Source organism: Magnolia sinica, chromosome 9, assembly GCF_029962835.1.
Source record: "Magnolia sinica isolate HGM2019 chromosome 9, MsV1, whole genome shotgun sequence".
NCBI classification, from domain to species: domain Eukaryota; kingdom Viridiplantae; phylum Streptophyta; class Magnoliopsida; order Magnoliales; family Magnoliaceae; genus Magnolia; species Magnolia sinica.
The window spans coordinates 33329439-33473617 of record NC_080581.1 but is presented as its reverse complement, the minus strand read 5'-3'; the positions used below and the strand labels follow the sequence as shown (position 1 = coordinate 33473617).

Sequence of the window (144179 nt, the reverse complement as noted above, 5' to 3'; positions counted from 1 at the left end):
GGGTCGAGTTCAAATCCATGCCATTGGGGACACCCCAACTTATCGTTAGTGTATGTATGCCGTGGGCACCATGGTAGCGTGGGCCCACCACTGACACGATCTCTCTCTCTCTATCTCTCCCCTTTGTTTCTATCCATGCATCTCTCTCTCTCTCCCTCTATCTCTTTGAAATATAGGGGCCCACAAACTTGGCCACGATGTGAGACAAAGTGCGATCCGAACATCCCCTGTCAACCTGGTCGTCGGGTTCAAATCCATGCCACACCCCACCTATTGTTAGTGTATGTATGCGGTGGGCCCCATAGTGGCAAGGGCCCAGCACTGATGCGATCTCTCTCTCTCTCTATCCCTGATATAGGGGCCCACGAAGTGGGGCATGATGTGAGACAGCGTGCACCCCAACTTGTGGGGTCCACTGTGATATTTTTATGTCATCTGTTCATTAGGTCACTCAGATCTAGAAGAAGGGAAAGTATGCCAGCATGATCCATAACTTTTGTGGGCCCATGCCCTGGGACCCCCCACCATAATCTTATTTGTTATCCAACTTGTTGATGAGGTCTCAGATAACTGGATGAACGGAAAACACAGATATCAGCCTGATTATAAAATTCTATGGGCCCCATTTTCTGTTAGAAAACAATGGGATCTTGATGTCCCCGATCAACCTTGGGGTCGGGTTCAAATTTATGCCATACATCATCAGGTTTTGGGGTGGGACCCATACTTTCTAGGGTTGAAATTCAGGAGGGTTCAACCTGATAGACCCAAAATTGGGTTGGTCTTGGGTAGGATGTATCGGGTTTGGTTTCGAGCTTGGGCTATACAAAACCAACTCGATAAAGTTTTGGGTTGGGCTCGGGTTGCCCAACCCAACCTGAACCTGATCAATATATAAGTTATAAATTATCCACCCGACCAAGCCCACTTGGGTTGGCTTGGGTTAAGAATTCCCAACCCGAGGTTGGGTTGGAGTTGAGGTATTGGAACCTTGGTTTGAGGTATAGCACCAACCCGACCCAACCTACCTGATTTTCAGCCCTAACACTGTCCAACTTGGACACTGGGGACACCCCACCCTACCTTTTGTATATATGCGGTGGTCCCCATAGTGGTGAGGGTCCACCACTGATTCTCTCTCTCTCTCTCTCTCTCCCGCTGTTTCTATCCCTCCTTTTTCTCTGAAATATAGGGGCCCACAAAGTGGTCCACGGTCTGAGAGTGTGCACCCCACCTTGTGCGGTCCACCATTATATTTTTACGGCATCTGACCTGTTCATTGGGTCACTCATATCTGGAAGAAGGGAAAGTCATTTGTCGGCATAATCTATAACTATTGTGGGCCCTGCCATGGGGGCCCACCGTAATGTTTTTTATTTTTTATTTTTTATCCAACTTATTGATAAGGTCTCACATATTGGATTAACGGAAAACATAGATATCAGCTTGATTCTCAAATTCTGTGGGCCCCAATTTTTGTCAGAAAACTGTGGAATTTGGATGTCGCGTCTCAACTTGGGCGCACTGTGATCATTCTAATTATCTGGCAAGCAGATGATATGGCTGACTTGTGATTTAGGTGTGCCACGCCAAGGTAAAAAGTTGAGCGGAATGTCCAATCCATGATTTATGTGTGGTTTTGAGGGTGGGTGCCTCGCACACATTTTTCACTTGTGTGGTCCACCTGAATCATAGATGGCGTTGATATTTAGGCCTTGGGCCTAACATGAGCTAACTTGTCTAATGGTCACGTGGCATGTACGTCATAGTGCGGCCTAGCCTAGCTCGGTTTGTACGCTCGTACTGTGTCATGAGGCAGGAGACCACTAAAATCTCTTTCACTAACCAACGGAAAAAAATTGGAGGGCGGGTGTACCCTGTCTTGTAGCTCATTTGATCCAAGATTCTGCTGACTTTTGACTTGTATGTCTACTATTGGTTCACACACTCCATGTTTGGAGTAGATTTCAAAAATACATGACAGGTTCACACACTCCATGTTTGGAGTAGATTTCAAAAATACATGATAGTGGACCACACCCTAGCTAAATCACATCTTTTGGTCAAGTTTGCCAAGCTACGTAGGCCCTGGCCTCACTTAAGACAGTGAGGCCCTTAGCGTAGGGGCACCTTAATATATCTAATTTTCCAGATCATTTTAGGGCCTTAGACCAAAAATGACGATCCATGGTATAGGAAACAATGATAATTGACCGTGTTACTACTAAAAACTTCCCCTTTATGATCAATCACCATTGTTTCTTATGAAATGTTCCACCAAAGAGTTGGATCCGCTTCATTTTTGGGTTCATGCCCTAAAATGATTTGGCAAAACGGATGTACCACCTGGATGTAGAATACTTATATCAATGTGGGCTCATGGTAAGGGCAGACTGTCATGGGTGACGCATCCCCACACCCAATCCGCTCCTCGTCGCACAAGCCATTCACCCAACAGATTATCAAGTGGGCCCCAACGCAAGTCCTTTTTGAAATCCACCCTGTTCACCAGGTGCGTTGTCCATGTTAGGCCTAGAGCACTAAAAAATCAACTCAATCTATGATTCATGTGGACCATACAATTGAAATCAGTGTAGAAGCTGTGATGCCCACCCTTGAAACTTTTTCTCTTAGTGTGGCCTGATTTTTTAGCCTCAAGCATGAATTCTTTGTGTGGTACCTAATTGTTTTCATGGATTTCACATAATCATTACACCGAGTCTTGTAAAAAAGATCGACGTTTTTCTCTCCGACTGTTTCCCTTGGTCAGGCCTATCTTCATGGATGTGGCTAATTTTTTAGCATGAGCCGAGATGGTTAGGATAGATAGGAGAAACACGTCAATGCGGGTCCCTTGCAATTGAGGAGTCGAAAGTAAAATACATTAGGCATAGTTTCCCTACTCGCTGCAGACGACTTTTTCTGTTTTTTTGGAAAGAGTTGTCATTCGTGAGGGAACCTAGAGCCAGAAATCAAGTTCGCCCCAACATATACGCCAGGAGCCGGATGAGTTTTTGACCTTTAGCGGTTGAGATTTTCATAGTGCACAAGGCTCTATCTCTAATAAATGTTGCTTGGATAGTAATTATTTCAAAGAGAAGAGGAGTCGTCAGCTTGGTTGGGCCCCATTGTAAGGTTAATGTGGGACGCAGATTAGGTACTACCCCCGCTCGCCTGTTCGGAGCTCCATACAGGCGAGGGTCCCAGGGTCACCGAGGGGCCACCGTGATGTTATGAATTTTATCCACACCGTCCATCCATTTTTACATATCATTTTAAATTATGAGCCGAAAAACAATTAAGATTCAAGGCTCAAATGAACCACACATTGGGCATTAAATTCCTACTGTTGAAAAATACTTGGAGACCACAAATGTTTTGTATCAAGATGATATTTGTTTTTTTTTTTTTTTTCTTTTCAATTCACCCATGTTCATATGTCCATATCAACAAGTTGGATGGCAAATGAAAAACACGGTGTACCCTAAGAAGGTTTCAAATGGCAAATGAAAAACACGGTGTACCCTAAGAAGGTTTCAATGGTGTGCGTCCTTAGCACCACCGATTCCTATGGTGTGGTCCAATTGAGCCTTGGATCTGCCTTTTCCTGATCCAGTACTCTAGAACGATATGAAAAAAATGGATGGAAGGTGTGGATAATATATTCATACATCACGGTGGCCCTTCAGTGGCCCTTGGAACCTCCACCTGTCCTAATCTCCGAACAGCGGGGTTAGTACCTAATCTGCGTCCGTTAATGTGAAATCCACCTCAACAATCAGGTGTGTAACGTCATTTTTTAACCTAGGACACATAAATCAGTCCCATCTCTGGTTCAGGTGGAACATAAGATTGAAAACCATGTGCATAGAAAGCACACCTTCTAAACTGTTTTCCATGGTCTGGCCCACATCAATTATGTATGGGCCTCACGCCTAATAACTTTTGGTGTTCAATTTAATGGTTGATGTGGATTTCAAATGAAGGTCAGGTAAAAAACGAGGTGCTCCTAAACCAAAGGCCAACCCTAACCATTGGGCTTTTGACTTCCTAAAACTCAAGCCCCATTTTTAGTTGTGCTTGATTTAGACTAGGTACAATATCTTATAATCTTGGCCAGGTCGATTAGCGTTGAAAGGGAAATTTTGTAACATGTATATATCTGTGTGCACGTGCATGCACACGCAAGTGCATGCATGATCTCATGGAAATTAGATGATTCAACTTCTCATTCGTAAAATAAACAAATTGAAAGTTTTAGGAGTTTTCATGATCTCTGTTAAGAACTTTGTAGGAGTTTTCCGGAGCCCTACTGCACAATCTCTTGGCCTATCTATCATGTGCCTGCTTTCTTTCGGTTAAGGTTATGTGGGCTTAGGCCAGGCACATTAAAAATTTTGAATACCCCAACCCGAATAGTTGAAAACCTGGCTAAGGTTAACCCAGGCCCAACTCGTTGGAGAAATGATGTGTTGGATGTTGGGGGGCCCACTGTGGTAACCACGCCATCCATACATTTTGTCAGCACAGTTTAGGGCATTAATACAAAAAAATAAAATAAAATGAAGGAAAACTTAATCATGGACCACACCACAGGAAAAGTTGGATAATGACACCCACCATTGAAAGCTTATTGCCATCCAACTTGTCGATGAGGTCCACGTGACCTAGATGAAGGGAAAACACAAATATCAGCTTGATCCAAAACCTGTGACCCCTACAAAGTTCTTAACAGTGTGTATTCAATCCCTATACTATGTGGTCTACTTGAGCTATTTACTTAAAAATTGGCAAATCCCCTAAAAAGGAGCTAGATAAACTGATGGATGGCATGGATATACAACATATACATCAAAGTGGGCCCACAATGCCCCGCACATCACCACACCACCACAAGGTGGCATGGGCAACGCCAGGATATGCATCTAATAAAGGTATAGAGTTTCTTTCGGAAATTTTACAAAAATACTACGTAATTTAAAGTCGCAGCTTTGGTGGATCCGGTGGAAATGGGTGGGATCCCTGACTGTGAGGCCCACTGTTACGTATGTCTTATATCCACGTCGTCCATACATTTTGAAAGCTCATTTTAAGGCATGAGCCCAAGACTTAAGCATATCCAAATCTTAGGTGGATTATAATATAGGAAATAATGGTAATGGATCATCATCTATCTATATAGATGGATCTACTCTTTTTTGCTTACATTATTTGATTTTCCGTTAATGGATAATGGGCTTATTATCTTTCAGTTGCCTATGCATTTTATATGACCATTTGCATCTGAACCGATTTGCGTATGTTTGGTTTCTTTCTTTCTTAGCTTGTTTTTTTTTTTTCCCTCAATTTATTGTATTTGTTTGATGAGATTTTCCTTTTCTCTTAGCATATCTCATGTATTATGGGAATGTTTATGTTTTGGGGGTTTCAATCACAAAGTTGATGGTTTCGGTATTTGGCATTCTGGTTGCTTGTAGGAATGAAAAAAGATAAAAGGAAATTAGTTTTGCAGGATATTTAGTCAGAAGGATGAAAATTGATGAAATGTATTGTCGTTTTTTTTTTAAAAAAAAAAATTTAATTTTAATTTTAATTTTAAAGACCTGAACAATACACCAAAGCCCCAGACTGATGGAATGTGTCCTACACCCTTAAACCAGTGGGGATCATGACATTTTGCTTGTCTTTTTAGAGATTTCTGTAGTTTTAGTTCATGCGTTATTCGCGGGGATATTCCTTTCTATTTATTTATTTTGATTTCCAGAGAGTTGCTTTAATTCAAGAGCAATGCTGTTGTGAAACACACTTCAGAAAAGTTCCATGAAGTGTGTTCGAGACAAACGTGTCTGGTGACAGGGACAATGGACCGGTGGGTTGTGCCACATTGATATCACATAGGCCAAAAGTCACGGGAAATATGGATTTTATCAATTTTTTGGGGGGCTCCTGGTTGGGAGGCCCAACCAAATTTTCAAGCTTGGACTTGGGCATGTTGTGTTAGGCCCATGCCAGGCTCAGGCCTTGGGTCTTAAGTGTCAGGCCGAGCCCTGGCATAGCCTTTACCATGGAGCCCACCTTGATGGATGTATTCTATATCCACTCTGTTCTTACAGGAGGAGAGGTGAGATGCAACTCTTTATGCTTGAATTCTATTGCATTAGACATCTCAAGAAATACAATGCCACATTTGATGTGCAGGTTGTCTCTGAAGATCATGGCATGAACCTTGATAAAGTCCGTATTGAAATGCTTGGTACTGCAAAAAAGGTCTGTAATAGTATTTAGATGTACTTGAATGTGCTCTGGGACTGTACTGATTTTCTTTAAACAGGTTACTGTTTCCCTTGATGATACCATTGTTCTACATGGTGGTGGTGAGAAGAAGCTAATTGAAGAACGATGTGAGAACATTTGTGAGCTCATCTTGGAAAGAACCACTAGTTTTGATGTTGTTTTGGTTTTGGAAATGGGATGTATGGCTGTAATTGGTGTCTTTGCTTCTGACTTCTGGTCTCAAATGGTAAAATTGTGAAAAAATTGCAGATTTTTTAATGTGCCTTATGTGATTGTATTCGCAATTTAAGTCTATGGAACATGGTTTTTTTAAGAGATCCATGGTTCTGACTTTTATAGCTTGAAAAAGTTGGGCTGATTGGAATTTTCTTTTCACTTTCAGATTAAAAGATGCTTCGGTGCTGTTAGTTACTGGTGAACAGAGAAGTCATTGGTGAGTTTTTTTATGCTTTCTATTTTTAGTGAATCACACCTCAGAGACAATACAAGCAGTATATTCAATTTACCTTCAAACCTGCACAACCTACTATTCCTGTTGACTACTGTGACAGCATCCAGGTGGTGAGCAACCTGAAAATTTTTAAAGCTACATTAAAGAATGAAACTGCCACTAACCATATATAGAAAAGAAACTAGACAATGTGGCAGACCTCTACGACAAATTCCTCTCCAGGAATGATCTCAGGCCTGTGTTCAGCATCAGCCAAAGCCTCTTTGAGTTCACCAACTAATGACTCATTTTTGTGCCTACGTATACTATTACTCTCTCCTTCTTTAGAACTTTGTACATTACTGATCTATCCTATGATTGTGAATATGGTTGTAGTTCTCTTGGGTTCAATATTATTACAAGTGGTTTTGAAGGGATTGTTTCAGCTGCTGCTGCTGCCGCCCATGGGATTGAAGTTGCTGCGGAGTTTAAGCCAGTTGAACATCTGATGAAGCCTCTAGACACTGATCAGCCAGTCAGATGTCCATTGCCCGAACCCAACTAATTCTCTATTCTGCTGTAACTATATATCATGATTCTGTTTTTTTTTTTTTTTTTTTCTGATTTGAGTGATTGAATCGGTTAGAAGAACTGACATTTTTCTATCGTATGGTAATTATCTGATATTGGTTGTTCTTGACACTCTTCATGAAGTGATGGATCAAGATTCTACTCAAGGATTACACCTCTGCTTAAAAATTTTCAAAGTAGCTCCATTTCTACTCACACAGTTTCTTTGTCATTGTTATCTGTGTTCTCACTCTGGGTGGGAAGGATATGATTGAGTCTGCATGAGCTGGTTTTCATGCTCGTGGGGCTGCAACTCAAATCAAAGTGTTATTATTTCACACTCCATGCTGGAGATATTTTTCACAGTGGAAGGATTGATTGGTTCGGATGGGCTGTTCAAATGACATCTGCAAGCATGTATGAAGCACTTTGCAAGCATGCTAGAAGTTTAAAGGACTTGTCATGCATTTGTTGTATTTGTCCATATCATGTGTTAAATGGGAGCATATGGTTTTTCTGTATCTACCGTGCAAATGCTTCTTCTTCGTTTTTTCTTTTCTTCTTTTCTTGTTCTTTTTTTTTCCCCCTTTTTTGGGATTCCCTCTCATCACAATGAACAGAGGGAAATTGGTGTGCACCAATCACTAGCCTACATCATGAATGCTTCAACTTTTTTCTTTAAAAATATAGGTAGAATACATTATCATGACCCTGGTTCTTAGAACAGAAATTCTTTTTAAATACAACCTTCTACCTTGCAAGAAGCAGGAAGGCAGGTGGTTTTGTCATCAGATCTCTATATATAATGCTGGCAGTTTTGGTGGATTTTAAACACTATGCCTTGTGCAACATTGGGTCATGATGGAGGTCCAACAATCACTGGTCCCAAGCCCATTCAGATCCTAAATCTGAATTATTAGTTTCTGCAGTTGAAATACAATCCATGTTTATTTTTTTGATGTCCTACATTTATAAGGTAAATCAAATAGTCTGTTTGGATAATGGAGAAAGACCCCAGATTTGGTTGGCTAATTGCAATCAAATCATTTTCTTCATGAAAACTGGTTAGATGCTTGTTTAGTTAATGTGCTTGTTGGACTTTTATGGTTCATTTATTTGTGTAATTTTTTATTTTTTATTTTTTTTGCAGAACTGTTTTGTCTTTACACCCGAATTATTAATGGCGCGCATTCAGCAATTACACTAAAGACAAAGAACGTGTTCATTGAATGCACAACCACTTATTTTCCACATTTGTGTTGGGGACAACACTTCATGGAATTTCTATTGGGTACTCTTAGATATGGTTCTTTTTAGTTCTCACTTCTTATCACTTTGTCCAAAATGATATTTATGTTTATCATGCATTTTCAAACTTTAAGCGAAACAAATATTAGTGATTTCTGTGGCTGGAAGCCTTCTAATCATGAGGATTGCTCTTGCAGATATCTTCAGATATGGAGTGCTTTTCTATTGTGGGTGGGCCCTAAAAGGGTTTAAAAACTAAAGCCCTAAAAAAATTGCTAAAAAAAAGTCAATATCTTACTGATTTTTATCAGTTATTTACGCATGGGATTGAGTTCCTATCTTGCTTACAACAGATGTTGACAGCCGTGGTTTAGATATTCCAACAGTTGATCTTGTTGTGAACTATGATATTCTGAGGTTAGAATTCTTATTGAACATTTCTATTGATTTGAAGTTGTGTGATCCTTGGGAATGATTGCCAAACACTGGTTTTAAAAAACTGTACTAGTTCTGTTTGATTGGGTTGGATTAAACCTGGGTGTTAACTGAGACACTAACATTGGTCAATCCGGGATTGAACTACACCAGCATGGTCCAGCATGAACTAGTACTAATCTGCAGTTGATCCGGTTTGGACCAACATTACTTTTACTTTTTATAAAATTTTATAATTGATATAGAACAGAACCAGTGCTTGAAGTGTTTGGACCAAACTACCCCTTCACTGGTTCAGACTCTGTTACCGTTTTTAAAATGTTGATACCAATTGTTCCCGCTTTGTAAAATCCAATTCTAGAAAATGTTTACAAATTCCTGACTAATTGCAGGTATCCACGGGATTATGTTCATCGTGTGGGCCGTACTGCAAGAGCTGGCAGAGGAGGGCTGGCCGTGAGCTTTGTTACACAAGTATATTTCCAGAAGCATGCTAAATGTTTTTTTGGTTTTTTTATTTATTTATTTATTTATTTATTTTTTGAGAGGTAACAATGATTTGATTAAAAAAGATGATTACAAAAAAAAGAGGATCAGTCCGCTGAGAAAGCGAGAAGGTTATCCTCCAACATGAAACAAATTACAACCAATTTTGATTTATTAAAGGTGTGTTGAGGATACATTTTTATTGTTTGTTTGCATGGTTGTGGAATACATGACTGTGGAAGAGAGCAAAGAGGCGGATACAAGTACTGGTGGAGAAACTCACAGAATCTCTAGAGGAATTCATGACAAGGTATTGTAGTTGTCGTCTGCAAATTTTTTTTTTTTCATCTCATTTATAATCTGCCTGTCTAGGTACATCCCATTGTCTTGCATAATGTGGGTGAGAGGTATTCCTTTCTTCCTGGATCTTTCTCCATTTCCTTTCAGATCCTCTACTTAAAATGGAAACAGAGGAGGGTTTGAGGCAGGAATCAAGTTGTGTAACACTATTTATGGCTCATGCTGCTGGAAACAGATTCACATCCATATTCATAACTTAGTTAAAGAGCATGATGGAGCAGAATTCTAGCAGGTTTGCTTGTAGGATTGTCCATTTTAGCTTTATATATGATTTGAGCCGGAGGCACACTCTTACTTTTTATCTTTTAGCTAGGCTTGCACAGGTACATGGAAAGTTATGACATTATGTTGACTGTGTTATTCCGTCTTTAGATACATAATGATATATGTTTGACTCTTTTTTTTCTTCTTAGGCTTCTGTTCTAACACTAGATGCAATGTGCTTATAATTCTGCAAAGTCAAAGAATAAGTTTCACCTTTGGGGAAGCCATTGGAGACATGGAGATTCTTTACTATTTGCTCTAGCATGTAGCCAGGTGACCCAAGCTTCATACTGAATTACAGATTTGTCAAAGCCAGAGTCTTTCTTGCTGTGCGTGGATCATATACAATTAACTGACTCCTAGGGAAAACCTAAGACAACAGGAAACTGCATGATCCGTTATTGATTTCCACCATAATTTTTCCGATCCACCTAAATCTCCACCACTCTAGTCCAAAGATGAGGGTGTGGGACTGAACACGGTTTTGGCTAGGGGGCACCCACACATTTTTTATGAGTCCCTTTGGCTGTGGGAATCCTATTTCCACTGACTGATGAACATGTTGATTGTTAAAGTTTGCCTTTGAAATTTCGGGGAAACATAAAAAAAAGTTTTATGATTTTTGACAAGAAAATGTCCTTTTCTTATAGTTTGGCTTAAATGATTTCAGATGTCAGGTGGTTGGAGGCACACTATGGCAATCACATCTGATGGAAAATTTTATGGCTGGGGATGGAATAAGGTTGGTGTTTTCTGATCTCCCCTCTCCATCATTGATCTCTTGAATTAAGTGAAGTCCCCACCATAGGGATACAGATCTCGCAGCCATCATAAATCATTCCAACTGGTACAAATGAAAAGGGTTATAGCAAAGTTTGTACATGTCATAAGGTTGCCTTCTACTACAGTTTACTGACAAGCAATTCCAACTAATGCATGACTAAACCATTGTTGTCGAATTTGGAGCCAGAATGATTACAATCGACAACAAGCTTATAAAGCTGCAAATATGGGATATGGTCTATAATCTCAGATCTTTTTCTGGAAGATGGTTACAGGATGAATCTTTGAATGTATTTTCTTGTATAGATTTTCAATTCAATGTCCTTTCTTCATTTAATAAATCAACAACTTTTTTTTTCAATCTTTTTTTGTTCTTTATGTTGATTTGTCCAAGTGGTTTGATGGGTACCCCTTCACTACTGGCTTAGTTTTCATTGAATGTAGACTAATGTTGGGTTTTTTTTTTTTTTTCCCCCTTAATTGTATAGGTGGGTTGATCCTCTTGAGGCCTGATCATGGTGGCCCACTCCGGTTTGCAGCAGCTGCAGCGTTTCTTAGTAAATTATACAAAGACTATCTTGGTATTATTAGGAGTTATGGAGGGAGTTGTGGTTCCCAGTCATTTTCCATGGTGTCGTTTGTTGATAATGTGTTTGAAGCTCATCATGTTGTGTGCATGATATCCAATCTGTCCATCACATTCGCCACCACATTTTCTTCTTATATCCCAAAACTCAGGCCCATTCAAGACTTGGAATTCAACTACATTAATCATTTTGGTGGTTTAATCCGAACTGTTCAAAATTTATCCCTTGATCTAACTCTACACTTTGTTTGAATGTAATCATTTTTTTAACTACGAAAAGTGTGAACTAGCTTATATTTTGATAGATTTACCTTATATGATTTGTGATATTTAGGATATTTTTCGTTAGTAAAGATTTTATTTTTATATCTTACATTTTTACTGTCATTGTACTGCAACATTCTTTCAGTTTCAAATATTTTAAAAAATATAGGTTCCAAATGAAAAAAAAAAAAAAAAACAATTTCCTAAATAAGAAAAAAAATACCGTTCCTCAAAATTAAAAAGTATGTGTGCTGGAACTGAAAATTTGCGACGGTTTTTAACCGTCTCTAACCTTTTGCGACACCTGACCATTGCCAATATTGAAAATTTGCGACGGTTTTAAACCGTTCCTAATTTTTTGCGACGCCTTTCACCACGGTTGGAAACCGTTCTTGAATCATAGGAATGGTTTTCAACCGTTCTGGAAGAGGGATTTTGGTGTAGTGATTCAAGCATAAGAAGGAGAGGATATCAAGTATGGTTGTGGGAAGAACCTTTTATTTTTCCCCAGTGAAAACACATTCTAATAAAATTTTCGGTTATTTTCACTTATTTTTAGCTGGTGAATCTCTGATTTTAATTTTTTTCCTAGAACCCTTTTTAGGATTCTTTCCCTTATGTTTATCTAATTGACTAAATTCCATGTTAGTCCAACCAAAATTGCATGGCACATAACTGGAGTTGGAGAATGTAATATAAAACATGATGGAAAAAAGATCCTAGAATGTATATTTATTGCATTTTGAATTTCTTGCACCTGATAAACAAGCAGTTATTGTAAAGAGAAGTAAATGCATATAGCATACAAGTAATAAATAAGACAAGCAGAGGTTAACAACATGAAGAGTATGGTTAAGGTTTTGAGTAACACAACCATGTAAAGGAACGGAAACAAGAGCCAAAACACAGTGGATATGGAGAACAATTCAACTGTTGAAACTTGAAAACCATGAAATTCAATTAGAACATTAAGAATAGCAAGTAAGAAGGCATACAAACCTTGTCTGAAGTTGTAACAACAAATGCTACATTGTTTGTATCAAAAAATTGTAGCCTAAAATGATCTATTGCCAGTAGGCCATTGAAAATGGAATCCATTAGTAAGGGTCATTTTTCATGTTTGCATGCTTAGAAGCGGTTGGAAATAGAATCCTTCAGGAACTCATTTCATGTGAAAAAAACATTTTATGATTCATTCTCAAAAGCTGGCTATTAGATACCACAGAGAAAATACAACTTTTCTAGAGGGTATTGACTCTCTTGCTGTAGATCTGATCTAAAGATTGATCAAATCCAATATTTATTAACACCAAGGGCTCAACTTTAGTTTTGATCAAATCTGGTGTAAAACCAATCAGAAATACTTTAAAGCTGTAAGACCCGACCCGAGTTCCTGCATGTGCATGTCTGTGTGTGAGTATGCATTTCATTTCTTGTGTTCCCACGGTCTTACCAGTCGAATCCCGGTGACCTGCGACCCTCGGATAGCATTTGCGGTCATCCTTGAGTCCGGTCAAATTGACCCGACTCGGATCGGCTCGAGACCTATGTCATTATGTTCACCTCGTCGTTGCGGTTTTAACGATGCGTCTTGTGTGTCCATCCGACTTATGGATCAAAAGTTATGAACATTATATAGTATGACCCTTAATCATGTGGTCCACTTTTGTGCAATGCATATGGACCACCTCCTTGGCACAAGTCCCTATATACACTACACACACACCACACAAATTCTATAAAAAATATCACCCACCTTAACACACACTACACAAGCCTAGCCTAAAGCCTAAGCATTGTAAACTCCTCCCTTAGGCAATGATTGTTTTTCTTACAAACTCATCATGACCCCTTTCTCTCTCTCTTTATCTTTCTCATTTCCCTCCATTTGCCAGCAACCTCTCCCTTTCCCAACATCCATTTCTCCCTCTTTTCTCCAACCCTCTAATCCCCAACATACTTCCAATCCCACCATTAAAAATAGATTTCCACCATTAAAACCTCTTCTTAGGCTCAAGATCTCCTTAGTGTGGAAGTTTGAAGGCTAGCTTTGCATGTGGGTGAATATAAATTTTTGATTTCTTTCTTGACCTTTAATCTTCTCTTTTCTTCATAAATGGATTATATGGGACCCACCAATCCATGGTGGGGATCCCATTTGACCCCATGGATGTGGCCCTTTGGCCCATCCTACATGCATGTCATGATACATGATGGGTCCATTCTCCATGAACCCCATCATAATGTATTGTATTATCTACTTCATTCCAAGGGCATTTAGACCCTAGAAGTCATGTTAGGATGGCATCCCAACTACCCATTTTAGTTATGGATCATGCATGCATTGGTTTATTATTGTATGTACAATCTACATAGTTGTATGGATGAGATTGAATCTTGGAAGGGCCCATTAGTGGCAGGTCCCTACCCCCATGGCCGGGTGGTATTTCTTCTTCTCCTTTCTCTTATTAATGTGGATGATGATGTGTGTGGCCCACTTGGTGGGCCTAGGACGTCTCAAAATTCAGCAAGGGTGGGACGCCCCTACCATCTTATTCCATGGTCTTTGGACACCCTAAATTAATGCATTCAAGTGTCCTGACCTTAGTTCATGATATGGACATGTGTAGGGCCCACTAAGGAAGGCCACACACCCTTTTAATTGCTGAGATTATTGAGATATATGCTGATATGTCCAGCCATGTATTGCTGTCTAAAAATCTGGACTGTTGCATGGATTGTCATGGTCAATATTTGTCATGGATTTTGGATCATGATTTCCACTATTTTCTTCATGATTATGGGGTGTAATATGAAGGTGTAGAACCCACCTTGAGGTGTGATGGATCACACCTCAGATGGCCCATGAAATGGTACCCAAAAAGGGAGGCCCATAGGGGTGGGCGCGGTCCACCTTGTTGGAGCGTCCAACCCGCATGTATGGAGGGAAAACACAAATTTCAGCTTGGTTTCTCTGAGGGGTGGGCCACTTTTGTGGACCCCACCTTGCTGTATTTTATGAAAAAATATTAAACATCCATTTTTCTCCTCCTAGATGAAGTTTAGGCCCACCTTATTGGATAAGCATTGCATGGACAACAACATTTCACTCTGGACAGATTGTAATTCCGAATTTAATTAAAATATTTTTGAGTATCGAAAAATCATGAAATTTTGTGGAGGTGTGGCCCACCCATGGAAGGACTACCCTACAAATTTTCAGGGACATCAAACCCCTATATCGTCCGTGGTGCAGCCTAGAGTGGTCCACCAGGTTGGGACGCCTAGGCTGGGGTGTCCAGCCTTGGCTGGCTGTCCAGGCCACTTTGTGGCCCACCTTAATATATTTTATATCCCACCATTCATCCATGTGGGCTCTATAGGGGACATGATCATCCTCCCCTTCAGTAGCATCTAATTGGGGCCCATTGGATGAGTTTTTGGGCCAAATACCCGGGCCCATAGATCTGCCTACACATGGGACGCCTAGCCCATTGGGCTGCTACTGGACGTCCAGTCCAGCAGCATGGCCCATCTGATTTATATGTTTTATCTACTCCCTTCATCTGGTGGACTCCCTATGACATGTATAGGTCACCAGGAACTAAAATAAATATATAAATTAATTAATTTTTAAATTTTCAGCAAGCCAGATTGTGAGTGGGCTGGAATTTCAACAATAGGCCCATGGTTGCTGCCCATAAATGAATGTTTTGGGGCAGCATGGTCTACCAAATTTGGGGACATTATTACACATATCTTGCCCCATTTTAGTTAGATTTTTGGGCTTAATTTGTGCATATTTAAGGCCCATTCAAATTGGGTTTTTATTGGACTAGTCTTCTCAGTTATTTGTTGGGTTTTCCTAGGCCCATTGTCTTGAAACTTTTTGATAGGTCCATTGGACCCTTGGGGCTTATATTATCATGCCATTGTGATGAGCTTTATGGGCCAAATACTCAAGTAGTTGGGCCCTTGCTTGCCCATTCAAATAAACCCATACTTAGGCCGAGATGTGAGGCCCAACTTACTTGTTTGAAATATAAGGATCACCCATATGTTGGAATGATGGGCTGCCCATTGGGCCCATCACAATGAGTAGACTCGTGATCTTTATGGTTGGGCCCAAACCTTGCTTGAGGGCCCACCATGTTGCTTATGTATTGGGCTTAGTGTATGGCCCACTAAGCCATGGATTGCTTGGGCCTTGGACTTTACTTTATATACGTAGCGGGCTGCCTTTTTGGGACCCAGTTGAGGTTAGATGTCCTCCTTGGTGGCCCTAAGGTAGGTCCATAGGGTTCCTATAGGTGGTTGAAGGTCCACCTTGGGCCCTTGATTAGGACCGCTTCTTCTTTAGATTTATGACTCTCTTAGTTTGTGGGCTACCCCAAAGAATTGGGCCCTTACTAAAGGACTTCTCCTTAGAGTACTTGTTTATGTATTTAGACCCTGTCCCTCCTTGGGAAGGAGTATGATCCACGTCATCACCGTCGAGTAGCGTGTTTACACTATTATGACCCATATGCATCATCTGCGTGAATGGATTACATTGTGTGTGGTCATTGGGTTAACATAATAGAGGGAAGGAGTTTCTTCCCTTGTGCACATCGAGTGCTTGAAGCTAGTGCATGATCTGTGTGCGTGACTCATGCATTGGCATCGCATTTCATCTGCGCTTGCTTCATCAGGGCCTTGCTTCCACAGGGACATTTGTGGATGGCCGTATTTATGAACAGCAGAAATATATTTGAGCATATCAGGTGCATAGGACGCCCATGGGTGAAATTTTCAAAACTTCCATGATACCAAGGATCTCCCCCAACGCCGTGACAGAGTGGAAATTATGAGGGCACGAGGGCCTTATACCGTTAGGCCACGACTCCCACTGTCGTGTAGTCAGTTGGGTAGGGGTGTGGCCTTACATGCTTGGTGTAAGAAGGCATTGTTAGGCTGTGTTTGACCAGCTCGTAAATGGGTTTACTGCCGTCGAGCCTTGTTGGTGATTGGATGTCCATAGGTGGGTAGTGAGGTCTCTTACGCTCGTTTGACTATGCGGGTCTGGAGAGCGGCAGTCACCCAGTAGTGTAATGGACCCCGGTGATTTCCTTATGATTGAAAATGTACTTAATATGTGGATTTGGATATGAGCACTGACATCACTTCACATCGCATTTGCATCGGCTACTTAAGCCCCTTTATGCATCACCTTGGTATGGTGCCCAGTACTCATTTCATTGTATTTATGATAAGCCTCGATAAGGCTAGCGATATTATCATTGATCATGTTTCCCTTCCTGTATCTCCTATTATTCTTCTGCACACCATTGTCACACACTTTCACCACCCTCTAAGCTTTCTATAAGCTTATGCACGATTGATGCGTGCAGGTGATCCTAGGCCAGTATCGTAGCAGCAGAGCTTGGATTAGAGTTGAGCCGAGGACCCCTAGTGTTGCTAATCTTCCTCCTCCTTCTCTTGCTATCTGATATATTTCCATTCTGCTATATACTTGTAAAAATTCAAATTTATAGTGGATTTTGTGATGTGTCCCTTTGTTATTTTCAAGATTTACTTGTTGTGATCTTGGGTATGCTCGTATTGGAAATGGTTATAGGTTATGGAAATCCTCCTTGTGGGATCCCAGGATCGGAACCTGCCTCAGGAGCTGAGAATGGAGTACTATGGAGGCTGTTGCGACCAGAACCGGCTATCGGGTTCCTTATGAGTCTAGTTACCGAGTCTGCGGCGTGACAAAAGCAAAGGAGCTTTTCATCTTGCGACAGGCCACTCGAAGTACCGGGAGTTCGAATAAGGACAAGAGACGAAAAAGAGGAAGTGTAACCAAGATTGTTAGCAACAAGAGGAGAAGGGACGAGGACTCAAGCAAGGGTGAGCGCCCGAGCCGATCGTTCCAACACTCCTTTAAATGCCACCCCTGAGCAGGCCCTTATGGAAGTCCGGGATGAAAGGATCTTGAGGTGGTCGAACAGGATGAAGACCGATGCTGACAAGCGAGACAAGAGGAAGTACTGTCACTTCCATTGCGACCACAACCACTCCACCGGCGATTGCTTCAACCTTAGGGAAGAAATTGAAACCCTCATCTGCAACAGGCATTTGCAGAAGTATGTTTACATGAGGAGAGAGGAACGCTTAGACAAAGAGCCGAACAACAAAGTAACAGGAGAGATCCACATGATATTCAGCGGGCCTGCAGGAGGAGGGGACTCTACAGGCCACGTCGAGCTCATGTTAGGAGCATAAGTGGCAGCAGCTTAGAATACCATCTTTAACCTCACCCACAGACCCTTGAAGGAACAGAGGATGACCCCTTGCAATCCGACATTCGACGAAGATGCTTGAGGAATCCACCACCCGCACGACGGTGCCCTGGTAGTGGCCATGACGATAGCCAATTGCAAAGTACACCGCATCTTAGTGAACATGGGCAGTTCGGCTAATATCCTTTTCACCGTCACCTTTGACAAGATGAGAATTCCAAGATCTCAATCCGACCCGTCCGAACTCTCTTGCTCGAATCTCCGAGGGGAGCATACTGCTCCCAGTTACCGCAGGAGTGGGGCTGTACATCGAGCCGAGTCAAGTTGACGTGGGCCAGGCTCAGCTTGACTTGTACATGCTCTACTTGAGTTCGAGCTCTAGCTTGCCCTCGAGGTCAACATTTGAGCTTGGCATGTTTACCAAAGCTTTCATGTCAAGCTCGTGTCGAGCTAGTGGATTGAGTCAAGTCGAGCTTACCTCGAGTCGAGTCGAGCATGTTCCCACGTCAATTTAATATACTTTTTTGCTAAAAAATACAAATTAAAAGTCAATAATATTAACTCTAAAATGTCTCAGATGCCACATTACTAAGAAAAAAAAAAATCATATATACCTCAAGATACCACATGTTGGTCCTCAACTTCAAATCCAAAGGGCGAAAACACATCACAAAATAAAAAAACTTGAACAAAATTTTAAAAGCTTACATTCCTTCAAGTAATTTTAGATGTATTTTAGACCTTATCTTCACTTTTATTCTCGTTCTCATACTCTTCAACATCAAAACTGCTACCGCCCTAAACTGGATGCAACCAATCTTGCGTACATATCAATGCTTCAATTGTTTTCGAGGCGAGTGAGCTTCGATACTTACTAACAACCCCACTCCCTGTGCTAAAAGTTGATTCTGATGCCACGATCGAAATTGGAATTGATAATATGTCTCGTGCCATTACTGAAAGTCTAGGGTATTCACAAGCTCTTGACTTCCACCACTGCAAAGCATCAAAATCATCTTCTTATAACCTTATGACCGACTCCATTAAATACTTCTCCACTTCTGATTCAGTTTTGCGTATCAGTTTCTTCTTTGTCTAAAAAAGACAAAGTCACGAAGTCGTTTTCCTCTAGTAGAAGTACTACCCGACCCCTTAGATTGAGGAGTAACTTTTGTACTAGATGTTGTGGCAAACGTACCAACATATGAAGTGAACAACTCTTCAACTGCAATGTGAATAATGAGTGTCTGTTGAAACTCTTTCAAAACAGGAATAAAGTAATCTGAAAACATACTTAACCATTGTCATCTTATACCGTGGATCCATAACAACTGCAATGGCCATTAACAAATGACAATTAGCCCAATACTTATCGAATTTCATTTGCATTCCCAAAGCCATCATTTGTAAAAAATTTAGACCCTCATCAGCACACTTTTTTATGGCGTACATAATGAAAATAATTTCTAGAAGAAACTGATTTCCCGTAGGATACTTATTCCTTGAAAATATCTTTGTGTAATCGTAAAAAGCTTTGAGAAACTGATGAACATGTTCAACTTTCGTTGAGTCTTTATCACTAGGCACATATGTGTATATTTTATCATATGCCACAAATTCAGGGAATGTAACTTCAAATTCCAAAGATGTATCCAACATTTCATAAGTGAATTTCAGCGCGTGCAAACATCCGACTTCAACTTCTTTTTAGATTTCAAATCCAAACAATGAATTATATCATTCCACATGCTCAGTCTTGAAGGTGACCCCCTTATATATTTAATGTTATTTCGTATGTTAACGATTGTGGAGTCAATTGCGTTTAGTATGTGGGCACAACATCTGACTTGAAATATTTTACCCTCAAAGAATAAATTTCTGGCTGCCTTAAATTGATTACATAAAAAAGAAACCAAAGTGTCACTAAAAGAGGCATTATCTAAAGTTATTGAAGAGATTTTCTTTTTGATGCCCTACTCAATAAGACAATTGTAAATGTAGTCAGACATTACCACACCAGTATGAGGAGGAGAAACATAGCGAAAGTTTATAATCTTCTTTTATAGTTTTCAATCTGCATCAACGAAGTGAGCGGTTAATGATATATATCATTTTCTTTGATTCGGTGCCATCTACATATCTAAAGTTAAACTTATTCTTGATATGGATGTTAGAAGAGCTTTCAAGTTTGCTTTCTCAATCGCATACATCTTCATGAACTCTCTTTTCACAGTAAGACGAGAGGGCTTCTCACATGTGAGATTAAGGAATTTGTAAAATTTCATAAAAACTTTTCTTTCTATCATGCTAAATGGCTTCTCATTAACTATCACTAATCTTACATATCACTCTTTTAGCTTTTTCGGATCATACTTATAAGTGGAGAGTGTAGCTTGCAAGTTGTCATTTTCAGAAGCGGTAAATGAAAGCAGCTGTTGGACTCCACTCGTCGACGTTCTTAGTCTCTTTACACATTTATCATGATGCCTATGATAATGAGTAGTAGAAGAACCATAATGCTTGACGTAAAGAGTTTTACAATACTTGCATCTAACTTTAACCGAACCATCTGGTAGCGTGATCTCATCAAAAAATTTTCATATCGCTGATTTTTTTTTCCTTCACTAAATCTGAAGTCGTTTCAACTTTGTTTTCCAATATGTCTCCCTCCACGATAAGAGATGTAACTGACGCACCGACACCGGGGGTACTTGAGTTTTCCTCACTAGTCATCTATAAATCAAAAGATAACAAGGATAAGGTAAGATCAGTGCTTTTACAGGTTGAAGTAATTAAACAATCACATTTATATGTGTATATATAAATATATAGTACAAAAAATATCGGGGCCTCTCCATAAACTACAAGACAGAAGTGTCTCAAATAGTTCCCTAATAAATAAATCCGTCAGGGTACATACATATAAATAACTATATATTGTTCCTAATTATTTCAAATTTTATTTACTAATTATCTTTAAATATCTCATCTATTCCTACTTGTCTATATCTAGAGGGGTTAATTGTCTCTATCTCATTCGGTAACATATCATGTACTGTCCTCATACAGTTTACATGCGAGCCAAAATTTCGACAGCATCTCCCCATATTTTCTAGATATATGTAAAATTCAATACTAATTAGTTGCCACATGTAATCCATTACACATGGATAGAGGAAATCAATTAGTAAAGAACCACATATCCAGAGAAAATATAGGGAGACACTACCGAAATTCTAACTACATGTAAACTGAAAATGAGGACAACCTAAGTACATGTTATGGTACCGAACTATTCAAAATGGGACAATTTATGAATCCATAAAGAACAAACATTTTCACTCGAATGAGGGGATACATTGCTAAACCACTAGGTGACCTAAATACTAATTAACAACATTAGTTAACAAAGAATCATAAGCATAAATATTTAAAAAACAAATATCGAAATATATAAGAGAAGAAAATATCTGATGAAAATTCAATATTAAAATTTTGAAATATAGATTAACTTTCTATGGATTGAAGAATAGAATAGCCTACCTAATAGTTTGGATCAAGTTTTTGAATTGCTTTGAATACACTAGTCAAAAGTTTGAACCATTGCTAGAAAGAGGAAATAGATCCGATTGTGGCAAGAAAAATAACAAAAAATCAACCACAGAGAGAGAGAGAAAAAGAGAGAGAGAGAGAGAGAGAGAGAGAGAGAGAGAGAGAGAGAATCTGATGGGTTGTAGTTCTTATGAGTTAATTATAATCACTAGTTCAAAACTCAAATATACAGGATGAAAGATATCTTTCTCACAGCCTGTGGGGGTCCACCTTGATGATGTTCAAAACTCACACTTATTCAAATATGATGGGTTTTTCTTTCTACATGTTGGATTTCTTTGTAGAAAAGCAGATCTTTCTTTATTCATCTTTCATTGTTCCTAGGAACTAATCTTTTATTGCTTTATGTAAATGATATTATCATTATCAATAATATTTTCTCTTTTATATTGCTTACTCATCAAATTAGGATCTAAATTTACTACAAAATATTTAGGCTCTCTTCATTATTTTCTCAGCATAGATGTTATACCCTTGATGAATGTGTTATACCTCCATTCTGCCTATCGGTATTCACCCTCAGTTTAGGACGTTATCCCAAAAATTAAGAAGATCCATATCCAAATCTCACTGAAAAAAGTAGTAAATAGCCATTTAAAACTTTTTATAGGCTTAAAAGAGTCTTGGATCAAGCTGATCTTTGCATTGTCACTTCATCAAGGGGTTAGATGGAGTTTAATCACCTGGTTCCTTATATTTGCTTAAATTTTCGGACCACATCCTAAAATGAGCTGATAAAATGAATGGACAACATGGATATACAACACATCATCATGACGCAGGGATGAACGTGATGAGGTCGATCACCATCTTCCTCAAGGATAACTACTCCGAATCCATGGAGCTTCTCTGGACTCCTCACAGAGACTTCTCGAATCCACGAGGAAAAAGAGCAAGAAAATAGAAATAAATTCTAATAAATTTGAAATTTAATTGATTAATGAAATAAACGAGTTCACAACCCTTTACATAGGGGTACCAAGAAATGAGAGAGAAATCAGAAGCAAACTATAACTAAAGCTCCTAGAAATTTGTAACTTACTATAAATAGTAAATTTACTTTTTATGGTAAGTTTCCTATGTGGATTAACCACGTTATTCTCCTAATTATTCTAAGAAATTTTCATGTTGGACACAACTCCTAAAGCCCAACGGATGAAGAGTTATAATCAAACTAAAACTTACTACAAATAGTAAAAACGGAATTAAACATGGAATTCGGCCATCGATATGATGGAATCTCACAAAATCGGTGTGGGTAACCCAGTATAGCTGGGTTGGTTGGATAAAGTAGCTCGTCCTACCCCAAAATCATATACGGTGCGTCGAGTAACTCATTCCAGTTTGCGAGATATGCCTGTTTTAAGGTTCTGACGGTCTTGATGACTCTGCTTCTGATCGGGCCTTCTCTAATCCATCTTGGATATGAAAGTGTCTGTGACCCACTCTACATCAGTCTCCTCCACTTTAAAAGAACTCATCCTCGAGTTCTCGTGCTACTTCAGTTCATGATACTCGATCTAGTGCACCAATTGATACCCGGATCAAAAGTTATGATCAATTTACGGTCCGCCTTCTTTTGGTCCAACCATAGTTGGAATGTATCTGTGACATGTTTTCCATCAGACCCCTCCGCTTGGAAAAAAGTCATCCTCGAGTTACTCAAGGGACTTGATTCATGATTATGAGATAACTTTTGATGCCGATGTTTATTAATCCTTTTCTTGTATTTGGCATTAGGCTCTTAAGTTGACACAATACATGCACTTATGCTTTCCTTGACTTGACTAATATCGATCAGTTTCTTCACTTCTGCCTTCGAGATCTCACATTCTTTCTAATAATGTGGGCAATTAGACAGACTTATCCTTACAACAAGATCAATGTGGTTTTGTATATCCTCTATGGGAGGCAATTTATTAGAGAGTTCATCGAGCACAATCGCCTTAAACTCCTGCAACATTGGTTTAAAATCTCCTTGGATGTTCACAGGCTCCATATATTCTTTCTTTTCAACTAATGGATATATATATATATATATATGTATATATATATATATATATCTCTTGTTTCCTCAGATTGTTTAACAAAAGTCTATTCAGTTGTGAGAAATTGTTGCTCAACTTTAGAAGTCATGGGTTGGTTCTCCGCTCTCACGAGGAGGTCAATCTTTCTACCATCTTCAGTAAATTTAAATATGTTATCCTGATCTCTATGTATAGCAATAACATCAATATTATTTTACCATGGTCGACCAAGTAACGTATGACAAACTTTCATGTCGACTACGTCACAAAGTACTCGATCCTTATAATTTTTACCAATTAAAAACGAGATAGTACATTTTTGGTTACCTCTGTTTTGTTGACCTCCTTAATCCATCCAATCATGTACGAAGATGGATGTTTTTCTGTTTTCAGTTGTAGCTTCCACCATTATTTTCCACACGAGATTCTCACTGCTCCTGACATCGATGATCACATTACAGACTTTTTGGCTTACAGTGCACCTCGTTCGAAAGATGTTGTCTTGCTGTAATTCTATTTCTATCTTTGGCATGTATAACAGTTTCCTCATGATCAAAGTGGTAGCCTGCGATTTACCATCATCTAATGGTGGTTTGCAGAAATCGAGGTTGTGTCGTATAGAGACCATGGGCAGTTGAGCATCACTTTGAGCTCAGGGCAGAATTAGTGCATCCGCAATACGGTTGAGGGTTGCCTGCAGCCCTCGCATAGTCAACTGACTCTCCCGGTGGAAAGCTTCCATTTTTTTTCGAAAGATAACGAATCCCTGGATCACCGTCCACAGGATTTTTGTTCATACCTTTGTTGTTTGCCATCAACCCGAGAGGAGTCCTCGCTTTGATACCAGTTGACACAGGGATGAACGTGATGAGGTCGATCACCGTCTTCCTCAAGGATAACTACTCCAAATCCATGAAGCTTCTCTAAAATCCTCACAGAGACTTCTTGAATCCACGAGGAAAAAGAGAAAGAAAATAGAAATAAATTCTAATAAATTTGAAATTTAATTGATTAATGAAATAAACGAGTTCACAACCCTTTAAATAGGGGTGTCAAACAATGGGAGAGAAATTAGAAGCAAACTATAACTAAAGCTCCTAGAAATTTGTAACTTACTATAAATAGTAAATTTACTTTTTATAGTAAGTTTCCTGTGTGGATTAACCACGTTATTCTTCTAATTATTCTAAGCACTTTTCATGTTGGACACAACTCCTAAAGCCCAACGGATGAAGAGTTAAAATCAAACTAAAACTTACTATAAATAGTAAAAACAGAATTAAACATGGAATTCGGCCTTCGATATGATGGAATCTTGCAAATTTGGTGTGGGCAACCCGGCATAGCGGGGTTGGTTGGCTAAAGTAGATGTCCTACCCAAGATCATATATGGTGCGTTGAGTAACTCATTCCAGTTTGTAAGATATGCCTGTTTTAATGTTCTGACGGTCTTGATGACTTCTGCCTCTGATCGGGCCTTCTCTAATCCATCTTAGACATGAAAGTGTCTGCGACCCGCTCTACATCAGGTGAGCCCCACAGCAAGTGTAACAACCCAGGTAACACCTCACCTAAGGTTGTGAACATGCTACAAAGTTTAGTGCATTTCACTTCCAGTGGAATTGGTTTAGCTAAACACAACTGAATCAAAATCCACATTGATTTAGAGACCTAAATGGGTGGCATGGGTGCCGTTGATGGGTCAGTTGGCTAGAAATTTCCAATAGACTTGGGCTCAAAAGCCTAATAAATTAGTGAAAAAACTGGGCCCATATCCAGTCTCAAGTCCCATTCCTTGGACTCAGATTCTGTAGTGACCACGGACTGGAGTAAGCCATCCATAGCCTTCAGCTATGGATTGGGTTTGGTTGGGTTGGGCTGAAGCTTGGATGAATTTTTTAAGTGGGTCTAGTTTCCATGATGATGATGGACGATTCCGATCATCATATCATCTCTGCAGGTTGGCTTGGAAAACACAAATAGCACTAAACTTTTGTGGCCTCGAGAAGTTTTAATGGTAGGTGTTCTATCACAATTGTTTCCTGTGGTGTGGTCCACATGAGATTTGAATCTTCTTCATTTTTGGGCTCATGCCCTAAAATGATATGGAAAAACAAATAGAGGGTACAAAACACATACATCACAGTCGGCCCCACAAATCACGGATCTATGGTCCCACTAAAAGGTCACATTGATTTAGCGCTTGCAGCTGCAACTGTCATAAAATGTACTTTTGCCCATTGAATGTCTACCCCATTTTTGTTCCCCAGCCAACCAATCAGATGTTTGAAATGATATGATCCAGGCCAACCAAATGGAAGCGGATTGTGTAGTGAGGAGCTCACCACGATGTACCACGTGTGGATGCTCTGTGAGGCCACCATGAGGTATGTATTTTATCTACCCATTTTTCTAACTAATTTTAAGATTTGAACCCAAAATTGAAGTATATCCAAAGCTCGAGTGGACGACACCACAAGAAAGGAATTCAACGCCCGCTGTTGAAAACTTCTTAGAACTATAGAAGCTTTGGGTAAGCTGGTTTTCCCTTCATCCATCTTATGAGCAGGTTGGATGACAAACAAACATCACTGTGGGCCCTAGAAAAGTTTCAACCGTGGATGTCATTATCCCCACTGTTTTCTATAGTGTGGACCACCTGAGTTTTCGATATGCTTCAATTTTGGCTCATGCCATAAAATAGATGGACGGCGTGGATAGAATACCTACATCACGGTGGGCACTCCTCACTACTCAATCCCCACCCAACCAATTGGACATGTTAAATCATATGATCAAAGCTTCCCACCGTTGGGATTATTAGGCCACAGGTTTCATTAGGCTTCCAATCCATGGTGGGCCCACAAAATGAACTTCTTAGATTGAAGGGTATATGTTCTGTCTATAATATGATGGGACCCACAGGTGATGGTTGTTTGCTAGCTGCAACCCCCAAGGGTCGCAACGTAGGAAAAGGGGAGAGAGAGAGTACCAATCTCTTCAGTTCCAGCCTCTAGGCTTCAGGCTCCAGCGAATGGTAGGAATCGTTGGATGGTCGGATTCGATTTGGGAAGGAGAATGAGAAGAAGATGAAAAGGAAAAACCGAAAAGGGGATCCAGTCCTTGGATTTGGGAAGGAGAATGAGAAGAAGAGGAAAGGGGAAAATGGAGAAGGGTAAGCGTCCGGTAGGCTAGTCTTGTTGACTGCTAGATTAGGGATTTTTTAAACCATTGCAATTTATATGATACTGAGTCGAGTCGAGTTCGAGCCAAGTCGAGCCTGAGTCAAGTCAATTGTTTCGAGTCGAGTCGAGTTGAGTGACTTGGTGCTCGAACTCGACTCATTTTCTGACTCGAGCTCCCTAGTGTGACTCGACTCAACTCGTCCTAGTGAGTCGATGTGAGTTTTTTAGAGTCGAGTCGATTGAGTTTCTCGAGCTGACTTAACTCGTGACTAGGCCTACGCAGGAGAATGGCAAAACCAAATGACGACAATGGTTGACTTCCTGGTAGTAGACTATCCCTCTGTTTACAACATCACTCTTGGTTGACCATCTCTCAATGGTATGAGGACGGTAGTCTCAACCTACCACCTCGTGATGAAGTTCCCCACCGACTAGCACAAAGCCCCTCAGTGCTATTCTATGGCATTGAGGGCAGGAGCACGACAGAATGTAGTTGCCGTCACAACCTTGGATCCTTGAGACGATTCCCTCGAAAGAGGATACTCGATGGAAGAGCAAACGACCGTACCTCTCTATGAGAACGACCCATCCTAAATTGTGCAGTTCGGCTTGCTATTGGCTCTAGGACTGCGGGATAAAATTATCGACCTGTTGAAGCGGTACGCTGATGTCTTCGCATGGTCCCATCGAGATATGCCCGACATCAGGCCAGAAATCATGGTCAATAGATTGACCGTGGACCCCGACCACCGACCTGTGAGGTAGAAGCGACAAGCGTTTTAGACAGAACGATATGCATCATCGGGGAATAGGTTGAGAAGCTCCTCGAGGCTGGGTTCAATGAATAAATCTACTATCCTAATTGGATCACAAATGTTGTACTGGTGAAGAAGTCCAATGGGAAGTTGAGGGTATGTGTCGACTACATGGACCTAAACAAAGCATGCCCCAATGATAGTTTTCCTCTCCCAAGGATTGACCAGCTGGGCACAAGCTGCTGAGCTTCACGGATGCTTACTCGGGCTACAATCAGATCGCCATGCACTAGCACGACAAGCAGAAGACATCCTTCATCACAGACATAAGGGACTCTACCGCTATAAAGTCATGCTCTTCGGATTGAAGAATGCTGGAGCCACATATCAACGGCTCGTAAATAAGATGTTTGCTAGGCAGATCGGGCATTCCATGGAAATCTACGTTGATGACTTGTTGGTTAAGAGCACCAAGGTAACAAACCATGCGACCGACCTCGAGGAAATGTTTGCCGTATAATGGAAGTATCAGATGGAGCTAAACTCGAACAAATGTGCCTTCGGTAAACTACTCCTCAGGATGGCTATGTAGGCCACCTCGGATGCTCGACCTCATCCTCCTACTACATGTTTCATCTGATTTCAACCACTCAAACCTTATCGAAGAGATCTATCTGAGATCTTAAACGATAACCGGGACACATTCGGTATACGATTCCCTCTACAATACGGACCTACTAAATAGAGATTGTCATCTACGCCACCGCACCTTTTAGTTATAAATAAGAGCATATCCAATGGTGAAAGATACAACAAATCACACAAAAAAAATCCTATGTTCTACTAGACCTAGCTTGCCTATCTGACTTTGGCATCGGAGGGTCCCCTATTGCAAACAGGGTCTCTGTTTTTGTCATCTCTTGTAGGTACCCAGTGGTCTAAGGAGGACATCCAGATTTCTGCATCAACAGATGTTTCTCTACCAACTGTTTTCTTTAGTGTGGCCCTTAGGCCTAATGTGGGATTACATGTTTATGGTTAGAGTGGATCTCACATACTCATCATGATGGGCCCTATAAAAATTCAAGGGTGACTGAACCATCATGATTGATATTTGATTTAGGTGGGGCCACACCTAAGGAAATAGTTTTCAGAGAGATGTCCACCCTTGATTTTATAGGGCTTTTTTGTGATGATTATTTGGAATCCACTCAGTCTGTTAAATGCATCACAAAAATTTAGGCCTGAACCTAAACATCAGGCTCATTCGAGATTCAGGTGGGCTACACCAAGGGAAAGAGTTTAGAGGATGAGGGATGTCCTGGACCCCATTTTCAATTGTTTTAGTCTACCTAAATCACAAATGGGGCTAATGTTTTAGGATATTAACTTAGCATGGTAACACACCTAGTTGCTGGGCTGGATTTCACATAAACATGATTGTATGGCCCATCCGAGCTGCCAACCCTTTTTCTTGCAAGAATAAAGTTCTTAAAAATTCTAACCTAAGGTACGCCATTGACAATTACTTAAATTAATGTTGTGGCTTATTGAAAACATCTTTGAAAATGGTACTAGAATGTAAAATTTTATATTATGTAGGTGGATTTTTGTAAAATTACCTTTTTCTTTTCTTTTTTACTTTTTTGAAAATTCAAGTTGATGCTCCTTGCACAAAATGGACGGGCTATGGCTAGCACATCAACTGTTTTCCACATTAAAAGTGGGTATTCACACCAAGACTAGGAGTTGAAAGTCTTGCCAATATCTTCAAATTCTATTTAAAAAGGGGGGCCTCATTTTTTGAGGGCCTGAAAGAGCATTAATAGATGCACATGATGTATGGATTTGATGTGTGCATCCATCAAAGCGGGCTCCACACTCAATTTGGAAGGTTCTTAATTGTGTGTGTCTTATCCCAATTATGCCAATATGGCAAACATTTGAGACATTGGGCTCTTAACCAGGTGGGGCATCGATATGACATATGCCCTGTCTGAAAATTCATGTTAGCACACTCATAAGGTACACCACACATGTACGTTTAAATAACTTTTATTTTTATTGATTGATATTGAATTTTCTTACTAATCATCCATTTTTCATCTACATGTGTGACTCGCCTTATGGATGATTAGTCTGATTTATGGGCCAGGGCATCTTCAATCATTGGTGAGGATTACCCAATGGGGGCAAATATAGACTGAATTATTAAATGGATGGGATTAGTTAGGGTCCATTTGCACTCATACAGTAGCAAGCTTAGGCTAGTCCTAGCCCACCAATGATCAATAAGCTAACTATTGTTAAATGAGTAAGTTGGAACTGGGCCATGGAGATAAATGTCAAAATGGGGGAAAGTCCTCATTGAAAACTTTGGTTGGCCCTCCCTGGATGCAAATTGAGTGGTAAGGAGCTCACTACCCTCTCCAGCTACATACGGTTGCTAATAAAATCTCGCCACTTAATGAGCTTTTTCAACGTGCATACAGGCTCTTTTCTAAGAAGTTTTTTAATAACCTACATTAATTTAATTAATTATCATTGGACAGATTCGGTTAGAGATTTGTCAACGGAGGTATGAAATCCACCCTAACCATTAGCTGCATCACCCCATATTATGCCCATTGCCGAAAACTCTACCGCATCTATGATTCAAGTGGACCACGTGATTAGAAATAGGGTACAAGCAATGCTCACCCTCAAAATTGTTTCCCTTGGTGTGGCCCATTTGGCTATTGTATGGGCCTGATTTTTGCGCCCCAAGCCTAGAGATTGGTTTGACATCTAACGGTTGGAGTAAATTTCTTATAATCATCACAGTGGGCCCCGTAAAAAATCAAGAGTGGATGTATCTATTTTCTTTTTGCTTGGCCCACCTGAATAATGGATTAACCCTTTTTTTTTTTTTGAACCTAACATGGGAATACACACTTAGTGCTAATGGTCCACCTAAATAATGGATTAACCTGATTTTTGGCGTTGAGACTAATTCAGGATTGCACCTAACGGGAAGAGTGGATTTCACATATACACTATGGTGGACCCTTAAAAATCAATGGTGGGCTATCATCTCTCAACTATTCTTAAATTTCCGCTAAAAAAAAAAACTCCACCTTTGATTTTATGAGGCCTGCCTTGAGGCCACTCAACATGTAATCCAATGTTAGGTTCAAGGACAAAAATTCGGTTTTGATCCAGGTAGGCCACACTAAAGAAAACAATTGGGAGAGTCTACCCTTGGACGGTCAGGATTGGTGTGTGTGGGCTGTTTGTGTGAGGATAAGTTGTCACAACTTTATGAGTTTGGCAGATGAATGCCTTATTTTAGCTATGCATCTACAAATGCATGTCAACAAACATGTGTGTGAAAGTACATCCATTCATTAGGCAGGGACCTCTGGTGATTGTGCCTTTGGCCTAAATGATCATGTCAATCCACCACCCATTCATCATGTGTACTGCCTAACTTCACCCTAAGACCTAAATATCAAGTCATTCCAAAAGCACAAGTAGGCCGTACCATAGGGAAGTCAGGGCCATCATTAATTTTATGGGGCTTACACCAACAATTAGACGACATCCAATCCATTTCATCTAATGCACCTCATTCACCGTATGTAGAATCACCCTAAATATCTTGTTTTTTCATAACTTAGGTGGGCTACACAATGTTAATATAGTTAATATAGGGGTTTTAGGCATGATTTCACACTATTCCCTATGCTGTATAGGCATTTATTTAGCGGCGCTATATAAGCGCCGGTATAGGTAAAAGACAGGGAATTCTACCTTTTTCCGACATGAATAAGCGCCGCAAAAGTCATTACGAACGCCGGTAGGTATCTTTTAACACTTTTCGATGGAAAAGCGCCGTAAGATTTCTACACAAGCGCCGGTAAAGCCTTTGTGTTGTTTATGCAGCCATTATGCCAAATCCTCAATATGGTCTATGCCTAGCACGAGTGGCGTCAAGAGGCTGAAGTGCTTGTAGGCCTAAATTTAGGCACAACTGATTGCACCGGGAAAAAAAAAAAAATAGCCAAAAAGTAGCATTCAACAAATTGATGCATGTAAAACAATCAATCCTTTGATCTCGTCCTTAAAATGTCAAAAACTATCAAGGCAACAAATGTTGTAACTTGAATTCCATTACATCTATTAGCCCCACATTGATGCATGTGTTTTATCCATGCACGTCCATCCATATGCACCCTTCACACGTGACATTCAAGTGTACAAGTGACCAATATCAATTGTGAATTTGGTAAATTAATTACAATTCTATGATCTACCAAATACCAGTTTTACTTTATTCAATATTTTTTTCATAGGAAGAATATGATCTACATAAAGATTGGATGGTAAATACCATAATATTTCCAGACATGCAATTATTATGCGATAACAGTGTTAATTCCATAAAATGCAATTTCATGCCATTTAATCCGGAGGACCAAACTGGGAAGCAAAGGTACTAACCCAAGGAAAATCAGAGTTGACAATAATACAACATTCAAGGACAAAAGGTAAGAGACTAACAAGCATAGAACCTTCCACTCAGATTGCAGTAAAGCATTAATAGCATGTTCTTCCACTCTAAACGGAAATATATATTACCCACCTGCCAAAAGAAGTTTAGCAATGGAAAGAATTGAATTGAACAGATACTACAGAACTGCAATTCTAAGTATATTACCATGTGGTCAGCCAAATTGTCACAGATATTAAGGCTCTCAATCTCTCTCTACTTGCTCAGCTCCTCAAATAGATCTGAGTCATGGTCTATTTGCGGAGGTTGAATTCAAGCAAAAGAAATGAGGCTGGTTTTACATATCTATCCCCTATTTTTTCCTCAATACAATGCAATCATACATTTCACTTCAAAATGGAAACCTACAAAGATTTTGAGGTGCATTACTTTCAACAACCTAAAATCAGAAATACAACCTCAACAACGAATCAAAGATCCAAAAGAATGGAGAAAAATACATATAAAAAGGAAAATTAAGAAAGACCTCTGGGGCATTAGGTAGCAGCCCTGACAACAAGACCTTGGAAATGCCTCCTGTTGAGCTCTACACCTTGGAAATCCTACGAGAAAATTTTCTGATTTTCTGCGGTAGAATCTGGGAAAATCAAACAAAAAAAGAGGTTCTCAGAGAATCTAAGAGCCGGAAAACTAAAAAATCTTAAGTTTTCGACTCGAAAGCCGTCGACAACATCTGAAAGAGAGAGAACATGAATTTTCTGAAACAATAAATTTTCTGAATTGATAGTAGATAAGTCAGCAAAGGGGATGAAAATCAGGGACTTGATGATCAGCTTCTCAACACCGATCATATCAGATGCTTCCCCAAGCAAGTTAAATCTACATGACAAAAAAATCATAACCACAACCCTTGCTTACCTGGAAGACATTATATCAGAGTTTTTATTTAGTTTTCAAAAGTCTACTTTGTCGTGGGGTCCTGGGAGATGGAACAAAGTGTAAACATCTTATATTAAATGAGAATGTCAGATTTCTCGCAATAATACAAATAGAACCATCAATGTGAATTGATTGCACTCTACTGGATGTAAGAAGCATGAAAATCCATTGTGTGGCAGTTCTTGGTTAAGATCAAATGCATATGTGTGATAACAATAATCTATGTATGGCAAAATTTAAAGATAAAGGAAACTAATTCTTACAGCATGAAGATAATTGAAACTGTAATAACTTGCTGGTTCATGCTTCATATAGGTGGTGCTTGAACCATCCTTTTCAACCATTCAAAGCAAAGAATTTTCACCTACTAGACAAGTTCTAAATCATCCTCTGGTTGCCAAAAATTTTAGTTTACGACGTCTTTTATTTCTTGAGATGGTTTAACTCATCCTATCTAAGGTTATGTTGTCTAAATCATCCCTGATACAGAGGTTTCTCAGGCTCCTTCCTTTGTTGCTTCCGGAGGTCGATGACATCAGGGGTCTCCTCTGAATATAGAATTAAGGATTTCAGTACTAAGAGTGTTATATAAATAGAACAGTTGCACATGGGATGGGTACACACCTCGAAAGACTGTCCACAGATTGAATGCCTGCCTCCAATTCCTCTTCCTCCATCTGTTCTTCTTCTTCCCCCTCTTCTTCCTCCAAATCACCTAAATGCTTGCTCCTATCAACGGGCTCTTCCTGATTTTGGAAGCAACACAAACTAACACATAAGTTTGGGAAAGCAAATTGATAGAAAATATTGATCGCAAGCTGATGACGCTTCAATGTTCTGCTCAGAAATAGTAGGACTAAAGCTGAATAAGCATTAACAAGTTGAAACTGAATAATGAATCGAAGTCTTCTTCTATTGAATTTTTGGGAGACGTAGAAAAGAGGTGTGAAAATACCTCATAGTTGAGTTGTTCATGTTGTTGGACACCAAAAACATCTCCGTATACGGGACGCCCATACTGTTTAGCACAAAATGGAATTTCAGGTGATAAACAGATACAGAAAGAAACATATCATATCTGATAGAAAACTATGGCATGTTAAGTACTCATGAAAGCAAAATTAACAACTCACTTCATCAACCGAAGGTTTACCCCAGCCTCCAGGATGATAACCAAAGCTAGCTCCAGGAGGGATCGGAGCATTCAAGCCAGCAATTTTGAGATGCGGATAAGAAGGTGGAGGACCATATCTCTGATAAAAGATAAAATATGTTAGTCCAATTAAAACTGGAAGGAAGAAAGTCGTCAAATAGAACATCTGCTGGTTATTTGCTCATCCCACCTGCATGTTGATAAGCCAGGGAGGAGGGGCACAATCTGGCATACCAAGAGCTTCTTTTAGTTCCTGTGACAAGACACCTGGCTTCATCTCCCTAAGCTTCACCTGTAAAACCAGAAAAGACAGTACTATGAATTGCTAATGATTCCAAGCTTGCAATCAGCAATTCCCAACCAGAATAAAGCTATTATCTACACTAGCATACTAAGATTTCACATGTTGATGATACTGAAGGCAGAGAAAATACTAAAACCAGAGGAAGTGAATTTTTAAGGCCCCTCTTGAAACTGACAATGTGCTGGCATTTTTCCATAATTGGTTACAAATAACCAGCCAACAAGCAACCCTTAGAAGCACAATCCAAACATGGCCACAAAAAGAAACACAAAATCAGCACTACAACACAATTGGTGGCAATCCCATAGGAAACCATCTCAACTCCTTGTTGGCCAATAAAAAGAATCACTTAAAATTGGAGAAATTAGAAATTTTACTTGTCCTAGTTGATTTCCCTATGACCAATGGATTGACTTGGAGGAGGAGAAAATCTATGGATGACAAAATAAAATTTTGCTGAAATTTTTTAGTAGATAACACAAAGATAGCTGCAACTTACAATTAATATATTGGAAATGCACATCCTACAATCATATCCCATAAAAATTAAAATTTTTTTTTTTAAAAAAAAGAACATATTTTTTTAGAACATCGATGCATCAAAAGTTAGAAACGATAGTTGATTTCTACTTTCTAAAGAAGTTTGCACCCCTGAAACTCAGCCTACCACAAAGATTTATTGGGCCAACAAAGCAAACAAAAATGGAGTCCATTTGGCAGTCCCCAAATTCAGGTTTTAGCAGTTATGATGCATAGAAATGTCTCACTGTGACATGCTCAGAATTTTTAATAACAAATAGGAGAAGTGTCCTTTTTACATTTACATGAATACACAAGCGATGGAGATTAAATATGGATGCTTGATCCAGAATCAATTTTCAGTCCAGAGCATTGCAGGATCTTAATAGAATTTTCCATCCTTTAGAATGGGCAGATTATATTCTCTTTTTAAGCTTAAAATCTGATCAGTCCACACACGTAGATTTTCAGCTAAAACCAAACAAACAACTTAAATATAATTTTCTTAAGATTTGCTAATTTAACTTCACTTGCAGCAAGCTTTAATAAAAGGAAAATCAGGTAGTCGTGCCCTAGAGCCACTGACAATACACAACCTTTTTACGGTGTTGACAAACATCCTACAAGGATGTGAGATTAATGATAAGATACTATTGTCTTTGTTGTCTTTATGCTTGATATTGATGTGCAAATGAAAACAAGCAAACAGACATCCATCCATAAGCTAGCAACTGCTAATATAAATAAATTTCACTTGTTTCACAGAACTTCATTTGTTTCTTTTAACAGAAAATTTGAGGAATTTCTGATGCCTATAGGAATCTTGGAAAATGCAGATATCAAGGGTTGGAAAGGAGCAAAGAATTTGGAGATGGAGACTTGGGTGTCTTTTCACCATCCTGTATCAGGCAAATCTTGGTTTTGAACATAAAATTCACTTAAACATAGATAAAATATATTCACTTAACCTCAATTTGGCTGCCAGATGAATGAACCTAGCTGACTTTTGTGCCAGGTGATCTTTACAAATGGATCCTATCTGATTCACAGCTCAGATCTCCCACAACACATAAAATTTATAAAAAGACTTAAGATACCTGCCAGAAGCATGTCAATTGTGTAACCTCCATCCCATCCATCAAAATTTCCCAGCCCAATCCCCAAGCCCCGAGAACCTATCAACATTTCAAAAAAAAAAAAAAAAAAAGAAAAAAAAAAAAAGAAAAAAGAAAAGAGAAGGATTGTAACTGAGTTTGCTAATAAGAACCGTTAACTATGCCAAAATTTCCAGACCAACTAGGTACTCTTAAGCTTACAGTTATTATCTAATGTAACATGAGTACACGATACAATTCAAGTTGTATCTCAAGCTTCTCAATCATACTTAATTGATCTAGCCCAGATCATACGAAGAAAAGAGATAAAATCAACAACCAGAAAAAAAAAAAGTAAAGTAAATCAGTCAATTCGAATTTTAAAAAAAGGCCTACCGGACTTTCCCAATTGTCCTCCATGAAACGTATATCACAATGTTCATTCACATTAATACTTGCTAAGCATGTTAGTTTCAGATAGTCAAGCCCAGAAGGTATGTAATAGAAAAAAATATTGATATGTACTAGATAACAGATTATACAGAAACCACAGATCCTAAGATTGAATCATATCTAATTAAAATGAGCATTTGCTCAATAAAAAGCATATATCAAATAATGACCGGCTTGGAATTCCATATTTTCAAGGTGAACTTTTCTTCTTTTTGATTAAAGAAACATTTCAGTCCTATTACAGAACTGGTGATATCATTATTTAAAAGTGTGGTGGTCATAGAAATAATACCTCCTCCTTATTCCCCCATCCATCGTAGGAGACATGATATCCATTTGGAGTGAGACCCCCGATGGTTGCATCATACCTGAAAACGAAGAAAAGGTACAACAAGTGAAAATTGATTCAACATGTAAAAGGAATAAAGCAATTTTCCTTTTTTTAGACATACCACTTCCCTTCTTCGCTCCAGACAACTTGAACCTTTGTACCAACAGAAAACCTCTCATATGTGATAGCATTGGGACAAGCATCAATTTTATTGTATTTTAGGCCCAAGTCCCCAATAATCTTCTTGGTTTCATAGAAAGACCTTGGTAAGGTTTCACCTTCAGGAAGTACATCCTTCAGCAATTCAAGTAATTTCGTGAATGACTTGTCGCTCCATCCACCAAATAACAAAAGAGAGCTTACTAAACTTATTACAGCCTGGGTACAATTCCTTATCAGTGTCTTCTACTAATTTGAAAAATTGTTGTGCTTCAGTATTAAGTCTCTATGTAGGTCTATATGTTACATCACTCTCTTGATTATCCGGACCCGAAAAATCGAATGCATCATCTAACAATTCGTGCAGATAATCGTTTGGATCCAGATTAGGCATAGAAGAAGACGTGGCTTCCCCATGAAAATGCCAATGAGTATAACTCGTATTGAATCCGTCACACACGATATGATCGTATGCTTCTTGTCGAGATACCCAGAAGTTGTTATTACAATTCTTATATGGACATAGGATCCTCCCTCTATCACTTGTATTTGTAAATGCAAAGTTTAGGAATTCCTTAGCTCCACTTAAGTATGCATTGCTTACCCTAAATCATTCAATGCAATTGGAGGACATATCAAACAATGCATCTTAACCATTGGGCCACAACAACTAGAAGGAGAAGTTACTGAGATACCTTAACAAATGAATCCAACTTTTATCCATCACTATGTTCCTCGGCTACTTCAACAAGTTAGTTGAAATACAACATGAGCCCGACAAAGCTTCTTAGGAGAGAGAAACTAAAATGAGTTTAAAAGAAATTTAAGGAAGAGTACTAAAGAAACAAATTATAATGAAACAAGCACCATTATTGCTCACCCCACAAGCAATGACGATTTAGGCATCGAATAGAATCTCTAATGGTATCTTTAACTGACTAACTAAATCAGTCACCCATCCAAGACAGGATAGATTGTAATACTTTCATGTTCCCATTTAAATGCCCACACCGAAATTCCGGCAGCATCTCCCAATGTCTCTTCGAATACGTCGATCTTGCATTTGATTCCCATGTCAAGCATCCACATAATGTGAGGATATTTGACATTAGAAATAAATATAAGAAACGTAACCAGAGAGAAAAGGACAGATACAACGCAAAACTAGCATGTGCATTTAAATCAGGGAACTGAAAGCATTCTAATCTATCCAACCTTGAATTGTCCAAATGTGGGACAATTTAAGAATTTTTATGCCTTCAAAAGCACACTATATCTATGCTTGGCCACATAAAAGTTCTCAAATGGGCAGTTGATTGTCCTATACTTAAACAATTACATAATTAATCACAATTGGCATTCATCATCTAGCTAAATAATAACAGAATGAATTTTAAACTAAAGAAACGAATTTTGTTTTGATAAATTAACTTAGTAATATCTACTACAGACTAGTAACATAAGAGCAATATTGGGGCACCATACCATAGGCTGCAAGAATATCATGTCCCCTTAAAAAATAAATCCTCCAAGGATAACATGTATATGTGTGTGTGTGTGTGTGTGTGTGTGTATATAATAAGTTGTTTATTGTCATTCACAATCACAAGTATCATTCATCATCCAACTAACTATTAACAGCAATTACAAAAATAAAAGACATCCAACCAACTTTATATAATAACTTGCAACTTAACCTGCTGGGAACCGTCATACACCGTAATATCTTACGGCAGAGTGGGTTCTGAGGAGTTACAAGTTGGGCCTCTAGGAAAACATATAAATGAAGCGACAAAAATATAAATTAAGCAAGATCAATTATTTATGGAAGAGATTGATGAATAATACCTGACAATTTTCTTGATTTTCTTAAGGGAACAAACTTTGCACCAATCACTAACACAATTGGAGGGCCGAATATAAAGCCCCTAGCCTCAACTCCTATAAGCATACCAAATTCAATATTAAATCCATTAAATTAAGTGCCTACATAGGTATAAGCATAAAGTAAGACTACCAAACAAAAACAAACAGATGGAGAGAAACTCGCTGACTTACTTTGTAGAGCTATGTAGGAAGAGATTGCTTATATTGGTTCTAAGAATCAAAGATATACAATTTGGAAGATCATGTTGAATTTCATCTAAAAAGGGTAAAAATATCTATAGCCGAAATTATAGAAGATACTAACATAGAACTTGGAAATTTGTTTGAAAATTTAACATATGGACAACAACTTTCAGTTCTGCTCTCCATTGAGCACCAAAAATGACAGAACAGCAAATAGAGAATTGTAGCAATACCCACTAAAAGGATGTTAATCAGTTGACAATCCTTTTTTAAGTCTTGGGTAAATCAATGTGAAGCTTTAAGGATTCTCTTTACTTGCATAAATCGCAGTTTTCTATTTTATTGTTGATTTTTGGATTGAAACTGACTCTTTGCAAGTAAATAACAGTGCTAACCATCAAGCTATATATAATAACAGTGCTAACTATCAAATATGGATGTCTCATACAATGCATGAATGCTAGATGTACAGCGGCAAATACAAATAGCAAGCTGTGGGAGACCGACTGAGTGTTTTTCTACATTATGGATCCAACACTCAAACGATTTGAACACATGCATGCCATTGATTGAAGAGATGGTTCATTTGGCGTTCCTCATTATAGGCAACCAAAGTATTGGAAAGGTGATATGGTGGTCCAAGATCAGGTCCGTTCTTACTGATTGGACCATTTTGGCTTATAAATGGACGGTTTAAAAGAATACCAATAACGACTATGCATGTGTTGCCTCAAACACCTTCCATCAATTGGAAGGATTTGACAAAATATGAAAATATAGTCTGCTAACAGTGTAGAGTTGAAGTTCAATTCAAAGGAATTGGTTAGTAGACCATTAAAAATTTATGGAATGTGAGGTCATTCACAATACCATGAGATAAAAGTACAAGAATAAATAGACAAGGAAATTTTCTTATGCAAATACAACTAAACATAGATATGCAAATACTTGTTGTGATGTAACTATCCAAGTTACCATCTTGTAAGTATTCTGACGCATAAATGCATGTGCAAACACATAACAGGTGAGGAACATCGCCAAGCTTACTTGATTGCTGTAGTCTTGGACTTCAAGGCACTATTGTAAAAACCATGAACTTCCTCTAGAGCTGAAAAGCTTGCCAAGCAAGATTTTAGGGGCACCCTTGGTTGTATGTTTTCATCAGAAGCTCTGCTAGAATTCAGAGGCTCTACTTATCAAGACAGTGCAAACAAAGAATGACAAAAACACAATGTCTAATCAATGCTTCTATTACTTACACTTCCTTTCCCTCCAAAGCCTTTTCTGATTTTAACTTTTGAAAGGCTTCTAGCTGTTCTAAATTCTCAAATTACAAGATTATCAGAAAAAATTACCAAAGAAAAAGAAAATAAAAAAGGAAAAAAGAAAAGATGAGAAAAGTTGTACAAATGGAGGTGAACATGGATTCTGTGTTAGAACAAAAAATAGAGAGAAGTTGTACAAATGGAAAGCAACTGATCATGAAACACCAATAGCCAAAGTGGATCTTATTACTGTCCAATCAAATCCAAAAATAGGAAGAGGTATTGCATAAATAAGATGTTCTTCATGGTCAGTACTTGAAAGGTGGAAATAATTCTGATAATAGAACTCACAACAAACTATGATAGTCTACCTTCTAATAACTGAGACACCGCATAGCCTTTTACAAAAATCCACCCCAGTATATACTGATCTTGCATTCAGTAATAAATGGAGAATCTGTTTGACATATCTCGAGGAGTGGTGTGTTTGAACCATTTGGATTAGGTCTGCAAGAGTATTGCATGAATGGACACACCACTCCTCGAGATATGTCAAGTAACAGTGTAGATCGAGAGGAGAGATCGTGAGAGAGGGGGGGAGAGGCGCAGAGAGACTCTGAGAGAGAATCCGGGGGGTGGGGGGGTCCTGGGAGCGAAATGAGGGGCTGTAGGGTTTATATATATATATATATATATAGAGAGAGAGATGTTAGTAGGCGCCCTCTTTCACTTAGCGCCGGTTCAAGCTCCACACTATGGCCCCGTTTGTTAAATCTGAAATCTGAAGCTGAATCTGAAATCTGAAGCCTAAATCTGAAATCTGAAATCAAGAAATTTATTTGATAATTATGACTAAAGTCTAAAATTAAGTACTGAATTTGAAACAATTTGTTTATTACCAAACATCTAAAATGTTTGAAATATGTTAATTTGACACATTTGCCCCTATCTCCTGATTGGAAATGTTTTACATTATAAAAAATTTATTTTTTTATTAAATGAAAATAAAGTTATTCTATTTAATTCAAATAAACTATAAAGTACATAGAAAATTAAGAAAATCAAGTCAATCTTCAAGCATAGAAATATTGGAATACCTGTCGAGGAAAAATATTTATAATCTTCTATAAAGAAGCTATCAACAATGGAGAAGTGAATGAGGAGCATGTTGTGTTTATGGGGAAGTGAATGAGAAGCCTGTTTGGTACTACACTTGATGCAGATTTTGTTGCCTTTTTGTGGTTTAAAAAATAATTAAAAAATGAAAATTCAAATTTTCAAAATTTTGGGATTTTCCTGCCAAAATACCTTTTGAATTTTTTAAATTAAAAAGTGCGGTGTGTGTGCTTTGTCCCACATCGGAAATACAGGGAAAACTTTTGTGGTTTATATGAGATGTTGAGAAGAGTATTCTTACTTGGAGCCTTTTTAGAGATGAAACCTGGTTGCGTGTTCCAGTGCGCACGCATGCACGCGTGCGCTCGCTCGGGCTCTGGCTCGGGCACGGGCGAGGGCGAGGGCGAGGGCGTGGGCAGTGAGGCAGTGTGGCTGTAGTGGCGCTAGATGGCGCACTTTGCACTTCGCACGTGTCATAGAGTGGTCGCTTCCTCGCGACCTTACGCGAACCGGCGCGAACTTGGTGCGAACTCAGTGCGACCTCGGTGCGATGGGTCTGGTCAGAGCCTTAGGGCGGTGTGGATCTGAAATGTTGGAAATGAGCCTGGGTTTTATAGGTGACTGAGAACGGTTGGATCTTAAATCCGAAACGTCCAGCCGTTTCTTAAACGGATAGCTACCTTAAAAGCCACAATGGTCCGAAAACGGACGGGCCAGGATGATCCAACGGTCAGATCTACAGATCTAATGACCAGAAACGTCTGAGATTAATGGACAACGGCCAGAAACGTTTTTCAAACGTTCTGGACCATTGAATACCACACAGCAACGGGTCTAAACCTGAGGCCTATATAAACTGGACCATTCCAGTCCGATTTCATCATCTCAACACACCATCTCCCCATCAAATCAGATACGGTCAATAGCTTCATATAAGAATACTTTATCATCTCCATAGTAGAAGTCTGCCAGAATAAATCGACTGCGTTAAAATTGTTCCATAGTGGACCTATCGTGATTGCTGCACGCTGGATCCAGATAAGGCTTGTCTTATCCTGGAAGCAATTCGCCTGTAACCCATCAGCAGTTGATAAGGGGGCGAATCACGCTTTAAGGACAGCGTATTTTATACGTGATTCAGCCTAGTGATAATTTTATTTTATTATTTATTTTCGGTGTATCCAAAAATAGTTTTCCTAACAGATTTCCTGCCAACTTTGATCTCCTTTAAACAGTTCGTACAACTTAGAGCATTTTAATGGATTTTAATGGTGAATATGATACTTGGAACCATGCAATTTCAGGAAGCTTACTTGGCTAAGGCCTTGTATAAGCTCACTAGAAGTGGAGGGGATGTAACCTGAAATCCATATAGAAACTCATGAAAAAACTCCATAGAATACAGATGCTACTCTGGTAAGTTTCATGGTTCAGATCTTTTGCATCCTTCCACAATCCTGTTTTGGAATAGTGGGGACCATATATTCAAATCTCAACATTTGGTCATATCGCAGTCCACATGTAACAATCAGACGAGCCTCATGTTTGGCTGTTAGTGGAATGCATATAAGATAGGATAAATAAAATTGTTAGGTGGATCAGCTGTCTGGGCTTTTATTCGTGGAGAAAAACAGGATTCTGGTACCAATGGGAGTCTACCAACGGTACCAGAATCCTGTTTTTTCCCTTCATCTGGCCTGTATGACCTAATAAAAATCCTGGCTATTCAAAAAATAGGATTTTGTCCAATGGGAAAAAACAAAGATCAGCTTGATCCAAAACTTTTATGGCCCCCAAAAGGTTTTTAATGGTCGACGCTCATTCAACACTGTTTCCTGTAATGTGGCCCACTTGAGATTTTCATATACCTAATTTTTTGTCCCATACCATGAAATGATCTAAAAAAATAGATGGATGGCATGGATGAAACACATACATCATGGTAGGGCCCACAAAGCACCGACCACCAGCCATTGGCCGGTGGCTGTGGGAGTAGCCAATCCACTCCCGTCTTCTGTCCAGGACGAGGGACGTGAAAGTTCCTGTGCTAGAAAACTCGGTGGGGCCCAACGTGATATTTTTAAGAAATCCACCCCATACATCTGTTTTATGAGCTCATTTTAGACTTGAGACCAAAAATGAGAAGGATCCAAGACTCAAGTGAGGTGCACTAGAGTAAAAGGTGGGTAGGAAAATTCCTACCATTGAAAACTTTCTGGAGTAGAAAGTGATGTTTACATGACATCCATACCATTAATAATGTCATTCCTACTTGGATGAACTGAAAACACAAATATTGGCCAGATTCAAAACTTCTGTGGCCCACGAATATTTCAACTGTGTACGTTCAATACTCACATTTTAGATCCACTTGAGTATTAGTTACGGCTCATTTTTGGCCTGTTATCCTAAAAATATCTTGGAAAACGGATGGTCGGGGTAGATTTGTCAAAAACATCACGTTGGGCCCCACCCAAGTTTCCAGCACAGGAACCTTATGCAAAAGGCTTTTGTAGGAAATCTGCGTCCAGCGCGGAGTTGTACGAGGACGCGGATTGCGTACTGCCCCCGCCCTTCCCTAGCTCCGAACGGGTAGTTCTGTAGGTGAGCCCACCGTGATGTATTGTACATCCAAACCATTGATCCCTTTTCTCATATTTTAAGGCACGAACACAAAAATGATGTAGATCCAACACTCAAGTGGACCACACCAAAAATAGCAGCGGGACCATGATTTTCACCGTTAAAAAATTCATGTATCCATCTATCGTTGAAACCTTTCTAAGGGCCACTGTGATGTTTTTTTACCATCCAACCTATTCATTAGGTCATGTATACATGGATGAAGTGAAAACACAAAATCAGCTTGATTTGAAACTTCTCCAGCTCTCAAGAAGTTTTTAATGGTAGACGTTCAATCCCCACCTTATGGTCCAATTAATCATTGGACCTGCTTCTTTTATTAGATCACACCTTAAATTATTTGAAAAAGTTGATAGACGGTGTGGATCAAACACATAAATCAAGGTGGGGCATAAAGAAGTTTCACAGATTAAAGGTTAATTTTGTATTGCGCAAACAATTTAAAAGAAAAAATTTCCATAATAACTTGACAAGGGGTACTTTTGGAAATAAATTTTTTTTATTTAATGAAAAATCACGGAGCGCATTCCACGTTCACCATTAAGCGAGACTCCTATCACGGAAAGAATTCAGTGAAAAACCACTTAACGCTTTCCGTCTTTCGCGTTAATAATGCATTAACAAACACCACTAAACATGGAAGAGTTTCCCCATTCCGTGTTAAGTGCAAAAATTCAGCGTTAACAAACACGGCCTAAGTGCCGGTTAAGCTCTGATTTGTTGTAGTGTTTTGTGGTTAGGGAACGTGTGCTAAACGTAATAGATAAGGTTGCTCTTATGCACATAAAGCTATTGCTTGTGAGCACTCCCTTCTAAATTTCGGGCCCGATTGAAAGTGAGCAATTGAAAGACCAGTTCAACTCTATCCTAGCCCATTGCCACCCCTTTGGAAGTACAACCTTAAATATTTATACATTTGAGGGGTAGCTAGATGGTGGATCATTTCCCATCACCACCCAACTAATGTGATTTTGTGGGATCGTTTCATAATGCAAGGGTTCACTAGCTTAATCAACCTTCCATTAAGGTCTTCCCACATTTATAGGGATCATGTGCCAATCAACCTTCCTTTAAGGTCGTCTGAACTTTGAAAATTTTGGCATATACTCCTTCCACATGGTGTCTAACTAAATCAAAGGTCTTGATTATCAGACGGTGGTGCAATGCCTACTGTGAGAGGGAACAATATAGAACTTTTAATGCAACAAAATACATATCAGTAGCGGTGTCAACTTGTTGGGTTTGGGTAGGTTCTTATAATACCCATTTTCCAGCTAACTAGTTTAGGGACCCTTTGGAAGTACAACCTTAAATATTTATACATTTGAGGGGTAGCTAGATGGTGGATCATTTCCCATCACCACCCAACTAATGTGATTTTGTGGGATCGTTTCATAATGCAAGGGTCCACTAGCTTAATCAACCTTCCATTAAGGTCTTCCCACATTTATAGGGATCATGTGCCAATCAACCTTCCTTTAAGGTCGTCTGAACTTTGAAAATTTTGGCATATACTCCTTCCACATGGTGTCTAACCAAATCAAAGGTCTTGATTATCAGACGGTGGTGCAATGCCTACTGTGAGAGGGAACAATATAGAACTTTTAATGCAACAAAATACATATCAGTAGCGGTGTCAACTTGTTGGGTTTGGGTAGGTTCTTATAATACCCATTTTCCAGCTAACTAGTTTAGGGACTTGTTAGGTTGTGTCCCTAAGGCCCAAACTCAGATCGAATTAGGTTGCCCATGGGGTCTTTGGATCTACGTTTTGAGTTGAGTTTGGGCGAGCCAGATTCATGGATCTGATCAGGCGCACACCTCACTTTAACACATGTATGGTGTGTAAACAAGATCTCTTATATATGAGTGGAGTAGGAAATCTCATTTCTTTAACCTGAATAATCTATATATATATATATATATATATATATATATATATATATATATATATATATATATATATATATATATATATGGAAAAGGTATTATGCGCTCGACTTCCCGATAAGCTCCCGTGAGGTCGAGCTGTGTGGGCCCCACTGTGATGCGTGTCAACCATCAACACCGTGCATTTGATGGGTCCCCTCTAAATTATGGGATATCCCAAAAATCATCCGTATACAGAACTTAGGTAGGCCATACCATCTAAAATCATGTGAAGACACCGTTAAAACATATAAAAGCAATTGGTGGGGCCCACCTGAGTTTTGAATGCTGCTTAAACTTGGTCTGAACCCTCATACAAGTGGAACACACATAATGGATGGGCTGGATTTGCAAACCACATCTCGGTGGGCCCAAAAAATGATTATGAATGTTTTAATGGTGCACAGCCCCTCCCCACTTCCGTATGTGGTGTGGCCCACACAAGTCACGGATTGACTTGATTTTTGAGACCTAGGCCCACAATGGAATGGTGCATCTGACTGATGGGGTAGATATTCGAACCGCATCACGGTGGCATAGTACCTTCCCCCCCCCCCCCCCACACACACACACACACACACACACAAATATATATATATATATATATATATATATATATATATATATATAAAACATGTATTACTTTGCAGTTAAAATAAATTGGACCCCACCAGATTGACTGGCCAAACTAATAAGATCCATCTCATGAAACTGATCTGAACCTACTAGACCTGGTTTTAACTGGGTCTAAAAGGCAAAAGCCAAACCAAACCTGCTTCTTAATGGGTTCAAAATATGGGATCTGACCTGTTACAATCATGCCGGATGTACATGAAACTAAGAATCCGAGTACCCACTGTTTGGAGATTGAAAAGGTGAAGAAGGGCACATATACCATTGTGGCGCATGTCTGGGATATGCGGTTCATTTACAAGGTGGGGCACTTATGTGACATGACCTGTGAAAAATTCATGCCAACATTCTCATAAGGTAGGACATGCATGTATTTCTGATGGTGATTTTTCTTTCTAATCATCCGTACTTTCTCACCTACATCGATGACCCACATCTTCACAGATAGCCCCTTTAACTATTCGTTAGATTTCTGCCACGTGTTACATTGTGATACATATACTTCAATTTTACTCCATCTTTCTTCGCTCGGATTATTATGTCATGTGATCCTCATGGAGAGTCTTCCAATTTAATAATGTTTTACTTGAGTGACATGTTGGCTTGATGAAAGATTGATTTTTGTATCGTCTCTTCATCATTGTGATTTACACCTGATTAACTGGTTTGATGAAAGATACACACCATGGTAGCCCCACAACCAATCTGGTTGGCATCCCATCCCAATTATTCTACATGGTGTGGCATGTTTAAGTTATAGATATAGGTGATTTGTGGAAAAAGAAAAAATAGAACTCATTATGATAGGAAGCTAAGTGGGGCCTACCATGATGTTCATGAGAAATTCACCCATGGTCGTCCGTTTTTTCAAATGATGGCGTGCCCAAAAAAACGACAGGAAAAAAAAAGAAACCTGTTAGGGATACAGCTATGGTTGAAAGCTCCTTTATATGCCATCCATACCGTTTATTAGGTCATTGCTAGTAGGATGAATGGAAAAAGCAAAAATATTAACACGTTTCACAAAAATATTAGCCTATTTCGAAATTTCTGTGGCTATATAAATGCTTAATGGTGGACATTCCATCCCTCCTTTTTCTTGTTATGTGGTCCACTTGAGTTTTGGATCTACCTCATTTTTAGGACCACATCCTAATGTGATCTGGCTAAGCGGATGGAGGGGTTGGATTTCTCACAAACATCACGGTGGCCCTGTTTTGCTTCTATGCCAAGAAGTCAGGCCACTGGAAGCGAATTGCCTGTGACGGTCCTATGCCAATAAGTCAGGCCACCGGAAGCGAATTGCTAGTGACAGCCTCCGCAGGGAGTTCCCGTGGGATGCGGATTAGCTAGTGAACTTATGGTCGGTGCTTTGTGAGCCCATCATGATATATGTGTTTCATCCGCCGCTGTCCATCCAGTTTTTCAGATATTTTATGGTATGAGCAAGATCAAATGGACTAACATCACGGAAACAGTGTTGATTGAAAACTTACAATTAAAAACTTCCTGGGGTCATAAAAGTTTTGGATCAAGCTGATATTTTCCTTTTCCCTCCCTCCATAAAAGATTAGGATTAGGTGTAGGTCTAGGTTTAGGGATTTGAGAATACATTTAGGTTTTAGGTTTAGGTTTAGGTTATAGGTTATAGGTTTAGGTTTAGGTTTAGGTTTAAGTTTTAGGTTATAGGTTATAAGTTTAGGTTATAGGTTATAGGTTATAGGTTAAGGTTTAGGTTATAGGTTTTGGTTTAGGTTTAGGTTATAGGTTTAGGTTTTAGTTATAGGTTATAGCTTTAGGGAATTGAGAATAGGTTAAGGTTAAGGTTTAGGTTTAGGAAATCGGGTCCGGGTTCGGAATCGTGTTTAGGTTTCGGTTTTCAAGTTTAGGTTTAAGTTTAGGTTAGGGAGTTGAGATTAGGATTAGGTGTAGGTTTAGGTTTAAGGATTTGAGAATACATTTCGGTTTTAGGTTTAGGTTTAGGTTTTAGGCTTAGGTTTAGATTATAGGTTTAGGTTATAAGTGCATGTAATAGGTTTAAGTTTAGGTTAGGTTATAGGTTAAGGTTTAGGAAATTGAGAATAGGCTAAGGTTTACGTTTAGGAAATCGGGTTCGGGTTTAGGTTTGGGTTTTCAAGTTTAGGTTTAGGTTTAGGTTAGGGAGTTAAGATTAGGATTAGGTGTAAGTTTAGGTTTAAGGATTTAAGAATACATTTAGGTTATAGGTTTAGGTTTAGGTTATAGGTTATACGTTTAGGTTTAGGTTTAGGTTATAAGCTATAGGTTTAGGGAATTGAGAATAGGTTAATGTTTAGGTTTAGGAAATCGGGTTCGGGTTCGGGATTGGTTTTAGGTTTGGGTTTTCAAGTTTAGGTTTAGGTTTAGGTTAGGGAGTTGAGATTAGGATTATGTGTAGGTTTAGGTTTAGGGATTTGAGAATACATTTAGTTTTAGGTTTAGGTTTAGGTTATAGGTTTATGTTTAGGTTTAGGTTAAGGTTTAAGTTTAGGTTTAGGTTTATGTTATAAGTTATAGGTTTAGGGAATTGAGAATAGGTTAAGGTTTAGGTTTAGGAAATCGGGTTCGGGATCGGGATCGGGTTTAGGTTTAGGTTTTCAAGTTTAGGTTTAGGTTTAGGTTAGGGAGTTGAGATTAGGATTAGGTGTAGGTTTAGGTTTAGGGATTTGAGAATACATTAGGTTTTAGGTGAAGGTTTAGGTTATAGGCTATAGGTTTAGGTTTAGGTTTAGGTTTGGGTTTCGATTTAGGTTATAAGCTATAGGTTTAGGGAATTGAGAATAGGTTAAGGTTTAGGTTTAGGAAATCGGGTTCGGGTTCGAGATCGGGTTTAGGTTAGGGAGTTGAGATTAGGATTAGGTGTAGGTTTAGGTTTAGGAATTTGAGAATACATTTAGGTTTTAGGTTTAGGTTTAGGTTATAAGTTATAGGTTTAGGTTTAGGTTTAGGTTAAGGTAAAGGTTTAGGTTTCGGTTTAGGTTATAAGCTATCGGTTTAGGAAATCGGGTTCGGGTTCGGGTTTAGGTTTGGATTTTCAAGTTTAGGTTTAGGTTTAGGTTAGGGAGTTGAGATTAGGATTAGGTGTAGGTATAGGTTTAGGGATTTGAGAATACATTAGGTTTTAGGTTTACGTTTAAGTTATAGTTTATAGGTTTAGGTTTAGGTTATAAGCTATATAGGTTTAGGGAATTGAGAATAGGTTAAGGTTTATGTTTAGGAAATCGGGTTCGGGTTCGAGATCGGGTTTAGGTTTAGGTTTTCAAGTTTAGGTTTAGGTTTAGGTTAAGGAGTTGAGATTAGGAGTAGGTATAGGTTTAGGTTTAGGGATTTGAGAATACATTAGGTTTTAGGTTTAGATTTAGGTTATAGGTTATAGGTTTAGGTTTAGGTTTATGTTAAGGTTTAGGTTTTGGTTATAAGCTATAGGTTTAGGGAATTGAGAATAGGTTAAGGTTTAGGTTTAGGAAATCGGGTTCGGGCTCGAGATCGGGTTCAGGTTTGGGTTTTGAAGTTTAGGTTTAGGTTTAGGTTAGGGAGTTGAGATTAGGATTAGGTGTAGGTTTAGGTTTAAGGATTTAAGAATACATTTAGGTTTTAGGTTTAGGTTATAGGTTATAGGTTATAGGTTTAGGTTATAGGTTATAGGTTTAGGTTTAGGTTTAGGTTTAGGGTTAGGTTTAGGTTATAAGCTATAAGTTTAGGGAATTGAGAATAGGTTAAGGTATAGGTTTAGGAAATCGAGTTCGGGTTCGGGATCGGGTTTAGGTTTGGGTTTTCAAGTTTAGGTTTAGGTTTAAGTTAGGGAGTTGAGATTAGGATTAAGTGTATGTTTAGGTTTAGGGATTTGAGAACACATTTAGGTTTTAGGTTTAGGTTTAGGTTATAGGTTATAGGTTTAGGTTTAGATTTAGGTTTAGGTTAAGGTTTAGGTTTAGGTTATAAGCTATAGGTTTAGGGAATTGAGAATAGGTTAAGGTTTAGGTTTAGGAAATCGGGTTCGGTTTCGGGAACGGGTTTAGGTTAGGGAGTTGAGATTAGGATTAGGTGTAGGTTTAGGTTTAAGGATTTGAGAATACATTAGGTTTTAGGTTTAGGTTTAGGTTATAGGGTATAGGTTTAGGTTTAGGTTTAGGTTTAGGTTATAAGCTATAGGTTTACGGAATTGAGAATAGGTTAAGGTTTAGGTTTAGGAAATCGGATTCGGGTTTGAGATCGGGTTTAGGTTTGGGTTTTCAAGTTTATGTTTAAGTTAGGTTAAGGAGTTGAGATTAAGAATAGGTGTAGGTTTAGGTTTAAGGATTTGAGAATACATTTCGATTTTAGGTTTAGGTTTAGGTTTTAGGCTTAGGTTTAGGTTATAGGTTTAGGTTATAAATGCAGGTTATAGATTTAGGTTTAGGTTAGGTTATAGGTTAAGGTTTAGGGAATTGAGAATAGGTTACGGTTTAGGTTTAGGAAATCGGGTTCGGGTTTGGGATCGGGTTTAGGTTTGGGTTTTCAAGTTTAGGTTTAGGTTTAGGTTTAGGTTAGGGAGTTGAGATTAGGATTAGGTGTAGGTTTAGGTTTAGTGATTTGAGAATACATTAGGTTTTAGGTTAAGGTTTAGGTTATAGGTTATAGGTTTAGGTTTAGGTTTAGGTTTAGGTTTCGATTTAGGTTATAAGCTATACGTTTAGGGGTTTAGGTTTAGGTTTAGGAAATCGGATTCGGTTCGGGATCGGGTTTAGGTTTGGGTTTTCAATTTTAGGTTTAGGTTTAGGTTAGGGAGTTGAGATTAGGATTGGGTGTAGGTTTAGGTTTAGGGATTTGAGAATACATTTAGGTTTTAGGTTTAGGTTTAGGTTATAGGTTGTAGGTTTAAGTTTAGGTTTAAGTTATAAGCTATAGGTTTAGGGAATTGGGAATAGGTTAAGGTTTAGGTTTAGGAAATCGGGTTCGGGATCGGGTTTAGGTTTGGGTTTTCAAGTTTAAGTTTAGGTGTAGGTTATAGAGTTGAGATTAGGATTAGGTGTAGGTTTAGGTTTAAGGATTTGAGAATACATTTAGGTTTTAAGTTTAGGTTTAGGTTAAGGTTATAGGTTTTGGTTTAGGTTAGGTTATAGGTTTTTGGTTAGGGTTTAGGTTATAGTTATAAGTTTTGGGATTTGAGAATAGGTTTAAGTTATAAGTATAGGTTTAGGTTAGGTTATAGGTTAAGGTTTAGGGAATTGAGTTTAGGTTATATGTTTAGATTATAGGTTATAGGTTATAGGTTTTGGGATTTGAGAATATGTTTAGGTTATAAATATAGGTTTAGGATAGGTTATAGGTTAACGTTTAGGAAATTGAGTTTAAGTTATAGGTCCAGGTTATAGGTTTAGGTTATGGTTTAGGTTATAGGTTTTGGGATTTGAGAACAGGTTTATGTTATAAGTATAGGTTTAGGTTAGGTTATATGTTAAGGTTTAGGGAATTGAGTTTAGGTTATAGGTTATAGGTTATAGGTTTAGGTTATGGTTTAGGTTATAGGTATTGGGATTTGAGAATAGGTTTAGGTTATAAGTATAGGTTTAGGTTAAGTTGTAGGTTAAAGTTTAGGGAATTGAGTTTAGGTTATAGTTTCTAGGTTTAGGTTATAGGTTTAGGTTGTAGTTATACGTTTTGGGATTTGAGAATAGGTTTAGGTTATAGGTTAAGGGTATGGTCCCTGCAAATACAGATATAAACATGGCCTGCTTCAATTGGCCAAGCCCTTCCAATGCTATCCATAGGAAATGGACAGCTTCATCATAGTAATAACAGTGGTTCCCATCTTCCAGGGACCCCCGCTCAACATTCGGATAACTCCGATGCACATCCGGGTCTGTTCCATCAATTTCGAGTAAATAAATAAACATGGCCTATCCAAATGGCTAGGCCACTCCAATGTTGTCTATAAGAAATGGACAGCTTCATCATGTTCATAACAACAGTTTTCACCTTTCAGGGACCCTCGCTCAACATCTGGATATCTCCGACGCACATTCGGGTCTGTTCCATCAATTTTGAGCTAATACATTTAAAAACAACATAATTATATCTAAAAGCATCTAAATACCTAGGGAAAGCTTCCCATATTCGTATTGTTGGTTACTCATCCCTTTGTCTATAAGCCACAATCGACCAACACTTTCTATTGCTACCTATACTCTGAAACCAACACAAATATAACTGAGAAACAATATAAGGAATAAGAAAAAAGGAATTTACCTATACACATCATTAAATGTTTCCCTATAAGGAAGTGATATTATATCTTTGATAGCCACAACCTGTATGACAGAAAAATACAACCGATACAGTCTGTTACAATTCAAAGGAGAAAAAAGATTTATGGCTGCACCAATATTCTAATACATTACGAACAGCTGCCTAAGTACCCAAAAAGTCAGATTGGGATCAAGCCACTACGTAGTTCTTTTTAATTAACCAAGTTACTAAAGGTCATAAATTTCATATTTAACAAAGTATCATTGAACGTCGTCTCAAATCGTTTCTGGTTGGTGCATTTAAAAAAATTCAAATACACAATCAATGTATGTTTTTAAATAGTTAAGGTTATAGGTTAAGGTTTAGGTTTAGGAAATCGGGTTCGGGTTCGGGATCGGGTTTAGGTTTAGGTTTAGGTTAGAGAGTTGATATTAGGATTAGGTGTAGGTTTAGGTTTAGGGATCTGAGAATACGTTAAGGTTTAGGTTTAGGAAATCGGGTTCGGGTTTGAGATCGGGTTTACGTTTGAGTTTTAGGTTTAGGTTTAGGTTATAGGTTTAGGTTATAGGTTTAGGTTTAGGTTTTAGGTTTAGGTTATAAGTTTAGGTTTAGGTTAAGGTTTAGGTTTAGGTTATAGGTTTAGGTTATAAGAATAAGTTTAGGTTATAAGTATAGGTTTACGTTTAGGTTTAGGTTAAGGTTATAGGTTTAGGTTTAGGGAATTGAGTTTAGGTTATAAGTTTAGGTTAAGGTTTAGGTTAGAGGTTTTAGGTTTAGGTATAGGCTTAGGTTATAGGTTATATGTTTAGGTTAAGGTTTAGGAATTCGGGTTCGGGTTCGGGTTTGGATTCGGGTTTAGGTTATAGGTTTTGGGATTTGAGAATAGTTTTAGTTTATAAGTATAGGTTTAGGTTGGGTTATAGGTTAAGGTTTACGGATTTGAGTTAAGGTTATAGGTTTAGGTGTAGGTTATGGGTTTTGGTTTAGGGAATTGAGTTTAGGTTATAGGTTTAGGGAAAGGTTAGGTTAAGGTTATAGGTTTTGGCATTTGAGAATAATTTTAGGTTATAAGTATAGGTTTATGTTCGGTTATAGGTTAAGGTTAAGGATTTGAGAATAGTTTTAGGTTATAAGTAAGGTTTTAGGTTTAGGTATAGGCTTAAGTTATAGGTTATAGGTTATGTGTTTAGGTTGAGGTTCAGGAATTCGGGTTCGGGGTCGGATCTAGGTTCGGGTTTAGGTTATAGGTTTTGGTTTTGGTTTAGGTTATAGGTTTTGGTTAAGGTTATAGGTTATTGTCACGCCCCAAACCCGGAGATCAGACTTACAAGAACCTCGATCGCTGAATCCGGTGCCGACAGCCTCCGTAGTACCCCATTCTCGACTCCTAGCGTTTATATGCCAAATTCCGATCCTGGGATCCTACAAAGAGGATTTTTCAGTGTACATTTACCTCGTGATAAGCATAACCACAAGTATACCCAAATCATAGAGGCAACATCATCATCACATATCCACTAATATAATCATTTAAGTACAATGCTGAAAGGGAAATACATAAATCGAAAATCAAGCTCCAGAAGATCGCTGCATGCTCTGAGCTCAACACTGCTGCAACCTAACATCACCTGCACGCATCTATCGTGCATAAGCTTATAGAAAGCTTAGAGGGTGGTGTAAGTGTGTGCACAAGGTAAGTGCCAAGTATTCAATACAAAACCATAATCATACAATATTAGAAATACTGGTAATCCATAAATTGTATAATGTCTGAATAAGCAAAAATATTGACAAGAGCATGAATTATCATAATAAACAGAATATTGACAAGATCATAAATCATATGATAATAGAGTAAGCGAAAATACGGACAAGCCCATGAGTCAATCAATATCAGAATACGCATTATAGAACAGCTATGCAAATGAGGAGTCATAAAGAACCAAATATCAGATGCCGAGGATCCGATGCAGTACGCAATTCCTGATGAGCTCATGAATAGCGTCAGCCATATCTAGACTGTATAAATGCAAAAACACAGTAACCCAAAATGTTATATGCCGCGGATATAATGCGATATGCGGTGCTAATGGAATGACCATGCTGGAGTATGAAGTTGGGATGATAGTACGTAGTATCGCAGGCTATGGGGTCCATCATAAGAGTCTTCTATCCAAACCAGTCCCATACCTAAATTTGGATAGTCAGACTCGATGTGGTAAACTCCTGATCTCAGGTTAGTCGCGCACCCAACCGAAATCCTTGCCATAACGAAGGTACACAACAATTAGTTGCGCACCACCAGCCCGAGTGGATAGTGAATGAATGAATGAATGAGCATGCAACTCCTACTCAATAAGTCCACATATCAGTATGGTTCCTCTCTGGAAAATTACCGGGGTCTATTACACTCCAGACCAAATTGCTGCCCATCGCGTGCAACATGGTGAGTGGAAGAGACCTCACTATCCGCCTGCCAATATCGGGACCAGCTCGTCGATAGCGGACCCATTCCTCGAGCTGGTCCAACTCAGCCTAGCATTGCCCCCTCTTCTCGGGCAGGTAAGGTCATACCCCCTTCCAACCGACCACGACACAGTGGGAGACGCAGGCTAACGGTATACGGCCTACATGCGTTTATGCATCCACTTGGCCTAGACGTTGGAGTAACTTCTGGAACCAAGAGGGTTTAGGGACTTTTACCTAGGGATATCTATAGCACTTCATGTAAAACAGATTTTCGGTGTCTCATCTGGTCATCCATGAAATACCTGTGAAGGCTACGACTCTGATGTCGCTAAGGCGTACAGTAATCACATTACACAATGCAAGATGCATGTGTCATTCAATCCAGTCATGCATCAATCCTGCACATACCGTGTACTCATGTGAGACAATCTCCGCCTATCAGGGAGTCTCATAATAATATACCCAATGTCATATGCAATGATCAACCACATCTCATAACAAACATGCAGATGATGCGTATGGGCATGTATCGTGATGCTATGTGTCATATGCTCATAATTGGTATCAATAACTGGCACCAACAATCGACATCGACAATCGGCCTCGACAATATAGACATTTAACCAACATTACCCCCAAGGAGTGGCCCACATAGAGCCTCACATATAATGGACCCATGACCTCATAAAGGGCCTGATATATAACACCATGGGCCTCACTCAAGAGCTTAATACACATTACAATGGGCCTTTCACATGGGCCCAACATACATCACAATGGGCTCCATCGCCTGACCCTCAAATGCATCACAATGGGCCTCGACAATCAGCCTCGACAATCAAATCGGCCTCGACAAACGAAATCGGCCTCAACAATCGAAATCGACACTCGGAATCGGTCTCGACACTCGGTCTAAGGGAAGGTCACAATGTGGACATTTAACCATCATCGCCCATCAATGTGAACATTTAACCAACATTACTCTCAAGCAGTGGCCTATATAGAACCAAGCCTATAGTGGGCCCATAGCCTCACGCGAGGGCCTAATGCACATCACTATGGGTCTCACTCATGGGCCACATATACATCATATCGGGCCTCATCACATCACAATGGGCCTAATCGCATGGGTCGGAAATATATCACAATGGGCCATGACATATGGGCCGAAAATACATCACGATGGGCCACGACCCATGGGCCTCAAATACAACAAGTGGGCTGCATTAATGGGCCGCACTAACGGGCCTCATATTCAGAATAAGTGGGCATGTACCTTCGAAATGGGCCCACCAAATGATCGGCATGGATGCACAACACATATAACAGTGGGCTGCACGTCCAGTGGGCTGGACGGCACGGTTATAACTTATACATCAAGATGGGCCCATCCCCAAAATGGATGGACGATGTAGATCAAAATATACATCATGGTGGTCCGCAGCACCGTCACACGGTGTCTAGCACCACCCAAACTGTTTAACACATTTGGACGGTGTGGAAGAAACGAATACATCACGGTGGGGTCCACATGTGTGGCCCACCAGTCCAGTGAATGGATGGACGGTGTGAGTACAACACATCGTCAAGGTAGGTCCTACCATAACATTTCTTTTCCATCCAATCTATCCACATGGTCACAAGGACCTAGATCAAGAGGAAAAAAAACAATTATTATATTGATCCAGAGATTCTATGCTCCCAAAAGGATTTCAATGGTGGACGTTCAATCTCCACTGATCGTTGCAGTGTGGTCAACCTGATAGGCAGTGCTGATAAAGCACATGGATCACGGTATATCCCACTGTCCAGCACTCTGGACGGTGGAGATAAAACACATGTACTATGGTGTGGATTTACAGTGCTTTCATTATGGAGTTCCACCTTCCTGGACAGTGAGGATTTACAACACGTGCATCATGGCTGGACTCACGTCCTAGAAATGGACGGACGGCCAAGATCAGGCACACATGTATCAAGGTGGGTCCCCACTGTTGGACTACTTGGATGTAACGCATAAATCATAGGTGGGTCCACACGTACGTGGCCCACCCTCCATGACCTGGACGGCTAGATAAAACACTTACATCACAGGGGTGTCCCACTGTCCAACACGGTGGACGGTGCAGATGAAGCACCGTCATCATGGTGTGGCCTGTCAGGTGGACGGCCAGGATATAATGTATACCTCATTACAGGGCGCACGGAACCTGCTGTTGACGTCAACCAGAAGTTGCTGCTGCTCGTCAAGCAGATGGACGTCGTTGATACAACACATCAGAGGTGGGTCCAACGTGAAGGTGGATTCCCACCGTCCAATTCAATGGACGGTGAGGATGGGAGATGAATCAGACCCATCTACTTGGTCCCACGTGGGCCCACCAACTATATAATATAATATATTATATCATATATATAAATATGAACTGCTTATATCTGGTGGGTCCCATGTGGGCCACCAGCTTCATATAATATAATATATTATATTATATTCTATTATATATATACATATTATATAATATTATATGTATATTATCATTCATCTTTGAATCGTCCACTCCCTGGACGTTATTGGCGGACGGTCAGGAATAACGGCTGGTGGGTCCACGCATGTGGCCCACCACCAGTAGCAAGCTGATATTTGTGTTATCCCTTCGTCCATGCCGGCCGAGAATGGACAACAAGGTGGGCTAGCTGGACATGGCAGCAAAATGGGCCCCGCTTTGGACAGCGGTATGGTCCAGTAAATACACGGCATGGATCAATTCACATGTTAATCAAGGTGGGCCATCAACATGGAAAAAGAGAGATAAGAGGGAGAGAACGTGTGATGGAAGGGAGCCCCATCACTATGAGCTCCCTTGAGCATATTACATACATCAAGATGGGTCACAAATGGGATCCACACCATCAATCGGTGGGCCCCACTTGGTCCATCACAAAAATTGAAATCTAACCTACAAAACACCCACCTTTCCTTCATCTTCCTCCCTAGCGCTCCAAGTCCCTTAAGAAGCTCCTTCAATGGTGGAGATGATGATCTATGGGTTGGATGGTGAGGATTGAGGGGCGTAGGGAGTGGGCCACTCCTAGCTCTCTCTTGGAAGGTTTGGACGTTGGAGTTGCTTGGGGAATGAGTGAGAGAGAGAGAGAGAGAGAGAGAGAGAGAGAGATGAGAGAGAGAGAGGTGTAAGAGAGAGAGGTATGGGTGAGTGATTGATGTGTACTTGTGTAAGAGAGTGTTGACTTTTGGGGAGGGTGGTTGTACTCGAGGATGGGATGAAGTGATGGGCTGTACTTTGATTGATTGATGTGATGTGTCGTAAAAATTCTCTCGAAATTGCAATGCGTAGTGTTTTCCTCGAATTGAACGCGAGCCCACATCTCTTGGCCTAGGTATCGACTCGGTGCGCGAGACGCGGCATCAGAACCGCAGGGACAGCGCGGTCGTAAGGGTACAAGTCTCGGGTTGAGCCGACTCTGGAATGCGAGATCTGACTCAGGATCGCGCGCAAATGGAGATAGCAGATCGCGGATCGCCGGAATTCGACCGAGAGGACCGCGGAGGCATACGGAACGGTATAGGTCTTACAGATCTCCCCACCTAATAAAAATTTTATCCTCGAAATTTACAAAACAGTCAAGGGAAGAGGAAACATTATCAAGTATATTTGTCAAGGCACAATCAACCTACAAAGGGATGAAGTTAGCGCTCTCTAATCTCAACCTCGCCCTCCCAAGACGCATCATCAACACTATAGTAATCCCACTGAACCTCGAATTCTGGATCAGAAACGATCGAAACTAGAATACTATGCAGCCTCATAATCTCAAAGGGTAGGGAGCTATGTTAGAAAATCTCTAAGTTATCCGAACTTGGGGATCTAACCATTCTAAGTTCTCAACAATCATAAAGTGCAGGGTATCTATCAGCAGATATGTCATGTTATTCTCAGGTATTCTCAAGTTATGCTCTGATATAAACTTCTGTTACGCCCTAAACCCAAAGATCAGACTTATAAGAACCCCGATCACCGAAACCGGTGCTGACAGCCTGCGTAGTACCCCATTCTCGGCACCTAGCATCTATACGCCAGATTTCGATCCTGGGATCCTACAAGGAGGATTTTTCAGTGTACATTTACCTCGTGATAAGCATAACCACAAGTATACCCAAATCATAGAGGCAACATCATCATCACATATCCACTAATATAATCATTTGAGTACAATGCTGAAAGGAAAATACATAAATCGAAAATCAAGATCTAGAAGATCGCTGCATGCTCCGAGCTCAACACTGCTGCAACCTAACATCACTTGCATGCATCTATCGTGCATAAGCTTATAGAAAGCTTAGAGGGTGGTGTAAGTGTGTACATAAGATAAGTGCCAAGTATTCAATACAAAACCATAATCATACAATACCGGAAATACTGGTAATCCATAAATTGTATAATGTCGGAATAAGCAGAAATCTGACAAGAGCATGAATTATCATAATAAATAGAATATTGACAAGATCATAAGTCATACGATAATAGAGTAAGCAAAAATACGGACAAGCCCATGAGTCAATCAATATCAGAATACGCATTATAGAACAGCTATGCAATGAGGAGTCATAAAGAACCAAATATCAGATGCTGAGGATGCGATGCAGTACGCAATTCCTGATGAATTCATGAATAGCATCAGCCATATCTAGACATATAAATGCAGAAACACAGTAACCCAAAATGCTATATGTTGCAGATGTAATGGATATACGGTGCGAATGGAATGACCATGCTGGAGTGTGAAGTCGGGATGATAGTACGTTGTATCACAGGCTATGGGGTCCATCACAAGGGTCTTCTATCCAAACCAGTTCCATACCTAAATTTGGATAGTCAGACTCGATGTGGTAAACTCCTGATCTCAGGTTAGTCACGCGCCCAACCGAAATCATTACCATAACGAAGGTACACAACAATTAGTTGCGCACCACCAGCCCGAGTGGATAGTGAATGAATGAATAAATGAGCATACATCTCCTACTCAATAAGTCCACATATCAGTATGGTTCTTCTCTAGGAAATTACTGGGGTCTATTACACTCCAGACCAGATTGCCGCCCCATCGCGCGCAACATGGTGAGTGGAAGAGACCTTACTATCCGCCTACTAATATCGGGCCCGACTCGTCGATAACGGACCCATTCCTCGAACTGGTTAGACTCAGCCTAGCATTGCCCCCTCTTCTAGGGCAGGTAAAGCCGTACCCCCTTCCAACCGACCATGACACAGTGGGAGACGCGGCCTAACTGTATACGGCCTTTATGCGCTCATGCATCCACTCGGTCTAGACGTTGGAGCAACCTCTGGAACCAAGAGGGCCTAGGGACTTTCATCGAAGGATATCTATAGCACCCAATGTAGAACAGATTTCCAGTGTCCCATCTGGCCATCCAAAAAATACCTGTGGAGGCCACGACCCTGATGTCGCTAGGGCGTACAATAATCACAACACTCAATGCAAGATGCATGACCCATACAATCCAGTCATGCATCAATCCTGCGCATACCGTGTACTCATGTGTGACAATCTTCGCCTATCAGGGAGTCTCATAACAATATACCCAATGTCATATGTAATGGTCAACCACATCTCATAACAACCATGTAGATGATGCGTATGGGCATGTATCGTGATGCTATGATATCATATACTTATAATCGGTATCAATAATTGGCACCGACAACCAGTATCGACAATCGGCCTCGACAATGTAAACATTTAACCAACATTACCCCCAAGGTGTGGCCTACATAGAGCCTCACATATAATGGACTCATGACCTCACAAAGGGCCTGATATACAACACCATGAGCCTCACTCAAGAGCTTAATACACATTACAATGGGCCTTTCACACGGGCCCAACATACATCACAATGGGCTCCATTGCCTGACCCTCAAATGCATCACAATGGGCCTCATCACATAGGCCTCAACAATCAGCCTCGGCAATCAAAATCGGCCTCGACAAACGAAATCGGCCTCAACAATCGAAATTGACACTCGGAATCAGTCTCGACACTCGGTCTAAGGGAAGGTCATAATGTGGACATTTAACCATCATTGCCCATCAATGTGGACATTTAACCAACATTACTCCTAAGCAGTGGCCTATATAGAACCAAGCCTATAGTGGGCCCATAGCCTCATGCAAGGTCTTAATGTACACCACTATGGGCCTCACTCATGGGCCACATATACATCATATCGGGCCTCATCACATCACAATGGGTCTAATCACATGGGTCGAAAATATATCACAATGGGCCACGACCCATGGGCCTCAAATACAACAAGTGGGCTGCATTAATGGGCCCCACTAATGGGCCTCATATTTAGAATAAGTGGGCCTATACCTTCAAAATGGGCCCACCAAATGATCGGCATGGATACACAACACATATAACAGTGGGCCGCACATCCAGCGGGCTGGACGGCAATGTTATAACATATACATCAAGATGGGCCCACCCCCCAAATGGATGGACGACGTAGATCAAAATATACATCATGGTGATCCGCAGCACCGTCACACGATGTCCAGCACCACCCAAACTGTTTAGCACATTTGGACGGTGTGGAAGAAACAAATACATCACGGTGGGGTCCACATGTGTGGCCCACCAGTCCAGTGAATGGATGGACGGTGTGAGTACAACACATCGTCAAGGTAGGTCCTATCATAACATTTCTTTTCCATCCAATCTATCCACATGGTCACAAGGACCTAGATCAAGAGGAAAAAAAACAATTATTATATTGATCCAGAGATTCTATGCTTCCAAAAGGATTTCAATGGTGGACGTTCAATCTCCACTGTTCGTTGCAGTGTGGTCAACCTGATAGGCAGTGCTGATAAAGCACATGGATCACGGTACATCCCACAGTCCAGCACTCTGGACGGTGGAGATAAAACACATGTGCTATGGTGTGGATTTACAGTGCTTTCATATTGGAGTTCCACCTTCCTGGACCGTGAGGATTTGCAACACGTGCATCATGGCTGGCCTCACGTCCTAGAAATGGACGGACGGCCAAGATCAGGCACACATGTATTAAGGTGGTCCCCACTATTGGACTGCTTGGATGTAACGTATAAATCATAGGTGGGTCCACACGTACGTGGCCCACCCTCCATGACCTGGACGGCTAGATAAAACACTTACATCAAAGGGGTGTCCCACTGTCCAACACGGTGGACGGTGCAGATGAAGCACCGTCATCATGGTGTGGCCCGTCAGGTGGACGGCCAAGATATAATGTATACCTCATTACAGGGCGCACGGAACCTGCTGTTGACGTCAACCAGAAGTTGCTGCTGCTCGTCAAGCAGATGGACGTCGTTGATACAACACATCAGAGGTGGGTCCAACGTGAAGGTGGATTCCCACCATCCAATTCAATGGACGGTGAGGATGAGAGATGAATCAGACCCATCTAGTGGGTCCCATGTGGGCCCACCAACTATATAATATAATATATTATATCATATATATAAATATGAATTGCTTATATCTGGTGGGTCCCATGTGGGCCACCAGCTACATATAATATAATATATTATATTATATTCTATTGTATATATACATATTATATAATATTATATGTATATTATCATTCATCTTTGAATCGTCTACTCCCTGGACGTTATTGGCGGACGGTCAGGAATAACGGCCGGTGGGTCCACGCATGTGGCCCACCACCAGTAGCAAGCTGATATTTGTGTTATCCCTTCGTCCATGCCGGCCCGAGAATGGACAACAAGGTGGGCTGGCTAGACATGGCAGCAAAATGGGCCCCGCTTTGGACAGTGGTATGGTTCAGTAAATACACGGCATGGATCAATTCACACATCAATCAAGGTGGGCCATCAACATGGAAAGAGAGAGATAGAGGGAGAGAACGCGTGATGGAAGGGAGCCCCGTCACTATGAGCTCCCTTGAGCATATTACATACATCAAGATGGGTCACAAATGGGATCCACACCATCAATCGGTGGGCCCCACTTGGTCCATCACAAAAATTGAAATCTAACCTACAAAACACCCACCTTTCCTTCATCTTCCTCCCTAGTGCTCCAAGTCTCTTAAGAAGCTCCTTCAATGGTGGAGATGATGATCTATGGGTTGGATGGTGAAGATTGAGTGGGGTAGGGAGTGGGCCACTCCTAGCTCTCTCTTGGAAGGTTTGGACATTGGAGTTGCTTGGGGAATTAGAGAGAGAGAGAGAGAGGTGTAAGAGAGAGAGGGATGGGTGAGTGATGGATGTGTTTTTGTGTAAGAGAGTGTTGACTTTTGGGAAGGGTAGTTGTACTTGAGGATGGGATGGAGTGATGGGTTGTACTTTGATTGATTGATGTGATGTGTCCTAGAAATTCTCTCGAAATTGCAATGCGCGGCGTTTTCCTCGAACTGAACGCGGGCCCACATCTCTTGGCCTGGGTATCGCCTCGGTACGCGAGACACGGCAGCGGAACCGTGGGAATGACGCGGTCGTAAGAGTACAAGTCTAGGGTTGAGCCGACTCTGGAATGCGAGATATGACTCAAGATCACGTGCAAATGCAGATAGCAGATCACGGATCGCCGGAATTCGACTGAGAGGACCGCGGAGGCATACGAAATGGTACGGGCTATGATACGGGTCTTACAAATCTCTCCACCTAATAAAAATTTTATCCTCGAAATTTACAAAACAGTCAAGGGAAGTGGAAACATTATCAAGTATATATGTCAAGGCACAATCAACCTACAAAGGGATGAAGATAGCGCTCTCTAATTTCAACCTCGCCCTCCCAAGATGCATCATCAACACTATAGTGAGAATCCCACTGAACCTCGGATCCTAGATCAGAAACGATCGAAACTAGAATACTATGCAGCCTCATAATCTCAACGATAGGGAGCTATGTCAGAAAATCTCTAAGTTATCCGAACTCGGGGATCTAACCATTCTAAGTTCTCAACAATTATAAAGTGCAGGGTATCTATCGGCAGATATGTGATGTTAGGTATTCCCAAGTTATGCTCTGATACCAACTTCTATCACGCCCCAAACCCGGAGATCAGACTTACAAGAACCTCAATCGCCGAATCCGGTGCCGACAGCCTCCATAGTACCCCAGTCTCGGCTCCTAGCATCTATATGCCAGATTCCGATCGTGAGATCCAACAAGGAAGATTTTTCAGTGTACATTTACCTCGTGATAAGCATAACCACAAGTATACCCAAATCATAGAGGCAACATCATCATCACATATCCACTAATATAATCATTTGAGTACAATGCTGAAAGGAAAATACATAAATAATCAAGCTCCAGAAGATCGCTGTATGCTCCGAGCTCAACACTGCTGCAACCTAACATCACCTACACGTATCTATCGTGCATAAGCTTATAGAAAGCTTAGATGGTGGTGTAAGTGTGTGCACAAGGTAAGTGCCAAGTATTCAATACAAAACCATAATCATACAATACTGAAAATACTGGTAATCCATAAATTGTATAATGTCGGAATACACAGAAATATTGACAAGAGCATGAATTATCATAATAAACAGAATATTGACAAGATCATAAATCATACAATAACAGAGTAAAAGAAAATACGGACAAGCCCATGAGTCAATCAATATCAGAATACGCATTATAGAACAACTATGTAAATGAGGAGTCACAAAGAACCAAATATCAGATGCCGAGGATGTGATGCAGTACGCAATTCCTGATGAGTTCACGAATAACGTTAGTCATATCTAGACCATATAAATGCAGAAACACAGTAACCCAAAATGCTATATGCTGCGGATGTAATGCGATATGTGGTGCGAATGGAATGACCATGCTGGAGTGTGAAGTTGGGATGATAGTACGTAGTGTCGCAGGCTATGGGGTCCATCACAAGGGTCTTCTATCCAAACCAGTTCCATACCTAAATTTGGATAGTTAGACTCGATGTGATAAACTCCTGATCTCAGGTTAGTTGTGCGCCCAACCGAAATTCTTGCCATAACGAAGGTACACAACAATTAGTTGCGCACCACCAACCCGAGTGGATAGTGAATGAATGAATGAATGAGCATGCAACTCCTACTCAATAAGTCCACATATCAGTACGGTTCCTCCCGGGTTTAGGTTTGGGATTTGAGAATAGGTTTAGGTTATAAGTTAAGGTTTAGGTTTAGCTTATAAGTATAGGTTTTGGGATTTGAGAATAAGTTTAAGTTAAGGTTGTAAGTATAGGTTATAGGTTTAGGTTAAGGTTTAGGTTTATGTTATAAGTATAGTTTTTGGAATTTAAGAATAGGTTTAGGTTAAGGTTATAAGTATAGGTTTAGGTTATAGGTTAAGGTTTAAGTTTAGGTTATAAGTATAGCTTTTGGGATTTGAGAATAGGTTTAGGTTATAGGTTATAAGTTTAGGTAATTGAGAATAGGTTTAGGTTATAGGTTTAGGGTGTGGTTTAGGTTAAAGGTGTGGTCCCTGCAAATACAGATATAAACACGGCCTGTCCAAATGGCCAGGCCCTTCCAATGCTGTCCATAGGAAACGGACAGCTTCATCATGGTCATAACAGCAGTTTCCACCTTCCACGGACCCCCCGCTCATCTGGATAGCTCCGACGCAAATTCGGGTCTGCTCCATTAATTTTAAGCAAATACATAAACACGGCCTGTCCAAATGGCCAAGCCCCTCCAATGCTGTCCATAGGAAATGGACAGCTTCATCATGGTCATAACAGCGGTTCCCACCTTTCAGGGACCCCCGCTCATCCGGATAGCTCCGACGCACATCCGGGTCTGCCCCATTAATTTCGAGCTAATACATTTAAAAATAACTTAAATATATTTAAAAGCATATGGATACCTGGGGAAGGCCTCCCATATTCGTATTGTTGGTTACTCATCCCTTTGTCTACAAGCCACAATCGACCAACAATTTCTATTGCTAACTGTACTCTGAAACCAACACAAATATAACTGGGAAACAATATAAGGAATAAGAAAATATGAATTTACCTGTACACATCATTAAATGTTTCCTTATAAGGAGGTGATATTATATCTTTGATAGCCACAACCTGTATGACAGAAAAATACAACCGATACAGTCTGTTACAATTCAAATGAGAAGAAAGATTTGTCACAACATGCCACACATGTGGTCACCAATCACAAAAAAAATAAAGAATTATGATTTTAACCTCACATTGCACATCTTACATGGTAACCGATATGAAATAAGGTTGGACTGCAAGAATTATGATTTAATAATTGGATCTTTCTTAATTCTCTGTCCATAAAAGTTCAGCTAATGCCGGGCAAAAACCAGACATGTCTTGTCAAAGCAAAAACTGATTTGATTATCTAAAAAAAAAAGGACACTAGAAAAAAGCAAAGACAGGCTGAGAAGCATCATGGTGCTTAGAGAAAAAAAGGCACCAGACCAATATTAAACCAATTTGATATTGACTTGTTAGCCCAAGAATGTGTGCTTGACCTAATGGACAGTCTAGATCAATTAATTAAAGGCAACAAGGAGCACTATAACTTATAAGTGCTATGAAAGCAGAGGAGCATCTCTCATTAAAATATATGTGATGAGGAACGATTCTACTGGCCCCTTCAACAATAGTGAGTGAGAAAAAATCTGTTGATTGACAACCATACATAACAGATTTGGGAAAATACTAAATTCCTGAAATCCATAGGTTTGTTAAATTCAAAATTTATTAATTTTCAAATCAGCAAAAAGAGAAACTCATAAAAGCTATAAAATCTCTCCTTGCAATATCCAAAGGACTTGTGAATTTGCTAAATCATATTCTCATCTCAAATCAAGAAGTGGATTTTTGAAAAGTTTGAAATTGTTTTGGGTTTATAAGGTGGTAAATACAATCTTAGGTAGCTATTTTGGATAGGCTTTATTTTGCAATTCTGTTGAAGTAGTGAGCTATTTGATATGCTCTTGAATTCAGGAGAATGTGTATAAAACATCATACTTGCTGTGCTGAAATGTTTAAATTTTCTCATTAGATTATGGTGAACATAACTTTTGAAAATGATGAGTAGAGTAAATCAGTTAAAGTGTTAAATTCAAATCACAGACACACAACAAACAGATCTCGACTCTGGCAAGATACAAAAAGATACCAAAGGTAGCTGAGTGAAAAAGCAAAGTCTTCCCACTAATGATCAAGATTGAAGAATGGGAGCATGCTACAAAGGACTAGAAACACAAACACACATCTGGGACCCCCCAGTGCCCAGGCCAATTAACAGTGGTAATATCCAAACATGGATTCTTATCAGTGGATAATATTTTTAGAATCAAGTAAATAGAAAAGCTTACACAACATTTTTGTACTTTAAAAAACTAAAAAAAGAAAGAAAAAAAAAAGATTGAAGGTTTGAAAGAAAAGTAGCACTGTAGGAATAATAATAGGGTCAATCACAAGAAGACTTACAAGGCTTATCAACTTCTGAGAGTGCCAAAAGTTTACCCTGATGATATATGAGAGTTGTATTACCTGGCATAGGGTTATAATAATCGGTTTATTTCCAGCATGTGTCATTCTAAAGTTTGAAAGAAGATTATGGATGGAAGAATTCTTTGAAATTTTAATAGGTATGTAACAGGTATACTAGGATGTTGCTACATTGAAAGAGAAAACAAGTGATAAACTATCATAATGGGCACAATTAACTGGCTTACCTGTCCCTCTTCCTTACGAGACATCCAGAACTTTCAGTTTTGCTCGAAGAATTTGCATGTTAACCATAAAAATTCCAAACAATCCCTTAAGGTCACCAATATATAGGAAAAAAAAAATTTATTGTGATTATGGGAGTTCAAAGCAAACTTCACTCAGTCACAGTTAGTCAAGATGTATTAGCCCCAACTCTTTAGGCCAGATTTATGTGACTCCAACTGACTTGATTTCCAGATATTGCACAAGAAAGTCAAGTGTTAGATTTATGTGACTCCAACTGACTTGATTTCCAGATATTCATATGCTAAAGTGAAAATCACCTTGTTACTTTCTATTATCTAGGTTAGCCTAAAAATTATTAACAATGCAGGTGCAACCAAGGAGGCACATGTCAAGTACCTAACACAAAGGGGCTACCTCAAGCCCATTGGATATCAGGCTATCAGCTAATGTACAGGAAATGAAAAATGCATTGCTTTTCATGGTTCGCACATGGTAACATATGCTTGCATATGCATTTCATGGTTCGCACTTGGTAAACTCAAACTAAACCATCCATGCTATGAATTCAAATGTATATAGGTGGTATCCCAAAAATTAGACTTGTATAATGGATTTATACTTTGATTCTTGAACCCTTTTGTTGAATTAGGTCCAAACCGTCGAATCTCCTAAGCATAGGTAGGTTCATTGGCCCGTTGTTCTTCTGTCTTGGGAGGGATCTAAAAATCTGATATTCCCATTAGTGGTCATGCTCAGCAGAGTCCATGTCATTAGTGTTCAGGCTTTAAGTCTGGTTGGGTCATGTCTGTCTTGACTGCAACCTTAGTGCCCAGCTCAATCTATAACGCTGTCAGTGTCATGGGCATGCACCTCTCCCATGTCCAATTCCAATGCCAGGTAAATGAGAGAGCGTGTGGTATGGTCAGCAGATATATCATAGGACTTCTGCCAAGCATTTAAAGCACAACCCAGATTGCTACATGAAAGCTTAAGATAATGATGATAGTTTAATGGAAAGCCGACATTGAAGGTTAATACTAATACAAAAGTGGCACCCACTGGAATGTTTTCTTCACAGCATAATAAAAGATGCATGCAGTTATTTAGGAAGAAAAGAAATTTAAAAAAAAAAATGAAAAGAATTTGGGAAGACAGTACAAAACTTACAAAACAGCAAGAGCTTGCATGAGTCCTATCACTTTTCGAATCTTCCCAGTAAGCCTATTTCCCTGAAGAGACCTAATAATAGCAAGTTTTTTATTAGAAGGGTCAGCACACCATTATCAAGAAAAACAACCTAATTAAATGCAACAAGAATGGATGACAACTGGATGCAAAAAATAAAAGAAAAAAAGTTGCAGATTATCAGCTGCAATAGAGATTCAGTGGATTATACTACAGCAAGCAGTTTAACTGGAAGAGTTTGAAAATATCAGTAGATGAATGATTCTGGTTGGTTGATTAGTAGATGAAACAAATAGTTATTTACAGATAAAAGAAGAGATACAATAGAGCTTTTGAGAGATGGAAACATACAATGTAGCATGGGGCACGTTATCCCTTACGTCAGTCCAGCAGCATCCACAGGTGGATGACCCTGCTGGCCTGGATAAAAAAATACATCACGGTGGCCCAGCTGCATACAGCAGGTGGTCGGTGGGGATAAAACATTTGCATCAGGTGGGGATCCTCATGGGCTTCCAATCAGATCACAAATAAAATTTGGAATGATATTCTCACAAGCATATCAACATACACCTTACATGTAAAAATTCTCAAAACAACTTTCCATGATCTAGTCATCCAAATAGAGATTCATAACCAAAATGAAAACTAAAAATCAAAATGCAACATCACCTTTTCAAATTGGCAACAGGTGGGAGCTCAACAACTTTCTATTGCTGTTGATGACCAGAGATGCGGCGGGTTTTAGCGGCTGGTGGATGCGGGTTAAGGCTTGCAAATCGAGAGTCGGAGAGAGAGAGAGAGAGAGAGAGAAGCAGATCGCAAGAGAGAGGGGGAGAGAAGTAGATCGGGAGAGAGAGAGAGAGAGAGGGAGAGGCATCTTAAGAGAGAGATCGAGAGGGAGAGGGAGAAGGAGAGATAGATCTAGAGAGATCTAAGATTGAGAAGGAGAGAGATCATGGGAGAAGAAGAGGGTGAGAGAGAGAGCTAAATGATGGCGCGCGGAGGGCAGGGGTGAGAGAGAGGAAGAAAGAGGGAGGGCGGCGAGAGAAAATGGGGGTAGGTTTGGCCGTGGCTCTGTTTTGAGCGCGCGCCCAATTTTGGGCAAGACTGGACGGTGCTCTGTGGGCCCCACCATGATGTATGTGTTTCATCCATGTTGTCCATCCATTTTTACAAATCTTATTAGGGCTTTATGCCAAAAATTAGAGGGATATAAATCTCAAGTGGTCCACACCACATGAGAACAATAGTGATTGGATATCCACCATGAAAATCCTCCTAAGGCCCACTGTACTGTTTATTTGCCATCCAATCTGTTGATTTGGTCATACAGGACCAGATGAAGGGAAAAAACAAAAATCAGCTTGATCCAAAACTTTTATGGCTATTGATCATATTTTTAATGGTCGACGCTCATTCAACACTGTTTCCTTTAATGTGGCCCACTTGAGATTTGGATATATCTCATTTTTGGTCTCATATTGTAAAATTATCTGTAAAAATATATGGATGGCATGGATGAAACACATACATCATGGTGGGGGCCACAGAGCACCGACCACCAGTCATTGGCCGGTGTAAGGGGAATACTGTCGGGGCACTATAACTTATAGTGCTTCTAGTTGTATTCAGACACTTAGAAGGTCCAATCGGTTGATCTCAACCATCTATGAAGTTCAAAACACATTTTCTGGGCTACCTTGAAAAATATTTAAACTGAATGAGTGATATAATCTATGATTAATTTGGCCTTTTTCTCTAACCATCCTTTTTCCAAGACATAGGATGCTTTCAATTGGCTAACAAAAGTGATCCTTTAGACTCATAAGCAATCCATGATGGTCCCTAAAAATTTGATGAATCAAATTGTTGATCGAACCTACTTTTTTGTAAATGATCTTAACCATCCATTTTAAGACCATTGATCAAATATTTTTTTTTAGTTAGATCAATATGATTTATTCATGGTAGCCTATGAAATATGAGTTAGACCTAATAAATAGTCTAGATCAATGGATCGTACTCACAAATTTCCTAATACAACTAGGAGAACTGTAGAGCATTTTCTCAATTGCTATTATAGGTCAGGAAGTAGAGAAACGATTTGATACACCGGCTCTATCGAAGTTATGAAACAACGTCTTCTTTTCCATCAACCTGTCAAATAGGAAAAATAAATGTGGGCCACACCATGGTGGTCATCTGATATGAAATCAGGTGAATCCAAACATAGATCGGGGAAATAACGTCAAATATCAATGGACAACCGTTGGTGTGACATAAGTTATATGTGCGGAGCTTTTTGTGAGTGGAATGGCTAGATTTTCATAATAAATTATTATCATTGTGTGGGACACATTTTGTACGGATAGGATTTACTAGATATGGGATAGAATGGAGGAAAAAGTTATATCATAACTTATGATCAGCAGCTAGGTCTGATATTTTGCTTCGATGATGTAAACCTGGCTGATTGCATCTGACAGAAGCCATGATCGAATGGTTGATAAAAGAGGAGCAGACCCTGATACAAAATGGTTTTGGGATCATCACCTCAGTGTATGTAGAGAAGGGTGAGATGGGGAAGGTGGTAGAATATAAGAAGAGGGCGATTTCGGTATTTCTAGGGAATGAAGGATGGAGGCCAAACAATAGGGTGGTTTCCACTTCCAGTGTGTTGGGTTGGTTGGGTGACAAAGGTGATGCTGAAGGGACAGAAGCTTTCGTGCGTTTGTTGAGTGTTGTGATTCCAATGAATAGAGAGACGTATCATGCATTGATCAAGGCGAATGTCAGAGCAGAGAAGGATTGCATCTACCAAGATGTCCTGGTAATTTATTTTTCTATCAAAATTTTCAAAATTTTTTTTGTAAAAAAATCTGAAGCGATCCGAATAGTACCCCAACCGATCCGACTCAGTTTTCCTGATCGAGTGGGACTCGGATCGGATCAGGACACGTATACTTTGGGTCGGTTTGAGGGCGGCGACCCAAACTCGGTCCCGGTTCGGATCGGGTTCGGGTTAAGCCATTGAGATTTCGGATCTAATCAGGTTAGACCCAATCCGGTCCGACTCGGACTGATGCCCAGCTCTAGTATTAATTTATAAACAGGTAGGATCTCAAATAAACATCGCGGTGGGCCCTAAGAAGGTTTCAATAGTGGGTGTCACTATCCCACTCTTTTCTATGGTGGGTCCACTTGAACTTTGGTTCTGCCCCGTCAGTCAGATGCACCATTCCATGGTGGGCCACAAGCTTAAAAATAAAGTCAATCCATGACTTGGGTGGGCCACACCACATACTATAGTTGAGAGGGTTACCCTCCCACTAAAACATTCATAATCATTAATTGGGCCCACCTAGATGTGGTTCATAGATCTAGCCCATTCATTATGTGTGTCCCCCTTGGATGAGGAGTCAGACCAAGTTTCATACACATCCAAAACTCATGTGGGCCCCACCAAATGCTTTTATATGTTTTAGGGATGTCTTCGCATAGTTTTAGATGCTATGGCCCACCTGAGTTTCGTATACAACTGATTTTTGGACTTAAAGGGGACACATCAAATGCATGGTGTTGATGTTCTACACACATCATGGTGGGGCGCACAGATTAACCTCATGGGAAGTTCCCATGAGGTTACCTTATAGTACCATTTCACTATTTAGGTAGCCCCTTCATAGGTGTTACTCTAACCATGTAGGGCCCACCTTGATATATTTTATGTATATCGACACCATCCATTCACTCTATTTTATTGATCATTACCCTCAATTTGACTAGTTATTACTCGCCTCGATCATACTACATATGAGAAAGATATTAGGCAAACAAGATTGATCAACAATTTGAGTGAATTTTGATTTAAACATTTGAAGTTATTTACTCTTCATGTCCGGACTGATCAGATTGTCCAAAAACAGTTAAAGGTTGTTTATAATATCAAAAATATATAAATGAATAGAAAACACAAACATCAGCTTGATCCAAAACTTCTATGGCCTCCAAGAAATTTTAAATGGTAGAGGTTCAATCACACTATTTCCTGTGGTGTGGTCCACTTGAGCTTTGGATATGCTTCCTTTTTGTTCTTTAGACCTCAAATTATCTATTAACATGGATGAATGGAGTGAATAAAATAAATAAATAACGATGAACCCCACAGAGTTTACTCTGGTAAAGGTAACGAGTAACTCACTTAAATGTAGTGGAGAAAGGTTTCTTTAAAACATTCATAATCATATATTGGGCCTGCCTAAATGTGATTCACATATCCAACCCACTCATGATTCACATATCCAACCCACTCATTATGTGTGTCCCACTTAGATGAAGGGTCAGACCAAGTTTCAACCGCATCCAAAACTCATGTGGGCCCCACCAAGTGCTTTTATATTTTTTAGGATGTCTTCACATAGTTTTAAATGGTATGGCCCACTTGAGTTTCGTTTACCAATGATTTTTAAGATATCTCATAACCTAAAGGGGACACATCAAATCCACGGTGTTGATGTTTGACACACATCACGATGGGGCCCACAAAACTTACTAACATCAATTCTTTAGTTCTCACGAGGTTAGTAATTAAGTTGGGTCACAATTTTAACCAGAATATTTAGCCCATTTTACATGTCTAGTCCATTCACTCTATTTTACTATCAATACTCTCAATTTGACTAGTTACTTGCCTCAATCAGGCTACATATGAGAAAGATATTGGGCATACAAGATTGATCAACAATTTCAGTGAAATTTGATTTAAACATCTGAAGTTATTTACTCTTTTATTTGAACTGATTAGATTGTCCAAAAATGATTAAAGGTTCAATTAGTGGATGTGCCTAATAATTTAGTAATTTTATTTTTCATAAATGAATTTAACATTTTTTTTTCAAAATGTATATATATATATATATATATATATATATATATATATTTACTCTTGTAACTAAATATCATTTTTATTATAAATAAATTTAACATTTTTTTTTTTTACAAAATTTAGTCTTCTTTTTTAAAATATATATTTTTTTACAATTTGTCAATTTTTTCACAATTTTGTTTAATTTTTTAAATTTCCTTTTTCAAAATATTATTTTTTTATCGAAATTTTTTTATTCAACATTATCAACATTATTCAAAGTTCTTAACTTTTTTTTTTTTCAAAATCTAGATTTTTATAAAATTACAGTTTTTTTTTTTCAAAATTTAAAATTTTCTTAAACATTGTTAATTATTTTTCTAAGCTTCTCAACTATTTTTTTTTCGAAATTCATAATTTGTTTGAGTTTCTTAATTTTTGACATTAGCATTATTTTTGACAGGGCTATAAGACGGTTTAGGACCATCTCTAATAGAGACGGTCTTCGACAGTCTCCAATAGAGACGGTCTTTGACAGTCTCTAATAAAGACGATCTTTGGCAGGGCTATAAGATGGCTAAGGACCGTCTCTAATAGAGACGGTCTTTGACAGTCTCAGATTATAAGTAAAAGATGGCCAATGACCGTCTCTAATTCAGACGACTAATGACCTTCTCAGATGATCGCATGTAAAAAGGTCAAAGACTCTAATGCGGACGACCAATGACCGTCTCAAATGACCGTTTATAAGACGGTCAATGACCATCCTAAACGATTTGTGGATGTTTAAATTTTTAAGACAATATTAAGGACGGTCAAGAGCCGTCTAAAATTTTAGAGATGACTAGCATCTTTAAACCAAGCAATTTTAGAGACGGTCCAGAACCGTCTCAAAATCCGTCGTTTTTTTCCATTTTTCACGTAGTGAGAATTTGGAGAATGAGGGTTGCATTGTACATTATTTCCAATTGTGTGGTCCACTAAAATCACAGATGGGACTAACTTTTTAGTCTATTGGTCTAACATGGGTAATGCACCTACTTGTTGGGGGTGGATTTCACATAAACATCATTTTAGGGCCCATCCAAGTTGCTCACTCCCTTGCTTGCAAGAACAAAGCCTAACTTCGTAATAATTCTAATTGAAGGTACTCTATTGATAATTACTTAAATTAATGAGGTAACTTAAGCAAGGTACTAGAACGTAAATTCTATAATAAGTAGGTAGTATTTTTGTAAAACTAAAATTTTCTTTTTCTTTCTTTTTTCGAAAATTCAGATCTAATGCTATTTGCATGATGACATATTTACGGAAATATGCAAGTTGTAAACATGTGAAAGATATGGGCCACTCATCCATGTCCCCACTATGATCATCTCCACTCTGATCATCCATGCCTTGGCTCTAAAATCAACAGGTTGCACAAGTAGATTGAAATATAAACCGTGCAACTTATCTTTTTTATTTTTTTTTCTTTATAGTTTCTTAAGTATTCATTTGTGTGATACACGTGGCTCACAAGATAGTATGGACCAACCTGATTTTTGGTCTAGGTCCTGATGGGGGAAATCATATTAATTCTATTTGATATGTGTGAAGACAATAATAGGTGGAATCAAGTACACCTCATCATGTTAATTGTACTGGGGTTCAATCTCACATGCTATTTGAACATAGATCTTCTTTACAAAGAATGCCCACTAAGTCTCTCCACAACCTTCTGTTTTTCTCATTTCCAACTGTGAAGGAGGCCCAGAGGTCTGATAAAGTTTACATCACTATTGAATTACCAGATGCTAAAGATGTAAAGCTCAATCTGTAACCAGAAGGGAAGTTCTTTTTTTTCTGCCACTAGTGGTGCTGACAAGATCCCTTATGAAGTTGACATCGACTTGCATGATAAAGTTAATGCGGATGAGAGCAAGGGTAGCATTGGGGTGATGAATATATGTTACCTTGTGAAAAAAACTAAGAAGAAATGGAGTAGGCTGTTAAAGCAGGAAGGGAAGCCTCCTGTGTTTTTGAAAGTAGATTAGGACAAATGGGTTGATGAAGATGAAGAGCAGGAACACAAATCTGGAGATGACATGGACTTTGGTGGCATGGATTTCTCGAACTTAAACCTGGGTGGTGCAAATGATTTTGACATGGATGATGACAAGGATGAAGATGATGGCGAAACAACAGAGGCGACAAAGAAGGCAGAAGACCCAACAGAGGGTGGTGGTTCAGAAGCAAAAGCTTAAAGTGTCCTCGACTGTTGTTATGATTTCCTTCCAACCTCTGTTAATTGTTGTAGTTTCCTTCTCATCACGTTTACCTCTTAATAGTGTACGATTTGGGGGGGGGGGGGAGAGAGAGAGAGAGAGAGAGAGAGAGAGAGAGACCACCACGTCTTCTAATTGGATAACTGGTCCAGAATTTTCCAGCCATCTCCATCACTAATAGAGGGATTTTGTTAAATGGCCTGGGCTCAGTTGTTTCTTTCTCCCCCTTTAAAAAAAAAAGTCTCTCCACAGCCTTAGCATCTGTACTTCACTAGCATTTCTTCTAGTAGAGAAAATTGCATGGGCTATTTTGAGTATTTTGTTACTAGCTTTGATCTAAACATGTACTTCCTTACTACATTATATGCTTTTCCCCAGTTGGTCGTAGATCAACAACATCTTTACTTCACTAGCATTTCTTCTAGTAGAGAAAATTGCATGGGCTATTTTGAGTATTTTGTTACTAGCTTTGATCCAAACATGTACTTCCTTGCTACATTATATGCTTTTCCCAGGTTGGTCATAGATCAACAGTTGTCATGCCAATAACCTCACTTGCCTAAAGATCTGTTGGCTAACGTGCCTCAGATGGTGCATATCATTAATTTGTTCAAAGACGCACAACAACGTCCCGTATTGTGTCATCTTATTAAATCATCTACCATATTCAATCTACAATCATAGGTCTCCCTCACCATTCAAGGCGATAAGATCATCTATCAAGATCCCATCCAATTCATGTTCTTAGTGGCATACAAGTTCTTGTTGAAGTCATTCATGATCGCATTGCCCCGTTAAAATTATCAATTTATTTCTTACGGACCCATCCGCTAAGTCAACATCCAGATGCAGTAGCCTTTTAGTCTCTTACTTCATTTCTCCAACTTAAATGGTGGCTTAAGGTTCTGTCTTCCTTCGAAAATGGTTTTGTTCCTTGCTTGCATTTCATATTAATTTGCATATTTCTTTGTAGCTATGTAAGTTGTTAATTATCCTTTTTCTAGCTATATGAAAGAAATATTCAATTCAATTTTTATTGATTTCAAAAGGCAATTGTGTTGGGCATGGTATTGTCGCATGGTTAATTTGATTCACACACCTTACATCTAAACAAAATCTAAAAGGTCTTATAATACAATATTTTGCTTTGATTAGTTGTCCACCGTCCATTAATAAGTTATTCTGGAAGTATAACATATCTCAAGCAACTTCTTTGAGATGTTATTCCCGTACGTCAATTAAAAAATCACTTAATGTGTATAAACAGATATTAATGCTTTATTATTGTTGGAAATATTTATTTAACTTTCCATTTCTAGACTTATTATGGAGAGAAATTAGGAAGTCCTCAAGTCTCAACAAATACATGGGCACCCCATTGTTCAATGATCTGGATCACTGATCTGATTGAGGGCATTATAGGTGGGGTACTTCCAAAAAAAATCCAAAAGAGGAAGATTCCAACCCTATGACCAATTTGATCAAGTTCATATGTGGTTATGCAAGCATGTGTGGGACATCTAAATTATGGATTAGGTGGCTCTATTCTATAGGTAACCTAACCCAAAAAGGTGGTACCGTCAACCTTATCCTAGGAGGCAAATGTTTGGGTAGAATGTGGACCTTTACCTCCTCCTCCTCCTCCTCCTCCTCCTCCTCCTCCTCTCTCTCTCTCTCTCTCTCTCTCTCTCTCTCTCTCTCTCTCTCTCTCATTCAAGGAGAGCCAATTGATGCATGCAAGGTTGGACATCCAATGCATGCCAGGTGGCTATGTAAAGAGGCTCATGATTAATGGTAGATGTAGCATACATTACGCATATGAAGTCCATTAAAATCATAGACTCATTTGGAAAATCAGGAGTTTGCTATCATTGTTTCAAGCTAGAGGAGTTATTTAATACTCTAGTCACCCAAAAACATCTTAGAATGAAGGATCCTTGCTACATCACTCTTCACCTTTTTTTAGTTAAATCTGTATTATTTTTGCATTTCTATTTTGGTATGGCCATTGATTAAGGCACACATGGGAGCCATAGTGATCGGGCCACTGATCTGATACCTCAGCCATGCTGATGGGCTATAGGTAAAAAATTGTAGTGATTGGACAAATTTTACTGTCTGTGATTGTCCTAGTCAGCAAACATGTGTGATCTTTCATGTTCAGTTCTTTCTTCAAATATTTTTATGTTTTATATATGCAGTGGTTTAGAGGAGAAAAAGTAAATTACATATATATATTTTTTAATTTCTTTTAAATAAAAAGAAATAGTTAACCACCTAATCCACTACCTATGATAATTTGGACAACGTGAGATGGAAAATAAACCAAAATTTATACTCCACTACCCTTTTTGTTTTTACCATCAAAATTGATAGCCATCATAATTGGTGGCAATCAATTTTAATTTATATACCCAACTTAACTTCGCCCAAGCTGTCAATGGGTCGGGTTAGTACCCGAACCTAGGTGAGCCAGGTCTGGGTCTAGATATTAGAGATTCGGACCTAGATCTAATTGGTGTTGAGATACCCATTGAGTACCTATGGGGTTTTTGGATCTAAGTTTGAGTTGGGTTGATGACAATTAGGAGCATTTGGTTAGCCCTACACTATGGATGGATTAGATCACACACATGTGTCACTTTGACACATGCATGTCGTGTAGACAGGGTATCTTACATGTGTATGGGATAAGTTTCTTTACTAGAATAATTGCCGCATATCAAATATATATAATTTTATGGAATGGGTCTATTACATGTGTATGGATCCCAGCCCAATACAAGTCTAGTATGAGCTTATAATATAAGGCCTGTCAATCTTCTATCAGCCTGATTTAGAGGTTTGCTTGACTACGGGAATGTGCAGGAGAACCACCCTATCCATCATGTGTGCTACCTAATGTTGGCAGGGAATTTGGGTCTCCCTCACCTTGGGACGCAAATATCAAGTCAATCTGAAACACAGGTCGACCATACCTTAGCTTTGTGCAGCTCATCGTTATGGTTATTTGCCATCTATTCCATTCATCTAATTGAATTTTGGGCTCAATTAAAATTAGGCCGCTGCTTGGACCCAGTCTATCTCGACCCATTGCCACCCTTTGAAAGTGGGACTTCAAGTATTTGTACATTTGAGGGGAAGCTGGATGGTGGATCACTTCCCATGTATCAAGACATCCAACAAGCGTAATTTTATGGAAGCCGTTCATAACGCAACTTGTTGCGTTCCACATATACAGGGATCATGCACCAAACAACCTTCCATTAAAGTTGTCCAACCTCTGAAAATTGGAAATGTATTTCATCCATGTAGTGTCCAATTGGATCAACAGTCTTAATTGTTAGATAATAATTAGTGAAATGCATACTTTGGGAGGGAACGCGGTATAACTTTTAATGCAGTAAAATGCATATTAGTAGGGCTGTCAATTTATCAGGTTCTGGTTAGCTCCTATAGTACCTTGTATGGGGCCAACCAAAGTTAGGGTCTTCCCATGTCTAATTCCCTTCAAGCTTGGGTCTAGCTCTTAAAGACCCAAGCTTAGATCTGATTGGGTTTGGGTTTAGAGTTGAGTTTGGGACAAATAAGAGCATTTGGGTGGTTAAGCCCATAAGATGCATGGATTAGATCACGCACATCTTGCTTTAACACATGGGGCTCTCTTACATATGAGTATCTTAGGAAACATTATTTCTTTAACTATAATCAGAATGAGGCCCGATCTACTACTTTCGTCATTTCACAAAGGAGTTATAGGGAAAAAAAAAAAAGGAGAGAAGAAGAAGCCTACTTGCATCATGCAGTCTTTGGATTCTCAATCAGTCTCTAATTTTACCATACCACCCTCACTCAATTTTTTTATTACAACTTTTATTTTTTTATTATTAAAAAAAAAAAAACACGCACACACACCCTCACACACGCTATAGTGGAATTTCACCACCTATGGGTACTCGAACCCTCAACCAGGTGTTGAAACTCCTGAGAGTCTACCACCCGGGTTAGAGTAACTTTAAACCTAAGTTGGCAAGGCCTTCAGAAGGGAAGTGGATTGGCTAGTGTACCTCACACCAGTTATATAGCTGTCGTAGGTATGTGTCGTACGAAGATGAGCACTGGTGCTTCTCAAGCTCCGAGTTGTACGAACGGTTCAAAGGAGATCAAAGTTACGTGGGCCCCACAGTGATGTATTTATTATATCTACATCGTTCATCTGTTTTTAGAGATCATTTTAGAGCATTATCCAAAAAATGAATCATATCCAAAGATCATCTGGACCACACCACAAATAGCAGCAGTGATAATGATTTTCACCGTTAAACAATTCCTAGGGCCCACCATAACGTTTATTTTCCATCCAATCTGTTCATTAGGTCACAAAGACCTGAATGAAGAGGATTTTTTTTCCATATTTATCCAAAACTGCTGTGACCCCAAAAAGGGTTTCAATGGTAGACGTTCAATCCCCCACTGCTTTTTTCAGTGTGGTCCACTTGATAGTTAGATCTGTCTTATTTTTAGTCACAAGCCTTAAGACGAGCTCGCCAAATGGATGGACGGTTTAGATATAACACATACCTCATGATCAGACCCGCAAAACTTGCTGACATAAATACAACAGCTATATAGCTGGTGTGAGGTACACCAGCCAATCCACTTCCCTTTGGAAGGTTGAAATGGGGCCCACCTACATTAACTTTGTTGATCAATACCGTTCATCAGTTTTTCCATCTCCTTTTATATCATCATATCTAAAACGAGGCAAATTTGATTAGTCAGTGGGCCATAGAAAGCCTCAGTAGTGGATAAAATATGGACCATTAAATGGAATCTAAGACGGTGTGGACCACTTGATTATTTGATCTGCCTCATTTTGTAGGCTCAACACAAAATAATTTGTACATTCGAATGAATGACATGGATCATCAATAAAAAAAAAAATAAAAATGGTGGGCACATAATGCGGACCCATCTTAACGTGTGAGTAGTCCTCAATAGTTGGTAAGACCTCAACCTTACCTAAGACGGTGCAACACTTTTTGTGGGGCCCACCTCACTGTATGTATTCTATATCCATGACGTCCGTACTTAAAAAATAATAATTTAATTTTAAGATATTATCTCAAATATGTAGCAGGTCTAATTATCGGGTGTACCATACTATAGGAAACAAGTTCTCCTGTGAGCCATCATGTACTTCAAATGTATGTAGTCCATAGCCCTCCCTTTCCTAGCAACCTTTACCTCTGGAGAAGTTTGGCCCACTTCAAATGGATGGACTAGATTTCAAAGCAACATGGACGCCCCACGGTGATTAGCAGACTCATTCTAGATCATGCCACATCCACCCTCACTACGTGAAAAATGGAAAAAAAGGACGGATTTAGAGACGGTTCTGGACCGTCTCTAAAATTGCTTGGTTTAAAGACGCTTTAGAGACGATCGTAAACCGTCTCTAAAATTTTAGACGGCCCCTAACCGTCCTTAATATTGTCTTAAAAATTTGAACGTCCACAAATCATTTAAGACGGTCGTTGACCATCTTATATGGGTCATCTGAGACGGTCATTGGCTGTCCACATTAGAGACGGTCCTTGACCGTCTTATATGCGGTCATCTAAGACGGTCAGTGGCCGTCTGCATTAGATACGGTCAATGGCCGTCTTTTACTTGTAATCTGAGACGGTCAAAGACCGTCTCTATTAGAGATGGTCCGTAGCCGTCTTTTATCCCTGTTAAAGACCTCTATAAGAGACTGTTAAAGACCGTCTCTATTAGAGAATGTCAATGACCGTCCCTATTAGAGACTATCAAAGACCGTATCTGTTAGAGACTGTCAATGACCGTCTCTATTAGAGACGGTCCTTAGCCGTCTTATAGGGTCATTTCAGACTTTCAAAGACTGTCTGCATTAGAGATGGTCTTAAACCGTCTCTAATGCTCAGATCAAAACAACAAAAAATTTATGAAATTCGAAAAAAAAAAATAGTTAAGAAGCTTAGAAAAAATAATTAACAATGTTAAGAAAAATTTAAATTTTGAAAAAAAAAAACTGTGATTTTATAAAAATCTAGATTTTGAAAAAAAAAATTAAGAACTTTGAATAATGTTGATAACTTTGAAAAAAAAAAGATTTCGATAAAAAAATGATATTTTGAAAAAGAAAATATAAAAAATTAAACAAAATTGTGAAAAAATTGACAAATTGTAACAAAAATATATTTTTTAAAAAAGAAAACTAGATTTTGTATTTTGACAAAAAAATTAAAAAGTTATATAACAAGATTTCGATAAAAAAAATGATATTTTGAAAAAGAAAATTTAAAAAATTAAATAAAATTGTGAAAATTTTGACAAATTGAAAAAAATATATTTTTAAAATAGAAAACTAGATTTTGCATTTTGACAAGAAAAATTGAAAAGTTATATAACAAAATTGAGATTAAAAAATTGATATTTTGAAAAAGAAAATTTAAGAAATTAAACAAAATTGTGAAAAAATTGACAAATTGTAAAAAAATATATATTTTTAAAAAAAGAAAACTAGATTTTTTATTTTGACAAGAAAAATTAAAAAGTTAGATAACAAAAGTGAGATGTGTTGTATATCCTTACCGGCGCCCCTATGTTTCTCTAACCCATTTTTGGGCCAGGTGTAAAAAATTGTGTAGATTTAAATCTTAAGCGGACCAATATAGGACCTCGCCATTAAAAATTATAAAGAGCCCATCGTAAGGTTTTTGTAATGTTTATTTGCAATCCAACTTGTTGATAATGTAAAGAAGTTCTAGATGAATGTAAACTACAATGATCAAATTGATCCAAAACCTTTGTGGCCTTCAAAAGGTTTTTAATAGTTATTCATCATTGTTTTGATTGGAATGGCCCACCTGAGATTATTGAGTTCTTGTGATTTGAAATTACATCCTAAAATATGATGGAAAAATATATGGACGGTGTCGATATACATAAAATATATCAAGGTGGGCCCTACACAGTAAGAGTAACACCCATGAAGGAGTTACCTAAATAGTGAAATGGTACTATAAGGTCACCTCATGGGAACTTCCCATGAGGTTAATTTGTTTGCCCCACCATGATGTGTGTAAAACATCAACACCATGCATTTGATGTATCCCCTTTAAGTCCAAAAATTAGTTGTATACCACACTCAGGTGGGCCATAGCATCTAAAACTATGCGAAGACATCCCTAAAACATATAAAAGAATTTGGTGGCGCCCACATGAGTTTTAGATGTGTATGAAACTTCGTCTGACTCCTCATCCAAGTGGGACACACATAATGAATGGGCTGGATCTATGAACCACATGTAGGTGGGCCTGATAAATGATTATGAATGTTTTAATGGGAGGGTAACCCTCTCAACTATAGTATGTGGTGTGGACCACCCAAGTCATGGATTGACTTTATTTTTAAGCTCGTGGCCCACCATGGAATGGTGCATCTGACTGACGGGGCAGATCCAAAGTTCAAGTGGACCCACCATAGAAAAGAGTGGGATAGTGACACCCACTATTGAAACCTTCTTAGGGCCCGCCACGATGTTTATTTGAGATCCAACCTATTTATAAGTTAATACTAGAGCTGGGCATCGGTCCGAGTCGGACCGGATTAGGTCCAACCCGATCAGATCCGAAATCTCAATGGCTTAACCCGAACTTGATCCAAACCGGGACCAAGTTTGTGTCGCCGGCCTCGAACCGACCCGAAGTATACATGTCTTGATCCGATCTGAGTCCGACTCAGTCAGGAAAACCGAGTCCGATCGGATGGGGCAATATTCGAATCGCTTTAGAATTTTTTACAAAAAAAATTTTGAAAAATTTGAAAAAAATTAAAAAATAATAAATTACCAGGGCATCTTAGTAGATGCAATCCTTCTCTGCTCTAACATTCGCCTTGATTAATGCATGATACGTCTCTCTATTCATTGGAATCACAGCACTCAACAAACGCACGAAAGCTTTTGTCCCTTCAGCATCACCTTTGTCACCCAACCAACCCAACACACTGGAAGTGGAAACCACCCTATTGTTTGGCCTCCATCCTTCATTCCCTAGAAATACCGAAATCGCCCTCTTCATATATTCCACCGCCTTCCCCATCTCACCCTTCTCTACATACGCTGAGGCAATGATCCCAAAACCATTTGGTATTGGGGTTTGCTCCTCTTTTATCAACCATTCGATCATGGCTTCCGTCAGATGCAATCAACCAAGTTTACATCATCGAAGCAAAATATCAGACCTCGCTGCTGATCATAAGTTATGATATAACTTTTTCCTCCATTCTATCCCATATCTAGTAAATCCTATCCGTACAAAATGTGTCCCACACAATGATAATAATTTATTATGAAAATCTAGCCGTTCCACTCACAGAAAGCTCCACACATGTAAGTTATGTCACAATAATGGTCGTCCATTGATATTTGACGTTATTTCCCCGATCTATGTTTGGATTCACCTGATTTCATATCAAATGACCACCATGGTGTGGCCCACATTTATTTTACCTATTTGACAGGTTGATGGAAAAGAAGATGCTGTTTCATAACTTCGATAGAGCCGGTGTATCAAATCGTTTCTCTACTTCCTAACCTATAATAGCATTTGAGAAAATGCTCTGGTGCTCTTATAACACTATTTACAGTGCTCTACAGTTCTCCTAGTTGTATTAGGAAATTTGTGAGTACAATCCATTGATCTAGACTGTTTATTAGGTCCAACTCATATTTCATAGGCTACCATGGATAAATCATACTGATCTAACTAAAAAAAAAGGATTTGATCAATGGTCTTAAAAATGGACGGTCAAGATCATTTACAAAAAAGTAGGTCCGATCAACAATTTGATTCATCAAATTTTTAGGGATCATCATGGATTGCTTATGAGTCAAAAGAATCACTTTTGTTAGCCAATTGAAAGCATCCTATCCATGTCTTGGAAAAAGGATGGTTAGAGAAAAAGGCCAAATTAATCATAGATTATATCACTCGTTCAGTTTAAATATTTTTCAAGGTAGCCCAAAAAATGTGTTTTGAACTTAATAGACGGTTGAGATCAACCGATTGGACCTTCTAAGTGTCTGAATACAACCAGAAGCACTATAAGTTACAGTGCCTCGACAGTACTCCCCTTAACACCGGCCAATGACTCGTGGTCGGTGGTTTGTGGCCCCCACCATGATGTATGTGTTTCATCCATGCCGTCTATATATTTTTACAGATAATTTTACAATATGAGACCAAAAATGAGATATATCCAAATCTCAAGTGGACCACATTAAAGGAAACAGTGTTGAATGAGTGTCGACCATTAAAAACATTTTAGTAGCCATAAAAGTTATGGATCAAGCTGATTTTTGTTTTTTTCCCTTCATCTGGTCTTATATGACCAAATCAACAGATTGGATGTCAAATAAACAGTACAATGGGCCTTAGGAGGATTTTAATGGTGGATATCCAATCACTATTGTTCTCATGTGGTGTGGACCACCTGAGATTTATATCCCTCTAATTTTTGGCGTAAAGCTATAAACTGATCTTTTAAAATGGATGAACGGAATGGATGAAACACATACATCATGGTAGGGCCCACAGAGCACCTTCCATGGTCTCGCCCAAAAATGGGCGCGCGCTCAAAACAGCGCGCACCCAAAAACCCTTCATTTTCCTCTCTCTCTCTCTCTCTCTCTCTCTCTCTCTCTCTCTCTCCGTTCCCTAAACCCTCCCTCTCTCCCGATCTCTGCCCCATCTTTCGCAATCTCCTCCCTCTCTCTCTCTCTCCAATGCATCTCCGTCGTCTCTCTCTCCATTCCCTAAACCCTCCCTCTCTCCCGATCTCTGCCCCATCTTTCATAATCTCCTCCCTCTCTCTCTCTCCAATGCATCTCCGCCGTCTCTTCTATCTCCCTCATATCATCATTTTTCTTGGACCTCCATTGCAACAGCCGTGAAGCACCGAAGGAATCCGAGGCTCCTCTCCATAGGTATGATTTCCTTTTAAAGTTTTCTTTTGTAATTTGTTTAATACAATTTTTGAACTCGAATCAGCACAGATCTGTCATTCGCACATGTTTGATGTCTTGAAAATCGAAGGAATTTGCTGCTCCTCCCTGCAATTTCGATCTCTTCCTCTCTGTTGCTCTCTCCTATGACCTCATTTTCTTTGTTTTTTGTTAAGATTAGGGTTATATTTCTCTCTCTCTCTGTTTCACTCTCTTAGATTTTGTTTTGCCATTCAGATTTTTAGCCCTTCTTAGATATTTGGTGCATAGACACCATAATATCATCATTTTATTAGGTCACTAAACAATGGTACACTTGTAAAAACTAAAAAGTCCCTTGTATAATATCTCTTATAATTCATGCATGCTAATTGTTTGATGAAATGGCTCAATAAGGGATGTTTTGTGTGGATATAGCTGAGCAGAGGGTTGTTCTGCTTTGATTATGTGGGTTGGAGTTTGTGTTGTAGCAGTAAGAGGTGGGCTGTCATTGGCATTTGTAGATGCATGTTCACAGCATTCCTACTGTTAGATTCTCCTACCGGGGCATTTTGCAAGAGACTGTCCAAATGTGCCTGTCTTACCCGCTTTTGACACCAAGCTCTGCGACAACTGCTACAAGCTAGGCCACATTGCTGCTGATTGTACCAATCAGAAGGCATGCAACAACTGCCACTAGACTGGTCCAGCTGAGATTTGATTATGCAAAATCTGTTTATATAAAAAAAATTATGCATGTGTCACCTATAGTGAAAAGTATGTAGGAACCAATCGGATCAAGATCCTCTGTTTCATATTGTTTGGTGTTTGCGGCTTTAGGATCCTGGTTGGATCTTCATGAGGGGATCATCAAAATTTTGAGGCAGATTCTGGTGACAGTCATTGCAGAAGGACATCTGTTGGAATTAGATAAACTCTCATAAAGTCACAGGTTGTTTTCTTCTTTCAAGTAATGTATTAGGGTCCGTTAAATGGTGCCTGAGGGTACGTGGTAAATGTTCACTTTTGGTCAAGGTGATTGACAGTCATCCCTATAAGCATTCTAGAAATGTGTCAAATTAAATGTTGTGGAATAGTTATGGACATTTATGGGCATGTTGGTAAAATTTGAGTGACATCAAGTGGTGCAACATAATTTTTATGCTCTGTTGTCTCTTTGACAACTTTTTGTCATGATTTGCTCCTATTTATTGTTCCACTAGGTTCATGTCTGGCTTCCAATAAGCTATAATTGGCTTTCTGTGCCTCATGTTATTGTGAATAGAGGCCAGTGTTTTCAGCTTTTTGCTCTACATATGCTTGAGGGTACTCCAGTCTCTTTGCTATAGCCTAGTCTTCACTTTGCCTTTGGAAAGGTTTGGATTTTCTTGATCTACTAATTAGTTTTCAATTTTTAAAATGTACATGAATCCCTGCTTCACCATGGTTGAACAGGTAATTTGTATCATGTGCTATTCATTTGTTGAGAACCTTATCATATCGTGCAATGTATGTAGTTTTCATGTGTACCACTTGGGCAGAGTTTGTACTCCAAAGGACTGGTTGTACACTATGCATGCATGCATGGATGGACAGATTATGCATGTCTGTATGCATGCATACATGCATGGATGGATGGATCATCACGCATGTGTGTGTACGTGTGTATGCATGCATGGATAGATGGATGGATTGTTAGATCATGGATGGATGGATCATCATGCATGTGTTTATAAGTTATTTAATTGAAGGTATGACACCTCGATCATATTGGATACAATTCTATTTTGTGGACATGCAAGTGAGGTGTTACTGCAAGAACATTGTTTTTTTGGTACTTTAGTTCCTTTATATTGGCTTTTTCCTTATAAGTTTTATTATACAGTTTGATTGTTGAACTGGTTTCTCAACAAAAAAAGGGCTATTGGAATATGGGTATTACTGTCATGTGACAATAAGTCAAGTTTATAGGAGTTCAAACACCATATATCTGGAAGTGACATTTGAGCTTCTGGAAAATTCACAAGTTGCTGTAATTTCTCCTGCAGTGTAGTAGATTCCCTGTTAGTTCACCTGGATATGGCATCTCTATACAGCAGATTCCAATCTCATTATTGATCAACTCTATCCACACATATGGCCTTAGAGATCTCTTTGTAAGCCAAAATACAAAAGCTAAGATATAAAGAGATCTTTCAAATCTAGAGTTTACTAATTAGATCTACACCATGAGATGTACATTTTGAAATTTATAGGACATCAAAGGTAATGTCAACTTGGGTGTAACTCAAAGATCCTTACTGATGGATCCATCATCAATTTATGGACAGGGAGTCATGTAGTCAAAACCTAGACTTGGTGGTGCAGGTAAGATTGCTTGGTTATCTAGGAAATTACCACCACTCCCATGTCTTTACATCACATCTAGTCATCAGACATTTGGGAACTTTTACATGTATTGTTCAATATATTGATTTAGAGGACAACAGGGACCATTGCGTTTTTGTCAAAAATTTGAGAGCCCTTTACTTTCTAAGTACACCCCTTCAAATGGTGAAAGGACCTTTAAAGACCAAAGATTAATTGACGTAAACTTCTGATAGCAGGCATTGAGCTATTGGTTTTGTTGTTCCTTTTCATTGCATTCAAAAAAAAAAAAAAAAAAACTTCAGATTTGGTGTTATCTTCTAAGATGTTAATATATGCCCTTTTTAATGAAAAGAAAAAAACTTCATTACAGCAGGTATTGTTTATTGCATTTTGCTGCTCTTGTTTCCTAAATAACTTCTGAATTATTACTTCTTTCTTTTTGTGGATTGAAACTTCATATTTTCATTTAGTGCAAGAATTGTAAGACTGCTTTTCATATTTTAGTCTACATATGTGAGTCAATGCTTGAAAACTCATAACTTGATGTAGCCTGTAACCTATAACCTAAAACCTAAAACCTACACCTAATCATGTGCATATATTTGCGGATATATATCGATCTTTATTTTTTTTGTGATTGGTGACCACATGTGTGGCATGTTTTGACAGTTTATGAAAAGCCTCTTTTTTATTGTATCTCATTTTTTATATGATGCATGCACTTGATATCAGAAATAGATTTGATGCCCCCAAGCAAGAATTGGATGACGAAAGATATATTGAGTGATGAATACATTAAAGGCGTTGAATCGTTTATTATTTTTGCGAAAAGGAATTCGAGAGGTGTTGATTGGTATAGTTGTCCTTGTGTTAGATGTCGTAATGTGTGTGGGAAGAAAATACTAAGTACAGTTTTTAAGCATTTGATTATGAATGGTATAGATCAGACATACACAACTTGGTTTTTTCATGGAGAACAACTTCCCAATATGGGTGTCAATTTATTTTAGCATCCTTTTTATTAATTATGGCTTGTTGTCATTTATTTTTTATTAACCAAGTCACTAAAAGATTTCAATTTCAAATGTAACTGAAGTATTGACAGAATGCTGTCTCTTGTTGCAGTACGAGATGTAATAAGAATATACATTGATTGTGTATTTGAATTTTTTTAAATGCACCAACCAGAAACGATTTGAGACGAAGTTCAATGATACTTTGTTAAATATGAAATTTATGACCTTTAGTAACTTGGTTAATTAAAAAGAACTACATAGTGGCTTGATCTCAATCTGACTTTTTGGGTACGTAGGCAGCCGTTCGTAATGTACTAGAATATCGGTGCAGCCACAAATCTTTTTTCTCCTTTGAATTGTAACAGACTGTATCGGTTGCATTTTTCTCTGTCATACAGGTTGTGGCTATCAAAGATATAATATCACCTCCTTATAGGGAAACATTTAATGATGTATACAGGTAAATTCATTTTTTCTTATTCCTTATATTGTTTCCCAATTATATTTGTGTTGGTTTCAGAGTACAGGTAGCAATAGAAATTGTTGGTCGATTGTGGCTTGTAGACAAAGGGATGAATAACCAACAATACAAATATGGGAGGCCTTCACCAGGTAAAATGCACACTGTTGGAAAGTTTTCAATTTATCTTTCTGGTTTACTGCATAAGCATGGACATTTTGGTTCACTATTAGCTTCCCATTTCATATACTGTGCAATAGTTGACTGCAAGTCATTAGATTTTCCTAGATTTGGGGGGTTCCCGCACAATGACAGTTTGGTAATTTTGGAGTCCTTGGTCAGGGTTTGGGCTGAAAGTACAAGTGTTGGAGCTGACGCTTTCGGAGTCCGAACTCATTCATTTGAAAAATAGAAAAATGGAAATATTAGTAAATATGGATTTTCTTATTAAAAAGAAAATGGAAGATGGATTAAAAAAACATAAAAGAGTTTTTTTTTCGTCTTCTTCTTCTTTTTTGCTTCAAGAGAGAGACGGAGAGGTGAGAGTCAGAAAATCGAGGGAGATAGTGAGGGAATGAAGTGGTCGTGTGAGAGTTGAAAATAGCGAGTGTAGTTGAATTTGAAAATGACATTTCGCATGTGTGGCGTACATTTCTTTTAAGATAGTAATTTGATTTTACTAAAGACAATTGAATTACATAGGCAAGTGTTTAATGCAGGGAACTTCTCTGGAAATGTTATTCTGATAACTAACTTGATGAGAGTAATTTGTGGTTCAGTTCCTTGACCAATCTCTCCATCATATTCAAAGAAATCCACATTCTTCTTTGTGTTTCTTACATGGTTCTTTGTCCCATTTTTGTTTGACTCAAAAGCAAAGGTGATGCATCTTCTTATTTATTCAATCATGGAATGCAGGATGTTGCCGTTAAGGTTCTTACAAATTAGGACTTTCATGAGGATCAACTGAAGAACTTTCTAAGGGAGGTATGCATTTGAAATATTGTTAATAATGTTCTTTGAAACTGTACCTATTTATATATCCGGATGTGCATCGGAACTATCCGGATGTTGAGCGGGGGTCCTTGGAAGGTGGGAAGCGCTGTTATGACCATTGGAGGGGCTTGGCCATTTGGACAGACCGTGTTTATGTATTTGCTCGAAATTAATGGAGCAGACCCGGATGTGCGTCGGAGCTATCCGGATGAGCGGGGGTTCCTGGAAGGTGGGAACCGCTGTTATGACCATGATGAAGCTGACCATTTCCTGTGGACAGCATTGGAGGGGCCTGACCATTTTGATAGGCCGTGTTTATGTATTTGCTTAAAATTAATGGAGCAGACCTAGATGTGCGTCGGAGCTATCCGGATGTTGAGCGGGAGTCCCTGTAAGGTGGGAACCGCTGTTATGACCATGATGAAGCTGTCCATTTCCTATGGACAGCATTGGAAGGGCTTGACCAATTGGAGCAGGCCGTGTTTATATCTGTATTTGCAGGGACTACACCCGTAACCTATAACCTAAACCTATTCTCAAATCCCAAAACCTATAACTACAACCTAAACCTTAACCTAAACCTATAACCTATAACCTAAACTCAATTTCCTAAACTTTAACCTACCACCTAACCTAAATATATACTTGTAACCTAAACCGATTCTCAAATCCCAAAACCTATAACCTAAACTTTAACATAAACTTATAACTTATAACTTATAACCTGAACCTATAACTTAAACTCAATTCCCTAAACCTTAACCTAGAATCTAACCTAAACCTATTCTCAAATCCCAAAACCTATAACTATAACCTAAACCTTAACCTTAACTAAAAACCTATGTACCTAAACCTAAACCTATAACCTTAACCTAAACTTAAACTTAAAACCTTCACCTTAACCTAAACCTATAACCTAAACCTAAACCTAAACCTAAACCTATTCTCAAATCCCTAAATCTATAACCTAAACCTAAACCTATAACCTATAACCTATAACCTATAACCTAAATTCAATTCCCTAAACCTTAACCTATAACCTAACCTAAACCTAAACCAAAACCTATAACATTAACCTAAACATAAAACCTAAACCTAAACTTATAACCAAAACCTATACTTAAAACCTAAACCTTAACCTATAACCTAAAACCTAAACCTAAACCTAAAACCTAAATGTATTCTTAAATCCCTAAACCTAAACCTACACCTAATCCTAATCTCAACTCCCTAACCTAAACTTAAACCTCAACTTGAAAACCCAAACCTAAACCCGATCCCAAACCCGAACCCGATTTCCTAAACCTAAACCTTAACCTATTCTCAATTCCCTAAACCTATAGCTTATAACCTAAACCTTAACCTTAACCTAAACCTAAACTTAAACCTTAACCTAAACCTATAACCTAAACCTAAACCAAAACCTATGACCTCCCTTAACCTACCTATAACCTAAACTTATAACCTATAACTTAACCTTAACCTAAACCTAAAACCTAAACCATAACCTATAACCTAAAACCTAAACCTAAACCTAAAACCTAATTGTATTCTTAAATCCCTAAACCTAAACCTACACTTAATCCTAATATCAACTCCCTAACCTAAACCTAAACTTAAACTTGAAAACCCAAACCTAAACCCGATCCCGAACCCGAACCCGATTTTCCAAACCTAAACCTTAACCTATTCTCAATTCCCTAAACCTATAGCTTATAACCTAAACCTAAACCTTAACCTAAACCTAAACCTTAACCTAAACCAAAACCTAAGACCTACCTTAACCTACCTATAACCTAAACTTATAACCTATAACCTAACCTTAACCTAAACTTAAAACCTAAACCATAACCTATAACCTAAAACCTAAACCTAAACCTAAAACCTAAATGTATTCTTAAATCTCTAAACCTAAACCTACACCTAATCCTAATCTCAACTCCCTAACCTAAACCTAAACCTGAACTTGAAAACCCAAACCTAAACTCGATCCCGAACCCGATTTTCTGAACTTAAACCTTAACCTATTCTCAATTCCCTAAACCTAGAGCTTATAACCTAAACTTAAACCTTAACCTTAACCTAAACCTAAACCTAAACCTAAACCTTAACCTAAACCTATAATCTTAACCTAAACCAAAACATATGACCTACCTTAACTTACCTATAACCTAAACTTATAACCTATAACCTAACCTTAACCTAAACCTAAAACCTAAACCTTAACCTATAACCTAAAACCTAAACCTAAACCTAAAACCTAAATGTATTTTTAAATCCCTAAACCTAAACCTACACCTAATCCTAATCTCAACTCCCTAACCTAAACCTAAACCTAAACTTGAAAACCTAAACCTAAACTCGATCTCGAACCAGAACCCGATTTCCTAAACCTAAACCTTAACCTATTCGCAATTCCCTAAACCTATAGCTTATAACCTAAACCTAAACCTTAGCCTAAACCTAAACCTTAACCTAAACCCAAACCTAGAACCTATAACCCATAACCCATAACCTAAACCTAAAACCTAAAACCTAAACCTAAACCTACACTTATAACATATAACCTAAACCTATAACTTAAACCTAAACCTAAAACCCAAACGTAAACCCGATCTCGAACCCGAACCCAATTTCCTAAACCTAAACCTTAATGTATTCTCAAATCGCTAAACCTAAACCTACACATAATCCTAATCTCAACTCCGTAACCTAAACCTGAGCCTAAACTTGAAAGCCCAAACCTAAACCTGATCCCGAACCCGATTTCTTAAACCTAAACCTTAACCTATTCTCAATTACCTAAACCTATAGCTTATAACCTAAACCTAAACCTTAACTTAAACCTAAACCTAAACCTAGAACCTTAACCTAAACCAAAGCCTATGACCTAAAACCTTAACCTATAACCTATAACCTAAACTTATAACCTATAACCTAACCTAAACCTTAACCTATAACCTAAAACCTAAACCTAAACCTAAAACCTAAATGTATTCTCAAATCCCAAAACCTAAACCTACACCTAATCCTAATCTCAACTCCCTAACTTAAACCTAAACCTAAACTTGAAAACCCAAACCTAAACCCAATCCCGAACCCGAACCCGATTTTCTGAACCTAAACCTTAACCCATTCTCAATTCCCTAAACCTGTAGCTTATAACCTAAACCTAAACCTTAACCTTAACCTAAACCTAAACCTAAACTTTAACCTAAACCTATAACCTTAACCTAAACCAAAACCTATGACCTACCTTAACATACCTATAACCTAAACTTATAACCTATAACCTAAACTTAACCTAAACCTATAACCTAAACCTTAACCTATAACCTAAAACCTAAAACCTAAATGTATTCTTAAATCCCTAAACCTAAACCTACACCTAATCCTAATCTCAACTCCCTAACCTAAACCTCAACCTAAATTTGAAAACCCAAACCTAAACCCGATCCCGAACCCGAACCCGATTTCCTAAAACTAAACCTTAACCTATTCTCAATTCCCTAAATCTATAACTTATAACCTAAACCTAAACCTTAGCCTAAACCTAAACCTTAACCAAAACCTAAACCTAGAACCTATAACCCATAACCTAAAACCTAAATCTAAACCAACACTTATAACCTATAACCTAAACCTATAACCTAAACCTAAACCTAAAACCCAAACGTAAACCCAATCTCAAACCCGAACCCAATTTTCTAAACCTAAACCTTAATGTATTCTCAAATCCCTAAACCTAAACCTACACCTAATCCTAATCTCAACTCCCTAACTTAAACCTAAGCCTAACTTGAAAACCCAAACCTAAACCCGATCCCGAACCCGATTTCCTAAACCTAAACCTTAACCTATTCTCAATTCCCTAAACCTATAGCTTATAACTTAAACCTAAACCTTAACCTAAACCTAAACCTAAATCTATAACCTTAACCTAAACCAAAACCTATGACCTAAAACCTTAACCTATAACTTATAACCTAAACTTATAACCTATAACCTAAAACCTAAACCTAAACCTAAAATCTAAATGTATTCTCAAATCCCTAAACCTAAACCTACACCTAATCCTAATCTCAACTCCCTAACCTAAACCTAAACCTAAACTTTAAAACCCAAACCTAAACCTGATCCCGAACCCAAACCCGATTTCCTAAACCTAAACCTTAACCTATTCTCAATTCCCTAAACCTATAGCTTATAACCTAAGCCTAAACCTTAACCTAAACCTAAACCTAAACCTTAACCTAAACCTATAACCATAACCTAAACCTAAACCTATGACCTACCTATAACCTATAACCTAACCTTAACCTAAGCTTAAAACCTAAACCTTAACCTATAACCTAAAACCTAAACCTAAACCTAAAACCAGAATGTATTCTTAAATCTCTAAACTTAAACCTACACCTAATCCTAATCTCAACTCCCTAACCTAAACCTAAACCTAAACTTGAAAACCCAAACCTAAACCCGATCCAGAACCCGAACCCGAACTCGATTTCCTAAACCTAAACCTTAACCCATTCTCAATTCCTTAAACCTATAGCTTATAACCTTAACCTAAACCTAAACCTAAATCTTAACCTTAACCTAAACCAAACCTATGACCTAAAACCTTAACCTATAACCTATAACCTAAACTTATGACCTCTAACCTAACCTTAACCTAAACCTAAAACCTAAACCTTAACCTATAACCTAAAACTTCAACCTAAACCTAAAACCTAAATGTATTCTCAAATCCCTAAACCTAAACCTACACCTAATCCTAATTTCAACTCCCTAACCTAAACCTAAACCTAAACTTGAAAACCCAAACCTAAACCGGAACCCGATTTCCTGAACCTAAACCTAAACCTTAACCTATTCTCAATTCCCTAAACCTATAGCTTATAACCTAAACCTAAACCTAAACCTATAACCTATAACCTAAACCTAAACCTAAACCTAAAACCTAAATGTATTCTCAAATCCCTAAAAATAAACCTACACCTAATCCTAATCTCAACTCCCTAACCTAAACCTAAACTTAAACTTGGAAACCTAAACCTAAACCCGATCCCGAACCCGATTCCCTAAACCTAAACCTTAACCTATTCTCAATTCCCTAAACCTATAGCTTATAACCTAAACCTAAACCTAAACCTTAACCTAAACCTAAACCTAAACTTATAACCTTAACCTAAACCAATACCTATGACCTATAACCTAAACTTATAACCTATCACCTAAACTTATAACCTATCACCTAACCTTAACCTAAACCTTAACCTATAACCTAAAACCTAAACTTAAACCTAAAACTAAAATTAAAATGTATTATCAACTCCCTAAACCTAAACCTAAACCTACACCTAATCCTAATCTCAACTCCCTAATTTAAACCTAAACCTAAACTTGAAAATCCAAACCTAAACCCGATCCCGAAGCCGAACCCGATTTCCTAAACATAAACCTTAACCTATTATCAATTCCCTAAACCTTGACCTATAACCTAACCTAAACCTAGAACCTACACTTGTAACCTAAACCTATAACTAAACCTAAGCCTAAAACCTAAAACTAAACCTAAAACCTAAATCTGTTCTCAAGTCCTTAAACCTAAACCTATACCTAATCCTAATCTCAACTCCCTAACCTAAACTTAAACCTAAACTTGAAAACCCAAACCTAAACCCGATCCCAAACACAATTTCCTAAACCTAAACCTTAACCTATTCTCAATTCCCTAAAGCTATAACATATATACTATAACCTATAACCTAACCTAAACCTATAACCTAAACCTAAACCTATAACCTTAACATATAACCTATAACCTAAACCTAAAACCTAAACCTAAAAATATAACCTATAACCTAAACCTAAACTTAAAACCTAAATGTATTCTCAAATCCCTAAACCTAGATCTACACCTAATCCTAATCTCAAATCCCTAACCTAAACCTAAACCTAAACCTGAAAATTCAAACCTAAACCCGATCCTGAACCCGAACCCGATTTCTGTTATAATGTAACCCAATCACATAGCAACAAACAAGAATGTATCCCTTTTAACGCATGCCTTTTTTTACAAAGCTTTAATTTTTGTTGTTGTTTCTATTAACTTGAATTGAAACACTTTTTCGCATTATTTGCTTGCATTAGTTTTATTTTAATGATTAGTTTTATTTTAAAAAAGTGTGCCCACTTTTTTGGAAGAAAAAAAAAAGTGAATGAAGTTTCTGCAATTCTTCATGATTCTGAATTATAATGTTTTGTTGGTTGAATATTTTTTTATTTGATGAAAAATAGAAAATTGTTGCTGATTTCCTTTTTTTTTTATTTATGATGTTAAACTTAAATGTATTTATGCGTGGATGAATGTAATGTGGATAAGATTGTTTGTGTTTCGATGGATGTAGTTTATGTTTGGATGAATGTAGTTTATGTTTGGATGGATTTATGTAGTTTGGGTTTAGATGGATATGAATGTGAATATGATGAAATATATTATATAACAGGGGTATATCAGGAAGAATACCATGTTGTAACAGGTATATATCAAGAAGAATATGATATTATAACAGGTGTATATTGTTTGTGTTTGGATGAATGTAGTTATGTTTGGATGAATGTAGTTTATGTTTGGATGGATTTACGTAGTTTGGGTTTAGATGGATGTGAATGTGAATATGATGAAATATATTATATAACAGCTGTATATCAAAAAGAATTGCAACAGGTGTAATAGGTGTATATTCAAATATGAGACGGTCGAAGACCGTCCTTTTTAGGGTCATAAGATGGTTCATAGCAGTCCTTGGTCTATGATTGTCGTTTTCAGGCTCATAAGAGACGGTCCATGACCGTCCTTTTCAGGTTCATAAGAGACGGTTCATAGCAGTCCTTTCGAAGGACGGTCCATGACCGTCGTTTTATGGTTCATCAGAGTGCCTATAATAGTCTTTTTTACTGACGGTCATGGACCGTCCTTTTCACGGACGATCTTGGACCGTCCTTTTAAGCTTCATGAGAGATGTCTAATGTCTACCTTTAGAGACGGTCCATGACCATCCTTCTTTAGAGATGGTCCACAACCGTCCTTCTTTAGAGACGGTTTTCGACCGTCCTTTTTTCGCTGTTTTGGCAGTGCCTAGGGCTTGCCCGACAAACTTGCAAGTGACGTGGACGTGCATGTGCGTGACTAAGTGAAGTAGCTGAATTGTATCCTTTGCCATTAAAAAATCGAAGTGTATTTGCTCACATAAAAAATAAAAGAAGCCTTCACATCACACGTGCTAACATGGCATCATTTCTCAGGATTTGTTTGTAAACATTTTATAACTTTTTTTTTAACACGCACACACACCAGCACACTCACGCCATAGTGAGATTTCACCACCTATATAAACATTTTATAACTAATAAAACTTATAGGCACTCAAACAACTATTTAAATCTTTCATTTTGATTATTCAAACTTTCCAGAGATTGTCTCCATATATACTAAATCCTAGAATCTATGGAGATTTGGATTATTAATCACAGAAAACGGAATGCACTAATGGACAGATCTCTCTCTCTCTCTCTCTCTCTCTCTCTCTCTCTCTCTCTCTATATATATATATATATATATATATATATATATATATATAAATAATCCTAAGTCAGTTCTTAACACTTTGCTTAACTCAACACACAAAAGGCTAATTAAATGCCCTTAAATAAAATACACTTAATATTATTAAAAGAGGGCTTGGGCTTGCAGGCGGGCCCATCTTGATTTGATCACGAATGTGGGGCCAATTGGCAGCATGTAGATGCCTGTGACCAGTGCACTATGGACCTTATATTTTGGCATAAGAATAGACTTTGATGCATGGTATCTCTAAAAGCATTAAAATTTCCATGATAAGGGTTAATCAGCCCGAGCCTAGATTTGGGCCCCACTTAATGTGGATAATAGATAAACAGCAATCATCCCTATTCATAACAGTTAGATGTCAATTATCATTATCCATGGGTTTAGCTCATTGGGTCCTAGAGTATATAACAGTTCTAGGTCCATCAGGATTGCAAAAGCCGTCTAAAATGGGCCTAAATGTCAGCATGTAATCCAGGCCTAAACCTACTCTCCCTTCTTCTTTTCTTCTTCATCTCCTTCATTGGGCCCATGATTTTAGTTAGTTGGAGCTGAATAATAGGCTAAAAGCCCACTTCTCCAAGCTTTTAAAAAAAAAAAAGCCAGGCCCAGCGGCTCGGCCCATCTCCCTCTTTTTCTTCATCTTATTTTCTTTTTTAGGGTTTTAACATAAACCATCTTCCAAAACCAAGCCTCTTGCAGCCATGACAACCCATCTTCCCTCCCTTTCTTATTATTATTTGGGTTTATATAAGTGTCGTTCTTATGGCAGCCATAAGGTGGCAGTGGCCATGCCTACCGCTGTGACAATTGCTTCAGGCAACAATGACCATGACTGTCACTACCATGACTATTTCGGGTGGCAAGGATCAATGAGGAAGAAAGATCGAGAACGAGAGAGAAGATGAATGGCGATCAATATGCATGATGAAAATAAATGGGCATAAGAAAGAATAAAATTTGAATTTTGGAAGGCAATCACTCATATCATCAATCCCACAATTCAATCACATATCCGTCGTAATTGCTCTAGTACAATTGAGGGACAACTCAGATGGATGGGCGTGCACGATCTAATGTTATCTATACAATATATAAAGTTTTTTCACATAAAGTACTTGCCGATGGACAGTCTGCATGTAGTGGTTTAACCATTATGGGAGTGGAGAGGATCTAATCACCCCTATAATTCTAAAGTTATGCATAATTTCTTTCATTTTTTTTTCTCTTTGGAATCCTTCTCGTTTGTGATACCTTTAGGAGGGAATATCTCCCGTTATATAGGGAAGAATCTAGAGATATGAGTTTAGATGAGGTAAAGAATACAGAGATATAGAGGAGTTTAGATAAGGTAAGAGACTTATTCCCATTTCATCTAATATCTCTTATATACTTTCTTTTTCTAAATTTAATTTTAAATTTAAAAGAGAAATAATGAAGTTAAGAAAGAGAAAAATAAGAAGAAACCATGTGGAACCCACCCATTAGTGGTTTGCCCACATTTGACCTCATATGCTCATATCCAACACACATCAATGCTTAGACTTTTCTAGTCTGCTTAATTAATATACTGTAAAATTTAAAACCATTAATCAAATGGTTAGGATCATCAAATAAAAGTAATTTAAGAGGCATGGCCAACAAGGTGGGGCACATGATGTAGGTACATAGCTTAGACCTTCTATTTTACTCAGTATGGGCGTTCAGTTTTGTAACCAATAATTAGATCATTAGCATCATCTAATAAGAGTGATTTGGGATCGCTGGATAACAGAGAACAGAGGGTGAGCACCACATGATGAATAATCTATATCAATGATTAGATCTTTGCTATTGTAATCAATATGTATCAACCATTTCTAAATTTGTTAATCAAATGACAAGTGGCATCCATTCAGATGGTTTGAGTTATATGGGCCAATAAGGGTGGCCTCACATGAAGGAAAATCCATTTCAATGATTAGAACATTTCTAATATAATTATTATGGCTAATCTTCCCATAGCTATTTATATGATAGATCATCCATTGCCATAGCTATTGAATTGATGGCTAAGATCATCCAATCACATTGATTTGAGAGGGATGTCGTTGAGGGTGGGTCCTATCAATGGATAGGCCATAATGACGACAAAACATTTTCATCATCATCAACATGGATTTCCATTTTCTTATATATAGTTCTTGCGCTTGGACTTTGGTGTCCATTTTCTAGACAGACTTGGACAGTGATCCCACTCCTATTGATATCTGTTTTTGAGCCATCTACATTTAGTGAGATTCATACAGTGAGTTGAATGTGTTCATGATGTGTGGCAATAATATTGTAGGGTATATTAGGTTATAGAAAAAATTTCCCACTTATATGCTTAGGAGTATGATTTTTTTATTTTTATTTTTATTTTTTATTTAAAGAAATATGTAATCAAACATGGTAAAACCTCTACACTGAAAAACTATTACCCTATAAAATGACTAAATGATGCATATGAAAATACTTGGCAATATAAAACATTTGTAAGCCCATAAATAAGATTACAACCTACAACTATAGTACATGTCTGCTGCAAATGGTGTTATTCAATAACTAAATAGTAGTAAAATAGTGTTATTCAACATTGGGAGTGTGCACATGTAACATATGTATATGTGTAGTGAGGAAAGGAAAGAAAGAGAGTTCGAGGCAAAAGGTAAGATAACACGCACATGCAGATAGAGACTGAGAGAAGGTTTCACCGGTGGACGATCCATCCCAACTTTTTTTTCCCTCATTTAGTGGCTCACTCAAGCCTTCAATTTACCTCATTATTTTGGATTTTCATCCTAACATAAACTGCGTAATAGGCATATGTAGTTAATGTTGCACAGTCATCATGTTGGACTCTTCATAGCCTTTGCTGTACATACTCTTAATAACATGACTTTCATGTGTGCTACCACTACACCAAAATTGTCACTTAGGAATGCCTACTCTTTTGGTTCAAAAACGATTTTGGGCTGTTCCTAATTTGTTGCGGTTTTTTACCATGCTAGAAATTTCGTTTACGACTGTTTTAATCGCCCAAAGCCCCGAACCCTCATCTCTCTCTCTCTCTCTCTCTCTCTCTCTCTCTCTCTCTTGATTTCTTGATCTCGATTTGCCTCTCCCTCTCTCTCTCTCTCAATCTCCCTCTCCCTCTCCCTCTTGATCTCCCTCTCCCTCTCCAAATTGGAGCTCAGTGAAGAGAGCCTCAGCGAGCACAACATACAGCAACCAAAGAAGATTTTCACCACCAGCCCCTTTTAAAAAGGCCTCACCAATTCCCAGCTCTACATCAACCGCATTCGTAAGGTCGCCCTCAACCTTAGCCGCAAGAGCCATGAGACTCGAGCGACTGCCGCCAGCTCCATCTCGACTACCTTAGTCATGCTCTAGGCGCTAGTCACAGTCTGCCTTAAAGGGAGGGGATCTCCCAACGCTGCCTAGGACGCTGATGATGCCCTTCCTCTTCCTCTGCTGCCGCTTCGCATGTCTTCTCCTCTGAAGGTCATAGATTTTGGGGTTTTCGCAACTATGGTGCAGACTGGCCGAGTGAAAGCCCTTGAGGAGGAGAGTTTCAATTGTGCCACCGAAGGGATGTGGCAACCATGTCCAAGGGTTGCAGAAGGAATTGACAGTGGAGAAGTTCACTTGGGTGAATAAGTACCGACCTAAGGCTCTCAAGAAATTCATCTACAACAGAGATAGAGTTACCGCAGAACATGGTGAGTTGAATTTATATCACTTGTTGTTTTTCTACACACTGGGCTTATGATCGTTATGATTCCCCCCGCTGTATTTTTTCTATAACCATCTATTTGTAGAACATCGGTCAAAAGGTTACAATCTTCTAATCTGGGAGAATTTTGGGGTGATGGTCCATCCATAGTGGGCCACCATCCATCAATAGTCTGGGTTAGTAAGCTGTTGCCCCAATTGTATGACTATGGACAGGGATGTTGTGTGTCCTGCAGTGCAGGATCAGATAACTACTCACGTTGAGGATCTCGTGTTTGTATCCATAGTTCCGAGTCAAAGCTGGGATCCGGGCTTACAAGCCACAAAGCATTGATTGAATATAAGCTCAATGTATAGGTCCTTGCTACCACACTTGGCCAACTCATTGATTGAATATAAGCAGTAATAATTGTTAAGAACCTACTAATATGTAACTCAAGGACTGACTGAACCGATCAAATTACACTGTAAAACCATTGCGATTATAACATTCCACCACACTCTGCAGCGCACATCCATGACAGATTATTATCTCTTGTAGCCCTCTCTACATCATGGTGGCTCTCTCTATTTTGGATTGTCATTTCCACGGGTCACTCCTGTTGTGTAGTACGCCAACAACAGAGTGAACCGAGATCCAATCTCAGGTCTCACCCACAAACGATAAACAAAAAGAAATATAAACTAGAAAAAGAATCAAAGTATTCCAAACAAACCACAAGACAAGATATACATGGAAAAACCCCAAACTAGGGTAAAAAAAAAAAACCACAGGTGCAAACTTCCACTATGAAGAATACGAGATTACAAGTAATGTACTAACCTTTTCCCTTGGATGTACAGAGAAAAAACCCTTTGCCCATACTTTAGAATAACTCCCCAATATTCACCTTAACCCTAGAAAAGCCCCAGGGAGCCCTATTTATAGTTTAGGCAACTTCCCTTTCACACCCTTGTGAAAACCGACTCAAATTTCAGCAGTCCGCATCAAATCCGGAAACGAATCTGCGTAACCTCGACTGGTCGAGTAGACTGCACGACCGGTCGAGCTGACCCCTCGATCGGTCGAGCATGGGCCACGACCGGTCGAGCACCTCGGAACCCAAAAACCTATGCTCGCTGGACTTTGAGTCGAGCCAGTCCACGACTAGTTAAGTGGGCCACTCGACCGGTCGAGCAGGGCACTTGAGTGGTCGAGCGGCCGTCCAGATGTGGCTCCACATCTCAACAATCTCCCACTTGGAGACACATCACCATCTCCCACTTGGAGACACATCACCATAAACCTGTCTTCTTCATTTAGAGTGCACCACCTCCTCATTTTCAAGCCTGAAGACCAATCAAAGCTGAACAGAGCTTCAATTTCTCCCATGTGACCACCTTGGTCAGCATATCCGCAGGATTCTCACTTATATGAATCTTCTCCAGAGCAATCGATCCCTCTTCCAATAATGAACGTATGAAGTTATATCTGATGTCAATATGCTTAGTCCTTGAATAAAAGGCTGAATTCTTAGGCAAGTGTGTTGCACTCTGACTGTCACTGTACAGCTTGCAATCTGCTTACTTCTTACCCAACTCTTCCATGAAGCCTTGCATCCACACCATCTCCTTGCACGCTTCTGTAGCTGCAACATATTCTGCTTCTGTTGTACTGATAGATACTATCTTCTGTAACTGAGAGACTCAACTGACTGCAACACTACCCAGAGTAAAAACATAACTTGTAGTGCTTCTTCTGCTATCAATATCTCTTGCCAAATCTGAATCCATATAGCCTTATATCTTGATTTTCAATCCACCATAGCACAACCCTATATCCACAGTACCTACCAGGTATCTGAGGATCCACTTCATAGCTTTTCAATGTTCCTTCTCGGGGTTTTTCATGAATCTGCTAACAACTCCCACTGCTTGAGCAATGTCTGGCCTCGTGCTCACCATATCATACATGAGACTCCCAATAGCTGACGTGTATGGGACTTTAGCCATGTAGTCCCGTTCCTCATGCATCTTTGCATCTTGCTCCTTAGATAGCTTGAAGTGGTTAGCTAATGGAGTGCTAACCGGCTTAGCACCTCTCATATTGAATCGATCAAGTACCTTAGCTATGTACTCTGCTTGTGACAAAACCAATTTCTTGTTTTCCCTGTCATGCTTTATCCTCATGCCTAGGATTTGTTTTGCAGCTCCTAAATCCTTCATGGAAAATTCTCTAGACAGTTGTCTTTTGAGATCTAAGATGTCCTTCATGCTTGAACTGGCCACAAGCATATCATCAACGTACAGAAGAAGGATGATGTACGACGCATCAAGCTTCTTCGAGTACCAACAGTGGTCTACATGACATCCCCTAAAATGGTTTCCCGACATGAAACTGTCGAATTTCTTGTACCACTACCTCGGGGCCTGCTTCAGGCCATATAGACTCTTCTTCAGTCTGCATACCTTGCTCTCTTTTCCTGGTGCCACCTATCTGTCGACTAATGCATATATATTTCTTCTTTAAGGTCTCCATGAAGAAAAGTTGTCTTCACATCTAGCTACTCAAGATGTAAGTCCTCTATAGCCACTATACTCAAGACCATGCCAATCGTAGACATTTTCACTACCGGTAAAAATATTTCAGTGAAATCGATACCTGCCTTTTGTTGAAACTCTTTCACAACCAATCTAGCCTAGTACCGTTTTGAACCATCATGCTCCTCCTTCAGTCTGTAAACCCACTTCTTATGAAGAGCTTTCATACCCTTAGGTAGAATGACTAGCTCCCATGTACAATTAGATTCAAGAGAGTTCATCTCATCATCCATGGCCTACTCCCACTTAACCCGTGCATCCGACTGTAATGCCTCTTTAAAATATTCTGGTTCACCATTATCTGTCAATGGTAGATAATGTAAGGAGGGTGAGTATCGGACCGTGGGTCTCCTCTCCTGAGTAGACCTCCTCACAGCCGGTGTCTGTGGCTCTGCCTTATAATGCTCGTGTGCATGATCATCCTATGACACTTTAACACCCGTGTCCGATAACTCTTCTAACTTACGAATTCCTTTTCCTCGGCCTTATTTTCTTGCACACTGTCCTTATGCATACTTTTTCATTGAAGAATACATCTTTGTTTCTAATGATTTTTCTATTTTCTATATCCCAAAACCTGTAGCCAAAATCATGCTGCCCGTAGCCTATAAATGTGCACCTCCTGGACTTTGCATCCAAGTTGTTTCCGTGCTCTGCATCAATGTGAACATATGAAGTGCAACCAAACACTTTGAGATGTGTAAGGTTCACTTCTTTTCCAGTCCATGTTTCTTCTAGTAGCCCACCATCCAATGGTGCTGAGGGACTTCTATTGATGAGATATGCGGTAGTATTCAAAGCATCTGCCCAAAGCGTCTTGGGCAACCCTACATGTAACCTCATGCTCCTGACGTGTTCAAGGATGGTCTTGTTAATGCGCTCAGCCACACCATTCTGTTGCAGTGTCCCTGGAATCATTTTCTAATGTTTGATTCCAATTGCTGCACAATACTCCTCAAATTTCTTATCACAGTACTCTCCTCTATTAGCATATCTGAGATATTTTGCTGTTTTACCTGTCTCATTTTCTACCATAACTTTCCACTTCTTAAATATATCAAATACATCAGATTTATGCTTTAAGAAATAGATCCACAGTTTTCTACTAGCATCATCAATAAAAGTAACAAAATAACGTGAGTCACCAAGAGATAATACCTGTGCCGGTCCCCACACATCAGTGTGTACAAGCTCCAATAGATGCATCTTCGGAGGGCGTCCTATCTTCTTGAAACTTACCCTCTTCTGCTTGCCATACACGCAGTCTTCACAGAATTCCAAGTTAGCAGACTTCAGCCCTGGTAGCTTCCCTTTTGACAATAGCACTTTCATCCCTTTCTCACTCATATGTCCTAACCTCTGATGCCATAACTGTCCATTCACTCCAGTTGATGCGACTGCGAGTGAACTATACGATCCTGAAGTCACGTAGAAAGTACCTTCCTTCTTGCCTTGAAATATCACCGAGGTACCTTTTGCGATCTTTCAGGAATCACTAGTGAAGGTCGTCACATATCCAGTATCGGCCAACTGTCCCACTGAGATCAAGTTCTGTTTCAAACTCGGCACATGTCTGACATCCTTCAATTTCAAAGTCGTTCTGTCTTTCTGATTTATATGAACGTCTCCCTTTCCAACGATGATGCATGGCTTATCATCACCCAGGTAGACTCTTCTGAAGTCACCTAACACATAATCACGCAGAACTTCTTTACATGAAGTGGCATGAAACGAAGCACCCGAGTCTATAACCCAAGACTCATTCCTCGCATCAAGAGATAAGATCAACACCTCTGTGTCACTCTCCTCAGATAGATTCACTGAATCCTTGCCTCCTTGAGAGCTTCCTTCTTGTTTCTTGAGCGTCCTGCAATCACGTTTCATGTGCCCCTTCTTGTCGCAATGCTAACACCCGTCTTTGTCTTTTGGTCCCTTGGACTCCTTCCTCGACTTAGAACGTTCGTGTTTATTGCCTCCTTTGTTTAGCGATCATCCTCTTCCTTCAACATTTAGAGCATTCCCTGAATCCCCTGAAACTCTTGATGCCTTTCTTCTAGATTCTTCACTGAGAATTAGACCGGCCACATTATCAAATTTCAGCTTTGTTGACCCTGAAGAATTGCTCACAGCAATCACCAAACCATTGCAATTGTCTGGCAGACTGGATAAGATCAATAACACCCTGACCTCATCTTAAAAAATAATGCCAATGGATTCCAACTGGCTCGTGACTGTATTGAACTCGTTTAGATGTTCAGCTACGCTCCCACCATCTGACATCTTCATGTCGAATAGCTGGTTCATAAGATGAACCTTGTTGGACGCTGAGGGCTTTTTATACATGGTGGGTAGGGCTTCCATTAATTCTTTTGTAGTTTTCATCTTAGATATATTGAAGGCGACGCTCTTAGACAAAGAGAGTCGGATCGTTCCTAAAGCCTTCCGATCCAATGAAAACCATTAATCATCTGTCATCTTTTCCGGTTTCTTCTCTTTTCCTCCTAAAGGAATATAGAAGTCCTTCTGATACAGATAATTCTCCATCTGCATCTTCCAGAAGGCAAAGTTTGAACCATCAAACTTCTCAATTCTAGTTTTTCCTTCTTCCGTCATCGCTCCCAATAGAACTAGACCAATAGCTTTGATACCAGTTGTTGTGCAGTATGCAAACAATGTAGTGAACCGAAATCTAATCTTAGGTCTCACCCACAAATGATAAACAAGAAGAAATATAAACTAGAAAAAGAATCAAAGCATTCCAAACAAACCACAAGACAAGATATACGTGGAAAAACCCTAAACTAGGGTATAAAAAAAAAAAAAAAAAAAAAAAACCGTGGGTGCAAACTTCCACTATGAAGAATACGAGATTATAAGTAATGTACTAACCTTTTCCCTTAGATGTATAGAGAAAAAACTCTTTGCCCACACTTTAGAATAACTCCCCAATATTCACTTTAACCCTAGAAAAGCCCTAGGGACCCCTATTTATAGTTTAAGCAACTTCCCTTTTGCACCACTGCGAAAACCGACTCAAATTTCCGCAGTCCGCATCAAATCCAGAAACGAATCTGTGTAACCTCGACTGGTCGAGCAGACTGCACGATCGGTCGAGCGGACCCCTCGACCGGTCGAGCACCTCGGAACCCAAAAACCTATGCTTGCTAGACTTTGAGTTGAGCCAATCCACGACTGGTCATGTGGGGCACTCGATCGGTCGAGGATGGGCCACGACCGGTCGAGCAGCCCCTAGATGTGGCTCCACATCTCAACAACTCCATGAGATGGTGCTGCCTTTGATACCAATTGTTATGTAAGTAACCAAATTACCAAAAGTCTTTAAGATGGGCATGCATTCCAGTTAATAGAATTCTTAAAATTTGACCATGCAGTTATTATCTTTCGGATCTACAAATATGAGGTTCCATTTCATTATTTATATCTTGTCTAATTATTTTTCATATCAATCTCTTTTCTTTAACACAAGCTATGTGTGAAACTGAAGTTGCTCGTCAGGAAACCTTTGTTTATGTCTTACTTCAAAATTTTATCATAGGTGGACTGTGTGTATGCAAAACAAATGAATGGTCAATGGAATTGGACCAACAACCATGGTCTACTACAGGTGCGACCATAGGATGACAGAATACCAAACTTGGTGCATGAAGAGGTATTTTACAATTCTCATTAGTGATTGAGAGAGATTAGGAACCCCACTGTCAATAGCCCATGCACCAACAATGGCTTAGATGGAAAGGAAAAAAAAAAAATCATAACAAGAAACTATAGCAATGGGTTGCTATCCCACACAGAAAGGAAAAACATTTTATAGCTAGAAGATGAATTTTGTTTATTTGTTTGTTTGTTTTTTTTTTTTTTTTTTTTTTTTTTTTTTTTTTTTTTTTTTTTTGTTTTTTTTTTTTTTGAAAACTGTGGGTGTGAGGGCTGCAGTATCAATGGATTGGATTACCGACCGTATAGAATTTTGAAAACCATGAAATGATCTATGAACTCTCTGCCCCAACCATGCATAGTACCTCTGCAACACTAATCACTAGAAGAATTAAGAAATTCAATACTCATGGAGAGAGCATGTGGTTGGTGTGAAACCACTAAGAAATTGTGCAGGTAGCAAACATGTAATATAAGTTCAGTGAATATAAGCAGCAGCAACTCACTGAGTGAAATGATCTATGAACTCTCTGCCCCAACCATGCATAGTACCTCTGCAACACTAATCACTAGAAGAATTAAGAAATTCAATACTCTTGGAGAGAGCATGTGGTTGGTGTGAAACCATTAAGAAATTGCGTAGGTAGCAAACATGTAATATAAGCTCAGTGAATATAAGCAGCAACAACTCATTGACAAGTCTGAATCTGATTCATTGAACATTGCTGCTATCCTTCGGCTTTCGTATGATGATTTGTTTGAAAATAATGTTGTCACTGACTAAGCTTTAATGGGCAAGTCAACTTATAAAAACGAATGCCTTCTTCTGCAACTCTGTATCCAAGTGCACCTGCCAATCTAGAAGCATCTAGTGTTCATTATCAGAACTCCGATATGCTAAATGCGGATTTTACTGGATATAACTCAAGCATATATTCTGTCAGTTAGAGGTTGCCATCAATGGTGAAGGATCACCTTGATACAGGTGGTTTGTCTGTCTTTACCAAGTTATTTCTCTTTTGATTTAAATTAAGTTATATCTTGAACAATTTAAAACCTCAAATTGATTTCAAAGTTTCAATATGGACAGTTGCCAATTAAAAAGAAAAAAAAAACACTAATTTAACTATGGTTTGTACCTGTTTGAGTGTATGTATATAAACATTTAATTTAAAAAAGAAAAGGAAAAAAGAATACATTTTTATTTTATTATTTGGATTTTTACAGGTAGGGCTTTGTGGTGGATTTTCTGTCAAAAGTTATGTTGATCGGGTTCACGGCCGGTGCAGAGAGTTCTTCATAGAACTTCTCAAAGACCTTATGAGACATCACCCATGAGTCATGAGCACTGACTCAACTTCATTCTGCCACCTTTCTCCTTGTTTCCTTGCCTAGCCTAACAATTTACTCAAAAAGTATGTTTTTATTTCACCAATATTCACATTTTGGTTCTAGTTTTAGACCTTTTTATCTTTTGAATTTTATATAAGATATAATAACCTGAGGACCTTTTAGACACCAAAGAAGAAAAAGTGTTGCGAGTCTTGTGACTTGCAAATTAATGCTATATATATATATATATATCTATAAAACTGCTAACATATTCATGAGGTTTTATCACTCCTAATAGGGTTTGTTAATGTTGTTTTATCACTCCTAATAGGGTTTGTTGATGTTGTTTTATCTCTGCCCCTTTGCTGCTAATAAATTTGTTTGTTTTCTTTCTTTCATTCTTTTCTTGAAAGGTGCTTCCAATATATTTGTTGTCATGAAGATTTCTGAAGTTTAACCATCTTTTTTCCATGTTGGTGCTTTCAATTAAATCGAGTTTGCTAACACAGAATATCGTATGGGTATTGAAGTTAATCTATTACTTGGGAGGGGTTTCCCTCCTTTGGAGCAGACTCCTAGTTTGTTTCTCAATTGACAAGCCACTATGTTAATTTCTTTGGTTTTGTTTGAAGATGTCATTAGTATTGCATACCTCTTGATTCAATTGTAACCTTTAGTGAAGTCTTACCGTATCTTTATTATTTTTTGGGCATTCTTAGTGGCCTAGGCTTATAGATGTGTTTAGACTCGATAGACATTGTGTCTGCTCTTATGTTGATGGATCAAAGACTAGATATAAACATGTGATTAATGGAACGGGCTCTTACTAGGGCGATGACTTTCAATTTAGTGAAAGTGAATTGTGAATTTTCATGTTTATCGAAAGACATCTTGCATTTGTGTTTGTTGTTAGTTTCTACGGAAAAAAAAAACATTTTTGGCTAATACAAGCTATTATTATTTTTCAGGCTGTCTCGATGCAGTCAACCTATCCCTTGCAACACTTTTAACAATGATGGTTCCATTTATGCATATGCGGTAATGTTTTCAGTCTCTTCTCATAGCCTAAGCCATGAATCTTTTGAACTATGAATATGAGATTAAGGGAGTCAACCAGGCTTGGGCCTAAAAGGGTCTAGAAGTTCAGCCATCATTTCTTCTTTACTCACAATTTTAAACTTTAAATTGACATTTAAGGAGCCTAGTTGAGCCTCTTGCTGATATGATAGATTTGAATATGTGGAGGAATTACGTTATCCTTGGCCTGAGGGTTTTACAGTCCCTTTGGGCTCTGAGTTTGTGAAAATGGGGCCTATGTTTAAATGACCCCAACAGTTAATTTCGCGGGCTTATGGATGAGGTTTTTGTTGAAACCTTGTATATTAGTAGATCCTAGCTATCCATCACCTTAGTCCTCACCTTCAGTGGTGTGATGGTGCTACAAGTACGATAAATATAAGAAAAGCCCAGGCAATACCTGTTGAGATGTGGAGCCACATTTGGACGGCCGCTCGACCAGTCGAGTGCCCTGCTCGATCGGTCGAGTGGCTCACTTGACCAGTCGTGGACTGGCTCGACTCAAAGTCCAACGAGCATCAGTTTTTTGATTCCAAGGTACTTGATTGGTCGAGGCCCATGCTCGACCAGTTGAGGGTCCGCTCGACCGGTCAAGCACCCTGCTCGACCAGTCGAGGTTACGCAGATTCGTTTCTGAATTTGATGCGGACTGCGGATTTTTTAGTCGGTTTTCGCAGAGGTGCAAAAGGGGAATTTCATAAACTATAAATAGGGGTCTGTAGGGCTTTTCTAAGTAGTATGAGATTATTCCAAGGTATGGGCAAAGGGTTTTCTCTATACTTCTGAGGGAGAGGTTAGTATATTGCCTTATAATCTTCAATTTTTCTTCACAGTGGAAGTTTGCATCCGTAGTGTTTTACCCTTGTTGGGGTTTTTCCATGTATATCTTGTCTTGTGGTTTGTTTGGAATGCTTTGATTCTTTTTCTAGTTTATATTTCTTCCTGTTTATCGTTTGTGGGTGAGATCGGAGATTGGATCTCGGTTCACTACGTTGTTGGCGTGCTGCGCAACAATTAGTATCAGAGCTATTGGTTTAGTTCTATTGGGAGCGATGACGGAAGAAGGGAAGACTAGAATTGAGAAGTTTGATGGTTCAAACTTTGCCTTCTGGAAGATGCAGATGGAGGATTATTTGTATCAGAAGGGCCTCTATATTCCTCTAGGAGGAAAAGAGAATAAACCAAAAAAGATGACAGATGATGAATGGTTTTTATTGGATCGGAAGGCTTTAGGAACGATTTGACTCTCTTTGTCTAAGAGTGTCACCTTCAATATATCCAAGATGAAAACCACAAAAGAATTGATGGAAGCCCTAGCTACGATGTATGAAAAACCCTCAGCGTCCAATAAGGTTCATCTTATGAAACAGCTATTCAACATGAAGATGTCAGATGGTGGGAGCGTGGCTGAACATCTAAATGAGTTCAATATAGTCACGAGCCAGTTGAAATCCGTTGGCATTATTTTTGAGGATGAGGTCAGGGCATTATTGATCTTGTCCAGTTTGCCAGACAGTTGGTATGGTTTGGTGATTGCTGTGAGCAATTCTTCAGGGTCAACAAAGCTGAAATTTGATAATGTGGCCGGTCTAATTCTCAGCAAAGAATCAAGAAGAAAGGCATCAGGAGTTTCAGGGGATTCAAGGAATGCTCTAAACATTGAAGGAAGAGGAAGATCGCTGAATAAATGAGGCAATAAACACAGACATTCTAAGTCGAGGAAGAAGTCCAAGGGACCGAAAGACAAAGACGGGTCTTGGCATTGCGAGAAGAAGGGGTACATGAAACGTAATTGCAGGGCACTCAAGAAACAAGAAGGAAGCTCTCAAAGCAGGAAGGATTCAGTGAATTTATCTGAGGAGAGTGACACAGAGGCGTTGATGTTATCTCTTAATGCGAGGAATGAGTCTTGGGTCATGGACTCGGGTGCTTCGTTTCATGCCACTTCATGTAAGGAAGTTCTGCGTAATTATGTGTCAGGTGACTTTGAGAGAGTCTACCTGGGTGATGATGAGCCGTGCAGTATCGTTGTAAAGGGAGACGTTCATATAAATCAGAAAGACGGAACGACTTTGAAATTGAAGGATATTAGACATGTACTGAGTTTGAAACGTAACTTGATCTCAGTGGGGCAGTTGGCCGATGCCGGTTGTGTGACGATATTCACCAGTGATTCCTGGAAGATCACAAAAGGTGCCATGGTGATATCTCGAGACAAGAAGGAATGTACTCTATATGTGACTTCGGTATCGTATAGTTCACTTGCAGTCCCATCAACTGGAGTGAATGGGTAGTTATGGCATCAGTGGTTGGGACATATGAGTGAGAAGGGGATGAAGGTGCTATTGTCAAAAGGGAAACTACCAGCGCTGAAGTCTATTGACTTGAAATTCTGCGAGGACTACGTGTATGACAAGCAGAAGAGGGTAAGTTTCAAGAAGACAGGACGCACTCTAAAGACGCATCTGTTGGAGCTTGTACACACTGATGTGTGGGGACCGGCACAGGTATCATCTCTTGGTGGCTCATGTTATTTTGTTTGTTTTATTGATGATGCTAGTAAAAACTGTGGGTTTATTTCTTAAAGCACAAATCTGATGTAGTTGATGTATCTAAGAAGTGGAAAGTAATGGTAGAAAATGAGACAGGTAAAATAGTAAAATGTCTCAGATCTGATAATGGAGGAGAGTACTGTGATAAGAAATTTGAGGAGTATTGTGCAGCAAATGAAATCAAACATTAGAAAATGATTCCAGAGACACTACAACAGAATAATGTGGTTAAGCGCATTAACAGGACCATCCTTGAGCGCGCCAGGAGCGTGAGGCTACATGCAGGGTTGCCCAAGACGTTTTGGGCAGATGCTATGAATACTACCGCATATCTCATCAATAGAAGTCCCTCAACACCAATGGATGGTGGGCTACTAAAAGAAACGTGGACTGGAAAATAAGTGAACCTTGCACATCTCAGAGTGTTCGGTTGCACTTCATATGTTCACATTGATGTAGAGCACAGAAACAAGCTAGATGCGAAGTCCAGGAGGTGCACGTTTATAGGCGACGGGTAGCATGATTTTGACTAGAGTTTTTGGGATACAGAAAATAGGAAAATCATCAGAAGCAAAGATGTAGTCTTCAATGAAAAAGTGATGCATAAGGACAGTGTTCATGAAAATAAGTCCAAGGAAAAAGAATTCGTAAAGTTGGAAGAGTTACCGGACACGGGTGTTACAGTGCCACAGGATGATCATGCACAAGAGGATTATGAGGTAGAGCCACAGACACCGGTTGTGAGGAGGTCAACTCGGGAGAGGAGACCCACAGTCCGATACTCACCCTCCTTACATTGTCTACTGCTGACAGATAATGGTGAACCAGAATATTTTAAAGAGGTATTACAGTCAGATACACGGGTTAAGTGGGAGCAAGCCATGGATGATGAGATGGACTCTCTTGAGTCTAATCGTACATGGGAGCTAGTCATTCTACCTCAGGGTAAGAAAGCTCTTCATAACAGTGGGTTTACAGACTAAAGGAGGACCACGATGGTTCGAAACGGTACAAGGCCAGATTGGTTATGAAAGGATTCCAACAAAAGGCAGATATCGACTTCACTGAAATATTTTCACTAGTGGTGAAAATGTCTATGATTCGTATGGTCTTAAGTATAGTGGCTACAAAAGACTTACATCTAGAGCAGCTAGATATTAAGACAGCCTTTCTTCATAGGGACCTTGAAGAAGAGATATATATGCATCTGCCGACAGGATACGTGGCACCAGGAAAGGAGAGCAAGGTGTGTAGACTGAAGAAGAGTTTATATGACCTGAAGTAGGCCCCCAGGTAGTGGTACAAGAAGTTCGACAGTTTTATGTTAGGAAACGGTTATAGGAGATGTCATGTAGACCACTGTTGCTGAAGAAGTTTGATACGTCGTACATCATCCTTCTTTTGTATGTTGATGATATGTTTGTGGTTGGTTCAAGCATGAAGGACATCTTAGATCTTAAAAGACAACTGTCTAGAGAATTTGCCATGAAGGATTTAGGAGCTACAAAACAAATCCTAGGCATAAGGATAAAACGTGACAGGGAAAACAAGAAACTGGTTTTGTCACAGGCAGAGTACATAGCCAAGGTACTTGATCGATTTAATATGGGGGGTGCTAAGTCGGTTAGCACTCCATTAGCCAACCACTTCAAGCTTTCTAAGGAGCAAGGTGCAAAGACGCAGGAGGAACAGGACTACATGGTTAAAGTCTCATACGTGTCAGCTATTAGGAGTCTCATGTATGCTATGCTGAGCACGAGGCTAGACATTGCTCAAGCAATGAGAGTTGTTAGCAGGTTTATGAACAACCTCGAGAAGGAACATTGGGAAGCTGTGAAGTGGATCCTTAAATACTTGGTAGGTACTGTGGATATAGCACTGTGTTATGGTGGATCGGAAATCAAGCTACATGACTATGTAGATTTAAATTTGGCAGGAGATATTGACAACAGAAGAAGCACTACAGGTTATGTCTTTACTCTAGGTAGTGCTGCAGTCAGTTGGGTCTCTCAGTTACAGAAGATAGTATCTATCAGTACAACAAAAGCAGAATATATTGCAGTTACAAAAGCATGCAAGGAGATGGTGTGGATGCAAGGCTTCATGGAAGAGTTGGGTAAGAAGCAAGCAGATTGCAAGCTATATAGTGACAGTCAGAGTGCAATACACTTGGCTAAGAATTTAGCCTTTCATTTAACGACCAAGCATATTGACATCAGATATCACTTCATACGTTCGTTACTGGAAGATGGATTGATTGCTCTGGAGAATATTCATACAAGTGAGAATCCTGCGGATATGCTGACCAAAGTCGTCACACGGGAGAAACTGAAGCTCTGTTCAGCTTTGATTGGTCTTCAGGCTTGAAGACAGGGATGTGTTGCACTTTGGATGAAGAAGACAAAGGTTTATGGCGATGTGTCTCTAAGTGGGAGATTGTTGAGATGTGGAGCCACATCTAGACGGCCGCTCGACCGGTCGAGTGGCCCACTCGACCAGTCGTGGACTAACTCAACTCAAAGTCCAGTGAGCATCGGCTTTTTGGTTCCGAGCTACTCGACTAGTCAAGGCCCATGCTCGATCGGTCCACTCAACCTTGACCAGTCGAGGTTACGCAGATTCGTTTTTGGATTTGATGCGGAGTTCGGATTTTTAAGTCGATTTTCGCAAAGGTGCGAGAGGAGAGTTGCTTAAATTATAAATAGGGGTTCGTAGGGCTTTTCTAAGTAGTATAAGAGTTATTCCAAGGTGTGGGCAAAGGGTTTTCTCTGTACTTCCAAGGGAGAGGTTAGTATATAGCCTTGTAATCTTCATTTTTTCTTCATAGTGGAAGTTTGCATCCGTGATTTTTTAACCTTGTTGGAGTTTTTCCATGTATATCTTGTCTTGTGTTTTGTTTGGAATGCTTTGATTATTTCTCTAGTTTATATTTCTTCTTGTTTATCGTTTGTGGGTAAGACCAGAGATTGGATCTCGGTTCACTGCGTTGTTGGCGTGCTGTGCAACAACACCTTTGGATTCACATGCACTTATTGGTCCCAATAATCAATAACTTCAAAAGTTGTACGGATCCACACTCGGATCTACACAAATCACAAAAGAAAAGGCAATCTCATCACTAACAAAATAGGAAGGCTCTAATATTTTGTCCGACACGGCTTCTATTAATTTCTATTTATTTCCTATTCCCATTCTCGAAATTGCAACTTCTTCTTTTTTAGTTTTCACTTTCTTTTTTCATATGTAATTATAATTTTTTTGCTTTTTGTCATCACCTATGGCAACCATCTACCACTGTTAAATGGTTCATAGTGCTTGCAATGAGTTGTGGTTGGGCATGAAAGAAATTGGTTGTGCCAAGTCCAACCCAACCCAGCCTGAAAATTGATAAAATCCCAATTTCGCATGTGAATGTTCCTAATTCATTCATTAACCAAGTGGGCCATGCTTGCACCAAGAAATAGACATTAGAGGAATGAAACAATTGGTCTGCATTCAAGGTGCACTTGTTGCATGATCCAAGAACATGTATATGTAGCTGGATTGGTGGACATTTTTGGACAGTTAAAATAAAAATATGCAATGGTTTCTTGGGTCCCATAGAAGGTTTCTTGGGTTTTTGGGCTTTGGCTGTTGTGGGGCAGCTGTCTGTTTTCTTTTCATTTCTTTCTTTTTCCCATTTTTTGTGTGTCTAGTGTGTTTGCCTGTGTCTTTCTTTTTTGTTTAGTCTGTTTTAGTTTTGTTTTTTTTTTTTTTGGTTGGCTCACATTAGGTACAACTGGCAGGTTTTGACACCAAACATTTACAATATGCTACTCTAGGAAAAATAGTTAAACCAAATCAATACCAATTCCCTGACGTGTTTGCAACATGTACCATGAGGATTGTAAAAAGACACCCATGTCTCCATCTCCAAATCAACATGGATGAGTATGCACAAGAGTTTGGGATTCAAGTTCAAGACAAATTTGCTTCTGTTGATGCCCGTGTTTTGGCACCTCCCGAGGTGATTATTTGATTCGAAGCATTTATCTGATAATCATTGTCATGCTTATGCTTATGTTGGTTGTTTCAGTTCAAGTACCTTAAGTCCAACTTGCATATTATATCATTTAAAATGTTATCACGACCATAGGAACATATTTCTCTCTTGTTAATTCCATGAACGTGCTTGAGTTGCTATGGCTGTACTGGAGTTATTGATTGTAAGGCACCATCACTGATGCCATTAAGCCTTTCTAGATGAAAGTGCCCATCCCACTTGAGACCTAAAACTGTCTATTACATCTGCATTGTAACTTACAAACTCGTTTTAGTAGGCATTTGCCCTTGGAAGCCTATATGCACTTTCAATGGCTCAATTGGAAACTAAAATTCTCAAAGCCATAGGAAATATGTTTCACATGTATTTGTCAGAGCATTTGAATATTTCCTCCCATTGTTATCTAACACTTGAATTTTGTTATACTGGCATACGTGTGTAGAAAATGGTTAATGATGGCAATGTTGAAAGCTGGACATGCATAAACTTCTCATGTTTGAACCCAGATGTAGTTCATGCATTTTTCCATGAACTTGTTGGCACATGTCAAAATATAGGAATAGTATGAGTTCTAACTTTTATCTTTGAGTATACCATTATCCTCATTACACGCTCCCTAAAGTTCTTCATTCTCTTTGCAACTGAGGAGTGACATCCTTAGTTGCACGATCTTTCTAACCAGGTGAAGCTCCTGCTTTGAATTGTGCTTCATACCAGTTGCTGTGAAGAGTGGTCAGTTCATTGTAGAAGTCAAGCCTCAGGTATGTCCATACATCTCTTCTTCATGTTCTTTGAGTATGCATCATCATCATCATCTTTTTAAATTTTGCAACATGAACTATTAGTATAACTTTGGGTAAACCATGAGGAAGGCTAGTATTGTACTCAATGTGAATCGTCTCTAGCATTTAAGAAATGGGGACAGTCCTAGCTTCTGTTCAATACAAAAAAGAAAGAAAGAAAGGAAAAAAGAAAAAAGAAAAAAATTGCAATTGTTGGCCCATGCACCATGTTGTCTGGGTCATCCACTCCTCAATGGTCTGCCACACCATGGAGCTTAGGATTTGAAATAATCTTACATTGTTCCTATTGGCGTTCATCCATCCAAATTTTCTACTGGGGTGATCTCTTGTATATGCATGGTTAACATGAGAGGTTCCTCACTTGATGAATGAAGTGGATTTCACACATATAAGATGGTGGCCCCAAAGAGCCTGTTATAAATGGAATGTGTAAAATATGTGTTTCAGATGATTAGTCCTCTTGGTCCAATGCAAATATTCCATGTTGTAGTAGCTCATGCAATAAAAAATAAAAATTGGTATGCGTGTGACATCTTGTCTGTCCATCAGTTGTGCCAGCTCAATATCTTGGTCTGGGAGCAAAACTTCGCAATATGCCCCAAGATATCTTTTATTACTGTATTACTCAAATTGGGTTTTGTTTTTCCAGGAAATTTATTATATGACAAACTATTGAATATGCTTTCCAGAATCCATCATGTAATAACCATAAATGAGTTGGAGAAATGGTCGTTTTTCTGGTGATGGTTTTGGTATTGTTGTCTTTACTGTTGAACTAAAACACATATGGAATTGATTCTCCTGTCCAATAAGCAAGTTCTGAGGTTTCTTTTTGTGATTATGGTTTTGGTATTGTTGTCTTTGATGTTGAACTGAGCTAAATTGTAAATGGATAGTGTTGTTTTTATGTTTTATTATGATCTGTGCATGTTTGTAATTTGAATAGCCGATTGCAGCTCATTCCCATAGCCGATTGCAGCTCCTTTCAATGGCCAATCACAACTCATTTCAGTTAAAACACCAGATATGTTATTGGATCAACAAAAATTCAATGCTCTGCCGAAATGCAATCAAATCAGATGCAAGTTGATCAGAACAGTTACAATTTGATCATATTAGTTAAAAATGCAATCAGATCTGTTCTAAATATGATCTGAGGCACATGTCTCTCTCTCTCTCTCTCTCTCTCTCTCTCTCTCTCTCTCTCTCTCTCTCTCTCTCTCTCTCTCTTTCTTTTTAAAAAAAAAAAATTGTTCTCTATTCAATTTTCAGATGATTGATTTCAACTCGGAGAACAGAGTCTTTACTACTTGAACTCTTTCTTTTGTGTTTCTCGGATTTTGTTTATGCAAGTGATGATAAAACAGACAGGGACATCTGCACTCCTTTGGGAGGATGTTGACTCGTCTTTGGGAATCTCTCTGATGCAAAATTTTAATAAATATAGTTGCAGCCACCGCTCTATTTTCAGTCTGGCTAAAGAGAGCCTAAACCACTTTGGTAGATTATTCTGAAGTACTGATAGCTTAGTCATCATCAATCCACCATAGTTATATCTACTTTGAATTAGGTTGTGGATCCCACAAAATCGGATTTAGCCTAATCCCAATTTGACATGCCACATCCCCTCAGTGTTAGGTTTGTGGTATTAAAACACTGCTTTCCTAATAATTGTGAGCAGGCATAGTCCTGATTTTGCAGGATGATGGTCAATGGATCTTTTTTTTTCCATGTTTTTTAATAATATTCTTCCCAAACTGCTATATTTTGTTTTCGTTTTCTCCTGACATTTCTTGTGTGTTCTACAACCATTGAGCATGATGAGCTGTTTGTTTAGTTGTTCCTGAACTGCATCTCTTTAGATTTGCTTGTGGGCACCCCATTTTTTTACTACTAAAAAACATTGAAAAGGTATATGTTGGAAACTGAATCTTTCCAATGGTCCATTCAAAGTACAGATATGCAAAGTCAGTACATGGGTCTATTGAAATTCAATCCCTACCATGTGGAGTTTAGTTGGTTATGGCTAAAAGAATGAGAATTCTTTTTCTTTCTTTCTTTTCTTTTTTTTTTTTTTGATAAATTGCAGACTTTATTAGAAGAGAGAAAAGGTATCAAGTGCAATACTTTTGATGGTGTAACAGAGTATAATAGATGATATGTAGGCGCTTACAAATTACTTAAATTGCATGCAAGCCATACAAGTCAAATTAAGCTGTTCAAATAATGGTTCTCAGTTTAGATATGCTTTTCAGATAATACTTTTGGAACTAGTTAAAGGTTTGTTTGGTTCAACAAAATTTCATGAAATAACAGGAAAATTTTCACCAAATTAGACTAGTTAATCATGAAATATTATGATATTTGGGGCAACCAAACTCACCCTAAGTAATTTGAATTTTGTAATTTCCTTTGCAGGGAGAAGACCCATCTGGATTTCAAGAAGCTGGATACATACATGCACAATTTCAATTGTAGGAGTTCGAGTTAACTACAACAGCAACAAGTAGGGAGAAGACCCATCTGGAATGTGAATCTATCTTTTGATCTAGACCTTTATTTATTCTTGGGTGTAAAATCAGGCCTGCTACTGAATTTGTGACTGATTTGAGTGGGATTTGATTTGATTTTATTTTATTTTATTTTATTTTTTTTCAGTTTTCTTCCGTGGATGTAAGGTTTTTTTAGTTTGTAGATTCTACCATTCAAAGGAGTAATGGCTCAAGGTGTGTTTTGGTCCTATACTGTTGTTGGACTGGACCAAAAAAAAAAAAAAACGCTCTCTATCAAGCTTCTATCATTATTCAGGATTTTCTGCCTAACTGATGGATGTTTTGCTCAATGTTTTTGTTCTTATATTCTAGACGGCATTCATAGCACCTGAAGGGAACGGTCCATTGTCTTTAAATCTTGCTAGCATGGGTAAGGGTTGAGCATGGATTAATGGACAAGGTATATGAAGATACTGGCCCGCTTATCTCGCACCAACAACAGGTTGCTCTGAATCTTGTGACTACAGAGGATCACTGTAAGATTACACCAGTATAGTTGTTTTTCGGTTTCGATTTCTCTAATATTACACAAGTCATGAACTTTAGCTATGTTACATATTAAAGTGATGCTGCTGCTCTTTCTCTCTCTCTCTCTCTCTCTCTCTCTCTCTCTCTCTCTCTCTCTCTCTCTCTCTCTCTCTCTCTCTCTCTCTACAGTTACTAACAAGACTAACCTTTGATCGCATCCCTTTTTTAATTAATTTTTTGGATTTTGAATTGATTTAAACACAATCTTCATCAGTTACACATACAATTTTCCATGTTAGGGAACAAATGCATATGAGAGAGTCATTATATGATGTGCACAACTGCAATGGGTTCATCCAGGGGAAAATCTATTGGTACTCCATGAAGAACTAGGTGGTGATCCTTCTAAGATAACTGTATCAACTAAAACAGGCCAAGAGAAATGTGCACTTATATCAGAATCATATCCTCTCCCAATCAATTATTGGAAACCAAACTCTGAAGTCAAGCACATAAGCCCCTAAGTTAGACTAAAATGTGAGCGAGGATGGAAAATCACTTCAATTAACTTCGCAAGTTTCGAAACTCCTAAAGGACAATGTGGAGAGTTTAGCCATGGAAGTTGCAGTGCTGACAACGTTCTTCCAGTTCTTCAAAAGGTACAGCGTACCTTCTCTTTCTCATCTTTTCCTTTGAATAGCTAACAACTCTTTTGATTTGCAATGACAAAATTGGCTGCGTTTGGATGCACCATTGAATTGAATTCTGATATTTAGTGTGACACAATGGAAATAGCAAACTGTAGTACCTACCTAAGTTCAAATTGCAGTTACATTCCTTTTGGGTCTAACCCAATTGCCATTTGGAGTTTAGTACTCCAATGTGAATATTGAGGAAGGTAACTGTAGCTTGGACATTTCCACTTTGTCTAAAAAATTATTACACTTCAATTCAACAGTGCATCCAAACGCAGCCTAAGCAGCTGGCCTGAGAGGACTTGTTGAGAAGAAATCTTGGTTCTGATACTAATATATAGGTTGATTCAATCTGCAATTGGGTTCAGATGATATTGACTCAATAGCAATGATGTAATTCAGATCATAAGCATAATTTCATAGGGTTATTTTATTTTCTTGTTGTTTCTATGGTTTTTCTGCTTAGAATTTGCTGAGATGCTGTTGTAGGCTTTTTCTTGATTAGAAATCATGGAAGATTTTCATTTACAAGTTGCAAGTATCTTTATTTGGGAACATGTGACTCTACCTTGAATGATTGAAAATCACACTGATCAAATACTCCTAACCATTCTATTGGATGATTCTTACAAAAGGGAGAAAATGAATTAAATAAGATCTCCATCAAAGTTCTTCTGTCTGTCCTTTTTCCCCCTAAAAGACCTCCAATCCAAGGGTTACCATTGATCCTGGAGTTCCAATAAGCCCACACTGCCCAAAAAAGAAAAAATTGCATACCCTTCCAACAAAGCCACCTTCAGCAGCCTTCATCTGAGTTGGTGGACCTGCCAGCCTGTACCAACAAACAACATGCATTATTGTAAACCAAAGATCCAGGAAATATCATAAAGAGGATCAAGACAAATGAAGACTTGCCAAACATCAGCAAAAACAAGATGTCAAAGACAAATACATAGCTGAATGAAGCCAAAACAAACTTACCATTGCACAAACATTTCAAGGCACTATAACATAAGTATGGACAAACTGACACATAGACAACTTCCAATTTTTTTTAAAAATATATTTACTATTAATTTAGTAGTTAGTACACCTCTTTCTGACAATAATTTAACTTTTTTTTTTCTTTTTTTTCTTTTTTTTTTTACAGGTTCTGTTTGGATTTCATCTGAAATTAAAGGACTGAATGCCGATTGTGGACATTTTGAGAGCTTACCTCATGGTCACTTAATACTACAGCAGAGAAGGTAATAGATTTGTGCCTCTTGAGCATTTTTTGAGTAGATTGATTGTTGAGTCATGTTTAAGAAAAATGGTAATTATATTTATTTGAAATGATTGTAGGTTGTTTTTAGAGATGGTACAACCCCCATTAGTTTATGGAGGCTATTCTATTAGCTCCATATGAACCAATGGTTTGAGAAAGTCAATTGAAGATGTGAGATTACTAAAATACACACATGCAATGCATGAGAAACAGAATCGTGTTGTTGTTGTTATCATCACATTACAACAAATGGCACTTAACCGGCGCTCAAAAGCACTGCAAATGCCTTTATCGGCGCTAGACAATTGCCGATAAAGGGGTATGTCGGTAAAAGTTATGTCGGCGCTAGGTACATTTTCAGCGCTTGTCCGAGTGCCGATAATGCAAATTTTTCCCGACGCGAATAAGCGCTGGAAAAAGTCAATACGAGCGCCGCTAAAAGTGGCTTCTAAACACTTTTTCTCCCGGGAAAGTGCCGTAAGATTTCTACACAAGCACCGGTAAAAGGCTTTGTATGGACCATACTGGATTTAAGAGGCCTTGGCATGCCAGTAATTATTATTATTATATATAATTCAATCGAAACCTATATTTTTAAAATTTTTGAAACATAAAACTGATGCAATACAAATAAAACTGAATATTAAACAAAATTTATATTACTACACAATAAAATAAAATATAATATTTATTATAATAAATTGAAAATGGTCTTGAATTTAAATAAATAAATTTTAAAAAAATAAATCAAATCCTCTATATGGTCTACTCCTAGCACGAGTGGCATCAAAAGGTTGAAGTGCTTGTAGGCCTAAATTTAGGCACAATTGATTAAAATCCTGCACACAAGGGAAAAAAAAGAGTTAAAAAGTAGCATTCAACAAATTGATGCATGGAAAACAATCAATCCTTTGATCCCATCCTTAAAAAGTCAAAAACTATCAAGGTAACAAATGTTGTAACTTGAATTCCATTACAAGCAAAACAAAAAAGTAGGTAAAATAGAAAGCCAACATGCTAACAAACAAACGAATGTCACAGCACATCTATGCTCTACATAATCAATTGAAAGATAAATCAACTTATAAATAAAGATGAACATACTAATATTTTAGAAAGTTGAGAGCTTACTTTCTTATGAAGAGCCCAGACATTAATATGGCCTTTAGTGATCTGTTCTTGCAGCTCTACAAATTCCTAGGCATCATCGGCCGAATACTCCCCTGACAGTAAAACACATGTATTTTGTTGTAAACAAAGCAAATCCCATACATGCCCCATGAGAGATTCATGTATCTTACTTTGGATGCAGGTTAATGATAGAAATGCAGACAAGGAAGTTTCAAGCTAGCATATTTGCCTGTGGCAGTTTGGATACAAGAGTGGGGGAGATGGGTTTGTGGTGTGATGGAAACAGAAATACTAATTTTATCATTTCTGGATGGATGTGAGAAGGCGATCTCACCATCCAGTTGTATTTCATGAAGAGACTATTTTATTTGGTAAGTTAGGATTTTTCCCTTCTCTCTTTCACTTGGTAGTACTGACATGCTCTACTAAAATGGCAAGGATTAAGGTTACAGGCTTCTAAAAAGGGCACAACCATAGGATGTTCAGATTGAACAAATGGACAATGGCCTTCAATCGGAAATAATTGGACATTTGCTCAATAGTTGGCAACCAAACTGATGGGCCCATTGTGGATGAGCCACTAAAAAATCATGCCTTTGAACAACTTTAAATATTAAACTTTCGAAAATCCTAGGCGATTTGATTCAACATTGTTTATATATTAAACTTTTGTAAACCGCAAGAGATTGATTCAACATTCACTTCAATGACAAGCACCGTTGAGGTTACAAAAAATAAAGAAGATGTGTCACGAAAGCTTACAGGATATGGTGGATTTGTTCATAGTTTCCTCGTATTCATGTGAGTTTGTTTGGAAGATATATCCAGATTTATCTATTGCATACCAATACATGCAGATTTTCTTTCCAAAAGAGGTACTTATATTGCCTGCTTATGCAACTAAATCTGCAATTTAAGAAAACAAAAGTCAATGTTTTAAATTCATTTTTCTGACATAATCAACACACCCAAACAATACATCATGACTTGAAGTGTATATTTAGAACCAAGGAAATTACAATTGGTCATTTCAGTTTATAAGTACAAATAATTGCAATTTGTTTTGACAACGCATCCAAACATTCACATCAAAATAATAACAAACCATCCAAGTAAAATGATAAAATCCAACAACCAGCAATTAATGCATGAACTGAAAAAAATTCAAGTAAAATGAAAAAAGGGTGTGAAAGACATTGTCCATCCTAGCGATTTATACATAAGAGCTTAACCATGTTATCAAAATCTATCTTGTCAAAAGGGTTCAAAATAGCATATGTTGACACATGTACCTAGGTGAGGTTGAGGGTCGGCAACCCAGCCCCAACCGAACACGACCCAGAGTTCAGGTTGGGCCAATCGGGTTCAAGTTGACCCAACTAAAGTTGTACACTTATGGTGCACACTTCATGGAACTGTATGAAAACACCCATTGTACAAGCATTTCTCTATAACAATATGACAAAGAAAAACGAGCAGTTTAATAAAAGAAAACGTCTCACCAAAGAATACAAGCCACTGGTGTCCATAAAAAGTAGAGGGCCCGAAGCAATTCTGTTAGAGAAGTCAATGAGACGAATGAACCCATGACTGGTATGACACAAAATTCCAAGCAAACATTTTAAAGGGCGCTACCTGATGAATGGCCTAGACAACACACCTATGCCACATTGGCATCTGTGTGTACCACTGAAAAAACACTCAATCTTATTCATGAGAATATTGTTCAACATTTCTCGCTCTTAAAACTTACCTTAGCAACAGTCCCAAGAAAGAAGATGGCATGCCGTACAGTCGGGGGCTGAGAACGAAACGAGGGAGTAGGGTTTATATATATATATATATATATAGTGATATGCGTGGGCTGTTTTATATAGCGCAGGTGAAAGATACACCCAAAGTGCCGAGTAAGCACATGTTTGTTGTAGTGCTAGCTTGTTCCAATCACGACTGGGCTAAACTTCTCAATCTGAGTCACTCAACTCAACTAATGCTCCATGTCAACTGACTCTACCAATAAACCATATATGTAAATTCTATTCATGACCATCTACATCAATTTTTGTAACATAACCTATTAATACTTATTATAATTACTTAAATATTCTTATTAAATTGATAATAAAATATCGAGTCGTGTCAACCTGACCCATTTATACATTGAGTCTGTTTTCTTGTTTATGAAGTATGGTCCACACAATGTGTATGAGAGAGAGAGAGAGAGAGAGAGAGAGAGAGAGAGAGAGAGAGAGAGAGAGAGAGAGTGAGTGAACCTTTCAGCAAAATAAGCAATAGGTGCCATGAAAATGGTAGCTATGGCTTCTCTGTAGACAACAAAGACCTTTGGACTCAGGTCTAGGTGATGTTGCCTAAGTGAAAACTCTTTACAAACATAAGAAAATTTTTTAGAAATAAAAGTTCTACGAGCTACCAAATAAGGAAAACCAAATCTACATATGACAATTGCAGTTATTGTTAACATATTCATCTAAACAAAGCAGTCAAAACTGAAAACAGATCAACCAGTAATGAAATTGCATTGTAATGTGGAAAATAAAGAGTAGACAGGTGAACCCCCTAAAATAATGTTCTGTTTGTTTCAAGTACTACTTTCAAGGAACAATATATTACTTTGGCTTTGTGAAAGCACTGCATCAAAAACCAATTTCACAGGGTGCCATTGTGCATGTATCCAGGTATCTGGTACAACATCGCGAAGTATATGCTATGTGGCTCCAATGAAGAAGTTCCATGTATCACAGATCAAATTGATATGAGTTAGTTGAAATAAACAAAAGCATCTTTGGATGGGAGAAGTTGACAAATAGAAGAGCATGTCCTGATTAGAAAGACTATTGCAAGATCAATCAGCAAGATGGGAGAAGCACTAGCATGACTTGTTTGCAGCATTCAACTTTCTAGAAAATCAAAACTGATATACTAAAACAAGGAAATCCATTAATTCTCCTGATAAATCAAAACTGATATACTAAAACAAGGAACCAATTGAAGAAGTCAACAAAATTTCCACAGTTGGTAGAGGACTAAATATATCTAAATATCGGCTGTAAGAAAATCATGTCCCCTTAAAAAATAAATCCTCCAAGGATAACATACATACATGCATACATACATACATACATACATACATACATATATATATATATAAGTTGTTTATTGTCATTCACAATCACAAGTATCATTCATCATCCAACTAACTATTAACAATATTTATAAAAATAAAAGACATCCAACCAACTCTATATAATAACTTGCAACTTAACCTGCTGGGAACCGTCATATACCGTAATATCTTACGGCAGAGCGGGCTCTAAGGAGTTACAAGTTGGGCCTCTACTCTCTAGGAAAACATATAAATGAAGCGACAAAAATATAAATTAAGCAAGATCAATTATTTATGGAAGAGATTAATGAATAATACCTGGCAAACAAATGGGGAGAAACCCGCTGACTTACTTTGTAGAGCTATGTAGGAAGAGATTGCTTGTATTGGTTCTAAGAATCAAAGATATACAATTTGGAAGATAAATCTAAAAAGGGGGAAAAAAATCTATAGCTGAAATTCTAGAAGATACTAACATAGAACTTGAAAATTTGTTTGAAAATTTAACATATGGACAACAACTTTCATTTTTGCTCTCCATTAAGCACCAAAAATGACAGAACAACAAATAGAGAATTGTAGCAATACCCACTAAAAGGACGTTAATCAGTTGACAATCTTTTTTTAAGTCTTGGGTAAATCAATGTGAAGCTTTAAGGATTCTCTTTACTTGCATAAATTGTAGTTTTCTATTTTAATTAATGTTGATTTTTGGATTAAGACCGACTCTTTGCAAGTAAATAACAGTGCTAACCATCAAGCTATATATAATAACAGTTCTAACTATCAAATATGGATGTCTCACACAATGCATGAATGCTACATGTATAGCGGCAAATACAAATACCAAGCCCACTTGCATGTGTGTGTAAGAAAAAAGAAAAGGTAAAAGTCATAATACACACTAGATTCATTGAACTTTCTTACTCGATTTCTCTTAATATTGATTGTCCACAAGCTTGATATTTTCCTAAATCAAAACCTCCTTTTGGAACACCTAAACATTTATTTTTTAGCTGGTTCCTTCTAAACTCCAGTTGGTTGGGTAGTTTATCTTTATCTTTGGACAGTGCTTCCTCAATTTGGACAGAATGATGGTGAATTATCTCTGTAGTCTTGTCCATACGAGCCCAGTGTAGTTTGCAGGACCATCGGTCTCTGATTGTGAGCGTGGCTGCTAAAAATAGGATATCCACACATGAAGGTGGGTCCAATCCTGTCAGTCAAGGGCAGGGTGATGGCTGCAAGTCTCGAATATCTTGGAATTTATGAAAGCTAATCCTAGGATATTCAGAGTTTATAACTGATACAGGTTCTATTCACTGATCAAGAACCTTCAGCCCACTTCTTTTAATGGGGCAGCCTGTGGCATCTCCTCTTCTCCTTGTGTAGCCCATGAGAAGAAAAAAATGAGGAATACTTTGTGGGATCCATCATGTAGTGTAATGTAAAATCTACTTTGCCTATTAGGTATGATTCATTATTATTTGAACTGTGCGTACAAAATATCAGGCCGGTAAAATACTTATATGGACCACACCAATGTGAACAGTGTAAAATTGCTCACAAAACCACTAAATTCATTTGACGTGGCTCACTCAAGCTTTTTAGGCTGATTTTTGTACCTTCTCTTCACTCTGTTGAGCTACATTTGATTAATGAGTTTGATGAAAGATACACCACATGATGGCCCACCCACAAACTTATGAATGACAATCCATTTATATGGTTCAATACCACAAAGCATTGATTGGGCTGCATATGGATGTTGAATGGGGAGCATTAATCTTTTTTTAATTTTTAATTTTTAGTTGTCCATTTCTTCTTTCATATGTAAAATGGTCCACCTGATGGCTGGATTAGCCCATGGTATATAATGTTGGGGTATGGTAGACGAATGACCAGATATCGCATCCATATGTCACATTGGACAAAGGATATTTCCTGATCGAGCCAGTGAAGACATACATACACTTGTAAAATTTACCAATATAGTATCTACTGGCATGCATCCTGCAAAAGATTGATATACAACTTAGCTAAAACATTCAAAATAACTGAAAGGGGTCTTGGTTGAAGCATTTCTTCAAATGATTAATGTGCATATTTCAAACCAGATAAGAGACTTGAAAAACACACTAAAAATTCAGCAAAACTGAAAAGAACAATTCGAACCTCCAATTGGGAATTAGAAGCCCCAAATTTCGTAACCAAATAAGATTTTTAAAAAAAAAAAACAGAGAGAACAAAAGAAAACAAAAACTAAAAATTCAGAGAAAAAGAGAATAAATGGTTATTTTAAAAAACCCAACTACATTACCCAAAATCATTGCAAAATTCAAAGAATAGATCTGCACACATTCAAATCAGTCCTTGCATTTGGGTTTTAGGAATCCCAGCCACAGATCGAGGCTTCATCAAAACATAGTGAATGGGGAAGGAGATGAAGAGACATGAAGCCCTAGGGCTTTATGCGAAAATGGAATATCCAATAGCATACCTATATTAAAACAAGGATAAACGAAAATATTGCAACTAGCTGAGAGGGACGGAGGGATTCTCTATAACCTCTTGCTACCCTGGCTCATCTCTATAACCTCTTGTGAATCAGATCAACACCATCAACAACCCTGATTCGAGAATCTGCAGATGTAATAAGCACTTCTAAATTAGGGATTTGACCATGCAAATTCCTAAAAATGGATTCGACAATGTAAATCCCTAAAAATGGATTCGACAACGCAAATCCCTAATTAGGGATTTGTATTCAATAAAGCATATTCCTAATCAAGTATTCTAAATTTCAGAAAGCAACAATAAGAAGAGAAAAGCATTACATCATACCTGAGAATCTGAGATTCACCAGCAGCAAAAGACCGAACTGCAGCAGAGTGCAGAAAATAGATCCAAAACCCTAGGAAACAAGAGAGTAGCAGATCTAAATACTACGGTGAGATCCCAAAGCAGGTTGCTATAGCTGGAGAGATCCCAAAGCAGCTGTGAGAGAGAAAGAGGAGAGAGTCGCGGAGTTGCACAGAGAGAGAGAGAGACGGGTAGGAAATAGGAGAGAGTCGTGGAGTTGCAGAGAGAGAGAGAGAGAGAGAGAGAGAGAGAGAGAGAGAGACGGGTAGGAAATAGGAGAGAGTCGCGCTGGCCAGTTGGATTTTTATATATATATGGTACGATATCCGTCATTAGGTCTTACCTAACGCCGATAAAAGTGTAGCACAAATGCCATTTATACCCCTTTTTGTTGTAGTGTCATTATATGTTTGACTTAACAAAAGCTTAACCCACCTAGTAAAAATGCCAGTCACCTTGATCCAAATTGTTGTGGCATAGGATGGACAGGAAATACCCAAAATATCTCCCTCATAGATTAATGTAATAATCCAATCAGGCCTTGCCATATGTAGACCATCGGTTGTAATTGTCCATTTTGTGTAAGGGTTTATAAATGTTGCAATGGATATCAATCTTGAATGGAAAATGGTATGTAGAGAGGGTAATTATTTCATTACTTCCAAATACGGTTTGGAATGTAATTTATATACATGAGGATGAGCTATCCATTTTGAAATTCTTAACTCTTCAAGGTTTTTAAATTCATTGTGTCTTATTTTGTGTAATGCATATCAAATTAAACTGGATCTTGGAAGGATTGAGAAATGAGTGTTGATGAAGGCCTTTGACGATGAAGAAAATCCGTATCTTCCAAAGTATAATACTAATTAGACCAAATGATGTCCTATTGATTCCATAACTTTCATCTAATATCATTGAATGACTGAATTTACAATAATCCAAGTAATGTTGGATATTTATAGGATGGTTCGACATGGAGAGCGAATAAATTCACTGATAGTGCTTCGTATCCGATAGCTTCTTCATCTGAAATGCAAGTTTGGGAATGGCATCTTCATATGCATTGCCCTTTGTTTTAGTTGATGTCACTATTGTTTGGATTGCTAGGCTAATAACCCAATTTACTCCGTAGGAAAAGCAGACTTGTGCACTGCGCCAACCATCATCATGATCATCATTGCCTTCTTCCGGAAATTTGGGGTCGGCCAATAAATGGGTTCAACAGAGATCAACCTTCATCTTTTACTCAGGCTCAACCACCGAACTAATACAGAGGACCTCGAAGTTCTGGCAACTAAAGGAACAGTGAACACACATACACAACATAGGAAGTTCCCCCATATGTGATTCCAATTTATTTGATTAATTTAGAATTATCAATGCAATACACACAGATGCCCAAGGGGTACAGTGTGTGGATGACAGCAAGGCAACTAATGTGGAGGTAGCATATGCTGGACTTTTGTGTCTTAAAGGAAAAAAGTCTGTGGTTCTTCTTGGTGGTGTTGCAAAGGTATACATCCAATTTGGTGTTTGTAGTCTTGTAGGACTTGAACAAAAAGTTGGTGAAGGATATCCCATGTTTTGTTGTTTCTCTACGATTTGAACATGCAAGATTCTAGTGGTTTTGAAAAGCTGGTAGAACCATTGAAGCACCACAGATGTGTTGTTACTGTAAGCATCCTCCTCTTGCTTCCAAAGGCTGCATATATAACCATTTTAAGTTGCATGTTTGTTTCTTTTTCCTAAAACCATGCTCCTCTGCATTTGGTGTTTATGCTTTCATCATTCATGAATCTTTATCAAATTACCTTACAAACTAATAAAATCTTTGGATGAAAGTCCTAAGAGTGGATCTTCAAGAAAAATGATTTAAAAGACAGTGTGATTGTGGTCTTAGGTGCTGCCAGCCTCACACAATACAGCGTGGCCCCTGGCCATGGGGCCACCTTGATGCATGCTAGTATATTCATGCTGTCCATCCTTTTTGGTAGCTCATTTTAAGACGAGCCCAAAAATAAAGAAGATAAAAATTTAGGTGAACAATCACCATAGGAAATAGTGGGTGATGGAATGCCTACTATTAAAAACTTCTTAGATTCCACCATAATGTTTATTTTCCTTTCAACTCATTGATAAGGTCACACAAACTTGGAGGAAGGGAAAAAAACAAATATCAACTTAATCAATTTTTTATTATTATTTTTTTAATTTTAATTTAATTTATTTTTTTTTTCTTTCATCGTAGCTCTCTTTCTTTTTTAGAAGTTCATATAAAATCAAAACCATCATGGAATTCAGTTTCTTTTATAAGCTCTTCTTTCTGTACTTAAATATTCATTTTTATCTTTTTTTGGAGGTTCAGATTGAATCAAAACCATATGGGTCTAAATCTTTTCTTTGCAATTTATAGTTGTACCAATTTTTTTCCAGGAGTACAAGTGTTCTTCAAATTTATAGCTAAAACAGGTTCCTTTTTTGTTAGGTCGAACTGTCTGAAGATGAATGATATTATCTTCTTTTGCTGGTCTTGTAACTTTAATTCAGGTGCTGCAAATTAGATTTACATGGAGCTGATACAAACTTTTGGGAAGATTTGGAATCGAAGATGGTGGAATCCATCGGGAATACATTGGATAGACATGTTTAATTCTGAGGACGAGATTAGCAAGCTAAGTGAACAACGCTTAATGCTGGTGTGGAATGTTTGTTCTTTTAAACTTTCAGATGGAGAATTTGGCAGTGACTGTTGCAGATGGGTATCAATGCTGGCTAGTTGAAATGATGTGTGGACAAAGAAGGATGAAGATATCCAGTTGTATTGGCCAAGCTAGGAGTGGACCAGGTAAATGATTTATTTATTTATTTTTCATGTATTCGGACCATTGTAAACTTATTGTTTTAAATATTATATATCTTTTATTGTGAAGTCGTACAATATTTGTTTAACATTCATTTTTAATTATATTACAACATTCTATGGGTTTCAAATGTTAAGAAAAATATATGTTCCAATTGAAATAGAAAAAAATTTATTGCCTTTTGCCAGTGGTTGCATGCTTTTCCTAAATAAGGAAAGGTTCAAAACTGTTCCTAAATAAATAAAACTACCATTCTTAAAATACCATTTCCAAAATTAAGAACGGTTTAGAATTGGTCCAAAATTGAAAATTTACGACGGTTTTGAACCGTCCCTTAATTGCAAAAATTTGCAACGATTTTCAACTGTCCCTAATTTTTTGCGACGCCCTATTTAAGAATGGTTGAAAACCATTCCTGAACTATTCACGAACGGTTTTCCTAAATAGGGATTTTGGTGGTGAACACGTAAAATAGACAAGAAGTTAGTGCAAGCAACTTGTAGGAAGTAAAAAAAACTGTCCTTAAAAAAGGCAATCTTCGCTTCTATTTGACCAAACACTTCTAGTAGTTATAATCTAAGTTGTTACATGACTTTTAACATGTAAAATCTGAATTATCTATGGGACACTACCAACACTTTTTAGCTTTAGAATATCCACAACTTTATTTGTGAGGTCTTCCAAGATCTTTTGATTATTCAAGTTCTCTAGTCTAGAAAAACTACTTGCAAGGGTAAAATTACCCAAATGCCACTAATGTCACACATAGCATATTTTTGGACATAAAAAGGTTTTCCGATGCATCCGAATTTTCATATTTTCATATTTTACCAGGCCGGCCGGCCGTAGTTTAATGATCCAAACCATTACTATGAGGGGCTTCAACATAGAAGACCATGCACAAAAGAAAAAGCCATTTGGTGGCCCCTAGAGGCAAAAGTTAAGGATGTGGATTGTCTACCAAGCCTTTCCAAAGAACTTACAATGGGAAGCTAGGTGGGGCTCACTATGATGTTTACAAGAAATACACCCCATTCATCCATTTTTACAAATCATGTTAGGACATGGCCCCAATAATAACTCAAATCCACTGTTAAAACAATTGTAGGGCTATAGAAGTTTTGAATTAGGCTTTTTTTTATGTCTTTTCAACTCATCCAAGTAGGAATGACCTTATGAACGGTATGGATGGCATATAAACGTCATAGTGGACCCAGGGAGGTTTCAACAGTAGGCATTTATCTACCTGCTACTTGCGTTTTCTTTTCGTATAGCTCACTTAAGTTTTGGATTTGCATCATTTTTCGGCCCATATCCTAACATGGTCCAACAAAACGGATGGATAGGTAGATTTGTCACAAACATCATAGTGGATCCCACCTAACTTCCCATCCAAGTTCCTGCAAAAGGCTTTTGTATGGAATCAACGTCCAAAAGTTCGGGTAGAAACAATTTTAAAATTCTTTCTTCTAGCTACCTATTTGTTTTGTATGCTACTACCCATCTAAGGTATGGAATGACCTCATTTTTTAGGAAGAAGATTCAAATATAGTACCTCACCTGATCACAAGACAAGGTGTCCTTCCATATGTATTTGGGGTGCGATGGATCCCTGACTGAGTGGCCTATCTTGACGTATGTGTTGTTGATGTCTTAAATATGTCAATAACGGGGCCTATGGATGCCATCTATAAAACACTCGATGCCATCGAGCAGAGGTCGATGCTATTGACAGTTGCTCTATCCCATTGAGAAAATCTGGGAAATTCCATGTTAGTTGTTGGAATATTTTAGTTTTGCTACTTGATGTTAACAAAGTTCGATGCCATTAATAGATCTTCGATGGGTGGTCGATGCCATTGAAGTCCCATCGAACAAGCGCACAAAATTGCGTGTGTGATTTGTTTCCTATTTCGGTTGTAATACTTTATATATTGAGAGTAATTGGGATTTGGGAGAAGTAGAAGTGTTCTAAGGCTTTCTAAATCCTTAGGGTTTCAAGAGCATAGTTAGGGCTTGTGAAGTAGATTCGAGGCTTATTCGAATCAGTAACACTCTATCTCTTGTAATTTCTTCTTTCATAGTGCACTAGTTATCGATTTGTGCCGTGGTTTTTTTTTTTTTGAAAATATTTTTTCACATAAAATTTAGATTGTTCTTGTTTGGACTTGGTTGTGTGATTGCGAGTACTTTACTTGATTCGTCTCTCGTTGTTTCCATGGTTCCTCAACAAGTGATATCAGAGCTGGCATTAGGAAGCAGATTGAATTTGAAAGTAAGCTATCAATGACATCAAACCCAAAGTTTTATATAGAAAAATACTCTAGCAAAAGCAATTTTGAACTATGGAAAGCTAAGATGAACAATATCCTAGTTCAACAAGGATTAGTTGGAGTTCTCGTTGAAAACCACCCGGAATCTATGACAGAAGATGAATGAAATAAGATGGATAAGAAATCTAGAACCTCTATCCAACTATGCTTAATAGATGAGGTTTTCTATAATGTCATGAGAAAGAAAACTACAACAAGCATGGGCAGAATGGGAAAATATCTATGCGAAGAAATTTCTTGAGAATCAAGTACATGGGTGAAATTAGAGAATATCTATGCGAAGAAATCACTTGAGAATCGTTTATATTTGAAGCTACAATTGTTCAATCTAAATATGGTAGAGGTAGCTGACATTGAGTCCCACATTAGTAACTTTAACAGGTTGATTTGCAAATTGTTGGATGTTAAAGAAATGATGAAAGATGAAGATTATACATGTATATTGTTGAATTCTCTCCCAACATCGTATGAGTCGTTCAAGGACTTTATGTGCACTGGTAGAATGACCATTAAGGTCAAGACTATTATCTTGGCCTTTCAGTCAAAGGTGATAAGAAAGAAAAGTGGTGATGTGTGTGCTTCTATAGATGCACTGGTTATGAGTAGAAGAAATTTTAAGCAGGACAGTGGATCATCACGATTGAAGTCCAAATCCAAGGGCAAGGGCAAAGGTAAGTTGAAGTGCTGAAATTGTGGCATGGCCGGGCACATGAAGAAGGATTGTCAGAATCATAAGTTAAGAAAGGAGAATTCAGATAGTTATTCCAGAAAAGCCAACACTGAGGAATCTAGTGAGAAAGCAAACGGTAGTAACGTGATGACCGCATCAAAATCTAGGTACTTCAACGAATAATAGATTTTAGATACGAAGGCTTTGTACCAAATGGTCTCGCATCAGAGTTGATTCACCAGTTACAGTGAGTGTGATGGTGACCAGGTGTTTATGGGCAGTAATAATGCATATAATGTACATAAAGTTGTTGTTGTTGGATCAGTGCACATCAAGATGTTTGATGACATGGAGCATATCTTGACTGAAGTAAGACACATTCCTGTGTTGAGGAAGAGTTCGATATCTCTGGGAGCACTCGAGGCACTAGTGTGCAAATTCACCAAATTTGATCGTATCCTTAAAGTTTCAAAGGAGATACTCATAGTCATGAAGGCATAGAGGATGGAAACCTTTAGAGGTTGATCGGCAACACCTCATCGGGTGGAGCTGCATCGTCTGTAGCGGATTCCACGTCTGCATATATGTGGCATGAACGCTTAGGCCACATAAGTGAGTGGGGCATGGAAGTACATTTTTACCATCGTTGAATTTCAGTTTTTAAATGCATTGATTTTAGTATATACGAGCATTGTTTATATGGTAAAAAAATCAAGGTTGTCTTTTAAGTCTAGGAAATATGTTTGTAAGGGAATTCTTGATTATGTGCAATCTGATGTATGGGAGCCTTCATCTGTGGTTTCTGGTGGAGGGTTGTCATGGTTTATCACGTTTATTGACGACTATTCCAAAAAAGTGTGGGTTTATTTTATGAAAAATAAATTAATATTTTAACCAACTTCAAACAGTGGAAGGTGATGGTGAAAAAGCAGTCAGGGCGAAAGGTGAAAGTGTATAGGAAATATAACAATGGGGAATTCACGTCAATCGGTATTATAAAGTGAATGGATCATTAGGCACAACACAATGTGCCAAACACCAGAGTAGAATGTTGTGGCTAAGCGGATGAATCATACTCTCTTGGAGAGGGCCTGATGCATGATGAGCAATGTTGGGTTGGGTAAGGAATTGAGGCTGTTAACTTAGCTTGTTACTTGGTGAATTGATCCCCTTTAACGACTATTGAATGTAAAATTCCAAAGGAAGTGTGGAGTGAAATTATGGTTTGGACTGTTGTAGTAGAAGTATGTAACAGTTTAGGAGTCATAGAGGGGGGTGAATAGGACTTTTTAATGATTATACCAATTTAAAAAACTTTATTGCCTAACTTAAACTGATTTACAATTAAACTAAGCAAGGCAATGTAACTCTAAAGGCTTCCAAGCCAATAGAGGGTTCAATCACATAGGCTACTCAAAATATGCAAATAAAGCAACTAGCCTATAGTATTGTGAACTTGTGTGTATCTATCAATCTTAAGCATTCATCCAATCTTGCATAAATAATTAAGTATTCAAACTCATATAAACATGATTAAACAGATGCTCAAATGACAATTCCAAACACAAGCATGTATAGTGGTTCGGCTACGTGCTTACTCTACTCCTGATAGCCGCACTCTATCCTAGAGTGTGCCGGATTTCACTATTGATGGTTTTAAATCAGGTTTACAATAAACTTTTACATCCCTATACAAAGGACTCTACAATTTATGCCCTACGCAAGAACAAAGGTCTTACACTAAGAACCCACGTTTAGGCCACACCGGCCAAGGTCCCACACTAGGTACCTACATTTAGATCGCACCGGCCAAGGTCCCACACTAGGTACCTATGTTTAGGCTACACTAGCCAAGGTCCCATACTAGGCACCTACGTTTAGGTCACACCGGCCAAGGTCCCACACTAGGCACCTACGTTTAGCCCACACCAGCCAAGGTCCCACACAAGGCACATATGTTTAGGTCACACAGGCAAAGGTCCCACACAAGGCACCTACGTTTAGGCCACACTGGCCAAGGTCCCACACAATGTACCTACATTTAGGTCACACAGGCCAAGGTCCCACATAAGGCACCTAATCGAGTTTGTGGATAGCAAACTCTTAGCCTCTGTCCTTCTCAAGGAATGAGGATAACCTTTGGTCTCTTAACAATGACAGTAACTTGCCGGAATGAGTCTTCTTTTGTAGCTTGTCTTGGGTTGCTTGATCTTCGCTTTCTCGTGCTTGAATCAACTCCCTAATGCTCCCCCAATCACGATGCTATGATTTTGTTGTTGTTTCAGCTTCACGATCAAGTACCTTCGTATGATGTTCCTATGAAGGTAACCAAGGTAATGGGAGTTGGTTGAATCTCCTATCAAAGATGATGAATGGATTTCCTTGGGGATTCAACCGATGGACATTCTAAAGTATCATAGAAACTATAAATATACTTATAAGGTTGCTCTCAATACTCTAGAGAAGGCATGAGATCATGTTCTTCCTTAATAGAAGCATGTAATGCTTATTTTAGTGATGAATCACAAGGAAGAAGACATGAATCTCAATGGAAAAGAGTTCTAGGCTATAGATTTGGCTTGGGTTGCACTAGAGTCTTTAAACTGCCAAAGTCCATGCACTTCACAAAGTTCTGGGTGACTCTTTTATAAAGAAAACGTTCTAACGGATCTATAACAACTATTTTTTGGTCCTACCGAGGGAACCTTAGGTGGCACCAAACTACAGTCGGTGACACCAAATTATCTCTCGGTGGCACTGAATTAGATCCTGAAGTTGCTGGATGAAATTTGTTAGTTTCGGTGGCACTAAAAAATGTCTTCGATGGGAGTCGGTGACATCGAAAGTTCAGTCGGTGGTACCGAATTAACTTCAAATGTTGCTAGATTGTTTTGGACACTCTCAGTGGCACCGAAGCTATCTTTGGTGGCACCTTCTTCAACCGAATGTGAGACAGATTTTCCTGTTTAAGTTTTTGTCCTGCAATTCATTCAGCAACTTTGAACTTTCTAAAGCCAACTCTAAAATGATGGAAAATATGGACTTAGGCTTGAATAGATGATCTACGTAGGTTTTCCTATTATGGGTCAAGGTCATCTATAAGTAAGATCAAGATCATGGAAGCTTCTCTTTACTTCGAACATTGCTTGGTGCTTCTGCTCCAGTTGCATCATTGGTCTTCTTTTACCAAGGACTGGTCTGACTTCTTGACACAACGAGTCACGTGATTGACAAACAAGTGTGCAGAGTGAGTGCACTAACATAGAGTGGTTAGCAGGTAGACTACTCGGGACTGCGTGCATTTGATTGCGATACTTACTTTTACATACTATCAGTTAAGAGATATAAGCTAAACCAAAGTGCTAAAAAGTACATCTTTGTTAGTTATGGTAGTGGTGTAAAGGGGTATAGGCTATATGACTGGGTCACACGAAAAATCATCATTAGTCACGATGTCAAATTCGACCAATGATGCTTGTTTTGTAAGGATGAGCACATGGAGCGGAAAGGTTGGTTGTGGATGTTCAGTTAGACAATGATGAGAAACAAGCTGATACATAGATGCAAACAGAGGTATATGAGTAGATGGAGCGGCCACCTATGAGAAGGAATCCTCTAAGGGATCGCAAGTTATTAGCGAGATACAAGGATAGCTCAAATGTCACATTTTCTCCCATTATGGATGAGGTGGGTCCGCCATCTTTTCAGGAAGCTCTTAATGAGGAAGATGCCAAGAAATGGAAAGCAACGATTGATGATTAGATGGACTCCTTGTACACGAATGAGGCGTAGGAGCTAATGGAGCTTCTCATTGACCGTAAAGTGATCGAGTGCAAACGGATTTTCAAGAAGAAACAAGATAAGTACAAGGCAAGGTTGGTAGTGAAGTAATATTATCATAGAGAAGATATGTACTTCACTGAGATATTCACGCCGATAGTAAAGAAAGTATCTATTAGAGTCATATTGGTGCTGGTTGCTCAATACTATCTTAAGATGAAATATATGGATGTGAAGACTGTTTTCTTGCATGGGGAATTGGAAGAGCAAATTTACATGAAACAACTAGAAGATTTCAAAATACAAGGGATAGAGAATAAGGTTTGCAGGTTGAAGAGTTCTTTGTATGACCTAAAATAGTTACCTAGGCAGTGGTACAAGAAATTTGATTCTTTATGGTAAGTCAGAGATTTACCAGGAGTGAGTATGATTGTTGTGTCTATTACAAGACATAGAGTGATGAAATTTCATTATCTTGGCAGTATATGTTGATGATGTGCTTATCACCAATCATAGCATGTCTAAGATCGACATACTGAAACCTCAGTTATCAGAGACATTCGAGATGAAAGATCTGGGGGCTACAAAGAGAGTTCTCGGCATTGACATGCACAGAGAAAGAAAAATGAGCAAGCTATGGTTATCTTAGGAGGAATACCTTGAGAATATATTGACGAAGTATGGGATAGACGAGAAAGCCAGTCAGCATTCCCAACACGGCTCATTTTAAGCTTTCTTCTGATCAGTCACTACACTAAAATTACCGATTAGGAACGGCTACCTCTTTGGTTTATGAACAACTTTAAGCCATTCCTGATTAGGACGGTACGTGTAGAACGAAAGCCACTACAAGAAATGTAAGACCCGTGTCCTAATCCATGCTGTTCCGTTAGCTTCCGCGGTCCTTTCGGTCAAATTCCGGCAACCTTCGCACCGTATTCGGTATTTGCGCACGATCCTAAGCCAGGTCCCGCGCACCGACGTCGGCTTGGTCTGAAAGTTATATCATAGCGACCGCGTCGTCGCCGCGGTTCCGACGCCGTGACTTGCGCACCAAACCGATATCCAGGCAAGAAGATGCCGATCAGCGTTTATTCCGAAGAAACACCGCGCGTTGCGGATTTCGAGGGAATCTCTACAATTAGTCCCATCAATCAACCATCAAAGCACCCCATACCTCAAGTACATCAACCCATCACCACCTTTTACAAAAGTCCACCATTCTTTCCACCTCACCACTCCTCTTTTCCAAATTTCAACAACAACCATACACCTTTTCACAATTTTCAACCCAAACCATCCCCCATCACTCCATCACCCATCTCTTTCTCTCTCTCTCCCTCCCTTTACAACTATCTCTCTTATTCTTTTTTTCAAAAGAAAAATCCAAATCCAAGAGAGGGCACCATGAGTCCCCCATGGTGAGAAAACTTCATTTGTGAGGTCCACCTTTCCCACCCCTTCATCTCTCATCTCAACCATCCATTTCTCATCTTCCACCATCAAAGAGGAGCTCAAGGAACCAAGGAAGCCTAGGGAGCAAGAAGATCAAGTGGTGGGTGTCTTAATAGGGTAGATTTTCATTTTTTTTAAGATGGACCAAGTGAGGCCAACCGATTAATGGTGTGGATCTCACTTTGGACCCTAAGATGTGGCCGATGGCCCACTTGGATCATCATGATCATTCCATGATGGGGCCATTCTCCATGGACCCCATCATGATGTTTATTTTCTTGTATGCTTAGGGTCATCTAGACCATTTAATTTAGTGGAGAAGGGATCTCCACCGTTGGATCTAATTTTATAGACCCATGTGTAATGGGACCCACTTAATGTATGATTTAGTGCAAGGGAGGGCCCATAGTGCCGGGGTCCCTCCATCACACGGTCTCACTCTCTATATCTCTCCCTTTTTGTTTTATTTTTATTTTATTTTATTTTTATCTTGTTGTATGATGATAAGGTTGTATGGCCCGCTTGAATGGACCCCACCATGTAGTAAGTATTTTATTTGAGTGGGGCCCACCTTATATGTGTACTACCCACACCACTCATCAGTGGTGGCCCACCTGATCAGGCCCACCTCAAGTGTCCAGACAGTCCAGCGTCGTCCCTGGACGCTGGACGTGTAAATGGGAAAAATACAAATATCAACTTTTTCCCAAGTTTTGGGGTGGCCTATTCATGTAGGCCCCACCTTGATGTATGTATTAAATCCATACCGTCCATTCCCTTCCCAAGCCATTTTTAGGCGTTGAACCCAAAGATGGGACTGATCAGACTTTCAGGTGGGCCATAACATGGCAAACAGTGAGGTTACCATTGAAATGTCCCATATTGCTCCTATACATCAAACAGGCCCAATATTGGGCTTGTTTTTGCTGTCGCGAGGCATGGGGAGTCATTGGACGGAGCGATCTGCAAGAGGTGGACCCCACCTACAAATTCCATGAAAAACGAAAAATCAAAAAAATAATAAAAAGCAGCCCGCCTGCTGTCGAGCGCGCAGCCGCTGCGCCCGGCGTCAAGGCGGACGTGTCAGTGAACGACCACCACGGCGTAGCGTGGCCCCACCTTGATGTTTATATGTCATCTAAACCGTTCATCGGGTGGGCCACTATCCGACGTGGGCCCACCCCAAAATCAGAATGATCCAAGACTCGAGCGGCCCACATCAAAGGAAACAAAGGTGATTGAATGTCTACCGTTGGAACCCCTTTTTGGGCCCACAGAAGTTTTGGATCAGGGTGAAATTTATTTTCACCCTTCACCTAGGTCTGCTGGACCTTATCAACGGTCCGGATGGAACATAAACATTATGGTGGGCCCCACATGGAGCACACATTGATGTATGTGTTTCATTCCCACCGTCCGCCTGGACGGTGGACGTGGAGCCACTGTGATGAGTGTGTGGGCCCACTGTGATGTGTGTGTGTGTGTGTGTGTGTATATATATATATATATATATATATATATAATATTATATTTCATATAATATTTTATGTATTATATATATATATATATTATATACTATATCTATATTATATACTATATTTATGTATATATATATATATATTTTTTTTACCTATGTTGAGGCCCTTGATTGAGGCCCACCTTGATATATAGGTAAGGCCCACCTCAGTACTTGTGGCCCATGGTTGAGGCCCACTTTGATGTATGTGCAAGGCCCAGGGGTCGAGGCCCATTTGATGTATTATGGGCCCATGGGTCAAGGCCCATTTGAGGTATTAAGGGCCCATGTTTTAAGGCCCATTGAGACATATTGGGGCCTATGGGTTGAGGCCCATTTGATGTGCATTCAGGGCCCATTGGTGTGGCCCATGTGATACACATAAGGCCCATAAGATTAGGCCCATTTGATACGTTCTAAAGCCCACAGTTTATAGTCCATTGCAATGCACATAAGGCCCATTGATGCGGCCCAATGATGTGGCCCACTTGATGAGTACGAGGCCCATATGATATGGCCCATTTGACGTATTTAAGGCCCAATGGGACGTGCCTAAGGTCCATTGCAATGTACGATCCCAACATGATGATGTTCACGTCAGGGCTATGCCTTGGGAGCAATGGTGGTTTGATGTCCACATTGCAAGTATAGTGTGGTTAAATGTCCGC

The 144179-nt window shown here is 38.8% G+C and overlaps 4 long non-coding RNA genes and 1 other non-coding gene across 5 annotated transcripts; 2 read left to right on the top strand and 3 right to left on the bottom strand.

Annotated features, from left to right (window-relative positions):
* Nucleotides 1-9802: 9802 nt before the first annotated feature.
* On the top strand, nucleotides 9803-11660 carry LOC131256231 (uncharacterized). Its single transcript, XR_009176682.1, has 3 exons — nucleotides 9803-10055; nucleotides 10758-10829; nucleotides 11359-11660. It is a non-coding gene; the product is annotated as an uncharacterized LOC131256231 (long non-coding RNA).
* A 22484-nt stretch (nucleotides 11661-34144) lies between these two features.
* Nucleotides 34145-37195, bottom strand: LOC131256230 (uncharacterized). The gene is made up of 3 exons (XR_009176681.1): nucleotides 36830-37195; nucleotides 34358-34459; nucleotides 34145-34267 (listed from the first exon to the last, which is right to left on the bottom strand). It is a non-coding gene; the product is annotated as an uncharacterized LOC131256230 (long non-coding RNA).
* A 1729-nt stretch (nucleotides 37196-38924) lies between these two features.
* LOC131254837 (uncharacterized) lies at nucleotides 38925-128417 on the bottom strand. The gene is made up of 2 exons (XR_009175946.1): nucleotides 128102-128417; nucleotides 38925-38960 (listed from the first exon to the last, which is right to left on the bottom strand). It is a non-coding gene; the product is annotated as an uncharacterized LOC131254837 (long non-coding RNA).
* On the top strand, nucleotides 120140-120225 carry LOC131257266 (small nucleolar RNA R44/J54/Z268 family). Its single transcript, XR_009177274.1, has one exon. It is a non-coding gene; the product is annotated as a small nucleolar RNA R44/J54/Z268 family (small nucleolar RNA).
* On the bottom strand, nucleotides 124394-125500 carry LOC131254836 (uncharacterized). Its single transcript, XR_009175945.1, has 2 exons — nucleotides 124908-125500; nucleotides 124394-124615 (listed from the first exon to the last, which is right to left on the bottom strand). It is a non-coding gene; the product is annotated as an uncharacterized LOC131254836 (long non-coding RNA).
* Nucleotides 128418-144179: the final 15762 nt, after the last annotated feature.